This window comes from Sapajus apella, unplaced genomic scaffold (genome assembly GCF_009761245.1).
Source record: "Sapajus apella isolate SASKATOON/1434 unplaced genomic scaffold, GSC_monkey_1.0 scaffold90, whole genome shotgun sequence".
In the NCBI taxonomy this organism is placed as follows: domain Eukaryota; kingdom Metazoa; phylum Chordata; class Mammalia; order Primates; family Cebidae; genus Sapajus; species Sapajus apella.
The window spans coordinates 4,192,642-4,336,820 of NW_022437030.1; the positions used below are offsets into that span (position 1 = coordinate 4,192,642).

The 144,179-nt window shown below is 44.8% G+C and overlaps 1 long non-coding RNA gene across 1 annotated transcript; it reads left to right on the plus strand.

The window, feature by feature from the left end:
* Positions 1-7,863: 7,863 nt before the first annotated feature.
* On the plus strand, positions 7,864-73,355 carry LOC116534924. The gene is made up of 4 exons (XR_004261947.1): positions 7,864-8,090; positions 68,487-68,689; positions 70,405-70,504; positions 72,869-73,355. It is a non-coding gene; the product is annotated as an uncharacterized LOC116534924 (long non-coding RNA).
* The last annotated feature ends 70,824 nt before the right edge of the window (positions 73,356-144,179 follow it).

Genomic DNA, 144,179 nt, shown 5'->3' on the forward strand with positions numbered 1-144,179 from the left:
CTGTACATTTTATTCTGCTTCTTTGATTTCTTTGCCTGGTCTTATCAACTTCATGTTCTTAAATCCACTTTGTGGTCTGTTTTAATATTTGGTAGAATGAATATGCAAACACTTGTTTTTCTTTTTCAAATTTTTCTTGTCTATTCTCTTGCATTTTCTTTTTCAAATGAATTTTAGCATCAGCTTGCCCAGTTCCATAAAAAATCCTGTAGGGATAGTGGTTGGGATGGTACTGAATTTATAGTTTAATTTGAGGAGATTTGACATTTTTACAATATTGAGTGTTTCCATTCAGGTCTATGGTTATGCCTTTCCATTTATTCAGGTCTTCTTTTATGTACCACAATAAATTTTTATAGTTTTTTTCACATAGGTCCTGAATGTTTCTTGGTAGGTTTATTCCTAGGTTTTATATATATATATATATATATATATATATATATATATATATTTGTTTTCATTGTTAATGAGACTTGAGGGTTTCTGGGATTGCACTTACATCATGACAGGATTGTTTAGGCTTGGAGAAAAAGAAATGTTTCTTGCTGCTGAATGAAGGTGTCTGTACTTCACTGTGGCAAATGAGTGGATAAAACTGCAGACATGGGTTCCCTTTTTTTTTTTACTGTGAAATCCTTGGGTTTTGACCTGGAGCTAAATCCTGCTGTAGTAGCCTGTTTGGGTATTGGGGTGGGTGTTGGCTCCACTGGTTCCAATGAAAACCCCTTCTGAGTACAATTATTTTGCTAATTTCTCTGCCCATTGCTCCACCCTCTCCTCTTTGTATTTGTTTACTCTGAGCCCAAGTACTCTGGATCTTCTCTTACTTTCTCAGTAGCCAATCCAGCCCCATCTGCTTTCCATCTTCCAGGAATGTGGACAAGTTCTTGTTTTTCCACATGTGGTTATAGATTCATTTTGTCTTTCAAATATGGCTTTGCTTTTCAGGAATTGGGGCTGGAGGACAGGTAGCTGGCTAGGCCTGGGTTGTCCTCCTGAGTCTATCATCTTGTGTGGTCATTTTTCTTAAGTCAGGAGAGTCTTAGTCATGTTTCCATGGTGATGCAGTGGCCAGCAGGGGAGAGGAGAGGTTGAAGATGCAGAGGAAAGGTGACAATGGATGCAGCGAAGTCCCTGGGAGAGCATGAAGAGCTGGGTTCAAAGGTCGGGTTGTAGGCTAGCTTTGGACAGGGAGGACACGTCAAGAACAGGCATAGGTGTTGGTGCGTTCCCAAGTTTGGTGGCAGGAAATGAACTGTGCTTTCATTTGTTCTATCTGTGTTTCCTGTGGGGTGGGACTTAGGTTGTCATAGGCAGAGGGAGAGAGGTGAAGAGTAGATCCAAGGAGCTCTAGAGAGGGGACGATGTTTGAGATCACACCCCGTGGAGAGTGTGACAGAGAGCTGCCTGGGGACACAGAGCCTTCCTGGGTCACCCTGAGGCCACTGCTAGGATCAGATGCCCAGCCCACAGAGGCTGCCCTGTCCAGTCCGGAGCTACTCTTAGGAGAGTGCTGGTTGGGATGCTGGAAAAACTTGACAAGGTTCTGGTTAACCTTTTCTACTTGGGATTCTCTTCATAAAGCCCAAGTTGACCAGAGCTCAGCAGGCTGGGTTCAAGACCTCTGGCTGACACTTAGCAGCTGTGGGATGCTGCGAAGCCATGGCCCTCTGTGAGCCTCTCGTTCTCTCCTGTTCTCGTTCTCTCCTGTAATGGGGGCACTGACCTCATGGAATAGCTGTGAATAATTCACTGTCAACGACACTGGGACATGGCAGGGAGAGAATGTTGAAAAATTTGGAGGGGGCATCATTATGAACTGGGCTGGGATACTTATGCCCTTATTTCTTTGTACTTACAGAAAAACATTACTGGTAAAATCTAGAAAGAGAGTGACTGAGATGGGTAATACCATCACCCTCTGGTTAAGCTGTGAAGCTGCCTCTTTTTTCCACCACTCTTTGGGGGCCCTTTCCCCCAGTGCCGTGGTGTCCCCTCAAGCCGGCATGTCCAATTTCTCTTCCTTCCTCTGCTCACAGGTATGGGTCTGGTATCAGTCATCTACATCTTAGGGGCAGTTTCTTAGACACTTGGGGGTCTGAAGGGGACACAGGAGCTCTTCCTACTGATATTGCAAACCACTCTCCCATCCCCAAACATCCAGTTTTGACATGGAAACCTCCTCGGGCCAGGTTGCTTTGCAAGGTAAGCCCAGAACATTCAAGCCTAAGCAGAAGACTGTGCTCCTTTGAAACTGCATTTCTGGCTTTTCATTGTGGGATTAGGTGGGGGTGGTGTTTGAGATTGGGCAGCTTTTCCCCACAGACTGACCAGGTAACCACAGATTCCACTTGCCCCTGAATTAGGTAGGTTGCTGGGGGGTGCCTAGGCTTATCCCTGTGTGCCCACCTTGACAGGTGAGCTGGGACAGGGCCTCTCTGCTTTGGACATAACTAACCTTATCCATAGAAGTTCCCAAGCATTGCTGGCTGTGTCTCTACCTCACTCCTAGAAAGCAGGAGCTGCTCAAACAGAAGTTGGTGTAATCACAGGGAAAGCTGAGCTTGGCCGACAAGATCCAAAGTTTCTGCTGCCTGGGCCATCAGCTCAGAGCTGGTGCTGTTTGTCAGCACCAAGCTCAACCACCGAGCTTGGGACTCTCTGGAACATCCCAAGAGAAAGCTGAGACTTCAGTAGAGGACACAGAAACCTGTGCCCGGGGTGACAATCGGGAAACTTCAATGTGTGACTCGTTCTTTTCCAAAATTCCTCTTTTCCCCTTATTTAATTTTTTTCAGAAAAACGTGTGATTTTATATGCTTTTCTCTGCATGTATTAAACAAATTGCACAGCTGAATAGCTTTTCTTAAAACCTGGACATTCACCAAAAAGAAGTTTGCCAGCACAGACAATTAAGCTTTCTTCTTTGAACAATGGAGTGACTGACTGGCACATTTGAAATGCAAGCGTGTTTTTTTATTCCACTGTTCATCCTTCAAGCTGATAAACAGCAACAATGGGAAACAGCTGGGACAGGAAAACATTTGAGTTTGTATTTTCAAAGCAAGCAAGAAAGAAACCCGTCAGTGTGGGCCAGATCCCATCTTCCGCCTGAGGGCGAGCCGGCATTTGGGGAGGGAAAAAATACTATACATATTTCTAATCAAACATTACATATTTATTAATGTGCAGCTGGTGCATTGTATTCCGAGGGTTGATGGTGGGGGTGTCTCTCCCCCCACCCCCATGCCACCCGCCTTGTTCCTCTAATGTGTCTTGCCTGGCAGGCTGGTATTGTTCTGTAACTGACATTACTTTATAAGAATCAGAGCTGCGCACATGTAATAAGAGTTATGGAGACAATTGCTCTCTGAGCGGTTGGGGTCTCTGTGACGTAAGTACCATCTGAGCCTCAGTTTCTGTTCCGGGAGTGGACAGGGTGGGCAATAGAGGTATTTTTAGGCAGATGCACCCGGGATACTGTGTACAGGGAAGCCCCCAGCACCTTCACTGCCATCCCCACACCACATACTGGGTCCTGTCCATGAAGGCTATGGTTCCTGCACACGTGTCTGCATTCTCTCTAAACGTGGGAACAAATTTATTTTGATGCTTATTGAGATTAAACTTGCAGTGCATTTCATCGGGAGCAGAGGTTGGATCTGTTCATTAGGTGGGGAGGTTCACCTTGTCAATTTCCATTGAGCGCTGGCACAAGCGATCACTTTATCATCATTTGTCAGCAGCCTCGACAGGTTTTACTCAGCTCTGATTCCTCTCGGGCCCTGCTGTCATAACTTCATTGGCTTTATGGTAGCAGCTGAGTTCCCTTAGGTAATTGTCTAATAGATCTATTTTGCTTTAATATTGGTAATTCGCTAAATGTAAAAGAACACAGAACAGAGGCTGAAACATTAAACACAGGACATGCCACACACTCCTGCAGCAACTTCAGCCCCACCCTAAACTACTGTCTCCATCCGTCTTTGGAAATCCATTATATTGAGTAAGAAGGGATTGGTCTTTTTGAGCTTTGAAAAATTGGAGCTGAGACGTCAGCCTCCCTCTGGCCTTATGGCCCAAAGGAATTTAGCATGGGAGTGTGGAAAGAGTTCTGGGCCAGGGTTCAGGGGCATGTGGCTCCTGGGGCCCAGCGCTGGCAGCACCTTTTTCCCTTTTGAGCCTCGGTCTTACCATCTGTTTACCAGTAGGATGCCAAGGTTCTCACCCTCAGGTTCACACAGGGGCCAGGCAGCAATAGAGCCGGGTGAGTAAACTGGGTCAGCATGGTGGCAAGCTGGAGGACACATGCCTCTCTGCCTGCAGGGGCAGCCACTACCCACCAGCAGCTACAGGTTGCCTTGGGCTAATGCAGGCCTGGTGGACGCAGAGGCTTGAATATTTATTTTATTATTTTTTTCTTTTCCTGTTTTTTATTATTTTATTTATTTATTTATTTATTTATTTTTATGAGTCACAGTCTCACCCTGTCACCTAGGCTGGAGTGCAGTGGTCTGATCACAGCTCACTGCAGCAATTGCAGTCCTGGGCTCAAGCAATCTTAGGACCTCAGCCTCTGAGTAGCTGGGACTACAAGTGTGTGCCACTGTACCCAGCTATTTTTTTTTTTTTTGTAGAGATGGAGTCTCACTATGTTGCCCAGGCTGGTCTTGAACTCCTGGACACAAGTGAGTCTGCCTCCTTGGCCTCCCAAAGTGCTGGGATTACAGGCATGAGCCACTGCACCCCATTGAGGTTTGGATTTTTAAATAAAACTAGGAGTGTAAATTTTTATGCCTACTATTTTATTTTTTAGTACTGGCACTGAATTAAAAAAACACTCAATAAAATAAAATATCTGCTGGCAATGATAAGTTATGATGATGACAATGGCAATTAATGATAGCTAACATTATTGAGTGCTCATCATGTATCAGGGTCAGTTTTAGACTGGTTTTATACTTACAACAATGCTAAAAGACAGGTCCTGGTGTTGTCCCCGTTTCACAGGTGAGGAAATGGAAGCACAGTGAGTAACTTGCTCAAGGTCATTGTCTTTGCTGTTCAGTTGATCGGATAATTGACTTCCAGGAAATTAGAGATTTACTGACAAGGTACCCTGGGCCTGTGTGGAAAATATGACGTGAAGATAGATTTCCTGGTAAAGGCCAACTTATTACAACACTCCACTTAGAAAAAAAATCTATGCACTTAAAAAAAACCCACAGCCAGGCACAGTGCCTCATGCCTATAATCCTAGCACTTTGGGAGGCTGAGGCAGGAGGACCGCATGAGGCCAGAGTTTGAGACCAGCCTGGGCAACATAGCGAGGCCTGTGTCTACAAAATACATTTTAAAAACCAGCCATGCATGGTGGTGCACACCTGTAGTTCTAGCTACTTGGGTGGCTGAGGTGGGAGGATAATTTGAGTCCAGGAGTTTGAGGCTTCAGTGAGCTATGACTGCACCATTGCACTCCAGCCTGGGTGACAGGGTGAGACACTGTCTCAAAAAACAAAAACAAAAACAAACAAAAAAACACACTTGTTTTCTGGAAGGTTTTACTGTCCTTCAGAACCCTGAGTTTTCCTTAAGTAGGGAATAACCATGTTGATTAATTACTGAGTCATAGGCCAGAAGGAAAGAACTTGACTTGGGATTTCCTGAATTTATCACCTTCCTTCATAGGCTAAGACTGTGTCTTAGGTTTAATGAACTATGTGAAAACTCTGGCTACTCCACTCCTGATAACTCAGCCCCTTGGTGTCCTGACTGGACATTTCCCTGAAATATATTAGGTCTGGCTGGGCGTGGTGGCTCATGCCTGTAATGCCAACACTTTGGAAGGCCAAGGCCAGAGAATCACCTGAGCTCAGGAGTTTGAGAACAGCCTGTGCAACATAGTGAGACACTGTCTCTAAAAAGAAAAAATTAGGTCCTACATAAACATTTGTGGGATGAATGTTTGAATTAAAAATTTGAATATAAGGTGTTTTTAACAGAATTTCTTTCTTTTTTTCTTTGTTCAATGGCCACAGTGTTTATTTCCTGTCATTATCTCTAGATGTCATTTTTTGCACAGATTGTTATAGACCAACATAATGTATTCATACATTTATGTATGGTTCGATATACACATATGCGCCTGCAGTGCTTCTGTGTGACTCAACATACATGTACACACACACTTACATATAGTTCGATACACATGTGCACGTGCAATGCGCACACCTACGTGTCGTTCAGTATACACGTGCACACACTTACATGTGAGTCAACACACGTGCACACATGCAACTTAACACACACATGCACACTTACATGTGGTAGAACATACATGTATCTCCTTGCATATGGCTCAACACACGTGGGCAATGTGCACATTTACACAGTTCAGTCCATACATGTGCACATGTTTACATGTGATTTGACATGTATGGGTGTACATACTTCATTTGGTTCACATACCACCACAGTGTGGGGGTTTTATTGTATCCCTGAGTGATTCCTGTCCCAGGCTTAGCAGTGATGAAATGAGTTCCTCTCACCCTAGCACCAGGGAGAAGGATGGGGAGCTATTTCTTTTCCTCACTTGAGCCAGGATCTGCGGCTGTCCCAGCAAATGTTTGACTTTGGCTGATACTCAGCCTTACCAGGAGGTGGTGGACGATGTTCACTGGTCGGCATCACCATTCCATGGCGATCCCTTCGTCTGTGCACCATTCTATGCATAGAGTTCGTCAGGGAAGCCCAGTTCCAACCTTGCTGATGGGCCAGTGAAGGGAGGCAGGGTTTTCTGGGCTGCGATGTGGAGGTCAGCCACACAGTGAGCCAGTGTCCTGTGTGCACGAGCATGTGTACGTGCATACAATGCAGTGGATGTGATGAAGGTGTGCAGGCCACTATAGGATGACTCTGGGAAGGGAGGAGCATCTCTCATGCACCCGTGCAGGTGCAACCTGTCCTCTGCTGGCTTGACGTGGGCGTTCCCCAGTACCAGACAATGGCAGCAGCCTCGTGCTCCTGCAAGCCCTGATTCACGAGGAGGCTGGAGGCGTGCTCTCTCAGGCTGAGGTTGGAGTTATCTCCCTAGGGGAAGCAGGGAATGGTCAGCACCTTAGGGAATGGGGCTATTCACCTTTCAACCCGGCTTGCATTTCTTTCCAGGAGGCCCTATCCTCTTGTAAAGGAAGTGGCAGATCTTCAGGCAGGGGGCAGCAGATTCTGTTAGACTAAGATTGTGGCAGTAGGCAGGGTAGAAGCAGGAGGTCCTGTCCCTCAAACCCACTTCAGATGCAAGGGGAGAAAGACCAAAGGAGGTGCAATTGAGGAGTAGGGAATGGTCACCCCAGAAGGTAACCGAGTATAATAATAATTGTTGATAGTGTCATTCCAGCACTCACTATATGCCCAATTCTGTGCTAGGTGCTTTTCGTAGATAATTTCTAAAACTGCCAGTAACTCTGAGTTGATACCTTTAATATTTGGGTACATTTCTCCACGAATGTAACTAAGAAGTTAAATCAATCCATGCAAAGGTCCGTGACATGAATGTGCAGACCCCGTTTTGGAAATCAGGGCTATATGACTCCAAAGCCCTTTTCTGTCCCCAGAAGACCACCACGTCCAGTCATCCCCATCCTTCCAGGACCTGCCACTCTGGTGTCCTGGTTCTTAAGGCGGGTGGAAAAGTAAACTGTCTTCAGGGACCAGCCTGTCCTGCTCAGGACCTCCAAGGAGGCCAGAGCTGTTTCTGCCGTTTGGAGAGGGAGAGCCTGGCCTTTCTCAATACATTTTGATTTCCGGGAAAAGTGAAGTTAGAAGGCGGCCCCGCCTCCTGTCCCGGCGGCGCTCAAGGTTATCCAGATAGCGGTCCGCGGGCCTCATTTGCAAGGCGCTGCGCGGCGCATGCAGAAGCAGCCGCGGGCCGGCGGGGCGCGCAGATAAGGTCTGGGGGCGCGGGCTTCGGGCTGTACCTGCATTATCGCGGCTTCCTTAGCTGGGATGAATATGTAAATCTCCCGCCGCCGCCGCCTCCCGGAGCCGCAGCCGCAGCCGTGGGGGCCGCCTCCGCTGTAGCAATTCCGAGGGTAAAATTGATTAATATTTGTTTTCAAAATGACACGCGGTGATGTATGGGTCCTTTTACAACTTAAATTAATACTTTAAAGAGATGAATGGTCTCTACCGAGGGTGTTAAAGTTCAAGCCCAGGGAATTTGCATATTTATATTACAGCCAACTGATAGTAATTGTGGGAACGGCCTGTAATGCTGTTCGTTTGTCATTTTCAGCGGGGTCTGCTTCTGCCAGGGACCTCATTAACTCCGGAGGCCTCAGCCCCTCCGCCCTGCAGGACACGGGCTGGCGCCCCGGGGCCCAGGGCCTGTGGTCAGGGCACAGTCTCGCTTCGTGGGCTCCTGGAGGCTGAGTACCCTCAGGCCTGGGCACCTGGTTTGGGAGGTGAAGACAGGTGCCTTGAGCCTGCAGACTCCATATCCTGCTCGTCTGTAAATACCTTCCTAATGCAGCCAGGATCCTTTCTTACTATGCGTGATGCCGACCACCATCTGAGCCACCTTCGAGTCACTTAAGTTATGGCTATACTTCCCTCTTAGTGAAGTTTCTCCCGGAAGCACATCTTCAGACAAAAGTTTCCACCAAGTGATTTTTCCCGGAGGTGGTTCCAGGAAGCGGTGGTAGAGGACAGAAGGAACTCACACAGAATACATCACCAACCAGGTGACAGCTGTGGGCAATTGGGGTGCAGTTCTGCTAGGGAGCCTGGGGAGGCACTGTGGGGCACACTTTTGGGTAGTCCCACCTGGAGGTGAAGAAGCTGGGATCTTCAATTCCATTTGTCACTGGCTGAGGGCTGTTCCCTGGGGGTGTTAATTCCCAGCACCTCCTGCTGCCTGAGAACCTGCTGCAAAAGCCCAGGGGTGGAGAGTATGGGGTGCTGCCACCGCGCCGATGGTCTGTGCAGGGTGGCAGGTGGTGGGGAAGGCCAGCATCTCATAGCCGGCCTCTCCATGGACCCCATCCCCACTTGTCCTCCATGGACCCCATCCCCACTTGTCCTCCACTCAATAGCCAGTCTGATGCCTTAGAAACAGGAGTCAGGCCAGGTCACTCCTCTGCTCAAAACTCTTCCCTGCCTCCCTTTCTCTTTGGAGTAAAAACCAAATTCCTTGCCATGGCCCTATGTGGTCTGGCCCCACCTCCCTCACCCACCTCACCTCACCTCACCATCCGTCCCTCTCTCTCCCTCCCCTGTGTCCACAGCAGCCTCCTTGCACTTCCCTGAAAACTGCAGCCATGTTTCTGCCTCAAGGCCTTTGCTTTACTCTCCTCTTTCTCCAGAAACTGCCCCTGCCTCCCAGTCACTGGGCATGGCTCAGTCCCCACTTCCACTCAACAGTCACTTTCCCAGTGATGCTTCCCTAAGCTCCACAGTTATGATTTCACCCCTTACCACCCACTGGACCCCTGCCCCATGCTGCATGGTCTCCTCTGCCCTGCTCACTGTCGAACAGATGATACATTGATTTATCTTGTTATTGTTTGTCTCCCCCCTCTGGAATGTGAGCTCTCTGAGGGCAGGGACTTGTCTCTTCACTGCGATGTCCCCAGCACTGAGCACAGTCCCTGGGGTGTCATAGACGTTCGGTAAATCTGTGTTGAATGAATAAATGAATGAATGAAGGTGGGCCCAGTAGTGACTGGGTGGCGGCTCCCACTGCCTAGGTGCAATGGCCAGGGTCAGGCCAGGTGAGGAGACCCAGCAGACGGGACTGGCTTCATGTGAGTGTGACCCATGCAGGCAACTTGCTTAGTTTAATGCCCTTAGTTTAATGCAGCTGTTTTGAAATGTTTAGAGATTGTATTTTTAGAGCAGTTTTAGGTTTCAACAAAACAGAGCAGAAGGTACAGAGATTTCCTGTATACCCCCACCCTACACATGCACTGCCTCCCCCATCATCAGCATCCCCACCAGAGGCATCCACTCTTGTCAATGAACCTACATTGACTTATCGTTATCAACAGACTCTGTAGTTTGCATGAGGTTCACTCTGGGTGTATACATTATATGAGTTTGGACAAATATATAATGACATGTATTCATCATTATAACATAAGAAGCGTTTCATTGCCCTAAAAATCCTCTGTGTTCTGCGTATTCATCCCTCCCTACCGCAACTCCTGACAACCACTGACTTCTTTACTGTCTCCATGGTTTTGCCTTTTCCAGAATGTCGGAGAATTGAAATCATACCATATGGAGCCTTTTCAGACTGGCTTCTTTTGGTTAATCATATGCATTTAAGGTTTCTCCATGTTGTTTTATGGCTTGGGAAGTCATTTCTTTTTAGTGCTGAGTAATATTCTGTTGTCTGGATGTACTGTGGTTTATTTATCCATTCACTACTGACGGGCACCTGGATTGCTTCCAAGTTTTGGCAATTATGAATAAAGCTGGTATAAACATCTGTGTGTAGGTTTTGAGACAGACATCTTTTCAACTGCTTTTGGTAAATACCAAGGAGACAATTGATTGTTGTGTGGTAAGAGTATGCTTCGTTTTCTAAGAAACTGCTCGACTGTCTCCCACAGTGCCTGGACATTTTGTATTCCCAACAGCAATAAAGGATTGCTACATCCTCACCAGCATTTGGTGCTATCACTGTTCTGGATTTTGGCCATTCTAACAGGCACAGAGTGGTGTCTCATAGTTTTAATTTGCATTTCCCTGATGACATGACGTGGAGCATCTTTTCATAGGCTAGCTACCATCTGTATATCTTTGGTGAGGTGTCTGTTAGTCTTTGGGTAATTTTGTAACCGAATTCTTCATTTCTTGTTTTTGAGTTTTAAGAGTCCTTTCCATATTTTGGATACTAGTCTTTTATCAGGCATGTCTTTTTCAAACATTTTCTCCCAGTCAGTGGCTTGCCTTCTTATTCTCTTGACAGTTGTCTTGAAATTTTTAACAATTTTAGAATAAAGGATTTTGCATTTTCATTTTGCACCAGGCCTCACAAATTATTAGCCAGTCTGGCTTGCAGGGTTATTAGAGATTAATTCATTCTACAACTGTGCTAAGCATTGGGCCTGGGAAGAAACTTTGCAAGGAATTGCTAGCTAGTGCTGCCACTAGTGATAATAATTTCCTTCTTAGAGGTGTTGAGGGGACAGAAGCCCCCATTGCCAACAGTCTCTGAATGTGAGCAGTCTGCTCACACTTGGAGTTACCTGTTACCTGCTAACTTTACTTTTACCAGTAAAAGTAAAGTTGCTTTATTTCTCATGTACATGTACCTCCCAAAAGCCTAGGTGGGCAGACTCATGGACACACACATTTTTTTTTCTTTAGTAGATTTTTGCAAAATTTAATTGCAAACTTGGCTCTAGTTCTCCAACCTGCTCTCCCTCCAGAGCAGTGTGACTTTGTAACTCTTCTCATCAAGCAGTGGAATCTGTTTATTTTCCACCACTTGACCTGAGTTGTTTTGGCCAACAGAATACATTAGAAGTGATATGTGCCGGTCTCCAGCTCTCTCCTTCTTGAACTTTGTCTTCATCATGAGAACAAGCCTGAGCTAGCTTGCTAGAGGATGAGAGACCCTGTGGAGCAGAGAGGAGTCAGCAAAGCTGTCCTAGCCAGAGAGATCAGTAAAGCCATCAGCACTACTACAGCTGACCACAGATGCCTCCTGGAGTCCTATTGTGCCTGACTCAGATTAAAGAACTGCTCATTTGACCTGTAGTCTTGTGTACAATAATAAATAGTTGTTAGACAAGCCACTGAATTGGGGCCAGTTTGCTATAAATCATTATTGTGGCAATAGATAATTGATGCACGGCTCCTACTTGGCTAGACAATTTTTTGCACATGAGCACATAGCCACATATTTGCATACATATACTGAGCCATCTCAGAACCCCAATGGATTGTGTGGGTAGAGAAGGGGGGCAGAGGAGCGGAGGGAGACAGGGTCTCACCACCACGCTTGGTGGTAGAAAAAATCAAGTCTAAGGGGAAGAAACACGGAATACGTGTGGGTCTGTGTGCTGTTGGCCTCTGCCTTGCTTGACTTGGGGGTCCTCTAGATGTGAGGAGAACGGGAAGTTGCTTCCTTCCTGAGGGGCTGAGAATTAGCTCACCTTGAGGAGAGTGTAGTGTCACTGGGCACATGGGGCTATGCATTGTTGAGGTAGGGGCTCCAATCTCTCCCTTTAAGATTCAAGGAGGGGAAAGACAGCCCCAGGTTTGAAAAAACGGTGGGAAGTGGGGAGGAAAAGACATGGCGCTGTCCCCAGAGCAGTTTCATGGGAGCAGGAGTCTGTGACAAGTGACAAGGTCTGAGATGGTGGTTGTATCACTGAGAATCCTCTGCGGCTGACTTATACAAGATGAGCCAATTTTCAAGGGAGGCCAGAAGATAAGGACTGCCCAGCCCATGTTACCAACTGGGTGGTGGACGCAACACACACACACACACACACACACACACACACACACACCCCATAAGCAGGACAGAAGGCAGATAGCACTTTTGATTAAAAAATACCTTTTTTGGGGAAAAATGTCAAGTCTATCTGAAGTTGCAAGGATAGTACAATAAATGCCCATCTACGATCACCTAGATTCAACAATTGTTAGCATTTTGCACATCCACATTTATTTCTGTCTCCTTCTATATGTGTACATTATTGTTATAATGATTGCTGATGCCTTTGAGGGGAAGTACAAATATCATGATCCTTCACACCTACACACTTCAGAGGATATCTGAGAACAGTACTTTCTTTAGGTATCACAGTATAACGATCAAACGTAGGAAAGTTAACACTGACTTTACTGTTATTTAATGTGGTGTCCATATTCAAATTTTGTCAGTTATCTCAGTAAAAACCTTTAAGGTATTTTCCTCCCAAATATAGATATATATTTGAGACAGGGTCTCACTCTCTTGCCTAGGCTGGAGTGCAGTGGTGTGATCATAGCTCACCACGGCCTTGAACTCTTGGGCTCAAATACTCCTCGTGCCTTAGCTTCCTGAGGAGCTGGCAGGTGCCACCATGACCCACTAATCAAAAAAAAAAGATTTTTTTTTTTTTTTTTTTTTTTTTTATAGACAGGGTCTCACTATATTGCCTAGGCTGGATCCCCACCTCCCCCCTGCCCCTGATATAACATGCAGCTGAGAACCAAGAGTGGCATTGACACCCTTTTCATCTGGAACAGCGCCTAAGCTCCTATGTCCTGCCCTCCCCCTTGTCACTTACAACACTGGAATTGCTAGTGGTTTAGGGCAGATGCCTTGTAGCATGCTCCTCCATCTGGACCTGTCTGATAGTTTCCTTGTGATTATATTCAGGGAATGCACTGTTGGCAGAATGCTGGATGCATCTTGTGTGAGATCATCCTTTAAGATGGCAGAGGTGTATGTCCTGGCCATGGTGAGGCTTTGTGACCTCCAGCTCCAGTGTACTTCTCCAGATCAGCTTCCTGCCCTGAGGCCAAGAGGTCTTCTTCTGAATCCATCTGATAGAGTGACATGGGTCTGGAGCTTGGGTCCTGGGGTCAAATTCCAGCTGCAACACTTACTCTGTGATCTTGGGTACATTACATAATGTTGAGTACAATGGACCTCCCTTTGCTTAACTGTATGATGGGGATAACAGTCCCTGCCTCCTATTGTAATATTGGGGTTCAGGGTGCCCTCAGCTCCCCTGAGGGGACGTTTCTCCAGGTTCTTGGTCTCCTGCCCTCTCAAGAACGAGAGAGGGAACCACGTGCAGTGCGCAGTAAATGCCAGACTCAAAAATGTTTGTAAAAAGTGATTTATTTAGGTAGAGAGAGAAACGGGAGAAGGAGAGAGAAAGAAACAGCTAACTCTCACACTGAGTGAGAGAATCCAGAAAGATGGAATCCAGGAGAGGAGAGCAGCTTCCACACTGAGGGGAAAGGAATAGAGAGAGATGGAGTTTAGGAGGAGAAGACAGGCTTCCACGAGAGAGTGTGGTAGGGGACTCCAGAGGGGAAATCCGGGAGAGAGAAAGACGGCTTCCACAAAGGGAGTGTTCATGGAAGGGGACCCAAACATGGAGTCCGAGGGGGTGTGGAAGAAGGGGACTTTTAACCTGGGAGGAACCCCCAGCTTCTCCAAGACCCCGGGCCAAAGAAAGGAGTTCCTTAGAACTTCCACTGAGTGACTCTTAGTTTCTTCCCAAGAACGCGAAATTCAAACATAAACCGTTAAATCTCCTGGTTGGAGAGAGATGGGAGGGGGGCATGGTGCTGGGAAATTCTTGCCCTTAAAACTCCCCCTCATCGTGGACCTGGAAAGAGGACACATTCCCTCACTATGATTGTTATCTGAATGAAATAAACTATGCAATGTATTTGGATGGTGCCTGAAGTAGCAAATATATATGATAGCTAATAACACAGTTTGCTAGATATTTCTGGCTCCCTGACTTGCACAAATGTGGTAGAATTGCACTTCCGACTCCCCTTGAAGCTAGGGGAATGATACTAGCCCTGGCCAATGAATTATCGGCAGAAATTATGGACGTCGCTTCCTAGACCAGATTACCTCACTGCAGGTATAAGATAACCCTTGAGTTCTCTTTCTTTGTGGCACGGTGACCATCAGTTTTTGAAATGGTGGCTACTTCACTTGCCCTGATCTTTCAGTAACTATAATAGACAGCATTTCCTCCCATCCTTCCTTCAGTGCCAACCTGCCATGAATAGTAGCGTAAGCAAGAAATAAAACCTGGCTGTTTTAAGCCACAGAAATTGTAGGCTTGTTACTGCAGCAAAACCTGGTTTATCCTGCCTCATGCAGTGCTACAAGAATGTTGGACATTGTCGCCATCACTGTCATTCTCTACACCATCCTTCCTATTTTCTGTGTCCACCTTGCTCGAGGCTTTTCTACCATGTTGTGATGATCTGTTCAGGTTCCACCTCCTCTTCCCATTCTTTACTGTGAGTTCCTTATGCACAGGATCCATGTCTTTTTGTCTCTCTCTCTCTCTCTCTCTCTTTTTTTTTTTTTTTTTTTTTTTTAAGATGGAGTCTTGCTCTGTAGCCCAGGCTGGAGTGCAGTGGCACGATCTCGGCTCACTACAACCTCTGCCTGTCGGGTTCAAGTGATTCTCCTGCTTCAACCTCTCAAGTAGCTGGGACTACAGGTGTGCACCACCACACCCGGGTAATTTTTTTTTTTTTTTTTAGTAGAGACGGGGTTTCAGTATGTTGGCCAGGCTGGTCTCAAACTCCTGACCTTGTGATCCTTCCGCCTCAGCCTCCCAAAGTGCTGGGATTACAAGCGTGAGCCACAGCACCCGGCCTCTCTCTCCTTTTAAATTGGAGACGGGGTCTTTTTCTGTCACCCAGGCTGGAGTGTAGTGGTGTGATTGCTCCCTGCAACCTTGAATTGCTGGGCTTAAGTGATCCTTCCACCTCAGCCTCCTGAGTGGCTGGGACTATAGGTGTGCACCATTATGCCTGGATGTTTTATTATTATTATTATTTTATTTTTTAGAGACAGGATCTCACTATGCTTCCCAGGCTGGTCTTGAACTCCTGGGCTCAAGCTTTCCTTCTGCCTTGGCCTTTCGAAGGCCAAGGCAGAAGATGGGATTACAGGCGTGAGCCACCATACTCAGCTGCTTTTTGTCTTTGGAATCCTAAAACCCAGCATAGGGCCAGTCACGGACTTGATGCTCTGTGCTTAGTAAGTGATTGTTTAAATGCCACTGGAGAAATCTGATTTATAACGATCCTTAAATGGCTTGGCTTTGATTTCAGGGTTTTTAGTTGTGCAAACAATATTGTAGCAACAGCCATAAAAATAAAAGGCAAAAAAAAAAAAAAGTCATTTGCAATTCCTCTAAAATTAAGGCCTTGTCCTGTGCTTTCGTGTCTGTCTTCCTGAATGTATGGTTTTGCAGTTGCATTTTCAGCCAGACAACATTTTGCATCCTGTTTTCTTCTCCACTTCAAATACTATCAGGGCCAGGCATGAGGGCTCATGCCTATAATCCCAGCACTTTGGGAGGCTGAGGTGGGGGATCACTTGAGTCTAAGAGTTCAAGATCAGTCTGGGCAGCAGAGTAAGACCCCACCTCTAAAAATAATTCTTTCAAGAGGACACATTTCTTTCAAATACATAAGACCTTTATTTTAGAGACTGCATATATTCCATGGGGTAGATGCACCCCTCATGGTTTAGAGGGGCTCTGAGTTTTTGGACATTTGAATGTTTTCCAATTCTTTTCTGCGTCAGCCAACACTGCTGTGAATATCTGTTCATCAGGTATCTCCACTGACCCCATACCTCTTCAGGAAGGGTGGATCTCAATACACTCTCAGAACTCCCAGTTTTAATACGGTGCTCTAGTGTACAATGTCTACATCCCCCATCTCATCTCCCATGCACAAGGAGAAAAATATTAGGGAGTTGTCTAAGTGCCTGCTTGCATGACTGAAAGATTTAATCATGTTATTAAAATAAGTTCTGCCACTTTTAAACCTTGCCTAGAGTTTTCCTCCTTATTTGATGAGTCATCTGCTCATCTTTGGAGCCCTTTCTGAAACAGTCCCATGATTTGCTTTTCCTTGTTTCCATTTTGAGACATGTAGACCCAATATTGCTCAACCCCAGGTTAACATAGGCTGTATCTTTTAATTTATCCCATTGTTTGCCTTCTCTTTTTTTTGACATGTAAATTTTTTAAAAATTATACTTTAAGTTCTGGGGTACATGTGCAGATCTGGCAGGATTGTTGTGTAGGTACACACATGCCATGGTGATTTGCTGTCTCTATCCCCCCATCACCTACATCAGGCATTTCTCTCAGTGTTATCCCTCCCCAACCTTCCCGCTCGCCCGCTGTCCCTCCTTTAGCCCCCACCCCCCAACATACCCCAGCGTGTGATGTTCCCCTCCCTGTGTCCATGTATTCTCATCGTTCAACACCTGCCTATTAGTGAGAACATGCAGTGTTTGGTTTTCCCGTCTTGTATCACTTTGCTGAGAATGATGGTTTCCAGGTTCATCCATGTCCTTACAAAGGATGTGAACTCATCGTTTTTTATGGCTGCATAGTATTCCATGGTGTGTATGTGCCACATTTTCCTTGTCCAGTCTATCATTGATGGGCATTTGGCTTGGTAGGTCTTTGCTATTGTAAACAGTGCCACAATGAGCATATGTATGCATGTGTCTTTATAATAGAATGATTTATAATCCTTTGGGTATATACCCAGCCATTGTTTCCTTTTTAAACTGCTTCTCTTTGTATTCTTTTTTTTTTTTTTTTTTGTATTCTCTTTGTTCTCACCAGCAGCATTTGCAGTTGACACTTTTTCTTGGCACTTTTTGTCATGGAGAAACAAGCTTTCAACTTTTCACGAGAATAGTGCTGTATGGGTAAGTGAGTATTGAACAATCAAGACAGGTGGAGTCCTGGGGATGGTGGGAGGTCCATTCTGCTCCCTCCTGAGTGGTGCAGGAGGCTTCTTTGTACCTCAGTAAAAAGGCAAATTGGCCACTTCACTGATTGCTCCAGTAGGAGGTGGTGTGTGGTGCTTCCCTGAAAGTTCAGAGCAGAGCATGCGTCTTGGGGAAAGGTCATGGCTCCTTACAATGGACCCTGCACAGCTGTGAGTGCTGTAAACTTAGGGCTCACATCTGTCCTGCTGTGTGTTGCCAGGACCCAGCTCAGGGCCTGGCCTAGAGCAGATGCCCAGTGATTGATAGTTGAGTGAATCACTGACTGATAGGAGAAAGCTTCTAGAAAGAGCCAGCATCTGCCCTGGGTCTTGTTAGGTGTAGTCTATAGGAGTGGGGAGGGAGGATGAAGACAGAAAATGATTTCAGCAGGGCCTTGTTCAGCTCACAGCACAGATGGTGTGTGTGAGTGTGTGTGTGTGTGTGTGTGTGTGTGTGCACATGTGAGCATATGTGTGCATGCCTTGGCCTCAGCTCCACTTGGGGTTGGGTAGAGAAGTCATTCATTAATTTATTCAACAAATATATTTAACCCAACAAATGTTGGGAAAACCAACCTTATCTCCTCTCAGTTCTCACCGTGTATTATGTACTGTGCCAGGGCACAGTTCTCACAGGGCCTTCCTTGACAGTAAGAAGGGTCAGGCATTGCCAAATCCAAGGTCATGAATATTTACCCCTATGTTTTCTTCTTAGAGTTTTATAGTTTTAGCTCTTACATTGAGGTCTTTGATCTATTTTAAGTTAAAAAAAACACTTTTTTTTGAGATGAAGTCTCACTCTGTCACCCAGGCTGGAATGCAGTGGTGCTATCTCGGCTCACTGCACCCTCTGCCTCCCAGGTTCCAGCGATTCTCCTGCCTCAGCCTCCCAAGTAGCTGGGGTTACAGGTGCCTGTCACCACACCTGGCTGATTTTTTTGTATTTTTAGTAGAGATGGGGTTTCATCACATTGGGCAGGCTGGTTTTGAACTCCTGACCCCAGGTGATCTGCCTGCCTTGGCCTCCCAATGTGCTGGGATTACAGGTGTGAGCCACCATGCCCAGCCTAGATTTTTATACATAGTGTGAGGTAAGTGTTCAACTTCCCTCTTTTGTATGTGGATATCCAGTTGTTCCAGCACCATTTGTTGAAAAGACTCTTCTTTCTCCATTGGATGGTATTGGCACCCTTATTAAAAATCAGTCGACCATAGATGTATAAATTTACTTCTAGATTCTCAATTTTCTTCCATTGATCTATATGTCTGTCCTTTTACCAGGACCACACTGTCTCTATTATTGTTACTTGCAATAAAGTTTTGAAGTCAAGAAGAGTGACTCTACTTTCTTTCTTCTTTTTCAAGATTGTTTTAGCTATCTGTGGTTCTTTGAAATTCCATGTGAAGTTTAGAATCCCCTTGTCAATTTCCATAAAGAAGTTATCTGGAATTCTGAAGAAGATTGTGTTGAATCTGTAGATCAGTCTGGGGAGTATCATCATCTAAATAATGTTAAGTCTTCTGATCCATGAACATGGGATGTTTTCTCAATTATTTAGATCTTCTTTAATTTCTTTGAACAGTGTTTTGTAGTTTTCAGGTACAAATCTTCTACTTCTTTGGTTAAATTTATTCCTAAGAATTTTTTTCTTTTTGGTGCTGTTGTTAATATAATCGTTTAAAATGTCATTTATTAGATTGTTCTTTACAAGTGCAATACAAATTGATTTTTATGTATTGATCTTATGTCCTGCAACTTGCTGAATTCATTCCTTTTAATAGCTTTTAGTAGCTTTTTAGTGAATTCCTTAGGATTTTCTGTGTACAAGATCATGTCATCTGTGCATAGAGATAGCTTTACTTTTTCATTTCCATTCTGAATGTTTTCTATTTCTTTTACATCTAATTGCCCTGATTAAAAACTCCAGTACAATGTTGAAAGCAGAAATCCTTGTCTGGTTCCTGATCTTAGGGGAAAGCATACTGTCTTTCAGCATTAAGTATGATGTTAACTGTGGATTTTTGGGTAGCTGCCCTATAACAGGTTAAGGGAGTTTCCTTCCATTCCTAGTCTCTTGAGTGTTTGTATAATAAAAGAGCATTGGATTTTGTTAAATGACTTTTCTGTGTTATTTGAGAGTATCTTGTGATTTTTGTTTTTTATTATTCTATGATATACTATATTAACTGATTTTCAGATGCTGAAAATCAACTTAGCATTCCTGAATAAATCCCACTTGATCATGGTATATAATTTTTCTTATATGTTGCTGTATTTGGTTTGCTAATATTTTTGTTGGAGATTTTTACACGCATATTTGTAAGAGATATTGGTCTGTAGCTTTTTTTCTTGTGATGTTCCCTCTGCCTGTAACCTTCCTAGAATTTCCCCCAGAGTTCAGATCAACTATCTAGGTGCCCATGTGCTACAATGGCCTGGGCCAAATTACCAGCTGCCCCCATTGGGAAGGGCACCAAAGCATCTGTGCAAACATCCACCTGTGTCTGGGGAGGCAGGACTGACTGGCATCAACTGACTATTGGATCTTTTTACATGTATTCTCTCATTTGACCCTCTCAGCAATTTGTGAAGGGAGTCATGTATGTCCATTGTACAGATGGGGAAAATGTACATGGTAGATCCGTGAACTGACCCAAGAACAAATGCTTTTGATGATATCTCACTATACAACAAATGTGTCGTCAGTTTTATTTCAGTTTATTGTTATTTCAGAGAATAATGTAACAAACATCCCTACTTGCACCATTCAGCCATTAACATTTCTCATATTTGCTTTTGGTATTTTTTTCTTCAGGAAAATAAGGTATTAAGAATAAAGCTAAAGGTCATTGAACTACTCTCCTGCTCCAGTTTTCTAGAGACCATGATTCTTACCATTTTGGTGGTTATCCTTCTAGACAGATCATTTTTATACTTTTATGTATGTAAATATGTATTTAAAATAGCAGATATTATTTTTTGCATTTATGTTGTTCATAATTTTTATTTCCTGCACACAAATGTTTACATATCTTTATGAATTTGGAGTTTTTGGGCTGTTGTTTCTTTTACAAAAATGGATCATTCTGTACATACTTTTCTGCTTTTTGCTTTTCTTACTCATCAGTATATTGAGGAAATTCCCTTCTGTTTGGCATAGCTCTAATACATTCTTTTTAGTGTCTATGTGACATGAATATTATTCATCCATTTGCCCTTTGATAGGCATCTCTTAATCTGGCGAACAACTGTGTGACAAGCACTTATCTATTCCCAGGTAACACGGTTTTTATTTTTATGAGACACATTTCCAGGAGAGGGAGTTTCAAGTCAAAGGATATATGTATTTTTACATTATAATGGCTGTTGCTGGAATGCATTCCAAAATACTTCCCATTTACCCCGGATTTGAACAAGAGTATTCATTTTCCTAGGCCTCCTTGGTAGTAGATATTACTTAATATTTTTGGCAGGCTGCCGGATGAAAACTGATATTTCACTGTTATTTCAATTTGTATAGCCCTGAATTTGAATATCTTTTCATATGTTTTTGATCTTTTGCATTAGTTTTTCTGTGATTTGCTAATTCATGTCCTTATCTCAATTTAAAGTTAAAAAATAATTTCTCCTTTGGTAACAGTTTATTAATATATATATTAACCTTTTTTCTTAGTGTTGCACATTTTTTTGACTCTTTTATGGTCTAAGTTGATATACTGATGCTGTATAAAGGTTTTAATTTTTATATTATAATTTTTTTGATGATAGAAAAATTATTTTTCTTCTCATCTTTGGGGTTTTTCTAAGAAAATCACCCATACTTATTCTTGGAGTTTTTGAAAAGACTGGTGCAGTAGTATACTGCTGGGTTTGTTATATAAAACCGTAGTGATTGATTTTATTGTGTAAGGGACAAATCGATGATGATGATGATGATGATGATGATGATGTACTCAGTAAATATTCATGCTTTACTATTAATGAGTTTCCTTAGGTAAGCACAATATATGTGTTATTTCATTGGTTTCTCATAACACTCTGTGAAGTGAATGCCATTATTACTTATTTCCAATTTATAAATAGGAAAACCCAGGCACAGAGAGGTTAAGGAACTTTCTCAAGATTGCAAAGTCCTAAGTGGCAGAGCTGCCTTTTGAATCCTCACTCCTTCAATGTAGAACTCATATTCATAATCACTGGGTATTTAGTTAAATAGAAAGGTGGGGGTCTGCACAGTCTAAGAAACAGGCTTTGACAGAAGAAAAACAGGCTGTTGTTGGGGACAGAAACTCAAAGGGTGGTTGGTGTGGGCTCATCAGAAAGGGCTGAGCTTACAAGTGACGAAAGTTTTGCCTAGGATGGGGATCCTGCCAACGCCAGATTGACATCTACCCCATGTTATGTACAGCTCCTGGTTTTATGGGCCCAGAGGCCGGGCTGGTGATTAGGGGCATTCCATGTGCCATATTGCCAGCTTGATCAATATCACTGCCTTGGATGGCTGGCAACCCATATTCTACCTACTTGTGATGATTAACTCTATGTGTCAACTTGACTGGGCTACAGGGTGCCCAGATATTCGGTCAAACATTATTGTGGCTACTTCTGTGAGGCTGTTTCTTGATGACATTAACATTTAAATTGGTAGACTGAGTACAGCCAACTGCCCTCTATAAATGTAGATGGGCCTCATCCAATCAGCTGAAGATCTGAATGAAATAAAGGCTGGTGCTCTGCCAAGTAAGGAGGAATTGTCCAGCAGATTGCTTAAGGACTTCATCTGCACTGTTGGCTGCACCTGCCAGCCACACTGCAGATTTGGACTTACCGGTCTCCATAATTGTGTGAGACAATTCTTTATAATAAATTGCTTTATCTATCTACACACACACACACACACACACACACACACACTCTATTGCTTCTTTCTCTGGAGAGCCCTGACTAATACACTGCTGAACTGAAGATATTTACTATGCTCCTTGGGTGGTGTGCATGGAACAGGCTCTAGTTCTAATGGGAAAAATATCTGTAAAGTTTCCTTTGTGCTGGGCAGTGGCTACTAGTTTACAAAGGTAAAGACTTTCTTTTGGCAGCAGCATAAGAGACTTGGACTAGACTTTGTGAAGGACTTCTAGGAAGTGAAAAGTACTATGGCATATTCAAAGCGAAGAGTAAAGGAATTCTCTTTGTGGATGAGGGCATCAGGGCAAGAGAACAGAGGGATGAGTGAAATGATCTTTTCAGAGCTTTTCTGGGTTTTTAGTAATGATCCAGAAGTCAGCAATTGTTGTCCCTAATAATGTGATCACCTAGAAAGAATCATGTTTTCCTTCCTCATACTCAAGAATAAACACTCCTGTTGAATTGCAGAGATGCTGAGGGGTTCCCAGAGTCATGATCAGATGGGATTACCAGGCTTGGGCTGGGCTTCCTGGGATGCGGACAGTAAGATGGACAGCTTCAGCCTCAACCCTCTGTTGGGCTGTTCTGTACAGCGTGCACATTCTCATGACAGAAAAAAGGAAGGGAAGGGATTTTTGTATTTTCTGTATGAGAGCTCCACTCCAGGCCTGGGTCGCTGCTTTTCTTACAGTGAGAATATTAATCCTCACATTTTCTCTTTGAGGTGGGTGTTGCGGTCACCATTGAAAAATACACATTGGTTATATGATTATTGCAAATTTAATGCTTGTTCCTTGTAAGATGGTTAGAGAGCATGTAGGTATATAAAGTAAAAACTGGAATTCCTGCCTCCCGTTCCATGCCCCCACCCCTTATAGTGACTATCTTGAGTAACGTTGAAGGCATCCTTTTCGACTTTCTGCAATGCAGGTACAAACAATATGTGCATATAGTGGTCTTAAAAATAGTGTAGGAGAATAGACATAATATACAAGTTACTATTTTTACCGTTAATGCCATCCTTCTCCAGAACTTTTTCATCTTGTTCAACTCAGACTCTGTTCCCATTAAATAGTAACTCCCCACGGCCCTCTCTCCAAGACCCTGGCAACAACCATCCACTTTCCATAGCTGTCAATTTGATGACTCTCAGTATCTCTTGTAAGTGGAATCATACAATATTTGTCTTTCTGTGTCTGGCTTATTTAACTTGGCCTAATAGTTTTGATATTCATCCATGTTATTGCATGTGTCAGAATTTTATTCCTTTATTAGGCTGAATAATATTCGATTGTCTGGATATGCCACATTTAAAAAAATCCACTCACTCATCAATGGCATTTGAGTTGTTTCCACCTTTTGGCTACTGTGAACATGGGGGTACAGATATCTGTCTGAATTCCTGCTTTCAATTCTTTTGGGTATATGCCCAGAGTGGAATGAATAAATCCACATAATTCTGTGTTTAATATCTTTGGAACCTATGTACCATATTCCACAGTGGCCAAACCATTTCTCTTTGTCACTAGCAAGGTGCAAAGCTTCTAATTTCTCCAATCCTTGTTATTTTCTCCTTTTTTTTGATAATAGCTATCCTAATGGGTGTAAAGTAGTATTTCATTGTGGCAACACAGGGTTTTTATTTCACAAAATGAAATTGTGTGATGTAAGTTGGTCATCAACTCTTCTCTTAAAAAGTCCAGCCTGGGCTGGGCGCGGTGGCTCATGCTTGTAATCCCAGCACTTTAGGAGGTCAAGGTGGGCAGATCATAAGGTGAGAAGATCGAGACCATCCTGGCCAACATGGTGAGACCCCCGTCTCTACTAAAAATACAAAAAATACCTGGGTGTAGTTGTGCATGCCTGTAGACCTAGCTACTCAGGAGGCTGAGGCAGGAGAATTGCTTGAAACCGGGAGGCGGAGGTTGCAGTGAGCCAAGATCACGCCACTGCACTGCAGCCTGGTGACAGAGCAAGATTCTGTCTCAAAAAAAAAAAAAAAAAAAAATCCAGCCTGGTGCCTTTTCTTAGCAACGCATACAAGTTGCCTCTTTAATGGTTCCTATTCTTATTTTATGGATGAAGAGACTGTGGTTTGGTGATTGCAGAGGACACAGCAGTTCCTTCTGGGAAAGGGGTTGGAAGCCCTGATTCAGCTACTAAGCCTGCGTCATACCTAAACTGGTGGCAGAAAACAGCCATTTCTTCACCTTCTCTGCAGGTCAGGAGTGGGAAGAGAGCTTGTCTCTGTTCCCTGATATCAAGGGCCTCAGAAGAAAATCTTGATGGCTGCTGTATTTTCAACTGCTGCTGTGACAAATTACCACAAACGCGGAGACTTAAAACCACCCCAGTTCATTATCCTACAATTCTTATGGGTGGGATGTCCTGCAGGCTCAAGTGGGTCTCTGCTTAAAGTCTCGCAAGGCTGAACTCAGGGCATAGCAGGGGAGAGTCCATTTTCTGGCTCATTCAGGCTGTTGGGAAAATTAATTTCCTTGCAATTGCTGGGCTGTTTTCTTGCTGGCGGTACTCCAATGAAGAGGCAGCCTGCATCCCTTGGCTTGGAGCCCCATTCTTCCATTTTCAAAGCTAGCCATGGCAGGCTGAGCCTCTCTTGCTTTTAAGTCTCTTCTGCCCTTCTTTATTAAATCTCTCTGCCACTCCAATTCTGTTTGCCAGCTATCTGGAAGCTGGGGAAAGTTTTTTTTGCTTTTATAAAAGCTCATGTGCTTAGATCGGGCCCACCTGTGCAATCCAGGCTGCCCTCCCCATATCAAGGCCCACACCCTAAATTCCGTCTGCCAGTTCTGCTTGCTGTGTAGTATAGCAGATTCCCAGGTTCCAGGAAATAGGGTGTGGAGATCTTTGTGAGATGGGAGGGGGAATTATTCTGCTGGGTGCTGGACTCATTTGAAGGCTTATTGATACCCGTGGCTGTGGTTAATCTTGGTTGTTGGCTGAAGCCGTGGCTGGGGCAGCCAGCTGGAGCTCACCATGTGGTCTGTCCATGCGACTGGCCTTCCTTACAATGTGGAGTTGGGTTCCAAGGGTAAGAAGAAGGAGAGAAATCCGGGTTGAGGTGGGGGGAAGGGGAGAGGAGAGAGAGAGAGAAGCTGTATCTATGTCCTGGCCTTAGAAGTCACATAGCGTCACTTCTTTTTTAGTGAGTTTTAAGGAAATACAAATAGACTGTAACTCCTCCAATTCTTTTTCCTTTTTAAAATTATATATATATATATATATTTATGTAGTAGAGATGGGATCTCCCCATGGTGCTCAGGCTGGTCTCGAACTCCTGGGCTCAAGCAATCCCTGTGCCTAAGTGCTGGGATTACAGGCATAAGTCATACACCGGGCCTTTCCAATTCTTGATGGGATGTGATGATGTTCTTTTCACAAGCACATGGGACTGAAAATATTTTGGAAAATACAGCTTGCCATATCCTCCTAGATAGCGCTAATGACAACAATACAACATTTACTGAGTTCTTACCAAGTCTCAGGCTCTGTTCTAAGCATTTTACCTGAGTTCTCTAATTGTAACCCTCACTGCCATCTTGTGATGTAAATACTCTCCTTATTCACATATGCAGATGTGGGAACTGAAGCACAGAAGGGAGCCCTAGCGGGCTTGGCAGATGGCTGGGTGTAAAGGAGCAGACTGCTGAAGAAGCAGAGCTGGGGGAAGCCAGGCAGGGGAACCTGAGGGAGAGGAAGCATGCAGGGGTGAGTGCTGGGCAAGCCTGGGCAGCCCCACACTGGAGCCAGGCTTTGAAGGATAGATCAGACTTGGGGCATGGTGGTGGGAAGGGTGTTTCCTGTGTAGGGCATGGACCGATTTAAATGGTGGATAGGGGCGGTGTGGGCACACTGGCTGAGTGTAGAGGAAGTGGTAGAGTATTGAAGAGAAGCAGTGGAGTCCGAGAATGTCAGCTGGGATGTGCAGACTTTCTGCTGTGGCATCTTGGAGCTAGAGCAGGTGTGGGAGCAGGGCTGATGGCAAGAAGGGCTTTTGTGTTCTGGAAGGGCAGTCTCGGGGTCAGGGACAGCAGCTGAAGTTGGGGTCATATCTCGTATGAGGCCATATCTTTATCTCCAAGCAATGCCCACTCCACTTCCCTTTCTATTCTGTCCTGGAGGGAAGAAAGCTCTGTGGACCCCCTAAGGTCTCCACAAAATGTGCTGAAGGCAAGCTGGGCAGGGGTTCAGCGGGAATGCACAGTAAGCTGGACTGCCGAAGCCTCCGGCTGCCTCTCTCTCCTGCCCGGCTGGGAGACTTGCCTCATGGTGCTCTGGTAATGGTGGCAGGGCTGCCTGTATCCCCCAGGTTCTGCAGGGCTGTCTCTCCTCTTTGCATGCCTCTCTTTGCCTCTATGTCTCTGTTTTGCTGTGCAGTTCTCATTCTCTCCTGCTGTGTGCAGCAATGCGTCTCTGGCCCAAGTCGGAGCCCCTTTCAACAATGAAGAGATGGAGGCACGGAGAATCTTGGCCCTGGGCCTTTTCAGGAAAGCTGACTTCAGGGCTTTGGGGCAGTTAGTGTGCTGAATCCCCGGTATAACCTTCTGTGCCAGACGGAAGCCATTCAGCAAAGCTCACAGCACTTGCCTGGCTAGCACTTAACTCGGAGGGCTATCGGAGGCACCCCCCCAGGAGCACAGTCGGGCACTGGCAAAAGTTCAGGCTCTGCATCCACATGCCTGGGTGCCAGAGCTCTGCCACTTACTAGCTGTAAGAGCTTGAGCAAGTCACTTGATTTCACTGTGCCTCAGTTTCCTTATCTGTAAAATGGGTGTAACAAAAGTATCAACCTCATGGGAATATGTGAGGATGAAAATGCTTGATGCATGTGAAGTGCTTTGGAGAGTTCCTGCCCCCTGGTAAGAACTACAAAAATATTTATAGGCAGGTAAATATAAACATAATTTTTAAAATATGCAATAAAGCCTAGTGGTTTAGAGCATAGGGTCTTCAGTTTGATGGATTCAGCACTTCCTGTGAGATCCGTGGCAGGTTATTTAACGTCTTTTTTAACATCTCTGAGCCTCAATTTCCTTATCTGCAAAATAGGAATTAGACTGAGTTGAAATAAGGATCAAACGAGATCATGCGACTAAAGTGCCTAGTAGACACTGAGCTCTCAGTGAACAGGTTCATCAAGTCCCTCTCCACCCCAGGCCAAGGCCAGGAAGAGCTGCAGCCTGGGCCAGTGGACATGTTCATTGAAGCATCAGGGGCAAGACTGGTGGGAGCCTAACCGTGACCCTTCCTCATCTCCCTCATCAAGTTGGGCGACAGGTGCTGGGGACGGGGGACCAGGGTCCTCCATGCCGACCTAGCCAATAGAGTTCCACTGGCCTTCCTCTGGGACATCTGAGCCAGGAGCTGGGAACCTGGGAGCTGGCTGGGGCATGGCTCTGACCTCTGAACTGTGAGGTGTACTTGGGGCCTCTGCTCCCCTGGCACTGCGGCCTTTTCCTGCAGACTGGCTCCACCTCACCCTCAAACTCGAACCCGCATCCCCAGGGGCTGCCAAAGGTCTCTGCTGCTTGTCCTACTGTCAGTCCAGCATATGCAGGATTTGCCTTCCTTCCCCAGATCTCATTTCTGAATTGAAAATCTTGGCACTGGACGTGGCCTTTAGGTATTTGTCCCTTATTCCCCTCGCCTCCTTTGGGGACCCCTCTTCCCATCTCCAGGGGGGCTGCCAACCAAGGGTAATGCCTCCCTCCCCCAGGACAGATCATGTGACTCTTGTAGGCCAATCAGGAGACCTTGCCTGCCTGGAAACAGGATTGGTCCAGAACTGAACATGTGATTTGAGGAGGGCCAATTGGAGTTCCTTCTGGTGCGATTGCTAGGTATGCTGGGAGAGAGAGAATCTTCTGCAATCAAGCAGCTGAAGGACCGTCCTTCCTGTCACTGGGAGCCGGCCTGCCTGTGCCAGAGCTGATGCAGAGGAGATCTGAGATGTGGAAAGAGGGGTGGGTTCTTGAGGACACTGCTTGAACCTCTGAATCCATCCATGCCTGAAGATGGTGTTGGGCTCCCAGTTACATGAGCCAATCAATCAATTCATTCCCTCTCTCCTTCCCTCCCTCCCTCCCTCCCTCCCTCTCTCCCTCCCTCCTCTCTCCTCTCCCTCTCTCTTTCTCTCTCTCCTTTTTGCTGGAGCCAGTTTGAAATGGGTTTTGTTGCTCTCAGCCCAAATAATTCTAACTCAGAGCCACACTTGTGCCCCATCTTCTACCATCCATCTGCCCATCTGCCTTTCTAATCTTGTTCTTTTTCATCTCCTGATCTTTCACTGTGGTTTGAGCTTATAGTCTACTTCTTGCCAAAGGTCACCAAGAATCAGAGAGGAGATAAGGGAAAGGAAGACAGAGTGGGGTGATGGAGGTGATGGAATGGGAGGCAGAGGTGTGTCATGTGAGTCCAGGGAGGCTGAAAACCAAGGATGTGGCTGCAGCAACTCCACAGATGTGCACAGCTCCCATCAGCTGGCTCATTTTAGAGAGAAGAAAATAGTCACAGAGAGGTCGAGTGACTTGTTAAAGAACATACAGCTGGGAAGTGGCAGAAGCAGGATTAGAATCTGGGTCTTTTGACTTTAAACTCTGTTAACACAAAACCTCAGTCTGTCAGAGGAAAGGGCCCTCATTCGAGCTTCTCATTAGGCAGATAAGAAAATCTGAGGCCCAGATGGAATAGAGGCTGCGTCACTCTCCCCACAGTGGTGATTTATGGGACGCATGGCAGAGGTGCAAATGGGTACACATATACACATAGGCACACACACAGGCAAGCCCTCTTATCCGAGTTTTTAGGGAGTCAGTAAAACCAGCATGATGGGGATGGGTGAATTGGAGGCACAGTCAGGAGCATAAACAAAAGCCAGCCCCTTTCCCCACGCTTCCCTACCCATGCATGCTCCCCAGAGGCCTCCACATTAACTTCTAGGCTTGTCTCCACACCAGTGCCCCATATCTTTAAATAATGCGTGTCTGCCACTATTTCCTGATTCATCAGTTTCGGACATTATCTATTGACTTTCCAAGATGATGGATGAGAATTTTGCTCCCACTCATAGCCCCTCCACTTCCCCACATTCTCCCATTATTAATTTTCAGTGCTTCTAGTGGTTACTTTTCTAACTTGGAGGACTAGACCTGCCCCTTTGTTTCTTGGTCATGGAATGCTAGAAGCATCACCTGAAGCTTTCAAAGCTCTTGTGGGTAAGATAAGGGTCTCCATGTCCTTGGCCCCCGGCAGCGCTTCAAGCCCCCTCTCCTGATGGTCAATCACATGCCTGCAGGGACCAGCCAGTCACCAGCGTCATAGGACGCTGGGCCTTGTGTCTCCGACCTCCATTCCATTATTCCACTCAGTGTTTTCTCTCGTGTTCTGTCTCCCATCCCAGGCTCTGCCACAGCCACCAGCAAGGAGAGGGAGTTTTAGCCTGGTCAGAAATCCTGTGGCTTTCCTGGGGACATTCGGCTTCTTGGGGTCTTATGGCCCAAGGGTTTCTAATGTTGCCTCGCCACTCCTTCTGTATCATCACTTTGAAATAGAAATGAAGGTCTCCAGTGGGCTTGCTCTTCTTATGAAATTGTCTGGCTTCATTGTATCATTAGAAAGAGAGAGAACCAAATCACACCAAGGACTGACAGGCAGTTTGACAAGTGTCAGCAGTCAAAGCCTGAATCCATCCTCTGAGTTTGCAATCACTTAGCTCCCTCCCCTTTACCTATAAATATGAACAATGGGGTCTTTTGTGGGGTTTGTTGCTTCTGCTGAGCCCTTCTGAGTCACTGCATATTTTTATGTGTTCAGTAATATACAGTGTGAGTCATTCTCCAGCTTGGGGGTATTTTGGGACTTGTGCTGTTTTACTTACAATTCCAGAAAAAAATCAAATATTACAGAGGTGATAAAAAATACAGCAAATTCATATGATCCAGCTCATTGTGTGTACAATTCTAGGACGGGAAAGAGAGCCAGGGCATGAGGTCATTGCCAAGGGTTCTTTGGGGAGGGTGGTTAAGTTACCACCGATTTTTTGCTGAAGTCAAATAAGGGGATGATTTTAACATCCCTAAGAAAGCTTCTTAGGCTAAAGGCAGAAGGTGCCAGCCTTTTTATCCCATTCTCAAGAGTCCAGAGAGGAAAGGAAGGTTCCTCCCTCAATGAGAGCTGTTTCTTCCAGATTTTCTAGTTCTTAGACTTGGGTGCTGGCTGTGGGAAGGGGGTGGGATGAAAGTGAGGATGGAGAGGATGGTGCTGAAGCTGTTTCCCCAAATGGACCATGGCTTCGACTCACCCGGCTCTGACAGAGCCCCCATCTCAAGAAGCTGGGGGTGACAGTGGCTGAGTCAAGCTGGTAAAAAGGCTGAGGCAGGTGCGTTTGCCTTGAGAAACTTTAGGGGAAGATAAAAGAATGCTGAGTGTCCCCAAGGGGATCCCGTTATAATGGAGAAACCGAGTCACTGTTGAGCAGCTCCTGACAGGTGGTGTGTCATGGAGCCAGGCAGTAAAGCAGGGATGAACATTACTTTCCCCCCACCAGAATGTCTCCCCTTACTGCTCTGCTCCCTCTATCATACCACACACCTTGGACAAGCCACTTCCCCACTGTGGGCCTCAGTTTCCCCATCTGTAACCGTGAACTAGATGATTGGCAAGGCTGACCCAGCTGGATGCTTTGCTTTTCTGACATGATCTAGGCTGCTGAGACCAGAACCCTTGTTCCTCAGGGAGCCCAAGTGTGCCGGGCACCGGGGCAGGTCCTAGGGAGTGAGGTGTGGCCCAGGTATTGGGGTTTCAGCATTAATTGCATTCTGAGCACATGTCTACCTCTCAGAGCTGCGGGGCCTGTCTCTTTCTATTAGTTTAACAAGCCCTGGTATTAATGAGATTGCTCTATAATTGAACCTTTTCACGGGTCCCTCGGTAATGAAATTATGCTAATTTGCATTCAGCACCACCAGGCATCCATCACGCGGGACCAGCCGGGAGCGGCCGGTGAGGCGGCGTGAATGCGCCGCTAATTATCACCGAAATGAACAAACCCAGCAGTATTATTATTTCATCTTTTGCCCCTTCCCCTCCTCGCTACGCGCCTCCCCCACCCCATCTATATTTTTGTCTTTTCATGCACATGACTGCCCGGGCAGGGGTGGGAGAGGGTGGAAGAGGGTGCCGGGGAGGATGCCGCCTCTCCACTGTGTGGCAGCATGGACCAGGGAACAGCACAGGCTGGGGACCGCCTGCGGGCTCCGTGGGTGCAGACGTGGGGCATGTGTGCACGTGCGTGCGAGAACCCATGCTGTCTCTCAGCCTGTGTGCAGCGTGTGCTGGTGTCTGGGCGTGCAAACCATCTGCATTTGTTTGTGAGGCTGGGTATGTCAAGGTGTGAGCCTAACCTTGGGTGTGTGTCTGTGCTGTCTCGATGCAGGCGTGCTTCTGTCTGGGCAGGTCTGTGTGCTTGTGTGGGAGTGTGTGCATCCTTGTGAATGCGGTGTGTGTGTCACTCTCCTGGCTGGGGGTCACAGTGTGTATGTCTGATGACAGCCTGAGAATGTGTTGAGAAGGGTGTGTGCATGTTTTTGCAGTGTTTCAGTGGGAATCTCAGCAAATATCCGTGCTTGTGTCATTGTGTGTGAGTGTGTGGTGTAGACAGAAGTCCATTTGTGCATGGGGCTGGGCACTTCAGTGTGTGTTATAAGGTGTGTGTTTGGGGTGTCTGGTGTGGTGTCTGTGTGGCGTGTCAAGGTGTGGGGTGTCCGTGTTGGTGTGAGTAGATTCTCAGTGTGTGTCTCTGTGTGCCTATGCCAGTGTTTAGATGTGTGTGAACATGTGTGTGAGCATCTGACTTTGTGTCTGGAAAAATCCACTTACCTGGCCTCGGAATGGTGGCTGGGCAACCCAATGGCCTGGGAATGATGGCTCACTGAAACTGCTACACCCAGAATGGTTCTTGGTGAAGGGACAGGGCTACCATGACAAGGGGCAACTACAGGCCCCCTACCCCTTCCCATTTGCTGATCCCCAAGGAATCCTCCTGGTCTCCCAGGTGAACCAAGGATAGTTCAGACTGATTTTCTGGCCAGGTCTGCTGGATGGAGGGTTGGAAGAAAATTTTTATTTGATTTAGAGGAAGTATCTTGGTAACCCTTTTTAACCTGAGTGTGTGCAGGAAGATTCACTCTGGCTTGGTTGGGAAAATGTTTCTTGGGTGCCCCTCTGTGCCAGGCCTGCTGTGTGGTTGGGGCTAGTGCAGTGGGAGGGAAAGAGGCCACTGAAAACCTCTCTGGGTGTCTCAGGGCAGAGGCGAAGCTCCTAATAAGAACATGTCTTGGCTCTGCTAGCAACCAGGCATTGACTTTGGGCGAGACTCTCTCCCTTCTCTGAGACTCAGTTTCCCTGTCTATAAAATGGGGGTGGGAGACACATTGACTAAGATGAATTCTAAGATGCCTCCTAGCAATGGAGGGCCATGGCTCTGAGCGTTGTTGTATTGGGAGAGCTGCTTTCACTGTGTGGTGGATAAAAGTTCGGGCTTTGGAGACAGTCAGGTCTGAGCTTGAGCAAGTTCATTAATTTTTCTGATTCTCCATTTCCTTTCCACAAAACATTTATAATAATAATAATATATGTTATTATATGTCTGTGTTATGGCTAAATGAAATCAATAACATGCTTGTAAAGGTATAACAACTGGCTTGATAAAAAAGTTGTATGTATATATGTAAGTTAATTATAAAACTTACTGATATAAAGGAATGCCGCACAGAATTTACAAATAATAAAGTATACAGTACTTTTTTTTTTTTGAGACGGAGTTTCACTCTCGTTACCCAGGCTGGAGTGCAATGGCAGGATCTTGGCTCACCGCAATCTCTGCCTCCTGGGTTCAAACAATTCTTCTGCCTCAGCCTCCCGAGTAACTGGGACTAGAGGCATGCGCCACCATGCCCAGCTAATTTTTGTATTTTTAGTGGAGACAGGGTTTCACCATGTTGGCCAGGATGATCTCGATCTCTTGATCTTGTGATCCACCCGCCTTGGCCTCCCAAAGTGCTGGGATTATAGGCGTGAGCCACCGCGCCTGGCCAGTATACAGTACTTTTTATTATAAATTCCATATAGTGAATTGATTCTCCAAGAATGCTTTTGTTGATTTTTGTCAAACTGTCCTATTCATAGACAACCTATGGTTGCAATTGACAAATGAGTGTAGTTCTGACATTAATATTTGTTGATATTTTTGGCTTTTTTTTTTTTTTTTTTTTGAGACTGAGTCTCTCTATGTCGCCAGGCTGGAGTACAATGGTGTGATCTTGGCTTACTGCAACCTCTGCCTTCCGGGTTAAAGCAGTTCTCCCGCCTCAGACTCCTGAGTAGCTGGGACTACAGGTGTGCGCCACGACACACAGCTAATTTTGTATTTTTGGTAGAGATGGGGTTTCACCATGTTGGCCAGAATGGTCTCGATGTCTTGACCTTGTGATCCGTCCCCCTTGGCCTCCCAAAGTGCTGGGATTGCAGGTGTGAGCCACTGTGCCCCACGATTTTCATTTTTTTTAATAAGAAAGATATAAGTGAAACAACTAAAATATCTATCGAAAGTTTAATTTTTTGTCATTGGCATAAGAGACTTCTTGTTGAATTGAGTTTTGAATATTAGAATAATATTTTCTGAATGTTTTGCACTACTAACAATATAATGACTATAGATGCCACATCCTTTTAAGTTTAACATGTAGGATTAACATTTTATTCATCAGTTTCTTTTCCTTTTTTTTGAGACAGAGTCTCGCTCTGCTGCCCAAGCTGGGGTGCAGTGGTGTGATCATAGCTACTGCCACCTTGAACCCCTGAGATCAAGTGATCCTCCTGCCTCAGCTTCGAAGTAGCTGAACTACATACATGTGTCACCACATATAGCTAATTTTTAACATTTTTTAGAGCCAGGGTCTTTTTATGTTGTCCAGGCTGGTCTTGAGCTCGGGCCTCAAGTGATTCTCCTGCTTCAGCCTTCCAAAGTGCTGGGACCATAGGTGTGAACCTCTGCTCCCAGCTCTCATCAGTTTCTTAAAGTCCAGATCATCAACAAAACAATAAATCAAGCCCTGCTTTGTAGTGTGAGCTGATTTCCATGGTGTAAATATTTCTACTATGGCCAGTTTATAACAACATGATGTCACTAGAGCTGCACAGGAGCACACAGCACATACTATTTTCACCATGAAGATACACTAGGTATAAACAACTCCAGGAGCACAGATCATAGAAAAATAATTAGAAAGTGATGAGTTTTAAGAATTACTAACTTTTGTTTTTAATATAGTGTATTTAATTATAAATTTATGTGATTTAATTTTTAATGGTGGATGTACTTAAGAACCCACTGACTTTTTTTTTTTTTTTGAAAATTTAACTATTGACCCTTGCAAGCTGGTATGAATGAGCTCTAGCATAGACACTGAGTGGAATAAAATAATGCAAGACCTGATACATTTTAGTTTCTCGAAATAATTTAGCTATTATTTTTATTAGTAGTAGTAATAGTGATAGTATGTAAGTAGTATTTTTTAAGAAGTAATACTACTTCTTACCCGCTAAGAGATATCTGCCTTGTAACATGTTGATTTAGTCACAATTTGTGACTAATCTTCATTTATGAAATGGAGTTCACGATTCCTTTTCTATTTCCTAGAAGTCTCAGTGAAATGTATGGAAACACTTTGGGAATGCTATGCATTCTGGAAACTGGGTAGGGCCAGTAGAGCCACAGAGAGGGCAGCAAATATAGGCAGCTTACACCTCTGGTGTGTGTGCGTGTGTGTACAAATACTTTAAAGATACTGAGATAAAATGTCAAACACTGGAGTGCACACATCTGAAGTCTACAAGTTGGGCTTTGACAAGTGCATGACTGATATCATTTCCATCACAGTAGGGGGTTCCCTAATGCCCTTTTCCAGTTCAGTCTTTCTGCTCCTACCATAGGCAACGGATGTTCTCATTTTTGTCAACATAGATAGATTTTGCCTGTTTTTGAACTTCATATACAATCATCCATCACTTAATGGAGAACTGTCCTGAGAAATACGTTGGTAGGCGATTTTGTTATTGTGTGAACATCACAGAGTGTACTTACACAAACCTAGATGGTATAGCCTACTACATGCACACCTAGGCTATCTGGTATAGTCTATTGCTTCTAGGTAACAAACATGTAGTGCATGTTACTGTACTGAATGCTACAGACAACTGTAACACAATGGTACTTGTGCATCCTAACTTAGCTAAATATAGGAAGACTATAGTGAAGATGTGCAACAATCTTATGAAACCATCATTATTGACTGAGATGTCAATATACAATGCATGACTGTAAATGCAATCATACATGTGTAGTCTTTTATGTCTGACTTACTTTGTCCAACGTATGTTCTTGAAACCCATCCATATTTAGCATGTATCAGTAGTTCATTAGTTTTGCTTGCTGAGTATCCTTTGTAATTCACTTGTTTGATATATGATATACATTGGGGTGGTTTCCTGTTTGGGCCTATTATAACTAAAACTTCTATGAGCATTCTTGCACATGTATTTTTGGGGCACATATCTTTTCATCTCCCTTGGGTAAATACTACCTTGGAGTAGAATTTCTTGGTCATTGGTAAGGTATATGTTTACTTCAGACACCTACCTAGAGTGACTGTACTAATTTATACTACCACGACCAATGTGTGGGGCTTCTGGCTGCTCCAGATTTCTGCCAATATTTAGTTTGTCAGTGTTTTTAATTTTAGTTATTATGGTGGGTGTGTAGAAGTATCTCATGTGGTTATAATTTGTATTTCCTGAAGATCAGTAACACTGAGCACTTTTTTTGTATGTGTATTCTATGCCATTTACATTTATGTTCCTTCACTAAGCGTCTATTCAAATTCGTGCTTATTGTTTATATCTGCTATTATTGAGTTGTAAAAGTTCCGTATATATCATGATTATTTTCTGTTCATCAAGGATTTGTTTTGCAAATATTTTCTCCCAGACTGTGGCTTGCCTATTAATATTATTAATAAGGCCTTTTGATGGCCATTTTAAAAAGTTGATGGAGTCTGTTATTATTTCTCTTTATTGTTATTATTTTTTTATATCTTGTCCAATGAATTTTCGTATATCCTCATGTAGGAAAGATAGTTTTTTTTCTACATTTTTATAGTTTTAGCTTTTACATTTAAGTCTATGATCTATCTCAATTTGTGTATGGTGTGAGGTAGAGGTTAAAGTTCCTTTTCCACAATCTATTTATACAGTTGTTTTAGCATTCTTTGTTGAGAAAAGCTTTCTTTCTTCTTTAAGTTGCCTTGACGACTTTCTTGGGAATCAAATGGTTGTATATGTGTGATCTTCTTCTGGGCTCTCTATTCTATTCTATTGATTAATTTGTCTATACTTTTTAGTACTATACTATTTTGGTTATTATGGCTTTATAGGAAATCTTGAAATCAAATCATATTAATGCTTTAATTTTGTTCTTTTTTTTCTCTCTCAAAATTGTTTTGGCTATTCAAGCTCCTTTGAATTTTGATGTAAGTTTAGGAATCAACTTGTACATTTATACAAAAATAAACTTTCTGGGATTTTGACTGAGGTTGTCTTGAATATTTGTATTAATTTTGGGACAATGGACATTTTAACAATGTTGAATCTTCAATCTATTAACATTGAATATCTATTTATTTAGGCTTGATTTCATTCCCCACAGCAAAGTTTTCCAGTTTTTTGTGTAGAGTTTTGTTCATATTTTGTTACATTTATTACTAATTATATTATGTCTTATATATTATGGCAATGGTATGATTTTGAAAATTATTTTACAATTGTATTTTATTTACTATTATGTAAAAATATAATTGTTTTTTGTGGATTAACTTTGTTTCCTGCAACCTTACTCAATCTACCTCTTAGTTTGAATAGTATTTTTGGTAGATTGCTTATTATATTTCTATGTAAACAATCATTGTCTAAGGCAGCTCAGGCTGTTAAAACAAAATACCATAAACTGGGTGGCTCAAACAGTAGACATTGGCTGGGCACTGTGGCTCATGCCTGTAATCCCAACACTTTAGGAAGCCAAGGTAGGTGGATCACCTGAGGTCAGGAGTTCAAGAACAGCCTGGCCAACATGGTGAAACCCTGTCTCTACTAAAAATTGGCAAAAATTACCTGGGCATGGTGACACACCCCTGTAATCCCAGCTACTTTGGAAGCTGAGGTGGGAAAATTGCTTGAACCCAGGAGGCAGAGACTACAGTGAGCCAAGATTGCACCATTGCTCTTCAGCCTGGACAACAGAGTGAGACCCTATCTCAAAACAAAAACAAAAACAAAAACAAAAAACCCAACCAACCAACCAACCAAACAAACAAACAAAAAACCCAGACATTTATTTCTCACAGTTCTGGAGGCTAGGAACTGTATCACCAGATTTGGTTCTTGGTGAGGGCCCTCTTTCTTGCTTATAAATGGCCACTTTCTCTTATCTTCACAAGGTAGAGAGAAGACACTCTGATGTCTCTTCCTCTAAGAAGTTGTGGCACTACTTAGAAGGGAGCTAATCCCATCATGAGGGCTTCTTGCTCATGACCTCATCTGAATCTAATCACCTCACAAAAGTCCTACCTCCTAATACCATCACATTGGGAGTTAAAGCTTCAACATATAGCTTCCTCCTCCTGACACATACATTTAGTCCATAATAATAATGTTATCTAGAAATAAATGTAATATTTATTAATTTATTATTTATTATCAAATGTAATAATTTATGCCTTTTAATTAATTTTCTTTTTTAAAAATATATATTTTTAAAGCCTATGGCACCTGGTATTCCCATAAGCTCTCCCATCCAAGCACTAACCACGCCTGACCCTGCTTAGGTTCACAAAAGCAGTTGAGATAGGGCACATTCATGGTGATATGGCTATAGATAAAAAAAAAAATCTCTTAAGATGAAAGATGTTGCTAAATAAATTCTTTTTCTTACCCCCATTGCACTGACAAAAATCTCCAATACATATTGAATAGAAATACTGAGAAGAGACATACTTGCCTTTTTCTTGATCTCAGGGAGGAGGTATTGAACATTTTGCTGTAAGTGTGATGCTTATGGTGGGTTTGTTTGTTTTTAGTTATCTTTTACTACATAGAGGAAGGTTTTCTTCTATTTCTAGTTTCTTGCTAGCTTTTGAGTAGGTGATAAAGTTGTCAAATGATTTTTATGAATCTATTAAGATGACTAGTTTTTTCCTCTATTTGTTAATGTGGTAAATTACATTGCTTGCCTTTCAAATATTAAATCAATCTTGCATGCAGACATACATTTCATTTTTTTGACATAATGTATCATCCTTTTTATATATTGCTGTATTGTTAATATTTTGTTAATTATTTGAGCTTATGGATATGAAGATTGTATATATTGTCAATTATCTTTTATTTTTATGATAGCTTATCTTTTTATTGGGGTAAGATAAATTAACATAAAATTCACCATTTTAACTATCTTAAAGTGTACAATTCAGTGGCGTTTAGAATATGCATAATGTTTTGCAACCATCAACATTATCTAGTTCCAAAATATCTTCACCAACCCCAAAGAAAATCCTATATAACTACTCCTCGTCCTTTTCTGGCTTTTGTCCCCTAGCAACCAGTAATTTGCTTTCTATACCTATGGATCTGTCTATATATCCTGGATATTTCATAAAAATGAATTATACAGTATGTGGCTTTTGTGTCTGGCTCTCTCAGCATCATAATGTTTAAAACAGACATCAGTGTTGCAGCTTGTATTAGAACTTCATTACTTTTTATCACTGAGTAATATCTCATTATATAAATATGCCATATTTTGTTTATTTATTTATCAATTGATGAACATTTGGGTATTTTTGCCTTTTGTCTATTGTGAATAATGCTACTATGAACATTTGTGTACAAGCTTTTGTTTGAACACCTATTTCCAACTCTCTTGGGCATAAACCTAGGAGTGGAATTGCTGGGTCAGATGGTAATTCTATGTTTAACTTACTGAGGAACTGCCAAACTTCTTTTCAAAGTGGCTGCACAATTTTGCATTTATACCAGCAGTCCATGAGAGCTTCACATTCTCCACATTGTAACCAAAACTTGTTATTTTCCATTTGTTTTACTATAGTCAGCTTGGTGATAGCCCATTGTAGTTTTGATTTGCATTTTTTTTTATGATTAATGCCATTGAACACGATTTGATGTGCTTCTTGGGTTTTTCTATAACTTCCTAAGAAAATGACTATTCAAGTCCTTTTCACACATTTTGGTAGAATTATCTTTTGCTTGTTGAATTATAATATATATTGGATACCAGACTTAGGAGATATGTTACTTGCAAATATTTTCTTTCATTTTTTTTGATTGCTTTTTATCACTCTCTTGATAGCGTTCTTTGATGAAGAAAGTTTGTAATTTTGATTAACCCATTTTTTTCTTTTGTTGCTTGTGCTTTCGGTATTATATACAAAAAGCCATTTTCAAATTCAAAGTCATGAAGACTTAGCCCTATGTTTTCTTCTGAGAGTATTATTGTTTTAGCTTTTACATTTAAGTCTTTTGTCTATTTTGAGGTAATTTTTGTATGATGTGTGAGGCAAGGGTCCCACTGAATTCTTTTGCATGCAGAAATGCAGTCATTCCAGCATACTTGTTGAAAACTATTCTTTCTCTCATCGAATGATCTTGGCACCATTGTCAAAACAATTGACCATAGATGTAGTGGTTTTATTTTCATGTTTTGATAGAGCATTCTCAATTCTATTCTGTTGATCTATACATGTATCCTATGGCAGTACCACTCTATTTTGATCTATGGCTTTGAAATCAGGAAACATGAGTATTCCAAATGTATTCTTGTTTTTCAAGATGTTTTGACCATTTGGGGTTCCTTGCAATTCCCCATGAATTTTAAGTCAGCGTTTTCATTTTTTTTTTTGCATAAAAAGCCATTGGGGTTTTGATAGGGATTGCATTGAATCTGTATATTACTTTGGATTGTACTGACATTTTAACAATTTCAACTATTCCAATCTGTAAACACGAGATGTTTTTTCATTTTAACAAAAAAACAAAAAAAGGGCTTCTTTTGTTTTTCAGAAATGTTTTATAGTTTTTAGTGTTTAAGTCTTGTATCTCCTTGGTTAAATTTATTACTAGGTATTTTATTCTTTTTCATGTTACTAAAAATGAGATTGTTTCTTAACTTTACAGATTGTTCATTGCTAGTGTATAGAAATATCACTTATTTTTGTGTGTTGATCTTGTATACTACGACTTTGTTGAATTTATTAGCTTCACTTGATTCTTTTTGTAGATTCTTTGGAACTTTCTATATATAAGATCATGCCATTTGTGAACAGAGTTAGTTTTACTTCTTTTCAATTTTGATGACTTCATTTCTTTTTCTTGCCTAATTGCTCTGGCTTGAACTATTTCAATTTTGAATATAAGTGGTGAAAGCAAGACTCTTTGTCTTGTTTCTGACTTTATGGGGAAAGCTATTAATTTTTCACCTTGACTGTGATATAAGCTGTGGGTTTCTCACAGATGCCCCTTAACAGGTTAAAAAGGTTCCTTTCTTTTCTAGTTGTATTATGAAAGGATGTTGGATTATGTCAAATACTTTTTATATATCAGTTTAGATGATTGTGTGGGTTTTTTTTTTTTTTTGCCCCTTCATTCTGTTAATATGGTATATTACATTGATTTTCATATGTTAAGCCACTCTTTCATTCCAGGGATAAATATCACTTGGTCCAAATCCAAATATGCTGTTGGATTTACATATACATTCATAAGGTATTAGCTTGGAGTCTGTATTTGGTGTCAGTTCAATGATGACCTCATAGAATAAGTAAGAAATGTCCCTTCCTTTTCAGATTTCTGGAAGAATTTGAGAAGGACTGGCATTGATTCTTCCTTTAATGTTTGCTAGAATTTACCAGTGGGTATGTCTGGTTCTAGGCTTTTCTTTGTTGGGAGATTTTGATTAACTGATTTTATCTCTAGTTATAGGTCTGTTGAGATTTCTACTTCTTCTTGAGTCAGTTTAGGTAATTTGTATGTTTTTAGGTATTTGTCCGTTTAATCTGGGTTAGATGTTTGACATATAATTGTTCACTTAATCTCTTTTTAATTCCTTTTTTTCCCAGTAAGGTCAGTAACAATGCCCTTATTTTCATTTCTGTGATTTCTTTGATTCATGGGTAATTCAGAAATGTGTTGTACCATTTCCAAATGTTTTGAGATTATTAAGGCATCTTATTGTTATTGATTGCTGAATTAATTTCATTGTTGTCAGAGGTTATGCACTGTAAAATTTCAATCATTCAAAATGTATTGGATTTATTTTCTGGCCAAGCATATGGTCTATTTTGGTAACTGTGTCATGTGCACTCACAAAGGGTTTTTATTATGCAGTTGTTTGGTGGAATGCTTTCATAAATTCCTGGTAAACCAAATTGGTTGATATTATTTTTCACATATTCTTACTTATTTTTTGTGTAACTAGTATGATAGGGGTTTTATAATAAGTTACTATGATTGTGGGTTTGTTTATTTTTCCTAGTTATGTCAGCTTTTGCTTCATGTATTTTAAAGTATATTTTTAGGCTGATAGGCATTTACTATTGTTATGTCTTCCTAATGAATTCCCCTTTTATAATTATGAAATGTGCTCACTTATTTCTAGAAATACTCTGTCTTAAAGTCTACTTTTCTGATAATATAGTTATATTAGCTTTCTTATGTTTATTGTTTGCATAGTGTATCTTTTTCCCTTTTCTTTTAATTGTTGTCTTAATATTTAAACTATTTATTTTGTAGAAATAGAGTTGGTCTTGTTTGTCTGATTCAGAATGACAACAGCTGACTTTTAATTGGAAAAACCATTTATATTTAATGTAATTATTGCTGAGGCTGGGTTTAAACCTATGATCCTGCATTTGTTTCCTGTTTTACTCATCTTTTTTTCCTTCTATTTCCCTTTTGTTCTTCATTTTGGGCATACAGTGTATTTTATATTCTGTTTTTTAAAAATTTTCTTTATTCCCTTTTTAGCTCTATCTTTTTCTATTTTTAGCTATCCTGCTCATCATAGCCTACTTTGAATTAATACTCTGTAACCTCACTTAAAACTTAAGTGAAATTTTAACTTTAATATTGAAATTAAAATTGTCTATTACAAAACTGAAGAGAAGAAAAGACAATAATTTATGCTTAGCCACTTATTTACTATGTCCAGTGCTTTTCATTTTTTCCTCAAGAACTGAATTTCCATCTGATTTAATTACCCCAAGCCTAAATTACTTTTAAAAGCATTTGTCCAGCACTTTGGGAGGCTGAGGAGGGTGGATCACGAGGCCAAGAGATCGAGACCATCCTGGTCAACATGGTGAAACCCCGTCTCTACTAAAAATACAAATAATTAGCTGGGCGTGGTGGTGCGTGCCTGTAATGCCAGCTACTCAGGAGGCTGAGGCAGGAGAATTGCCTGAACCCAGGAGGCGGAGGTTGCGGTGAGCCGAGATCGTGCCATTGCACTCCAGCCTGGGTAACAAGAGCGAAACTCCGTCTCAAAAAAAAAAAAAAAAAAAAATTTGTGTGTGTGTTTGTGTGTGTATGTTGCAAGTCTATTGACAATGAATTATCTCAGCTTTTGTTTATCTGAAAACGTCTATTTCACCCTTATTTTGAACATATTTTGGCTAGTGACACAATTCTGAATATATATATGTATATGTATTGTAGTGTATATATATATATATATATATACGTACATATATATTTATATATAGTGTATATATAGTGTGTGTGTATATTGTATAGATCATATTGTATATGATCTATACAATATACAATATATATATATGTATATATATATATGCTTTTTTTCTTATTTTTCTTTCAGCATCTTAAAAGATGTCCTTTAAAAATATTTATTGTATTTACTCTTGGGGTCTGCTGAGTTATTGGATCCTCCAGTTGCTGCTTTTCATGAAATTTGGGAAATAATCCTATACACATTTTTGCTGTCCTATACTCTCCCATCACTCTGGGACTCCAGTAGCATGTGTCTAACTATTCAATAAACTACTTATTATTATCCCACAATTGATGAAGCTCTGTTAATTTTTTAAGTGTTTTCTTTCTGTTCTTCAAATTGAATACTTTTAACTGATCTAGTTTCAAGTTCATTGGCTTTTTCTACAATATCTAATCTGATTCTAAATATTCACTAATTTCAGAGACTATTTCATTATATTATATTCCTAAGTTTTAGAATTTCATTTGGTTCTTTTGTATTTTGTATTTGAGTCCTTATTTTTCATTCATCATGTCCATGTTTTCCTTTAAATTGTTAAACATATTTATAATAGCTGGTTTTTTTTGGCTTCTATATTTTATTGCACTTTAGGTTCTGGGGTACATGTGTAGAACATGCAGGATTGTTGCATAGGTGCATACATGGCAATGTGGTTTGCTGCCTCAATCCCCCCATCACCTATATCTGGCATTCCTCCCCATGTTATCCCTCCCCAACCTCCCTATCCCCTGCTGTCCCTCCCCTATTCCCCACCAACTGATCCCAGTGTGTGATGCTCCCCTCACTGTGCCCATATGATCTCATTGTTCAACACCCACCTACGAGTGAGAACATGCATGCAGTGTTTGATTTTCTGTTCTTGTGTCAGTTTGCTGAGAATGATGGTTTCCAGGTTCATCCATGTCCCTACAAAGGACACAGACTCATCGTTTTTTATGGCTGCATAGTATTCCATGGTGTATATGTGCCACATTTTCCTTGTCTAGTCTATCATCAGTGGGCATTTGGGTTGGTTCCAGGTCTTTGCTATTGTAAACAGTGCCACAATGAACATACGAGTGCATGTGTCTTTATAATAGAGCGATTTATAATCCTTTGGATATATACCCAGTAATGGGATTGCTGGGTTTAATGGAATTTCTATTTCTAGGTCCTTGAGGAATCACCACACGGTCTTCCACAATGGTTGAACTAATTTGCACTACCACCAACAGTGTAAAAGTGTTCCTATTTCTCCACATCCTCTCCAGCATCTGTTGTCTCCAGATTTTTTAATGATCGCCATTCTAACTGGCATGAGATGGTATCTCAATATGGTTTTGATTTGCATTTCTCTAATGACCAGTGATGATGAGCATTTTTTCATATGTTTGTTGGCATCATATATGTCTTCTTTTGAAAAGTGTCTGTTCATGTCTTTTGCTAACTTTTGAATGGGTTTGTTTTTTTTTCTTATAAATCTGTTTTAGTTCTTTGTAGATTATGAATATTAGCCCTTTGTCAGATGGGTAGATTGCAAAAATTTTTTCCCATTCCGTTGGTTGCCAGTTCACTCTAATGATTGCTTCTTTTGCTGTGCAGAAGCTCTGGAGTTTAATTAGATCCCATGTATCTATTTTAGCTTTTTTTTGCCAATGCTTCTGGTGTTTTAGTCATGAAGCCCTTGCTTATTCCTATGTCCTGAATAGTTTTGCCTAGGTTTTCTTCTAGAGTTTTTATGGTGTTAGGTCTTATGTTTAAGTCTTTAATCCGTCTGGAGTTAATTTTAGTGTAAGGTGTCAGGAAGGGGTCCAGTTTCTGCTTTCTGCACATGGCTAACCAGTTTCCTAACACCATTTATTAAACAGGGAATCCTTTCCCTATTGCTTATTTTTGTCATGTTTGTCAAAGATCAGATAGTTGTAGATGTGTGGTGCTGCCTCCAAGGCCTCTGTTCTGTTCTATTGGTCTGTATCTCTGTTTTGGTACCAGTACCATGCTGTTTTGATTACTGTAGCCTTGTGGTATAGTTTGAAGTTAGGTAGCGTGATGCCTCTAGCTTTGTTCCTTTTGATTAGAATTGACTTGGCTATGTGGGCTCTCTTTTGGTTCCATATGAAGTTTAAGGTGGTTTTTTTTCCAGTTCTGTGAAGAGGGTCATAGGTAGCTTGATGGGGATAGCCTAACCTTGAATCTATAAATTACTTTGGGCAGTATGGCAATTTTCAAAATATTGCTTCTTCCTAACCACGAGCATGGAATGTTTTTCCATCTATTTGTGTCCTCTTATTCCCTTGAGCAGTGGTTTGTAGTTCTCCTTGAAGAGGTCCTTCACATCCTTTGTTAGCTGTATCCCTAGGTACTTTATTCTCTTCGTAGCAATTGTGAATGGTAGTTTGTTCTGGATTTGGCTCTCTTTAAGTCTGTTATTGGTATATAGGAGTGCTTTTGATTTCCCCACATTGATTTTTGTATCCTGAGACTTTGCTGAAGTTGCTTATCAGTTTCAGGAGATTCTGGGCTGAGATGATAGGGTCCAGTAAATATACAATCATGTCGTCTGCAAATAGAGACAATTTGACTTCCTCCTTTCCTAATCAGATACCCTTTATTTCTTTCTCTTGCCTGATTACTCTGGCTAGAATTTCCAGTACTATATTGAATAGGAGTGGTGAGAGAGGGCATCCTTGTCTAGTGCCAGATTTCAAAGGGAATGCTTCCAGTTTTTGCCCATTCAGTATGATATTGGTTATGAGTTTGTTGTAAATAGCTTTTATTATTTTGAGATATGTTCTGTTGATACCTAGTTTATTGTGGTGTTTTTTTTTTTTTTAGGGTTTTTTTTTTTTTTTTTTTTTTTGCATAAAGGGCTGTTAAATTTTGTTGAAGGCCTTCTCTGCATCTATTGAGATAATCATGTGGTATTTGTCTTTGGTTCTGTTTATCTGCTTGGATTAAGTTTATCGACTTGATCATGATGGATAAGCTTTTTGATGTGCTGTTGCAATTGGTTTGCCAGTGTTTTATTAAAGATTTTTGCATCTATGTTCATCATGGATATTGGCCTGAAGTTTTCTTTTTTTGTTGAGTCTCTGCCGGGTTTTGGTATCAGGATTATGTTGGTCTCATAAAATAATTTAGGAAGAATTTCCTCTTTTTGGGTTGTTTGGAATAGTTTCAGAAGGAGTGGTACCAGCTCCTCTTTATATGTCTGGTAGATTTCGGCTGTGAACCCATCTGGACCTGGGCTTTTTTTTGATTGGTAGGCTACTAATTGCTGCCTCAACTTCAGCCCTTGTTATTGGTCTAGTCAACGTTTTAACTTCTTCCTGGTTTAGGCTTGGGAGGGTGCAAGTGTCCAGGAATTTATCCATTTCTTCCAGGTTTACTAGTTTATGTGCATAGAGTTGTTTGTAGTAACCTCTGATGGTAGTCTGTATTTCTGTGGAATTGGTAGTGATATCTCCTTTATCGTTTTTTATTGCATCTATTTGATTCTTCTCTCTTTTCTTTTTTGTTAATCTGGCTAGTGGTCTGTCCATTTTGTTGCTCTTTTCAAAAAAACACCTCCTGTATTTATTGATTTTTTGAAGGATTTTTTGCGTCTCTATCTCCCTCAGTTCTGTTCTGATCTTAGTTATTTCCTGTCTTCTGCTAGCTTTTGAGTTTTGTTGATCTTGTTCCTCTCGCTCTTTCAATTTTAACGATAGTGTGTCAATTTTAGATCTTTCCTTGCTTCTCATATGGGCATTTATTGCTATAAATTTTCTTCTAGACACTGCTTTAAATGTGTCCCAGAGATTCTGGTACATTGCGTCTTCATTCTTGTTGGTTTCAAAGAACATCTTTATTTCTGCCTTCATTTCATTGTTTGTCCAGTCAACATTCAAGAGCCAGTTGTTCAGTTTCCATGAAGTTATGCGGTTCTGAGTTAGTTTATTGGTTCTAATTTGATTGCCCTGTGGTCTGAGAAACTTTGTTATGATTTCCATTCTTTTGCATTTGCTGAGGAGTGATTTACTTCCAATTATGTGGTCGATTTTATAGTAGGTGTGATGTGGTGCTGAGAATGTATATTCTGTGGATTTGTGGTGGAGAGTTCTGTAGATGTCTATTAGATTTGCTTGGTCCAGATCTGAGTTCAAGTCCTGGATATCCTTGTTAATTTTCTGTCTCATTGCTCTATCTAATATTGACAGTCGAGTGTTAAAGTCTTCCACTATTATTGTGTGGGAGTCTAAGTCTCTTTGTATGTCATTATAAACTTGTTTTATGTATCTGGGTCCTCCTGTATTGGGTGTGTATATATTTAGGATCATTAGCTCTTCTTGTTGCATTGATTCTTTTAACATCATGTAATGCCCTTCTTTGTCTCTTTTGATCTTTGTTGGTTTAAAGTCGATTTTATCAGAGACTAGGATTGCAACTCCTGCTTTTTTTTGCTCTCCATTTGCTTGGTAAATGTTTCTCCATTCCTTTATTTTGAACCTATGTGTGTCCTTGCATGTGAGATGAGTATGCTGGATACAGCACACCGATGGGTTTTGACTTTTTATCTAATTTACTAGGCTGTGTCTTTTAATTGGGCCATTTAGCCCATTTATATTTAAGGTTAATATTGTTATGTGTGAATTTGATCCTGCCATTTTGATGCTAGCTGTTTGTTTTGCCCATTAGTTGATAAAGTTTCTTCATTGTGTCAATGCACTTTACCACTTGGTACATTTTTGGAGGGGCCAGTACTGCTTGTTCCTTTCTACGTTTAGTGCTTCTTTCAGGAGCTCTTGTAAGGCAGGTCTGGTGGTAAGGAAATCTCTCAGCAATTGCTTGTTCATAAATGATTTTATTTCTCCTTCAAGCTTAGTTTGGCTGGATATGAAATTATAGGTTGGAAGTTCTTTTCTTTAAGGATGTTGAATATTGGCTCCCACTCTCTTCTGGCTTGTAGGGTTTCTGCTGAGAGATCTGCTGTGAGTCTGATGGGCTTCCCTTTGTGGGTAACCCAACCTTTCTCTCTGGCTGCCCTTAGTATTTTTTCCTTCATTTCAATGCTGGTGAATCTGATGATTATGTGCCTTGGAGTTGCTCTTCTTGAGGAATATCTATGTGGTGTTCTCTGTATTTCCTGGACTTGAATATTAGCCTGCCTTACTAGGTTGGGGAAATTCTCCTGGATAATATCCTGAAGAGTGTTTCCATCTTGGATTCATTCTCTCTGTTACATTCAGGTATACCTATTAAACATAGATTAGGCCTTTTCACATAATCCCATATTTCTTGGAGTCTTTGTTCATTTCTTTTCACTCTTTTTTTCTCTAATCTTGCCTCCTTGTTTTCTTTCATTGAGTTGATCTTCAATCTCTGATATCCTTTCTTCTGCTTGGTCAATTTTGCTATTGAAACTTGTGCATGCTTTGTGAAATTCTCATGTTGTGTTTTTCAACTCCATCATGTCATTTATATTCTTCTCTAAGCTTTTTATTCTTGTTAGCATTTCATCAAACCTTTTTTCAAGGTTCTTAGTTTTTTTTTTTGCATTGGGTTAGAACATGTCCTTTTAGCTCAGAGAAGTTTGTTATTACCCACTTTCTGAACCCTGTTTCTGTCAATTCATCAGACTCATTCTCCATCCAGCTCTGTTTCCTTGGTGGTGAGGAGTTGTGATTCCTTGGAGGAGGAGAGGTGTTCTGGTTTTGGGTGTTTTCGTCCTTTTTGCACTGGTTTCTTCCCATCTTTGTGGAGTTATCTACTTGTGGTCTTTGCAGTTGGTGACTTTTGGATGGGATCTCTGTGTGGACATACTTTTTGTTGATGATGAAATTATTTCTTTCTGTTTTTTAGTTTACTTTCTAACAGTCAGGCCCCTCTGCTGTAGGAATGCTGGAGGTTCACTCCAGACCCTGCTTGCCTGGGGATGACCTGTCGCGGCTGCAGAATAGTAAGGGGTTCTCCAGTTCCTTCTATTATCTTTGTCCCAGAAGGATACCAGCCAGATGTCAGCCTGAGCTCTCCTTTCTGAGGTGTCTCTTTGGATATACAGTAGTCAGGGAGCTGCTTAAGGGGGCAGGTACGTTTATGTCTGCTGCAATGGAACTCATAACTGCCTTTTTTCCCAGGTGCTTGCCCTGGGAAGGTGGGGCTTTATTTATAAGTTCCTGATGTGCTGCTCCCTTTTTTCAGAGATTCCCTTCCCAGCTAGGAGGTAGCCTAGTCACAGTCTGCCAGCAGAGGCGTTGCTGAGTTGCCAAGGTCTCTGGCCAGCTGCTATGTGAACTTCCTTGTGGTTTTGTTTATAGAGGTATAGTTAGAACTGCCTCCGTAATGATGGTCTGCCTCAGTAATGACAGATTGCCTCGGTAGCGGCAGAGTGCCTTGGTAATGGCAGACTGCCTTGGTAATGGCAGGCTGCCTCAGTAATGGCAGATTGCCTCAGTAGTGGTGGACTGACTCAGTAATGGCGGATGCCCTTCCCCTCACAGAGCTGAACCGTCTCGGGTCCAGCTGCGCTTGCTTGAAACTCTCAATCCAGAGCGTTTCATATCACTGGTCTTTGTGGGGGTGGGACCTGCTGAGCCAGATCACCTGTCTCCCTGTTTCTGCCCCCTTTATTTCAGTTGAGTGGGCAGCTCTGTCTCCCAGGCGTTCCAGGCACCAGTTGAAATGGCCGCTCAGATTTGTGTGAGTTTTTGTGCAGAGACCTGCTGCACCGGCTGAATCAGCTGTGCTGGAAACTTGTGGTGCTTTTCAGCCTGGGGAATTTCCTAGTCTGTGGGCAGTAATAGCTCGTTTGGAAATGCGGCAATCACTCACCCTCTGCATTGTTCTTGCTAAGGACTGCACTCCAGAGCTGTTCCTACTCAGCCATCTTGGATCCTTGTCTCTATAATAGCTGTTTTCAAGTCCTTGGATGTTAATTCCAACTTCTGAACATCTCAAGGTTGTCTGTTTTTTTGTTGATTTGAGTCACTTTTGCCTACTGTTTTGCATGTGTAGTCATTTATTTTTTGTGTTCTGGGTATTCTAAATTTTCTTGCCATCCTTTAAATGATGGTGATTTCATTATGGCAGGCAGTCAAATTACTGGTGGAGTCTTTTAATTCATTCTAGCTGGGCCAGAACCCCCTATACTTTGTAACCTCTGGTATCACCATTTAGCTCTCAGCCTTCAGCGGCAGCTCACAACTCGGCTTGCAGAGGCTCAGTGTGTATAGCCATAACACATTTATTGGCCAAGGATCTTCAGAGAGTGAGTCCCAACAGGAACTTCAGGGTCCTGCCATTAATGCATCCCCCCATACTCTAATGCCTTGCCTTGAAAACCTGGAGTCATTCAGGCTGGTGAAATGCCAGAGGGAAGAACTTCGGAAAGGGAAAAATTTTCTACGATGTGCTTCCTACCACTTTCCAGCTACGTGAACAGAACAACCTGCCTAATTTCCCCATGACTCAGTTTAATCACTTGCAAAATGGGGATAATGGTAGTACCCAACTGATAGGGTTCTAATGAAAGTGGAATGAGATAATACATGTGTGTTGCTTACAACAGGGTCTAGCACATAGTAGGTGCTGTCTAGGGATTGTCTGCTGTTTTTCTTTCTGGCTCTGCACAGCTTGTGTGTAGCTCATGCAAATAGTGGCAGCACTTGAAAGATGAGGCTTCATGGTAAGAGAAGCTCATTCTGCACCCTTGTGCTGAGCAGCATTAGCAGCTTTCTGGGGTATTTATAGGCCAGGCAGGTGTCTTAGTTCATTTGTGCTGCTATGACAGAATACATAAGACAGTGTTTTGCCCAGTATACCCAAGAGAATGCTGGGTTTGTGCCCAACCATAACAAAAACTGCCATTTACTAGGGGTTTTCCCGTGAACCAGGAACCTTGCTTAATGACTTCGGTGCAGTATCTCCAGTCCTTAAAGCATTTCTGTAGGTAGCTTTGATGAGTCCTCTGTGTGTGTGTGTGTGTGTGTGTGTCTGTGTGTGTGTGTGTGTCTGTGTGTGTTGCTATTTAATGCTTTCATTTCCAACACACAATTCCTTGTTAATTCCATAGAACAAAAAGCATTTAGCTGACTTTTTCTGATTTTTATTCTGCAGCACTGGAGACAGGCTTGCACATATAGGAGTAGACACAAATATTATTTGGCAAAGGTGGATCTAAATAGCCTTGGTTTCCCTCACCCTTCAGCACTCTCATCATGCCAAGCTCTAGAGGAATCACAGTCTGAAGGAAACTTAGAGCTAGAAGTCCTTGGAAGCCACTGTGTATAATGCTTTCATTTTGGAAAATGGGGAAACTGAGACCCAGAGAGGGGAAACCTTGTACTAGGCTGAGCAGAATCATAAGCGCTTTGAATGTTCAGGTGTCAGGGCATATAGAGCAAGGCTTCTCAAGCTTGGCTGCCTTTTAGGATCATCTTGGAGAATTAAAAAATCCCTGATGTTCAGGTCATAGCCCAGAACAAAGAAAACAACTTCTGGAGGAAATCTGGTTACCAGCAGTTTTAAAATCTGTCCAGGTGATTCCAGTGTGGGGCCAGCTTTGAGAACCAGTGCACCAGCACAGGCACCAGCAGTTTCCAGTCTGTCTCCCAGGAAACCCAAGGGTTTGCAGAGTTATTTCAGAGGGTGCTGGCAGACAGGATAAGGACAGGGAATGTCCAGACCTTCTTGTTTTGCTTTAATCAAAGGCTCTGCTTGCATCTGTGTTGTTTATTGATCCCCTGTAAAGTATCACTTGATACTTTACAAAGTGCCCCCTGCAGCGCATCCCTAGGTCAATTCCTCTAACTTTGCAGATGGGGAGGGAGGTGACCTGTGCAGCGCCACATCAAGACCCTGATAGAACCAGGACTTAGACCCCATCTCTTGACTCTCAGCTCAAGTTCTTCAGCCACTCTTTCCTTCCAAATTCTTTTCTTTTGAAATGATGCAACGCCCTGCAAGTCCCCTTCAAGCATCCACATGTTCCCTCTTAATCCCACAGGCAGATCCATGCTCTCCTGTGGACCAAATTGTTTGTTTTGGGTTCTGCAGATTAATCAAGGATAGCTGGTGGTCATGAGGGCATTTTGGATATAGAGATTATGTAGGAGGTTGTGAGTTGGGGGGGTAGCAACTGACATCTAATTAGCCTTCATTTTAAATCTCGATGCAGCAATTATGACTTCTGAATAGCAGTGGTTGTTACTGAGGATGGTCGCCTAAGCAGTGCACATAATTATTATAATTACTGTGTACCTAATGATGCCTAATAAGGAGCAACATTGCACAGAGGCGCGGTTGCTCAGCCTGGTGGTCTGGGCTCTGGAGGGGGAGCAGCTGGGGTTCTGATGCTTGTGTGGGACTGTTTTGTAGGGACGCCAGGCTGCCTGTTGGAGACTGGAGCTGCAGAGTGCACAGGAAGGGAAAGCTCCCAGAGCACACAGGAGGGGAAAGCTGTGTTGGCATCAGCTCAGAGAAAATGAGTGTGGAAGCTGCTAAACTGGAGCTGTCCTCCTTCAATCATTGAATTCAAGGGTTTACTTAGGTCCATGCTAATTCCAGGACTTACAGGGACTCTGCTTAGGGAAGGCACAAATGGATAGCCTTCATGGATGGAGTGTGTGTGTGTGTGTGTATTAATGAAAAATAACCACAAAGTTTTATAGAGGGTGCACTACGTGCAAAACACTTTACATTCATTATCTCATTATACCGAATCTGTGAAATGGGGTTATAATTCATTTCTCCCCTGCCCACCACCATCTGGCCCAGAATTCTTATAAGAATTATAACAACCCTATTTCACAGATGGGGTAATTGGGGTCCAAGGATAAACACAGCTAGCATTTATTAAGCACTCGAATATCTGCCAGGCCCTGTACATACATGATTTCACCTGATCCCCACAACAATGCCATGAGGTAGATATTATTATCAGTGCTTTCTTATGTATTTCTTTCCTACAGAAGAGGAAGCTGAGACACTGAGAATGAAGACTTCCAAGGTCATTCAGCTGATACACGGCAGAGCCAAGATTTAAACCCAAGCAGCTGAACCTTCCTTCCCTCTCTAACCAATACTGTATTTATTAACTAGCATGTGCGAGGCACAAGCCAAAGCAGATGACATTCTAGTTTGGGGACACCAAATAAAATCAAATAAGTAAATAAATGTACATTTATAGCAGGATATATAGCAGCATAGCAGGATGAGGAGGTGGACAGGAAGAGAGATGAAAGGAGGGATCTATTGTAAGGAGGATACACAGTGAAGAACTCACGAATCACATGACATTTGAGCAAAGGCTTGAATGTAGTGAGAAGAACAGCCGTGTATTAGGTTGTTGCAAAAGTTGGAGCTGGATCCTGTAAGGCCTTCTAGACCAGTATAATCTCTTGGTACTTTTTTCTAAATGGGTTGGGAAGCCCTAGGAGGTTCTTGAGCAGGACGTTGTGTCAAAGAAGACGACATGACCATTTTCCCAATGATCTGGCAAAAAATCTCGTGTAGCCCACCCCATCAGCGCCCTGCCCCTATCCCCAGGGCACTCACCTTTAGACCTGAAGGCTGCTTACTGCAAAGTCCAGCAGCTCTGCACAGTGCGCCGGAGAAGGATCCAGCTCCTTAGCCGCTCAGGCCTGAGATGGCTGCTCCACTCTGTCTCCCCAAAGTTCTCAGCAGGAGTAAGCTGCCCCGGCGTGAAAGTCCCATGCCTTCTCCATGGACAGAGCTCTTCTGCAGCGTTTGCAGGGCTTGTCCTTCTCTCACCTCCACCTGCCCCTGGCTTTGGGCAACCATCAGGCAAGGGTGCTGCTCCCTCAACACCTTTCTGTCCCCTGCCCACTACCATCTGTCTGGCCCAGACACTGATTTCCAGGTCATTGAAGAGAGGTTCTGATTGGCTCATCTCGGCTTGGAAGACCCCTCCCCTTTTGCACAGTTCAGTCAATGGCGCTGGGGGTGAAGCCTGGTGGTAGGGGCCTCTGGAGCCCTGTGGGTGGAGCCGACGCTCAGAGGAGTCGTGGCCCGAGCTTCGTGAGGTTCTGGGGTTCTAAGACCCCCTTTTGCCCAGGTTACAAACTCCGCATCTAGTAGTTTCGCTGTGCCTGGCACAGAATGAGTGCTTAAGACAAACCATAATTCAGATAATCTGGGTTCCTGCCTCTACTTCTCCATCTACCAGCTGGGTGACCTTGGGTAAATCGCCTGGGATCTGTCAGTATCCTCTTATATTAAATGGGAACAAGGACTATACCCCGAGGTTGGCATCTCATCAGGGATGTGAATAAGCATGAGCTGTCATGTACTGGGCAACCAGGAGGAGATGCTGATATTCATGTTGTGCTAATTATAACCGTTAGTACTAGGGACTCCCGCCTCCAACCTAGGACGGCTCTGGAACTGCCCCTTTTTCTCCCCCCCCCCATCCACACCCCTCCCCAATCCATGCTCTGAGCTGCTGCTGTGCGGGACCTTGCCTCCCAGTTAATGGGGGTATTGTCCCCACCCTGCAGGAACAAGGAGAGCTCAGCTGGCCTTAGTCACAGGTCAATTGCTTCATACAAATCTGCAGGGATCCACGGATGCTGTGACAAGGGGCGGGCGCGGGAGGGCCTGCCCAGCCAGGATGTGAATTGTCCTGAGAATCAAATTACTAGGAACCCCAGAGCTCACCATCTCTGAAGGAAAGCAGGTGCCTCCTGAGAGCAGGGCTTCTCTACCTTGGGGCACTATGAACATTCTGGGGGGCGTAAGTGTTTACTGTGGGAGGCCCTGTTCATCATAGGAGGGTTAGCAGCCTCCCTGGCCTCAACTCACTATATGACAGTAGCACCCCTGCCACCTACACTGTGTGACAACCAACAATGTCTCCAGACATTGCCAAATGCCCCCTGGGTCAGGGACGAGGGGGCAAAAGCAGCCCCAGTTGGGATCCACTGCTTTAGAGAATGAAGCTGAATGGGACAAATCCCATGGAACGGCCAGGAAGTGCACCTGGGTAAGGCTGGAGGAGGGTATGAGAAAGGGGAGGGCTTAGGCCCTGAGCAGAAAGCATCCTAGTGCTGGGTAGTGATGAGGACCCCAAGTAATGCTAAGTGGCAGGCACTGTGGATGCAGAAGGTTGGAGCATGCCTGCGTGGGAGGTGGTGCTCCTGGGGGAGGTGAGAAGTAAGCTGGCCCCAGGAAGGGGGACCAGGGGTGCAGGGCACAGAATACCCCAGGTGATGGAGACAGCCTGAGTAAAGGCCCTGGGACATGAAGTGAGCATGAGACCGTATGAAGAAGGCTGGGCAAAGGCTGGGATCTCTTAGGGCAGGGAATGGAAATAATACTAATGGCAATAAACTGTGATCTTGATTTTTGAGTACTGACCATGTGCCACATTCTGTTCTGAGCAGGTTTCTTGTGTCACCTCATTTAGTCCTCAAAACCTCTACATGGTAGATTTGATTACTATTCTCATCTGGCAGGTGAGGACACCACAGCTTCAGATGTTTTGGGGTTCACCAGGGCCACATAGCCTATAAAAGCAGGTTCACACTTCAAAGCCAGGCTATTGACCCTCTGGCCTCACTCTCTGCCCTCAGAACCTCACCCTGCTGGGTGGGTTTGGGAGGGTGAACACAGCAGCCTTCCCCTAATTCCCTGAAGGTGAGACCAGGGCTAATTCACCGCGTGAATGAATGAACACATGAATAAGTGAATGCACTAATAGAGGAAGGCTCTTGTCTGCTGTGTGTCCTGCTCCTCAGGCAGAAATCACCTTCCCATCCTACTCCTGGCCCACCCAGCACCTCCAGCTCTCTCCCTGGGTACTCTCACTTTGGAAACATTCACAGGGCACTTTCTGCTTGGATCGTGCTCTGGCATGAGTGCCCTATGAAGTGTGGGTGTTCTTTGGTCCCCTGGCTAGGGCATGTAGAAAGAAGAGAGGGAGAGAAACAGCTGGACACCAGGAAGAACTTCTAAGTGATGTAAACAGCAGAGCAGCCACTGAGAGTGCTCACTGCTTGTGTTCATCTGCTAGGGCTGCCATAACAAAATGCCACAGCCTGGGTGGCTTAGGACAGAACTGCATGTTCTCAGAGTCCATGTTCTCAGAGTCTGAGACAAAGGATTCAACAGGGACGGTTTCCTCTGAGGCTTCTTTCCTAGGCTTGCAGATGGCTGTCTTCTCACTGTGACCTCACATGGTTGTCCCTCTGGCTGAGTGTCTGTGTCCTAATCTCCTTTTCTTCTATGGGCACTCATCAGATTGGATTAGGCCCACCCCAATGACCTCATTTAGCCTGAATTGCCTCTTTAAAAGCCTTATCTCCAAATACAGCCACATTCTGAGATCCTGGAGGTTATAATATATGGAGTATGGGGGTACAATTCGGTTCATAATGTCAGTCTATTTCACAGGGGCCCTGAACAAGTGCCGGATGCTTGTGAGGCTCAGAACTTGGAGTGTGCAGCCAGGGAGGGCTCTGCCAGCTTTCCCACCTCCCTCCTGACCTCCTCTGCCCCTTGCTGGACCCAGCCCGTTGGCTTCAGGATGGGCCCCATGGGACACGCTTTTGTCGGAACCTGGGGAAAGGGTGCACTGACAACGGTGCTGGGAGCATAGAGGCCTCCCAGTCCCCTTTCCGAGAAGCATGTCTATTTTCTCCTGATTTATTCAGTGCCGCCGTGCGTGTGTGGCCTCTCAGGTGCAGAGTGATTTCAGCTAACATGAGCCATGCCTGCACCTACCTCTCCTGGAGATTTCAGCCTGATGCTTCCTTTGGGTCTCCAGGGAACTTTCTGATTCAAATTTCATTTGATGTAGATTCTGAAAGTGCCTTGCGAGGGCCCCAGCCTGCCATACTCATTATACTCAGAAGCCCAGAACTAGCAGCAGTGGGGGCACCCTGGAAGCCCCAGGGGTCTCATTTGGTGACAGATGCAACCACAGGCCTCTGCCATGGAACAAGCTTCCGATTATAAGCCACTGGGAACGTTCACTCAGGGCCTTTTCAGGCAGAGCTGCACATCTGGCATTATCTTGAATCTGTACCTCTGGGGGCGCCATCTGTCCTCAGTTTCCCTAGCTGCAAAATGGAAAACAATACTTATGTCTCAGGGAAGAACAGAGAAAATTCAGTGTGTTTTCCAAATTTCAGTGTGTTTCCTGCACCCTCATGAGTTTTACTGTGACCACATGCCACCTGTACCATTATGTTTATTTTATTTTGGAGGATCTCATTCTGTTTCCCAGGCTGGAGAACCATGGTGCTATCCATAGCTCACTGCATCCTCAAACTCCTGGGCTCAAGGGATCCTCTCACCTTAGCCTCTAGTACTGCAGGTGCACCCTACCACGCCTAGCTGACTTCTTTATTTATGTAGAGATGGGTCTTGCTATGTTGCCTAGGCTGGTCTGGAACTCCTGGCCTCAAGCCATCCTCCCACTTGGTCTCCCATACTGTTGGGATTATAGACATAAGCCACCATGCTTGCCTTCATTACTTAATTAATATTTCCTTAAATGAATTCATGTTGAAAGGCTTCAACTGATCAATTTCAAAAGGAAAATTTTATATTATTGGCATCAGAGGAAAATTGATATCCCTTATCACACACATGCAAAGCGATAAGAAAAACAAAGAAAATGCTGCCATAACTGTTCATCTGTGTACCAGCTAAACTCATGATGAAGAGCCGTGTTGTACCTCCTGCGCTTTTTGAAGCACATGACTGTAAAAGACACCTAGGGTCTGGCACATAGTAAGTACTCAGTGAATGATCACTGCTATGAAGAAAATGAGGCCAACATGGTGTCTGCCCTTGGGGACGTTTCTCAGAAGTTGGTCGAGGGGAGCAATTTTGCTCCAAGAAACTGCCATATTTATTTGTCTCTGATAATTAGAGCTGCACGATTTATCATGGTGGTATGTTGCAAAAATGGCAACAACCTTCACTCTTCCCAACAAGAAGTGAAGTCCATTTCCTGCCCCTATAATCCGGATTGGCTTTGTAACTTGCTTCAGCCAATGGAATGTAGCCGGAGTGCTGGCGTGCCAGTTCTAAGCCTAGAGGAAGAGGCTTCCCAAGGGGCCTGAAGCCTTCTGCTTTCTCGGGCCCCTGCCATCACCATATGAACAAGCCTGGGCTGGCCTGCTGCTGGATGAGAGGCCATGTAGAATCCAGTCAAGATGTCCCAGTCAAGGCCATCTCAGAGCACCCAGCACCCAGCGACCTGCCATTGGACTCTAGATGCACTGCACGAGCCCAACCAAGGTCAGCCAGCCCTGGCTGAGACTAGCAGAACTGTGCAGCCCAGCCTGAGATTTGTGAGGCGTGACAAATGGTGTTTTAAGCTTCTCGGTGTTGGGAGGCTTGTTAGGCGGGAACAGCTGGCCTTCCCACTTTGCCTTGTTTGCTGGGATGGTGCTCACTCATAGCAGTTCCATTTTTTCTGTAATTCAGTTTATCTGTTTCCTCTTCTTAATTGCCTCCTGTTCCTTTTTCACTCCTTTGTGTGTGTTTTTGAAAGACACCTCAAGTATCTTTGGGAAGGAGCTGATTATATATAATGAATTGAAAATCGAGCTGAGAGTGGCCTGAGTGTTCCTGCCATTCTTGAGGCTAACCTGTGGGAACACAAGGAGGCATGGAAGATGGAGAGTGGTGCTCTTGGTGAAAAGGGGATCCTTTCTCTGCAGTGCCCACTTTGCTCACCTCTGCTCATCGCGGGAGCTAGGACTCAGATGCAGGTGTTCTGACTCCGGGTCTCAGGCTTGCTCCATAACGCCACCTGCTGGTGATGGCAGTCAGTGGGGTGGGTTGGACTGGGGGAGGCAGGGTGGGAGTTTGCTCCTGGTGTTGCCACTGGGCTCTTTCTCTTTGCTGGGCACAGGTAGGGACCCAAATCAAGACTCGAATTTCCTGATCTTTGAAGTTGTCCACTTCCTCCCCGACCTCCATGGTAACTTGGAACCACACCATGGAGTTATCCCTGGGTTCCCTCCCTTAGAAGTTCCACATCCAACCCCTCAGCAAGTCTCAGCAGCACTCTCACCACCTCATCTGCTCTGTTCCCATTTCTCTGGGATGGCTGAGTGTTTCCTAAGGAGTGTCTGCTGCTTCACGCTTGCCCCCTGGAGTGGCATCTAAAAGGTGCAGGTCAGATGAATCTTCCTTCTGCCCCAAACCCTCCCAGGGCTCCCAGCTTAGCCAAGGAAAAATGCAAGTCCCTGATCATATCCTGCAAAACCCCACATCTGGGAACTCAGGCATATCAGGCCTGGTCCCCTTTTAGTCTTCATTTTAAATTAACAAATACATTGACCTGCCCCTGATTACACTATGTTGAAATGAAATTCACAGACAATGTCACCTACCTATAGACTCAATTTAAATAAATCCATATAAGCCACATAATGCCCTAATTGTATTCTAGAGGAGAATTAAAAGAATTATAATTATATAATTATAATTATAATTAATTATAATAGAATTATAATTAATTATAATACTAATTTATAATAAAATAATAGTCATCTCAGTATGTAAATATTCCAGCCCGACTCTTCTGTAAAACACAGTGAAGGTGTCAAAGCCCCCTCTGTAGGTAGATTTTCCAAGAATGGGACTTGACAAATACAGTTTGGTGCCCACTCAGCGATTCACACTCCATGAAGGGCATGGTTTTCACTAACGGGGTCTCCAGAAAGGTGATCAACTCCTGATAAAGCCCCCAGGAAAATAGAGCATAACCTCCCCTTGATCCACACACAAGCAGCAGCCCCAGAAAGCGCACTGTTTAATGAAATGGAGCAAAATGTGAACACAAGATTCCAGGCTCCTAATTCTATCTAGGATTTTTTTAGCTGCCTTGATGTATGGTGGATAATTCTTTGTGTGAGGGGTTGTCCACACATCACAAGAGGTCTGGCATGTGGACCACTAGCCAGTAAATGCCATTAACACCCCCAATCTTTGTGACGACCAAAAACAGGCCTGCAGATTTATAACCTCCCCACCACTCACCTGTCATCTGGCTGTCCTGGGTTCCACCCTGACTTCTTTCCTGCTATATTCCTCCTCACCTACTGCATTCCAGCCGTACTGGCCTCCTGACCTATAAGTTTATCTGGGAGAAGAATGTTCTAGGCCGAAGGAATATTCAGTGTGAATGTCCTGGGATGGAAATGTTCCTGTCTTGGTTCAAGAGCAGTAATGAGGACACAGTGGCTTTAGCAGTGTGAGTGAAGGGTAGAGAAGTCAGAGATAAAATTAGAGGCAGCAGGGCCCAGAATGAGGGACCTGTGAGGTCATTAAAGAGGCTGACATTTTAAATGCAAATTGATGGCTTATTTTGTAATGTCAGGAGGTTTTTGCAAAACTGAGCCTGCATTCCTACATTGCAACCATTGGTGAGGCTTGTTCCCTGTGGGAGAGGCGTCTCCTCTTCAATTTGCCACAAGCCCCACTCGTCCCTATTGCCTCATACATCCACCTGCCTTGCTCATGTACACTACCTGTCTGCCCCATAGAGATCTGAGGTTACAAACTTTCCCCACAGAGGAGAGGGTGTAGGGAAAGATAGTGGATATGGGTGTGGAGGAAGAAGGGAATTTTCCCCCTTCCCTCCTCTGGGGAGCAGAAGCCCAGGCTTCTCTGGGAAGGGACTCTGGGAGACTGTGGGTGAGGTCTCCTTTCTGCCACTGCCTTGTATGCTCCACTCCCAGGCCACCTGCTGAGAAAGCATCTCAGCAGGGGAGGCCGAGGCAAGGGCACCCGTGGGGACGTCTCGAGGAAATAGTGAAAATATTTTCCCAGGGAAAGCCAACACTGCCATTTGTTTTAGTTGCTTAAATTATATGTGTTATTTATTTTTTAAGTGGTCTGTCATTATTGGTGAATGGGGAAGCCACCCGGCCTCACAATGCAACCAAAATTTTAGATATTGCTATGTAGTTATTAACGAATGAGCTTTTCAATTTTGGAAAATGTGCTGTGCGCGAAGCCCCAGAGGCTGGGTTTCTTGTTATTGGGTAATTACAGCCCACGAGCAAGGAGTGGCCTGGGTCTTCAGCAGCAGGCAGGGTGGGACTTTTCAGGCTCTCTGCATGGTGGCTCATCATCCATTCGTATATTTATTCAAAGATGCCTATTGGGTGCTTACTGTGTGTGAGGTGCTGCACCAGATACTGAGAGCAATGATATTAACATAAAGAATAAAGCCACCACTTTCGCAGTGCTTACTGTGTGCCAGGCACTGTTCTGTACCTACATTAACTCATTTCATTATCCCAACAGCCCAGCAGGTAACATTGTTTCCATTTTACAGATGTGGAAACTGAGGCACAGAGAGAGAGAGAGAGGAACAAGAGACACAGGCTTCCTGTGTGCATAAATTTCCATGCAATGGAGAAAAATCCAGCAGAATTATATGACAGAGAGGGCGGTCAGGGAAGGCCTCCCTGGGGAGGTGGTGGGGAGAAGGAGCCAACTATGAAGAGATGTTAGTGCTACCGGCGGCAAATCCCTGCGGGTCTGTAGAACCTCACTTCTTGCCTCCTCAGAGGAAACAATCCCACCAAGAAGATGTAAGACAGAAAAGACCAAGGGAGGTTTTTAGAGCAGGAATGAAAGTTTATTAAAAAGCTTTAGAGTAGAAACAGAAGGGAGGCAAGCAGGCACCCTTGGAAGAGGGCCAAGGGGACAGTTTGAAAGACAAGTGGCCTGTTTGACCTTTCCCTTGGGGTCTTGTCTGTTGGCATGCGTCTGGGGTTGGGCGTCGCTTCTCCCCTGATTCTTCCCTTGGGGTGGGCTGTCTGCATGCTCAGGGGCCTGCCAGTGCTTGGGAGGGGAGCATGAGCAGTGTGTTTACTGAAGTTTACCTGTGCTCACTTGAGACGTTCTTCCCTTACCAGTCAAATGTCCCTGGAAGGTCACAGACCAAACAAACAAATTGACACGTTGCTCTTAGTGCGTATGCTTGAGTCCACCCGCCTAACTCCTGAGATCTTATCAGGAAGCTGCTGATCGCCAGTTTCAGGTGTTTTCAGCTATTGGGAGACTGCCTTTCTCTGGTGTTGGCTGCCACGAATTATTACTTAACAGAAACAGGATGAAGGAAGCTGGGGCCGAGAAAATGTTGCTGTAGAAATCTGACTGCACTCAGAGCCTGGGGCTTTCTGATGGGCTTGTGATGGTCTCGGGTTGGGGGGCCTCAGCTGCCAAGCAGGAGGCCAGGGTCAGGGGATGCCTGGGGTTAGGGATCTCTCAGGGTGCAAAGAGGACACTCAGGTACTTGAGTTGACCCTCATGTGTGGGTGGCTGGACAAGGAGGTGCTGAAGCGTCAGGCAGGATTTCTCAATGCAGAGTTGAGGGGCACCTCCTCCATTGTCCACTTCCACCCTCTCCACTTAGGAATTCTGTGTGTGTGTGTGTGTGTGTGTGTGTGTGTGTGTGTGTTTTAACATATACAGATTTCTGGGCTTCACCAGATCCTTCTAATGCTAAACATTTGCACGTGGAGCCCAGAAATCTGCCCGTGTGACTGGTGACCTAGAGGATTCTGGAGCATGGAGAAATTTCAGAACTGCATAGTCAAGAATTCCCAATGAGAGGCTGGCTATCTGGAAGGGTAGAGATCATATCCCCTCCCTGTTCTGAGGCTTCTGTTTAAAGGGCAGTCCAGAGGAGAATGGCTGGGGGAGGAGGCTCTTTACTTCATGGCCCGTGAGCCACAGTTAATGGCATTTTCAGTCTGGAGATGAGAAGCTGGGTGGGGCACTGGGAGCTTAAGCCCCGGACACAACTGTCTCACTGGAGGGGGTTGACTTCTGAAGTAGAACCCTAAATGTAGAACCAGGACTGAGGGGCACAAGTTCCAGGAAGAAGATTTTAATTTAATTTACTGAAAGATTTTGTAATGGCCAGAGCTGTCCAAAAGCTGGAAATGTGGACTCTAGGGTCAGGCACACCAGATCGAGTCTTTGCTCAACCACTTCTTGGTTATCTGACCAAGGGACTTAACTTCCCGTTGCTTGAGTTTTCTCACCAATACAATGGGGATGAACACAGCAGCCACTCAAAAGGGTGAAATGAGTGAACACACGGACAGTGCCTAGAACACTATACACAGTAAGTGCTCAATGAACATCATCTGTAGTCATCAGCACATTCTTATTAGTGGCATAGAAGGACTTGCCTTTACAGGCAGAGCAACCTCTTGTGAGGATGGAAGCAGACTCTAATGTTCCCTGTTGCTGATTCTACGGGCACCTGGAAGACCCTTCGCCCTAAAATGATGTTTCCAACTGTCTGCTATTGCCGCAGGCTAAAATGGCAATGACTTTTGCCTCCTAGCACTGGGGTCTCTCTGGGGTGCTCTAGGGAACTGGGAGAATGAACAGATCCAGCCTGGCCACAAAAGGCTCTCTCACTATCAGATGCCATTAGCCAATGGCGTGTCCTTCCTCATCACCCTGACCTCACACAGTCACCAGAATTCTTATGCCTTTGAGAAAGGGTGTGCCATGCAGGTCAGTAGTGTGACTTATACTGGATCAAAGTCTCTCTCTGGGAAGCTGGGCCTGGGACTTTGCTCACTCCCAGCGAGCATTTCAGCCTTCACTCTGAGACCAGGTTCTGTCTGCTGAGAGCCTGTGGAGGCTGAGATGGCTAGGTGGGTTGTGATGATTGATGGTGATGATGATGGTAAAGATGAAAAATAAGAAAAAAGTCATAAAGCTGGCAACCATTGCTATTGTTCTTTCTCACTCCACTGAGCTCTCACAATGTGTCAGACACAGCATTCAGGGACACTTTCCCATTCATTATCCCAGCTAATCCTTGCAGCAACCTTTATGAGGTAGTGCTGTCATCGTTACTGGGTGGGGTGGTTACTTAGCAGCATATTTAAGAGAGAACTGAGGCTCATGGAGCTGAAGCTCCATGTTCAAGGCTACCAGGCAAGCAGAAGGTGGAGCCAGATTAGAGCCTAGTTCTGGGTATCCATGCTTTTAACCACTGAGCCATGCTGTCTGAATGCAGCCACCCCAGTAGCCCAATGGGCCAATAAGGCTGGCTTGTTGAGAAAGGGGCACTGGTGTGGGGCATCCCCTTGGTGTCAATGGGATGAGTTTGAGAGAGGAGACCCTTGAGGACTGAGGAGTATAAAAGACAAGACTTTTAGCAGAAGCTCCCTCTAAGTAGAGGCTTCCTTCATCACCCTGCTCAGACAGCACTCCATCCTTGGCATTTTACACTCCCTTGGTATTGCAAGACGAGGCAGTGATAACCACTTGATTTCCACTGAAATCACTTGTTTTCTCCTCCTTCCCAACTGGGCTCTCCCCTGAGACCCAGGTGTTAATGAAATCAAACAAACGAAAATGGGTAAATTATTGCAAAGCTATGAACACCTCCGCAGGGCCACGCCTCACTAGTTTCCAATACCATCTCATTCCGGAGGCTGCCGGAGGAGCCGAAGCAATTTTGTCCCATGGGCGAGGTGGTGGAAGGAAGGGACAAAAGAGACAAGATATTGCAATCAGGAGGTCGCTGACCCAGGCTTTTGTATAATTATAGAATTTCATTTCAGGCCAACTGGATGGACGGCTGAGCTTGTTGGCAAATTAGTGGTGAAAAATAAAGCAATTTTTTGCGTCCGTGAAAGAGTTACCACTCCAATGGAATGTCAGGGCCCCAGAGTCGGGGAGGAAGGGATAGACGGAGAAGAGGGTCCCAGGTTGGAAGCAGCTAATCATTTGAACTCACAAGGCAGAGATGTTTGAGTTGGGGATCTGGGTGAACGTGCCCCCTGTCGCCCTAAGAGGACAATCCCAGCTACCTTTGGGGTATGTCTTCAGTACAGAAGGTGCTGAGACAGGAATCCGGCCTGAATTGCGCTTTTCCTGGAATGATTCTCCGAGAATCAGGTGCGATTTTTCTTTTTTCTAAGTAGTGTCCAGACCAGTCTGGGCTATAACCCTGGCTTTGCCTTGACATGATCAAGGAAAACCTCTTAGTCTTTCTGAACCTCAGTTTTAATGATTTTGTTAAGATGGAGAGCTGGAACATTCACCTCATGAGATTAGCCCAGTTGATCATAGATGAGAAAGTACTTTACACCTTAAAATGAAGTACCGTTTTGCTTGATATATTCGTTCCAAGCTTTTATTATGAACATTGCTTTTCACTTTTAGCAAATAGATTTTGCCTCTTGTCCTTATCACCGATTACCTTTATTGTTATTATTGCTATATCTGCCCTTGCATCTACTCTCTATTTTGTTGACACTTTTCTTTAGGTTGTCTTACTTTTAAAGTTTTCTCTTAAATATCCCTTCTAGCTTTATGTTAAGCCAAAATGTACATAAACATACTGGTTTTTGTTTGTTTGTTTTTCTGAGACAGTTTCGCTCTTGTTGCCCAGGCTGGAGTGCAATGGCGTGGTCTCGGCTCACTTGCAGCCTCCGCCTCCGGGGTTGAAGTCATTCTCCTGCCTCAGCTTCCTGAGTAGCTGGGATTACAGATGCCCACCACCATGCCTGGCTAATTTTTTGTGTTTTTATTAGAAACACTGTTTCACCCTCTTGGCTAGGCTGATCTCAAACTCCTGACCTCAAATGATCCACCCGCCTCGGCCTCCCAAAGTGCTGGGATTACAGATGTGAGCCACCATGCCCAATCCACTGTCTGGATTATTAATGGCCCTGTTTCAGATCAAAAGTGCCCAAGGATTGGAAGGAGGACAAGACTTGCCTGAAGACATACAGTCAGGCAGTGGTAGAGCCAGGACTCGAACTCAGAATCCTGTGACCCCACCAAAGTGCTGCATCCTCTCCATGAGTGGACCAGATCACAGAGGCTGGGAAGTAGTGTCATTACTCTCCTCCTCTTCCTATAATTAACAGTTAGAAGGTGAGAGAAACCAAAGCTGAACTAGGTACCCACAAGGGTTTACATTAGCCTTAGTCCATTCAGGGATTTCCACTCATATCACACAGAGCTTTCCTGTGCTGGTGAGCCAGCCCAAGTGAACCTTGAGAAGTGATGTTGTTCTTGATGTTTCAGGGGAATTCAAGAGGGAAACTGTGATGCCTTTGAATTTTTGGACAAGGGCGGGTGGAAACTGCAGCTGGGTTTATATGTAGGCTCTCCAGTGGGGTCATGTGTGGACATCTAGGGATAAGTGGGGGTAGGAAGATCACCTGCCATTAGCCCATTGATGACTGGATCACAGATAGATACTTCTGGGAGGCTTCAAAATTATTAGAGGCATAAGAGCATTCCCAGGAAGAGACTAAAGAGCACCTCTGCTCTCTAGAAACTGGGAGCAGAGGGAAATAACAGGATGGTTAGAGAATAGTATGAGATGGCATGTGAGAAAGTAATGGATGTTACAAGGTCCTCGGTGCAACTGGCATTGTGAGGAGGGAGAGACTGGGACTTTAGGGTAACTTGGGATGGCTCCCTGCAGGAGGTGAGACTTTATCAGGGACTTGGGAAGAGAGGACATTAGCCAGAACTTTTAGCTACAAAGATCAGAAAGTGCATCTTGCTCGGTTAAAGCAAAGTTTTAAGAAAAAAAAAAAGCACAAAAAAGCCATTTGTTTTGTTTTGTTTTGTTTGTGGCTCATATAGCCAAAACACTCAGGGTAAAGCCTATGAACCCAGCTGCTACAGAAGTATGGTCCATGCTGTGGCTATGTGTTCATTTCTTAGCTCTGCTGCCTTCTGGTTGGGGGCACTTATTTAGCAGCTCTCTACATGGGGCTGTAAAGATGTGCCTGACAGCTCTCGTTCTCAAGGTCCTTGTACCCTGTGTCTCAAAGTGTACCTGCAGGATTTTAATACACGGAGGTGACTGCATGATGACACAAGAAGTCAATGGCATTGAAAGATCTTGATTACTGAACAGCTCATGAGAGAAGGGGCATGCCACACCACAAGAGGCCAGAGAGAAGCATCAGCGTTGGTCAGGAGGCAGAGAAAGTGAGGGGAAAGACTTTGCCAGAGTCTTTAGTGAGGTTTCCTTGGGCAAGGCAAGGCATTGGGTGTGGGTGTTTCGGGTAGTTAGTTTAAAATTGGCTATTCTGAATAATTCTGGCAGGCTTTGGGGCACAAGGGCAGGAGAAATACTGCCTTGAGGTGTGAGAGTTGAATAAAGGAGGTGTTTGGGGGTATGGACTCAGGGCTGGTTAGTTTGCATATGAAAGGTGTGTACACAGGTGAGTTTTTTATTATCTTTAGGAATCAGCTAGTCCTGGGAAAGGCAGTTTCTCCCCAGTTAAAGAGGTCACAAATGCCAGAGCATCAATAATACAGAAAGTAAGCAAATATTATTAATACAATTGGCCCAATGAGTGGATGCCCAATAGATGAATACAGACTGTAAGAAAACACAGGACATCCTGCGAGTATCTTTTTCTTCCTAGCTTTGATGCGGTGGAGTCCTGTGATTGGTTGGGCCTGAGCGATGCGCCTGTCCTGGGAAGGCCAGGCCCACCCCACTGGGAACACAGGAACACACTATTGCAATGGTTGGAGGGATGATGATGATGCTTAGCTGAAAACCCTATGTCTGGGGAAGAGAGAGGATTCTGCCATGGTGGGCTGAGGACAGGGGCGTTTCAGACACAGGAGGAGGAGCAGGAGAGAAATGTTAGCCATTTATGAATCAGTCTTCATACACTACTGCCTTCAAACTGGCTTGCCTGCTCCTTCCCTTAATATTTCAGATGGATGGATTAGCTTTCCTGTTAGCTTCTGTAATTGATTCATTTTCAGGTATTAAAATGTCCAGCACAGTTTCTATCAAATCCAGTCTTGCAGCCTACTCCAGTCTTCCTCCCTCCTTTTGTCTCAGCCTGACTTCAGCTGGAACCCTGGAGGAGGGGAGGCTGGGGAGCTGGGACTGTCTGGCATGCTCCTCCCTCCTTGCCCTCTTATCTGCTATTGTGGGTGTTCTGTCCCCTGTGTGTCAGCCCTGAGGTGACAGGACAGGTGTCATCCTGGATGGGCTGTTACAAGGCATCAGTTCCATCAGGGAGTGGCATCTTGTGTTGGTTTTCATGCGGCATCATGGTTTTCTCAGGAAGGATCTCTGTGTGACACTATTTCTGGGTGTGGGTTGCCTGTTCTCTGGCTGACCTTCTGGGACCTTCCTCCTTCTCCCTTTTCTTGCAGGATATGCTACAACTAGCAGACATGAAGCCATCAAGGCATCTTGAGCCTGGCTACCTCCCATGGCCTGTATTTGGTCCACAGGAAACTCACTCAGTCTTGCTACAGCAAGACTGAGGTGGTATAGGGTGCCTGTTGCTGCCTCTCTCCTCACCTTGCCACAGAAGGCTGTCCCAGTCTGACCCCCGCTTCCAGAGTTTCTCCAGGTAAGAAAAGGGTGTGAATCTCTGTACATGTAAGCTGTGGCAGGCATGCACCTCTCCTTGCTGTCATATTCCATGGGGTGAAAGTCACTGTTAGCACCTGTGACTTTCTTCCTGTGGGCTCTGCACAATGTACCAGGGGAACTGACAAGTCTAGGAATAGGAGTCTGTGGATAAATACCCCAGCTTCTTTGCCTTTACTTGGGACAAGGTGTGTGCATGATAGTCATCAATGGGTTTGAGCCCCAGTTGCCCACAGTGGTCCCTGCTTGTTAATGTGCTCTGTATTGGCTTCCTTTCCATCCCTCTCTCATTTTCCCACTTCCCTTTCCGTACTTCTCAATATTCTTGGGAGGCTGGTGCCCTTCTCACCAGTGCATCCTGATGTTATTGGTGAATAACACGCCCTTTTCTTACCTGGAGAAACTCTGGAAGCGGGGGTCAGGCTGGGGCAGCCTTCTGTGGCAAGGTGAAGAGAGAGGCAGCAGCAGGCACCCTATACCACCTCAATTTGCTGTAGCAGGACTGGGTGAGTTTCCTGTGGACCAAATACAGGCCATCAGAGGTAGCCAGGTTCAAGATGTCTTGATGGCATCATGTCTGCTAGTTGTAGCATATCCTGCATATTTCTACTTTGAGAAATATGAAATATTTCTCAAACTGCTTGTACTTGAGTCTTTAGCACAGAGTCTGATTCCAGGTAGAACCCAGCCTACGACCACGTGTCCATAAACTCCCAAGTACACACTCTCAGGATGGTTCTTATCTCATGCTATCACAGTTGAGGGTGGAATGGGGCTCACAGACTCCACAGCTCAGCAAGCCACCAGCCATGGGTGTCAGGCTGGTCTCTCGAGCAACCAACCTCGCTAGCAACCTCCCATGCTTGATGGCTGGTGTGCCTTCCATGCCTCATCCCTCTCCTTCCCTCCTCCTGAATCACAGTGCTCTCTGCCCAGGCTGACAACTCTCAAAGCTGACATCTTCTTTCCCCATATCTCTCTCAAACATTTGCTCTTCTTCTTATGTAGATTGGAGTGGGTAATGGGGATGCTCTTAGGTCTTAGTGGGTAATCCATTAGGCCACCTCTTAAAAAGTCCGATGGGTGTGTCCTGCAGCTCCTCTATAGAATACCGGGCACTTATCACTTATCTTGTGATGAACTTAGCTCAGAGACTTAGTCAGAGAGAAAAATCCCATTCATCAGCTTGCTTCAAAATATAGTTGATGCACATACACCTACCCTGAGACCTCCACAGTTCCACTGTTTCATATGTACCCAACAGAAATGTGCTCATATGTTCACCAACAACACATACAAGAATGCTTGTAACAGTGCTATTGGTGATATCACAAAACCGGGAAAAATCAATGTCCATAAACAGTAAAAGAGATTATTATATTGTGATATAATCATACAGTGGGTTACTACTCAGCAATGAGAATGTATGAAACATTTGCATATTATATTTACATGATACTTACATATCATATAAAAACATGGATAAAACTCACAAGCTTGGTTGAGGCAAAGAAGCCAGAGACCAAGGCATACATACTGCATGATTCCACCTATAAAGATCTCAAAGTCAGAAAAAATTTACCTGTGATGTAAAAGTCAGGCTTAAGCTTATCTTTAGAAGGGGGGCATTGACTGGAAAGTACCATGAGGTAGGCTTCTGGATTGGTGATCAAAATGTTCCATTTTGCCTCTAAGGACATGTTCCATTTCTTGACCTGGTGGTGGATGTCTGGGTATGTTCACTTCATGAAAATTGCATCCATCAAGACACTCAGGATTTGTGCACCTTTATTAGGTATGGAATACTTCAATTTTTATATGAATATATTAATAACAGGCCAGTATAAACCTGCTCGGTGCATGCTAAGCCTGACAAGAGGAGAAAGAGTTCTCATTCTGAGAGAGTTGCATGAATGGGCAAGTATGTACTGTCAGGAGGCAAGAGAGTACCTCTAGGGTAGGATTTTGGGAGTGTTTGATCAAAAGGTCCAGAACATATAACTGAACAAATAAGAATTCATTGAATTGACATCACTTTCTTGGAAGGTAAGATTTAGTACCCTTGCAAAAGTCTGAGGAGATGGGACAAACTCCCTGCTAAGGAAGCTTCTAGAAGCCTAGAATCCTAGGCTTTCTCTAGAAACCTAGAGAAAGCAATGGTCCATAATGAGATGAAGTAGAAATAGCTGAGTTTCCCTGGTAGAAGGAAAAAACCTGAGGGAAAGGGACATGTAGTACATGAAGCCAGAAGACCCACAGAGGATATGTTCCATTGAAGGACCCAGAGGACACACCATTCACCAATAACATCAGGAATACACTGGTGAGAAGGGCACCAGCCTCCCAAGAAACTCATTGCTCCCTCTACACTGGAGATTCATGCCGCTGATCAGAGAGGCAGATGCAGAACTGGACCATTAGGAAGATGATGACTTCCTAATGAATCAGAAGTCAGAGAATTGCAATTATCACAAAGACTGGCAAGATCAGAAGGGCTGTGATGGTGGCTTGACCTACAGGGAACTGAGAGGATGGATAACAGAGCCTGGTGTCCTTAGAGGAAAATATTCAGTTGGCCAACAAGGCTGCTGCCTAACTTTTACAAGCAGAAGGCAAATATGGAGTAACAGAGGTGGAGAACTGCTTTTAGCCAAGAGGGAGTAGCCAGTTTCAGATTTGCTCTTGTTCCTGAAATAACCAAAAATACACAAATATGTGAAACATTAGATTTCAAGACACTAAAATTTAGGCAATGAAGAAGAGTAACCCTTCAGAAATTGGAATCAAATGAGGGGAGCCCTATAAGTGCTCCATCTTATTACCCTGAGAGAATTTCCAGGTTATGGCACAGAAAGAGGAAACTCAGGCAGACTCTTGAGTTTAGAAGGCAGAGTTGAAAGTTGGGAGAGAAAAAGGCAGAGTTTGTAGGATAGTACACCAGAGAAGAGAATGCTGCACAGGAGGATAACTCTAGAGAACTACAGAAGGACTCCCTCAAGTATTCAGAAAAGAGCTGATAAGTACCTACATGTGAGGAAACTTACCAGGGCCAGAGATAGAACCATCAAAAAGAATAGCACTCCATACTCACACAGGGCTGGAAATAGTGCTTGTTTCCGTTAGCCACGAGGGAAAACCTCAAGATTCCTTAGGCATTGTGTCGCATACACAGAAGGGTCTTGACTCAGTTGTATGGAAATAATTCACTGTAGACTGGACGTTGTTCTGCTTCTGCGTAACAAATCTTAAAAGCGAGGCCTCAAAGTATCAAACTGTTTCTGAGTAACTGACCTGTATCCAAAACAAAGCTCAATAATATTTTTAGGAATTAAAAAATCCAACATACAGCAAAGTAAAACCCACAATGCTTGGCATTCAACAAAAAATTACTAGGCATAAAAAAAGTGCTAAAAAATATCTCCCATAATAAGGAGAAAAATCAGATAAATAAAATTGAACAAAACTGACACAGAAGTTAGAATCAGCAGACATTAATTAATATTTAATAGTATTGTATATATCTTAAAAGTTAAGTAGTGATATGCAATAGAAAAAATGATCCAAATTGAACTTCTAGGTCTCATAGTACAATATGTGAGATAAAAAATATATTGCATAAGATCAGTGTTATATTAGATACTGCAGAAGAAAAGATTAGTGACTTGAAGACATAGCAGTAGAATCTATCTGAGCTGAAACACACACAAAAAAGACAACAGGAACAAAAACAAACAGAGCATCAGTGAACTGTGGGACAATTTCATGTGACCAATATGTAAAGTACTCAAAGGAGAGAATAGAGAAGAGTTGATAAAAATTTTAAGAAATGTTGTCTGAAATATTTCCCAAATTTGATAAAAACTATAAACCCATGGATTCAAGAAATTCAACAAAATTGAAGCAGAAGAAATATGAGGAAATCCATAACAAAACACATTGTAATTAAACTACTCAAAACTGGTTATAAAAAGAAAGTCTAAAAAGCATCCAAAGGGGAGGAAAAAAAGTCATAGTATACACAGATAAATATAATGGTTACAAAAGATTTCTTGTTGGAAATAATGCAAGTAGGAAGATAGTGGAGCAGTATTTTTTAAAAAAACAAAAGAAAAAACATATCAACTTAGAATTCTATACCCAGAAAAATTATCTTTCAAAGGAAGGAGAAGTGGCCTGAGTTGAGAATGTATAAAGATTCCTGGACAGAAGCTAATGGCCTGGCTGACTGGTCAGAGTCCTGGGAGGAAAAAGATAAAAGGATTGGAGACAAGATGGTCTGAAGCTGAGACATGTGTATGGACATATGGACATTGGTGTAAACTCTGAAGATTTTTTATCACATATTAACTCTGACCAGAAGCTATCTACCACAGAAGAGTCACTGAATAACTAAGAAGACAAAACGACTTAGCCAGTTGATTTTAACAAACCTTCATCATTGGCCATCCCAGAACTGGCAGAATGGACAAATGAATAGCCATGATTGTAGAGACAAAGGATAGTATGGGTCCAATCATGAATTTCCACTAAGGAAAGACAATTTAGCTACTTCTGCCATTGAATACCTAACTTGCCAGCACCATGGACCAATACTGAGCCTCTAGATCTGGTGCTATTCCTCAAGGAGACCACTGAGCCACTTGGTAGCAAGTTGACTACATTGGGACCCTTCTATTCTAGAAGAACCAGTGGTTAAAACTTAGCAGGATAGATACCTATTACAGGTATAGTTCTGCCTTTCTACCTGCAGAGTCTCAGCTAGCACAACTATTCAGGGATTTATAGAATTTTTGATTCACAGACTTGGAATCCCACAGAATGTAGCATCTGTCTAGGAAACCCATTTTATAGTGAAGGAGGTGTAAAATTGAGTCAGTGACCATAGTCTACTTGTTGTATCATATACCATACCATCCAGAAAGAGTTGGCCTCAGAATGCTAGAATGGCCTCCCAAATGCACAACTAAAGTGCCAGCTTGAAGGCAAGCATCAGATGCCATCCTTCAGAATGCAATATACACGTTCTATCAGAGATCCCTGGGTCTCAGATGGGAAAAGTACATGGACTCAGGAACCAAGGAACGGAAGTGTCCCTTAACGTTATTCCCACTGACTCTGCAGGGGACTTTATGCTTTCCATCCTCCCAACTGTGGACTCTGCTGGGATTAAAGATTTTGGTTCCCAAAGAGGATATACTCTTGCCAGGGACACAGCAAGAGCCCTCACTGAATTACAAAACTACCACTGCTACCAGGGTGCTTTAAATACCTTGTAGCCAGGGGCCAGCAGGTAAGAGAGGAGTCACCACCATGGCAGGGATAATTGATCCTGTCATCAGTAAGGGATAGGGCTGCTAGTATGCAGCGGGGATGGAGAGGAATATGTGTGGAATTTGGTATTCCCTTTCCCCATTGTAACTGTGAAAAAACACATGCAGAAAACACAACATAAGAAATGCATGATAAGGCCAAATATGGCGGCTCATGCCTGTAATCCTAACACTTTGAGAGGCCAAGGTGGGGAGATCACTTGAGCCCAGGAGTTCAAGACCAGCCTGGGCAACATGGCAAAACCCCGTTTCTACAAAAAATACAAAAATTAGCCAGGCATGATGCTGCACCTGTAATCCCAGTTACTCGGGAAGCTGAGATGGGAGGATGGCTTGAGCCTGGGAGGCAGAGGTTGCAGTGAGCTGAGATCACACCATTGCACTCCAGCCTGGGTGACAGAGTAAGACTCTGTTTTAAACAAACAACAACAAAACAAAACAAAAAAAGAAATGTATGATTACCAAGAATTCAGACTCCTCAGCAATAAAGGGTTGCTTCACACCACCAAGGAGTCATCAAGACCTGGAGAAGGTGGGAGAAATTTAGGAAAGATAGTGGAAGAGGGAGATGAGTGCCATTTGTGGTCCTGAGATCAATGGGTGATGGGGGTTGTAGCTCACCCTGCCACCTCCTTTCTTCTAAGTGTCCCCTCAGGAAGAGAGGCCCATGGGAACTTCCCAAACATGCATGGGAAGTGGACCTATAAAAGCAAGAGGTGGACTGTGGAGGTCATAGAAATGCCCTGCTCGGCTTTCCCTTCAAGAGGACCTGGTGTTTGGGTTCTAGGGCTGGACCATTCCTGCTTGATGTGCATCTGCGTTGTTCAGGTACTACCCATGAACTTGGCCAAGTCTTTCTCAGAAGTCCTCATGAGCCGGACTGAGTCTTTCTTAGAGCTCTACTGTATCTGAGATTCTCCTTACTCAATTCCTCCTTCTCACCCTCCTTTCCCAGGTGTCAGATATGCATTGCAGCCTGAAGACTCTCTCCATCTTGTCTTGTTCCTTCATCCTTTATCCTTCATCCGCATTCTGCCTAATAAATCTCTTGTACATCCACTCCTGTCTTGACATCTCCTTCTCAGAAGACCCCAGTTGGTGCATCTTCTCTGTCCAGCACTCCTAATACCTTCCCTTCTGTATTTCTCTACCGTGGGCTTCTTTTTTCCCTTTCATGGATCTGATCCTAATTAGTGATTGTGTTATATTTCCGTGTGTGTGTGTGTGTGTGTGACACTGCTCCTTTGAAATATGAAGTTCATGCCGACAGGATGCTTTAAAGGATGCCTGCATTATCTACTGCTGTCCCCATGGTACCTGGCACATGACAGGCATTCATAGTTCCCACAGGCCTCTCTTTCCGAGGGGACACTTAGAAGAAAGGAGGTGGCAGGGTGAGCTACAACCCCCATCACCCATTGATCTCAGGACCACAAATGGCACTCATCTCCCTCTTCCACTATCTTTCCTAAATTTCTCCCACCTTCTCCAGGTCTTGATGACTTGGTGGTGGTGTGATACCTGTTAAATGAATGTTCAGTAAATGGTGGGAAAATTGAGGAAGCATGCATTAAACATATAACAAGGCTTTGAAAATACCCAAATGTTCTACTTCCCGGAAGTACCCACTCAGTGATCTGGTATTATTTCTAGCCTGGATCTCCAAGACTCCTTCTGTGGCTGTTTGGAGCATAGGACCAGGACCTAGCACAGGGAGGCACCAGCTGGGAGGAGGCTGAAGCCTCCTGGCTGCATTTTACCAGAAGCCAGATACACATTCATAAGGTTGAGGTGATGAGCCATCCTCTTTCTGGAGTGGGCACTTTAGGAACATTATCCCTTGAAAAGCATCTCCCTGGGAGAAATGCTGAACACGGTGTTTATCTTCAGAATGCGAAATGTATGAAGTGCTGTAATTAAATCAGCAGGGGTGGGGATGCAGCGCTAGCTCCAAACAGTTTCTTTGAAGATGAAAGTCATTAGATTTCAATGAAAATCTAGGATGTAGCGTTCCACTGACACAAGAATATTTAACCTACATCCTAGAGCGGGGCAAGCAATTGATAGTATGATTGATAATAACTTGATTGCAGCAATTGCGAAGGGGAATTTGAAAATGGTTAGATTAGCAGGAAGCAGGCGATGAGTCGATGGTATGTTTGTGGAGCCAAATTTTCCTACAATGTTGAATGTTGAAGTTTCTCCATGTTCTTTTTTTTTTTTTTTTTTTTCCGGCCAGGAGAATTCTCAAATCTCTGTAAATAAGCAATCCAGGAGCCAGAGAATCGTGGGATCTCACATAAACAAACCATCCAGAAAAAACACAGCCAGACTCCTTTTGGTAAACCTCCATGCCTGGGGATCCCCTACCACCTGGAAAGCAGTTTTGCCTGCCGTGCACAGCATCAGTAATTTTTACAGCTGCAGCAGACTTCGTCAGACCTGCCTGCTTCTTCAGCGGATTGTTCAGTGCACACCACCAGCTACCTGCTATAAGCATTCACACCTCTCTACCTGCCTGGCAGCCTTTCTCAGCTGAACACAGTCCAGACCAGAAGTGGCAGGGAGTGAATGCCCTTGGAAGCAGCTCTCTACCAATGACAAATGGAGCTGGTGGGTAAATTCTCAGCTGCCTCCCCTCTCAGGTGGAAGAGCCCTGAGATATGCTCTATGCAATCTCTCACAAGTCCCCAGCAGGCTCAAGCTCCCATTGTCCAACTCTGGTAACTTGCTCAACGACACCCCCTGTCTTACCTTCGCTTCCTGGTCTCACTTCCTCACTCTTATTGTTGCCTCCTGAGTTCACATCCAGCATAAATGACCTGTACCCAGATCTGTGTCTCAGAGTCTGCTTCTGGGGGAATTCAAAGTAAGATAACTGTCAAGTGTTTTCAAGGGTGAGATGCAATACATGGACAATTGGTTCAGCTGGGGCACTGGCCAGATAGACAGGGCTGCTGGCCACAGTGCCAGGCCTTAACTCCTGAGCTGCCGCATCATCCTGGGAGGGTGGGAATGCGTGTGGAAGTTATCCTCTGACTTGCATCACTGCAGAGGACTGGAAGTGCCGGAGACTGTGATTAGCCTCAGGGGAGGCCCTCAGTGGTAATGTACCAATAAATACAGAATTATTTCAATATTTTATCTGATGGGGCTATGCCAGTGATTGCTGTTTATCAATTCTCAATATATTTGAAATGTATAAAATTTATTCCTGTCGCTTCTGGGGTCAGGGAAGTAATGGAAATGAGTGAAGCAGGCTAAGTGCAGCTGACCCGGAGTGGTGGCTCAAGCCTACAATCCCAGCACTTTGGGAGGCCAAAGCGGGTGGATCATTTGAGGTCAGAAGTTCAAGACCAGCCTGGCCAACATGGTGAAACCCTGTCTCTACTAAAAGTACATAAATTAGCTGGGCGTGGTTGTAGTCACCTGTAATCCCAGCTACTTGGGATGCTGAGGCAGGAGAATCGCTTGAATCCAGGAGGTGGAGGTTTCAGTGAGCTGAGATCGTTCCACTGCACTCCAGCCTGGATGACAGAGCAAGACTCTGTCTCAGAAAGAAGGAAAGAAAGAAAGAAAGAGAGAAAGGTGGGGAGGGAGGGACGGGCGGAGGGAGGGTCGGACAGAGGGAGGGAGAGAGGGAGGGATGGAGAAAGGGAGGGAGAGAGGGAAGGAAGATCATGCAGCCACATGGAGCTTTATTTTTCCATTTGATTGGCAGGGGTAGAAAGGAGTCATTCTCTTCCATGAGAAGCACAGCAGCCAGTACAAGCTCGCTGACAAATGTCAGCGATGGCAGGATTTTGGGAGACAACAGGGTAGAGATAGGAGTGTCCTTGCCCTTCCTAAAGGGGCGATCACATCTCCAGTCAGTCACTACCTTGTGGGATGTGGGCCTGGTGGTGACAACTTTCTAAGAGACTTAGAAATTTTGGATTCTTATGTGATGTTCTCTAGTTTCAAATAATTTAAAACCACTGAGTGGGTCAAATAAAATATGTGTGTGTGCTGGTCCAGTGAGCAGGCTGCCAGTTGGTGACCTCTGTCTTAGAGAGCGGGTCTGAATTCAAAAGTGCCTCCCATCATCTAGTGTCACCCTCTGGGTGGTGTTGCTGACCTTGACTCTGTCTGCGACCTCCTCTCACCGAGATTCCTCCGAAGTTGCCTGCATCTGATCCCTTGCACTTTTGTATATGGACACTGAATGCAAAGGGCTGAAGCCTAGCTGGGACTGGCCTTCCTCGGTTTTCTGTTCCTAACCAGGCATACTTCAGGACCTCTCTGCACATGGAGGGAGTCACGTTCAGGAGGCTGGAATGGAGACTTCCCGAAAATGATGCTGCTGAGGGAGGAGGGGCTGAAGATAGGTCTGGATTCATGGTTGAGGGGACTATGGAGTTTAGCTGGGAGAAGGCTGTGTGTGTGTGTGTGTGTGGTGTGTGTGTGTATGCATATGTATGAGTGTATGCATGTGTGTGTGCGTATGTGTGCATGTGTGTATGCATGTGTGTGTATGCGTGTGTTTATGCATGTGTGTGCGTGTATGTGTGTGTGCATGTGTGTTTATGCATGTGTGTGTACATGTATGTGTGTGCATGTGTGTGTGTGTGTGGTGTGTGTGTATGCATATGTATGAGTGTATGCATGTGTGTGTGCATATGTGTGCATGTGTGTATGCATGTGTGTGTATGTGTGTGTTTATGCATGTGTGTGCGTGTGTGTGTGTGTGCATGTGTGTTTATGCATGTGTGTGTGCGCGTGTGTGTGTGCGTGTGTGTGTGTGTGTGTGTGTGCGTGCCTGTGTATGTAGTGGTGGAGGTGAACGAATGTCAGAGGAAAGCAGGCAGATAGCTGAGAGTTACCTTCCAATATCTAAAAGGAGAAGAAGGCACCTTTCTTCCTGCAAGTCAAAACTAAGATTCAAAGTAGAAGAGAGAAGGTCAAGCTTGCTGGTTTTAATTTTTTTCCCACTGCGCTAGTTAAAGCTCAGTTGAGAGTGACAGATTTGCAATTCAGGCCGACCTAAGCAGTAAAGGGAGATTACTGGTTTATGTTACTACAGCAAAAGATGGACTTCAGGAATGGCGGGATACAGGTGCTCAATTATATTAGCATTTTCTCTCTCTCTTCCTCAGTCCCTTTATCTCTCTGCTCTATTTTCCTCTGAACCAGCTCCATTTTCAAGCAGGTTCTCCCCTTTTGGTGATGAGACAACTGCTAGCAGCTCTGGATACATATCACCACAACTTTCACAATGGCTCAAGAAGCCCCAGAAGTATATCCACTCATAAATCAATCCCTACAGCGAGGGGGAATGGAATGTGCCAATCAAGTGGGCTTAGGGCATGCACCCATCCCTGCAGCTAGTGGAGGTGGGCTTAGCCCCACCAAACTACATGAATTGAGAATACGGAGGGATAGTTTTGAAAGGAAAACCAGGATGCCTTTGCCAGAGGAGGAAGAAGAAGCTATGGCCAATAGTATAGCAGAAATCACCAAAATCTACTAGATCCATCAGGAAAATCAAGTGACATTACAGAAACCCTGGAAAAGGAGAGACAAAAATATTCACTTCTAACCTTATCAGTGGAACTCAACTATAGGTAATATTTTAGTTTAAATTTTGCCCCCCCAACGCCCCTACACTTTTAAGGTATTTTAAATTTATGTGTAAGCACAGTAATACACATTTGCTATCTTGCTTTTTCACCCCCCAAGTTTGTTTTCCCAAGTTGCTAAGGATTCCTCATTGACATCTTTATTTATTAGAGGCAAGGTCTTACTCTGCTACCCAGGGTAATGTGCAGTGGCACAGTCATAGCTTACTGCAGCCTCAAATTCCAAGTGACCCTCCTGCCTCAGTCTCCCAAATACCTCGGACTATCGGCATGCACGACCACGCCCAGCTAATTTTTCTATTTTTTCGTAGAGGTGCGGTCTTGTTATGTTGTCCAGGCTGGTCTCAAACTCCTAGCCTCAAGTGATCCTCTCACCTTGGCCTCCCAAAGGGCTGGGATTAGAGGCATGAGCCACTATGCCCAGCTGACTTTTCTATTTTTGAATGGTTCTCATGTAAATGCCTACATGGTGTCCTTGATTTTGTCTCTTGACTTGCAAATGGAAAATATTTACTATCTGGCTCTTTACAGAAAAAGTTTGCAGATCTCTGGCTTAGAAAAAAAACACCAGATAAGAGATTGCTCTCTAGAAATGAGCAAATATGTTTATGACCACTAGGGAGAAATATGAAATAACCATCATTCTTTTTTTTTTTTTTTTTTTTTTTTTTTTGGAGATGGAGTCTAGCTCTGTTGCCCAGGCTGGAGTTCAGTGGTGCGATCTTGGCTCACTATAGCCTCTGCCTCCCGGGTTCCAGCAATTTCCTGCCTCAGCCTCCCGAGTAGCTGGGAATACAGGCGTATGCCACTATGCCTGGCTAAAGTTTTTGTATTTTAGTTGATACGGGGTTTCACCGTGTTGCCCGGGCTGTTCTCAAACTCCTGAGCTCAGGCAATCCACCCGCCTTGGCCTCCCAAAGTGCTAGGATTATAGGTGTGGGCCACTGCACCCAGCCTGAATAACCATCATTCTTAATGCATGAAGGTGGCAAACTCCCAGGCACTGAAGGGGTATGCCTGGGCCTGCACAGTCACTTGCCAGGGAGGCTATGGAGGGAGGAATCCTGTTATGAGTGGGAGGCTGGAACACAGGCCTTCTGAGGATTTGGTGATGTGACTCAAAGTCTGTGATTTCCTTTCTCTAGTCACCTTAGAGGGAGGCCTTGATTTGGTGATGCAACTGCAAGTCTGACTGAGGATTTGGTGATGTGACTCAAAGTCTGTGACTTCCTTTCTCTGGTCACCGTGAGAGAGGTCTTTGGCCAAACGGGGCAGCTTCTGGTCCAGATCTCACCCTCTCCTGGAGTTTGACTCCAAGGCCTGGTGGGGGCCAGGTGTTTGCAGGGCTCAGTGGTGCGGCAATTGCTACCAGCTGACAATGTCTCAGTTGAGAGGGCTCTCAGATCTCCTGCTCCACCACTTCACAAAACAGAAACTCCGAGCCCCGTGGGAAGAGCTTGCTCTTTGGGAAAACTGAACACCGAGCTCACCGAGGAGCCGCTATCAGGAACTTAGGAGACTTAGCCTAAACTCAGAGGCAGCTGCTTTGATATCCTGGTGATTTGAGGAATAATGTTACAAGCTTTGTGAATCAAGTGTCTCACAATACCTTGCAATTTTTATGCGGGAGGCGGATGGCTGCAATGAATCTCAAAATGTCATCCAGTCTAGGAATGATAAGTCATCTCACATGTTAATTCTGATTAGGTGCATGTGTTAAGAGGGATTCTGAGACTTCATTCTGATTCAGAGGAAATTAGATTGACTAGTAATGTCTGCCGTGGTCGTGAGATGCTGAAGTAATGGTGTGCATGTCAAGAACTTGGTATTCTTGATATAGTGTAAACTGTGTTCCTTGCCTGGAATCACTGCCCTTTCTCTATTTTATTATTTCTAGATTCTTCATCCACCCATCCCTTTAAGGATGCAGTTTTGCATACATTCATGCACTAAGTGCCAGGATACCATAAGGAATAAAACACATACCAGTTCTCAAACAACTCAAGGGTCCCAGTAAAACTTCTGAGAATCTACACATTAAAGCTTCACTCCCTGGGCTGGGCAAGGTGGCTCATGCCTGTAATCCCAACACTTTGGGAGGCTAAGATGGGAGGATCGTTTTAGCCCAGGAGTTCAAGACCATCCTGGGTAAGATAGTGAGACATCATCTCTACAAAAAATAAGACAATTAGCCAGGTGTGGTAGGACATGCCTGTAGTCCCAGCTACTCAGGAGGTTGAGGCAGCAAGGTTGCTTGAGCTCAGGAGGTCAAGGCTTCAGTGAGCCGTGATCACACATGCACTACCCTAGCCTGGGTCACAGAGCAAGATCTTATCTCATATATATATCTCACACCCAGGAAGCCAGCAGGGAGGAGGAGAACTCAGCCCTCAGGCAGTGGAGATGAGGCCTCCAAAAACTTAGCAGCCTGGAGTGATAGTTCAGTGAACTTACAAACAACCTAATTGGAAGGCATGTTGATGGCAGAGATTTGAGAGCCCCAAGAGCACAGAAGGGTCTCTGCTTCAGTTAGACTGGAACTTTCTTTCTCTGCAGAGTGACAGGTGGGGCTGCTGTAGGGTGCAGGGTCTGATTTCTTCATCCAATTTCATCCAGTCATCTCCCATTTGACAGTAGAGCTTACACTGTCTTTGGTGTAGAGTGGGTTAGGGCCTTGGCACTTATGGCAGTTTCTGCTTATGAGAACTAAAGAACTTTAAGAGGCGCAAGACGTCCACGCTGTACATGCAGAGGTCAACCAGGCTGGCCTATATCTGGACTAACTGGCTGCCTAGCCTTCCGCATGGGTCCACTCACATCAGCTTAGACATATACAGAACCGCTCTCAACCTCGATTTCCCTCTCTGTCACAGGGAAGCTGGGGAGGCCTCCCTCATAAGGCGAGTGTGAGGATGCAGGAGGGCCTAGATTTATCCAAGTGCCAGGACCCCCCGGCCCTCACCCTCCTCCCCACTTTCTGCTGCCCTTGCCTGCGGTTTCCGTTTGGGGGGATTATCAGAGGAACCCAGTCTCAAAGTTAATTCTCTTAATGAATTGTAAATAACCAGGCCAATATGGAAAATGCTAACGATCCCCTTTGAAATTCTAAGCATGTCTGGTTCCAGTTTATAGGCAATCCTCTGAAGAGGCTTGGGGTTGATGCTGTCACTGTCTTAGAAGGCGCGTGTGGAGCTCTGGCCGGCGTGGCCCAGTGGGGCCCAGCAATGCCAGACAAGGCCGGGGCTTTGAAGAACTCTGCTCAGTGCCCTGCAGGGGTGCGTGTCCGTGGCTGGAGGGCAAAGACGCTGGAACTGTCTGCAAGGCCAGCCTACCCTGACCTTCCCCCAAACCCCCACTCTTTTAAAAAATAATTTTAGCTTTTATTTTAGATTTAAGGGGTACATGTGCAGGTTTGTTACATGAGTATATCACGTGATGCTAAGGTTTGCGGTATAATTGAACCTGGGACCCAGGAAGTGAGCATAGCCCCCATGAGCTAGCTTTGCACATTTTGACCATCTCATTCTCTCCCCCATCTACTAGTCCCAAGTGTCTGTTATTGCCATCTTTATGCCCACAAGTACCCAATGTTTAGCTTTCACTTATGAGTGAGAACATGCAGTATTTGGTGTTCTGTTCCTGTATTAATTCACTTAGGATAATGGCCTCCAGTTGCATCCATGTTGCTGCAAAAAACATGATCTTGTTCTTTATTATGGCTGCATAGTATTCCATGGTGTATATGTACCACATTTTCTTTATCTGATCTACCATTGATGGATACCTGGGTTGGTTCCAGGTCTTTGCTATTGTGAATAGTGCTGCCATAAACATATGGGTGCCTGTGCTTTTTCATGGGATGATTTATTTTCCTTTGCATATGTACCCAGTAATGGGATTGCTGGGTTGAATGGTAGTTCTGCTTTAAGTTCTTTGAGAAATCTCCAAACTGCTTTCCACGGTGGCTGAATGAATTTACATCCCCACCAACAGTGTGTAAGAGTCCTCTTTCTCTGCAGCTTTCCCAGCATCTGTAGTCTTTTGACTCTTTAATGATAGGTAGGCCCCCACTCTTTTTTAGCTATGTTACCCCCCACATTTTGTCAGCTTCCCTTTCTTTCCTGTCAGCCTATGAAGCCAAAGATAGGGCTGGCTTTGGTCTTGCGTCTGCCGTTAATTGATCTGTGAATTTAGGCAGGTCATTTTCTCTCTCCGGAGCTTTAGTTTCCCCATCTGTAAAAGAAATTAGACCAAAGGTTGCAAACTTAAAAGTCCCTGAGCTGGGCAGGTAACGCAGATTGATGAGAGCATGCAGTGGGTCCTGCGGCAGGGCCAGCTACTGCTCAGTGACAGCTGATGGCTGCCATGTGAAATTGTCAACCTAACATGACCAGCTCTTCTGACTTTTTAAAAGACAAATTGTAATTTTTATGCAAAATCTCCTCATTGAAAAATACTGGAAACAAACTTTTAAACATTTAAAAACTGCACAGGTTAAGCAAAACATGGGCTTGCGCTGATTACTGTTGTGGGCCTCCAGTTTGAGAGCCTGGCCTTTTGACCCTGCCCGTCAAAGGTCTTCAGATTTATTTTCAGGGCTGAGGCCCTCACTCTGCCCTTACTCTGCCCTCACAACCCCAGGTTCCCCCAGCTGTATTCCTCCTGATTGGAGCACTGTACCAGCTGTGAGGTTGGTCTCAGATACTTCTTGATGGTTTTTTTGAGACAGGGTCTGGCTCTGTCGTCGCCCAGGCTGGAGTGCGGTGGCACAATCTCTCCACTCACTACAAACTCCACCTCCTGGGCTCAAGCAATTGTCCCACCTCAGCCTCTCTAGTAGCTGGGACTACAGGCACATGCCACCAAGTCCAGCTTTTTTATTTCTATTTTTTGTATAGACAGGTTTTACCATGTTGTCCAGGCTGATCTCGAGCTCTGGAGCTCAAAGGATCTGCCTAACTTGTCCAGCCTCTCAAAGGGCTGGGATTACAGGTGTGAGTCACTGTGCCCGGTTGGTCTTAGATATTTGTTTTCTACTCTCACATCCTCTTGAATTCAAGTGAAGTCATGTGACTTACTTTGACCATTAACGGGTACAGATGTAACATGTGCCACATAGAAATGGAAGCGTGGAAAGCTAGCAGAAGCATCCTCATGCTCTATCTCCCTCTGCCACAGGGATTAAAATTGTTCCAGGTGCCAGCAACCCATCTACCAGGCTCCCAGAGGATGACAGTGCAGAGCGGAGCCTGTGCTGCTCTGCAAGGGACATATAGGGTGAATGAGAGTTGTGTGTGTTTGTTACTGCAGCATAACTGATCCTATCCTGACTGTTACCATTTTCGTTTTACCCGTAGCCATTAGGTTCACAGTTGGCCTTCCAAAGGCCAGAGAGACAGCTGGACAGTAGCAGCAGATGGCCATGGCAGCCCTTGATTTGATTTGTTTTATTCTCTGCTGTGTCTCCAGTGTGTGTCCCAGGGCTTGGCACATAGCAGGTGCTCAATAAATATTTGTTAAATGAATGAATGTATTGGCACATAGGAGGGTTTCAGCCATCTGGCTGGGTGGCCAGGAAGGCCAAGGGAGGCTGCAATCAACTGTTATGTGTGGGTAGAGCTTGGCTGGGTCCCTGACAGTCTTTCCTTGATTATAAAAGTCTCCTAAAATTCTGGGGAAGTCAGGCCCAGACTTCAGGGTTCATACTCCTAACTTCTAGGCTATGGGCAGACTGGAACGGTCGCTGCATGTGATTCTAAGACAAGCTCTGTTCTTTGCATGCCATGAGGCCCACGGCAAATCCCTTGTCCCTTCTTTTCTCTGCTTCCTCATCCCAACCTCCACTCATTTGAGTGCTGCCTTCACAACTATATTAGAGTTACGTGCCACCTTAATGACAGTTGACTTGATGCTTTTTCTTTCTTTCCTTACATGCTTTGTTTACATCCTAAGCAACATTTCTAATATGTATTAAAATAAATCTATAGCTGTGCAAAACTTGAGCATCATTCTTGATTCTTTCGTCTCCTTTTTGGTTTTTCTTTTTTGGGAACAGAGTCTTGTCTGTTGCCCAGGTTGAAGTGTAGTGGTGTGATCACTGCTCACTGTAGCCTTGAACTCCTTGGTCCAAGCAAACATCCCATCTCAGCCTCCTGAGCAGCTGGGATTGCAGGCATGCACCACCATGCCTGGCTAGTTTTTAAATTTGTTGTAGAGACAGGGCCTTGCTATGTTGCTCAGGCTGATCTTGAACTATTGAGCTCAAGGGGTTGTTCTGTGTTATGCTGGGATTAGGGGCATGAGCCAATGTGCCTGGCCCATTGTTCTGTCTGTTATACTGCATTAGATTCCAATGGCCTGTCAACACAGCCTCAAAAACAGGTCCCTGCTCTCTGGCTGCTGTCATTCTCGACCCTGCTCCTGGTCCCACTGAAGGTACCTAACTCCAGCCACACTGGCCTGCCCTATGCCCCTGAAACTTGCCAAGCTCCTTCCCGCTGTGCCCTTTGCACAGCTCTTTTTTCTGCCTGTAATGCCCTTTCCCTGGGTCTTCTCCTAGCCGGATCCTTGGCATCAGTTAGGTCTTGGTTTAAGCGCCACCTCCTCAGAGAGGTCTTTCCTGGCCTTGAGGTCTAAAACAGCTTTAGAATCTCCATCTTATCTCCTTATTTTATTTGTTCATTGCCTTTATCACTGCCAGCTATTTCCTTGCCCATTTATAAGTAAATTGTCTCTTCCCACTAGAACAGGATTTTTCAACTTCAGCTCCATTGACATTTGGGGCCAGATCATTCTTCGTTATGTCCTGTGCATTATAGAAGTTTAGCAGCTTCCTCTAACACACAGCCTCTACCTCCAGAAGCCAGTAGTACCCCTTTCTAGTTTTGACAATCAAAAACGTCTCCTGTAGGGGCGTAGGCAAAATCACGCCTGTGTCAAGAATCACTGCTCTAGAATGAGAGTGTCACCAAGACGATGGTCTCCCTCCTTCAGCTCTGCACCCCTCATGCCCAGGACACTGCACAGTAAGTAATAGCGGAACTGAATAAATCGGTGAAAGAATCATTAAAATAGGGGGAAATAATTTGAGTAGCACCAGAAGTAATGTTGATGCCCTCAAGGGTTTGCAAGTCGCGTTAGGGGAAATGCAGAGTGTCACGTCTAAGGTCACATCCAGCTTAAAGAGGAACTATGAGATTCTCCCAGACTAAAGGTCTCCACGGAGGCTGGGGTGAGCCTGAGAGGGTTGGCTCTAAGCATCCTGATGGGCTGTCAGTTTTTAATGCAAAACTGAAAGAAAAGTTTGCAGCCACGACAGGGCACAATCTGAAGAAGATAAATCACAGTTACTTGCGGCCGGCTGACAGCAGTTTAAGCCGCTGCAATCATCAGGCTCCAAGGGAGAGGCTTCTTTTATCTTACTAAATGCAAAAAGTAGAGCTGAAATTGGCAATATCGCGGCCCTCTCAGCGGCTGGGCTTTTTACATAAATATCAGCAAGCAGTAAGTAAATTCTGTTGACGAAACGTAATAAAACAAAGACTGTTTCAAATATGACCATTCCCTGATGCATTCTGAAGCCTCGTCCCACTCACTTATTGCACGCTGCTGAGATTATAAGGTTTGCTTTTATCTGTCAGAAATCAATATTTCAAACATCGGATAAAAGAGGAAATTGAACTGGGAATAGGCTGAAGTGCTGTAAAAACTACAAAGCACAATTATCAAAAAGCACTTAAAGTGCTTAATAGGACACACATATAAAAATGCTCAAATTAATGTCAGGGAGCCATAATGAGAACTTTTCCTATGCTTTTTCATCTCCACGCGGTGTAATTTGAAGGCTGGCCAGTCCATCAATATGGTTTTCAATTTCTATGATGCCCCGAGGACCCTGAGCTCTGCATTTGTTAGAAATGAACCATTACATATGATTGGTTAATATTTCAGTTTATTGAAGATACATTATTTTGTATGGAGTGTTTAAGTTGTTGAGGTTTAACCATTACAAACAGTTATGACAAAAATAGATTCAGAGGTAAACAGCCTCTACAGTTATGCTTTTAATAAGCACAGCCATAACTAGGAAATTGGATTTCTAAGAGCTGAGAGACAGGAGGGGGGAAAGTTGCAGAGACATGGGAGCGAGTGGGAAGGACCCTCTGTTCTTCTCTGCACCCATAAACGTTTATCCGAAAATTGATGAAGATATCTGTTTTTTTTAACCAAATGTTGTTTGGTTATTTTGTTGATTTTCTCTTAAAACAGAAGAACATTTCATTCCTCCTAGTGATCATAAACGTATTTCTCCCTTTCTGGAGAGGAATCTCTTCTCTACTGTCTTTCCAGGTCAGGGATCTGCAAACTTTTTCTGTAAAGAGCCAGATAGTAAATATTTTCAGCTTTTCAGCTCAGGAGGCAAAATCAAAGATACTATGGAGGCGCTAATATGAGAACCATTAAAAAATGGAAAAGCCGGTCTTTGCTCGTGGGCTGTATCAAGACAGAGGGCAACCCCTGTTTGTTTGAGGATCCCTTTGCTAGGCAGAAACGTGTGCTTACATAACTTTCATAATAGTTTGTGTCATCGTCGGGGCAGAGGCATAGGATGAAATAAATCCACAGCCGCTTGGCCTGGCCTGCACGACCCTGTGACCTGTGACCCGCCCTGCCTGCCACCTTCCCCTCCAGCTCTGCATCCCTCGCAGCTGTGCTCCAGCCCCCGGGCCTTTGCTTTGCTGCTCAGTTTCTCTTCCCAAGACTTGCATTTTCTCTTTCTTCTGCCTGGAATATTCTCTCCCCAACATGCTCTGGGGTGGCTGGTTCCTTCCGGAGTTTCAGATCTTGGTTCAAATGACCCCTACTTAAGAGGCCTTCCTAGGCCACCTGGTTCTGCCCTCCAAAGCACTCCAACATGCATTTCTGTTTGGATTTTATTTATTTGTTTAGTTGTTTCTTAATAATCACCTCTCTGCTTCAAGGGCAGCCACCATATCTGATTGGTTTACCTGTGTATCCTCTAGTCCAAGCACAGAATGGTTCTGAATATGGTTTCTCATGTCTATTTCAAATGTTTCAAGTTCAGAGTCACTAGGCTCAATAACTATATGCTGAATAAGTGAATGAATGAGTGAATGACAATTTATTTTCCCTTTTGGGTAGCTAGTCCCAGTTTGCTGACAAGAAAGACCATAGTCAAGAGACTTTCTCTCATTCCTAGGTATGTGTCTCCCTAAGAAAGATAATTACTTGCATTTTGTTCATGGTGTTTCTTTTGCCTGCAGTCCACTTTTGCTCCCTTCCCTCCAACCCAGTTCATCCATGAATATCCAAATTTTCCTCATTCCTTACCTGGCTAAATGACCACTCCCTCCAGGAAGCCCTCCCTGATCCTCCAGTCATGATGATGCTGGCCTCCTTGGGGGTCCTCGTGTGTCCATGCTTCACACACATGCCCATCACGTGGCTGGGCTCACCTGGGAGCCTGGGGGCAGGGTCCTCTCCCTTCCTCTCCCTCACAGAACTATTCATGCAGGGGTCAGGTGAGGGTCAAGACTAGCAGCTGGACAGTCAATGGGTGATGGCACCAAACTCCAGAATCAAAACCTGCACTCAGATCTGTCTCCAAATCACGCCCCTGCAGATTCACACAGCAAAATTGATTTTGGAGCTCAAACTATGATCTATGCCATGGTGTCAATAAATGTTCTTCAGGCCTGCAGTAGGCGTAAGGTCTAGATAAGGTTCTGCCTGGAAGGGAGGTGGGAATGGCTAGAGAGAGTCCATCTGAAAGTTGTCTGGCAAAGAGGCAGAAGTTAGGGAATGTTGTCTATGTGTTTGGTACCTGGCCTCTGATCACTGAGCCTCCTCTCTGCTTACAGCTCTGCAGGCATGCAGCTCTATGTTCCTAGATTTGAAGGTACTCCTCTTAGCATGTAGATTGTGGAAGGAGGAGGCACTATTGCTGCTGGAAGAAGGTGAGGGGGGAGGGTACAGGTGAGCTCACTTTACTCAGTTGTGTACTTGAACATGGGATGCAGGGCCTCTGTCTATCTGGAGCTCACATCTTCTCCGAGGAAGTTTTCTCTGGCTTTGGGTACAGAATGCCACTCTTCAGAGAGAAATTCCCTTTGGTGTGAGCAGAGAAAAGAGAAAGATGTCAAATGTGAACAGGGGCATTCCCTCCGGAGGCTGCTGCAATGTGAGCCTTACCCTTTCTTGGCATTCCATCAGTCTGCAACAGCTGGCAAGTCCTTGCATCATCTTTGTTTGCTTTCAAATGAGAAGGTGGAGTGTGAACCTGGTGCTCATAAGCCCTGCCTCGTCTGGTGCACATTTGCTGGCATGAGGTGGAACAGGGTGGGTATTCACCCTGTTATAATATCGGAGGTCTATAGATTGCAACTGGCGAAAACCACAGTCAAACTAGCAGAAGCCCAGAGAGGCTGAATCCAAGAAGAGCTGGACAGTCAGGTGCATAAAGTGATGAAGATATACCTTGGTCTCAGGATAATGGGACCAGGGGCTCACACTCTGTCCCCCATTAATGCAGCAATGCAGCCAGCACCTGCTGGGTGCCTTCTATGTGCTGGGCACCTGCCAGGATATGAGTAGACAGGAGTGAACAAAACCAGTGTGGCCCTTTCCCTCATGGGCTGACAACAAGCTTCTCTGTGTGCATTGGCATCAATCATGCTCGTTCCTTCCTGGCCAACTTTCTGCACCCAGTGAAAACATGGCTCCAGACAATGGGGACATCTCACAGCTGTATGATGCTCTCTCATTCCAGGTCCAAATATCCGGGAGAAAAACGGAAACAGTGCCCATTGCGGGACCAATCCCTTGGGACCAGGGTCGCTGTGTGAACTTGGAGGCTTCACTAGGTACCGTGCATAGGACTCCTTTTTAGAGTTGGAGACATCAAGTCTCCAAAAAGGTGATTAGTTTGCCAAAGATGACACAGTGTTAGAGTCAGGATTCAAAGTTGAGTCACTCTCACTCCATACCCTGTGCTGTCTCTATAAAAATATAATCAAGGACATTGGATGCTGCAAGTCTGCAGACTTGGACAAGGGGCCTGGCTCCCCATTAGGAGGTGCGAGGAGGTGCAGAGGAAGGAGAGGAGAGTGTTAAGTGAGGTAGCACTCCCAGATGGGGAGGGGCAGGTTGCAAGCTTAGGGTGGGTCAGAACACAGGTGAGAATACCCCTGGGTGTCATGGGGCCAGAGCTCACCCTTTCAGATGAAGAGCTTCCTGCAGCATCACACCCACCCGGAGAAAGAGCCTTGAGACTGCAGAGCTGGGTCTCCCGCATTGTTCCAAAGTCGCTCTGCTCCGCAGCAAAGTGAGGAGAACCCATCCTGTGGGGACTATATCTATAGAATTGCACTTTTCAAAGCTGCAAAGTGCCTCTCAAAGAAGAGATAATGAGAGAAAGGAGATGTCTGCACCCACAAAGGAGGAGCATTACTCTAAGTAGAGGATTTTGTAATTATATTCATTTGAAATAATCAAGCATTTCCACCTATTAAGGGAGTCGAAAGGAGTTGCTGGAGAAAGTGATCCAGCCATTTCCCAGGGCTGCTCCTCATTGTTCACATGAAGAAAAGGAGCTGCAAATATAGATTGGTCTTGCTGTGAAAGGAGGCGGAAGTCGATGGAGCAGAGGAGGAGGGAGGGCTGGCCCTGGGTCACTGTGCCCCAGCAGCCCCGGAGCCTGCAGCAGGCCAGGCGCTTGCTTGAAAGGGACGGTTGGGCACTGTGGTGGGACCAGCAGGGTCCATGGGGGGAATTTAGAGTAGTTCTGCCTGAGGGAACTTTCTGGGATGCTGTACATAGTGTCTCACACTATGCTGTGGAGAGGGTGCCCGATAGCCACCAGTGGTTGCTGAGCACTTGAAACTTGGCTGGTGTGACTCATGAGCCAAAATTTTAATTGTATTTAAATTTAATTCATTCTGTGAATTAAATTAGTGGCTCCCATACTGGACAGTGAAGAGGCAGAGAGAGTTGCAGCTGGCAGGCTCTGGCTGGTCGTCTCCTAAGATCAGCGCCTGCAGGGCAAGGCCTCAAGCGTCCACAGGGTCTGGACAGGTGATGTCAACATAAGTGAAGTTATTAAGTAAATGAACAAAAATCTCATTTCTCCTGTAACATGCCACCCTTTTGGCCCATCTTTGGTTTTCCCATGTTTGAGAGACATCAGATAAGCAAGAGGCCTGGTTCTCTATTGAAAAGTGGCCTCAGGGCTACAGAGAGCAGGGAGAAGTAGAGGCTCATACAATGGGGACTAACAAAACTTCTCTGTGGTTGAATCCAGAGCAAAAGGCTGCCAGTTGCAACCTCTGCGGTAACACCACTTTCCATCTTAGAGAGGAGGAAGAGGAGGGTGTCACCGTGGGTCAGAGACTTGGACAAAGTTGGTGGTAGACCCACCCAGGACTAAAATTTAGACTTTTTTCATTCTCGGACAAGGTAAAATGTTAATAGTGAACAACCATCATCACAGCACTAGAGCTATTATTTTCCATTGTGGTCTCAAAAATGGGAAGATTGTTTACCATGCTCATACTACCTGCTTGACCTTGTGCTAGATGCCAGGAAATCAACCATGAATTAGAAGTGTGAGAAGCTTGACAGGCATTCAGCATCCTGGATCTTCCTCCAGCAAAAACAAGATCAGGCATGAGATGGAAACCCACCCCACCCTTCCAAGGACCCTTTTTCAAGTGTATCTTTTGGATTCATAGCACTAGAATGAAAAAAAAAAAAAAGAAAAAAAGAAAAAGAGAAGAAAAAGAAAAGCAAATCCAGACCCGACTGCTTTTAACCTGTGTGATTTTGGGCAAGTCCTTCTATCTCTCTGAACCTCAATCCCCTCGCCTGGAAATTGGTATCATAGTCCTATTTCAGGAGGGAAGGTTGAATGGAAAAACATATGTGAGAGTGTTTAGCACAACAGGTGCTCTATACATGTTAGAGGAGAGGGAAGTTAGAACATTATTTAAATGTAGTGCATCTGTAGAGGCCAAGGTAAAATATTAATAAAATATTAACAGTGAACAATCATCATCACTATTAATATTAATTTCTGGGGGATCCCCTCATCTTACCCTAGGAGATTCCATGCCATGCGAACCTTGGGGGACAGAGCCCATCACCCAACTGAGTGGCTGACATGTTCCTGCTTCCCTTGGAGGAGGCAGAGCCATATGACCTGGTCCTGACCAATGACCTGCATCTGCCACACATTTACCAGGAAGCATACCAGAAAGAAGCAGGGATGGACTGCTTCAGCAGTGGCCACAGTCCTGGGTGGCCAGAGCCTGGTTCCAGCTGTGGCAGCTGGTATTTTGTGGTGGCAGCAGGGACTGCCCCACTGGACTGGGGAGACCTTCACTCTGGCTCCCCGCACAGACTTCCTTCCCCAGCCCTCCCAAGGAGTCTGGGACGTTTTCAACATATTCTTAAAAATTCTCTTTCTGCTTAAATCAGCCAGTTCATTTCTGTTGATTGCAACTGGGGCTCTGAGTGATACGCTTTCCTTTAAGGTTTAATCTGAGCAAACTTGTCCATCAAGTGCAGGAAACAGTTCCGTGGGTATTTAATCGTTTGCCACCCTAAGCCCATCTGTCGTGAGGTTGCATAAGCAAGTGGGCATTGCTAGAAGACACGGAGCAAACAGCCCTCTCTTCTCATCTTGACTGACACCCATTTGTTGTGTTGAAGAACCCCTGGACTATCACACCAAGCCACTGGCCAATGATGGTCTGCTAGAGGAAGAAAACCGTTGTTATGAACAGCAATAAGCAAAAGAATTCAGCATTCGATGTTCAATAGTTGATCACCAAATTGTTTAAATGTCGTAAGTGAAGACTGGATTTTGGAAAGCCTATGGTGCCTTTGAATAGCTTTGCCCAAATCACCCTCTATATAACTGTGAAAATCTGTGATGAGGGAAATGATGATCTATATTGCGGTGAGATAATTTAGACTTAAAAAAGCCCCCAAATTGATAGTTGTCTTCATTCTAAGAATGAACACTACTGTATTACATTTATTGCCTATATTTTATTTCATAAACATAAAATGAAATCATTTTTCTAAGTTTTAGTTTCAGTTTTCAAGATAAGGCCCCAGTCATTTCTCTACTGACGACTAAGAAGTGCTGGCTTCCATGTTAAACAGCCTCTGACAGGAACCTGTTGCCCTGGGACAACAAAGATATTTGGGTACAGCCTCTCTGCGCCTGACCCTAGCCAGCCCACATCCCAGCTGACCACAGCACCCTCCAAACTGTGCCCTACTTGGCTTCTGATACATCTTCCCCCTGATGAGGCCCATCTCAGCCTGGCTGGTGTCCCACGCGGACCTGGGCTGTAAAGACCAGGACGCTTGGCTCTCTGGCTGAGTTTGCCCCCGGTACTTCACATTACCGCCTGACCCCTCCATCTCCAGCAGGAACTAGGTAGGGCGGCCGCAGCTGCTCAGCAGCCCTGGGCCACCCAGGAATTCTGGTCACCGCAACTGCTCTAATTACTTTTTCCTCCTGCCTCCTGCTCAGGCCGTCTGCATGCTGATGGTGCAGGGCCGGGTCTCCACTGGATTGGAGTGGTATTTTTTTAGCGTCCCAACCAGTGTGTCCGGTTGACTGAGACATTTCGGGGAAGAAGCAGGTGCATTTACTTTTCAAGTATTATTTTACTAATCAATTGAAAAATTACCTTCATGAATGACAGAAGTGCAGACCTTTGGAGTATTTCATTAAAGGGAGCAAACATTAATTACGAATCCAGCCCAACCTTGCCCAGACATAAATTATGGGCCTGATCTATTTTCTCTGCTCTTAATTGCAAGCAGTGACTAGTTCTTTAAATTATTATCTGCTAGGCCTCCAATGAAAAGAGAATTTATGGAGTGATATCCCGAGGCCTTGCTGGTGCCTATGCTGCTGCTCTGTGGGGATAGATGGAGAAGGAGAAGGCCACATCAGAGGAGCCAGGGTGGCATAGGTGCCCCAGGAAATGTGTCACATCCTTTCAAAGAATGGAGAAGGGAACATTTTCCACCACTGTATTTCTAAGTCTTTCTGATCTGGTGTCTCAGGAGTTGGCCTGGGTCCCACTGAAATGGTGAATTAGAGACAGATGCCCCTCCCTCCGTTCACTTACTGCCATCTGCCAGAAAGCAGGCATAAAAACTGTACCAATCTAGGCTAAGCAGGCAGTAAGTGGTGCCCCCTGCAGTTGTGTAATGCAACTTGCAGAGCTATACAAGGTGGCCCTTGGGGTGGCCATCAGTCCAAATTAGTCTCTCTCTGCTTTTCAGATGTTATCTTTCTTGCTCTAACCCCCATCCTTGCTTCATTGACACAACTGGTGGGTAAATATCCTTGAGTGGGCAGAAGTTTAGGGCTTATCCTGAAGCAAGTGGCCTCTACTTTAAAGGCATGACTCAAATCATAAAACCTTTGAGTTTTACGGGAGCACCCACTTGTAGGCAGAGCCTGGTCATAGTGACTCCTGTCTTGGACACTTTCTCTGAAAGTTAGTAGTTCCCAAATTATGCACCTCAGATAGCAGCATGGAGGATCAGAATATTCCCAGGGGAGAAATTTGGCCAGAGTTGGAGATGAGATGGAGAAGGACAGATGGCCGGGGCTCCTGGCTTTTGCTAGGGGAATAGATGCTAGTCTCTAGTGAGCCACTCTGTGAGCCCAAAGCAGGTATATCTGCTGTTCTAAAAATAGTCCTAGTGAATGTGTGTCCATTGCTTGGGAAGCACGCTTACAGCCCCTTCTCTCTGAATGGGATGGGAGGCATGGTGAACAGTCCCAGCTGACTCGTTTACCACCAGCCTGAGGTCCCTGGACCACCTGAACTGACCAGAGAGGGCCCCAGGCCAAAGAACTGCTGGGTGGAACCAGGGTAGCATGACACACTCCTCTCACTTGTCTGAGCCTGGGCCATTTGTCATTGGGTTGAATGAAGAATGGCCAATGGGAGAAACAGTGAGTGACCCTCTTGCATGTGGGCGTTCAGGCATCTGCAGCCCTAGGTATATTAAGAAGACCTTCCACACCTGAATCCAATCATGGCTCAGCTCCGACCCTCTCATCATCTTGGCACCTTTAGGGTTTGGCATCTCAGGCTATTTTTTAGCCCCTGGAGTGGGTGTTTCCATGACGTTTTCCCTCAGTCATTTGGTTTATGGCATTTTCCCCAACAGTGATAGATCTAAGGCCAACTGGACAGGGCCCAAAATTTGCCAGAGTACTGTAACAAGATTACCAGATGACAGGGGTCTACAAAAATCCACCAACGTTCTGGTGGAGGTGTGTCCGATTGGCTGAAAAAAACGAACAGAAAAGATGATGGAAATGATATTGCTCAAAATCATGAAGGAGATGATCTCTTAGTGGGATCCAAATTTCCTTCTATCAGTCAGAGTCTTGGCTGAAACCAATGCCATACTTGGACTGGGCAACTAAGGTAGTTTAATACGGGGGCTCTTTACAGAGGAATGGGCCCACCTGGGGTGGAGCAGCCCACAGGGCTCGGAAGAGCATTGAACGATGACCTCCCCTAGGCCTAACAAAGTGAGGGAAGAGGACAATTACCAGATGGTGGAGGCGGAGGGCTGTGTGAAGAGGGCAGCTGGCAGGAACCTTGGTGATCCTGGTGGGGGTAGGATGTGGTCATGTCCATGACAACTCTGGGGGACGAGTCTGCTAGTGCTGCCCATTGGGTGAGTCCAACCAGAAGCCAAAAAGCATAGAATTCCAGTTCTCCAGCTCATTTATCTCAAAGGGCCCAGAGCCGGGTGGGAAAGGGTGGAGAGAGGATTTGGGCAGCAAATGAAGACACCCAGCATATTCGCCCTTGACTCAGTTTGGAGGTAACACTGAAGTTCACATTGACATTGAGGTGTTGAACTCCACTGGCTCTTGACCCTACCTGCCGCTGCATGGCCTCCCAACTCCTGTAAATCACTCCCTCTCCAAGTATTTCAGAGAGTTCTCAGGGAAAGTCTCAAGCGTGCTCCGAAAGAAGTCTTTTCTGGTTAGGTGTGACCACTGCTCTGGGCACCACCAACAATGCATTGGAGGCTTGCTGTACAAAGCTTCATGGTGGTCTGCAAAGAACTGAGGGGGAAGGCCACCCCACCCTGAGCTGCCAGAGGAGTCCCAAAGCAATGACAAGTCCTCCAACATCTTGTGTACAGTATGGAGTGAAATATCCTTTGCAGTTTTCACCTTCAGCTCTCTTGCTGTCAGGACTCTGATGCTAGTGCTCAAGGCTGCCCCAGAAGACATATCTGGGACAAACTGCTCCCCTTATCATATTCAGATCTTAATTCCTTACTTAATAACGTATAACCAAGGTTTTCTTCCTTGATCACACTGGTCCTACTTGAATCTCTTTATCAGGATGGGCTCTCTCAGGAAGCCATGGAAATATTAGAGCCGAAAGAGACTCCTGACCATGGATCCACCACCCAGTTTTCAAATTCATCAGGATCCTGGTGTGGTTTCAAACTGGGAACCTCACTATATAGGAAACTATCACATGACCCTTGTCTTTTGCAGTACAAGATTTCATTATATCCCTGGTGCATGATTTGCACAAATAAATTTCTTCTTCAGGACTCAGTTTCTTCATTTGCTAAGTGAAGATAATAGTTTCTATCCCCTTTGGGGCATTGTGAGGATTACATCAGATAATATATGTCAAGTGCTTAGCACAATCTCCAGAACATGTCTATTTTCTATTTTGCATAAAATTTGAAGCATATTAACAGTACACATTGCCAGTCAGTTTCTTTCTGGGATGGAAACCCATCTCATGGTGGCTGTAGCATATGTGCATTAATCCTTTAGTCTGTCCTATGTCTGAACCCCCTTCTCATGTTTGGAGAATTCCCCCCTTTTTGAAGCAAAGCCTCTCTTCCACTGTAGTAATGGGAGAATGCCCTCTGTTCACTTTCCTAGCTTCCACTGCAGCTAGAGTATGGTTGCATGACCTAAGCCTCCATCAGTAAAGATAAACCTGCCCTAGACTTTCCAAAAGACATACAGAAGCAGGGACTTTGTGGGACCCACTCCACAAAAGATAGTGACCATGGTGGTAGCTACATCTAACCCCGAGTGACAGCATCGGGGTGCCAATGGGCAAGGTGAGATACAGGTGCTCAGTGCCATCTTCAATGCTGTACCCCATTCCAGGGCTGTGGCATAAATCTGGGATTTTTCTGACCAGCGTAGTCCCCGTCCTGGTTCTCCTGCCCCTGTGGAGTGTCTATGAGCAACTACTATCCTTTTAATGCACTGCTTCTCGGTTTAAGAAAGCTAGAGGTGATTTCTATTGTTTATGACTAAGAACCCTGATTGAAACACTAGGTGAATTAATGAAGAGAATTGTAGCTGTTATTACAAAGAGGCTTTGGAATTTTGGTAGCTTAATGTATAGGAAGTTTATTTTCATTTACCTCAGCCCAAATGGCAGTAAACAGCACCCTCCAATGTCATTTTCAGTATGTGGCTCTCAAGATCATCCTAGGTGTTCTGATATTTAATCAGTGGATGGAAGAAAAGAGTGTGAAAGATTGCATGGAAGGTTTTGGAAGTGCTATACTTCACTTCTGCTTCCAATTGTGTTGGCCAGAACTCAGTTGCCTGGTACCACCTAGTTGTAAGGATGCTGAAAAACAGTGCTGGGAAATTGCTTCCCAGCAAAAACTCCACAAATCTCTGATGGCTGTCTCTGCCATTGGGTTAAACAGCTATAGGGAATTCATTGCCTCCTATGACTGAAAAGTGCAGAGGATTTAGTCTCAGGAATGGCTGCATCTATGAGTCCAAAAAACATATTCCATCAAGATTCAGTGGCTCCTCTGTTCTTATTTCCCTTTCTATCATTGTGTGAACTAATTAATAGAGAGATTCTCTAGCTCAGTAGCAAGCTGCCTGCTAGCAGCACCAGAATAACATCTTACCAGCTTAGCAAAACCAATAGAAAACAGTATCTCTTTCCCAATAGTTTCAGCCGAAGTCCCAGGGCTGATTCTCATTGGATCATTTTGAGTCACATGTTCTTTCCTGAACCAATCACTATGACCAGGGAGATGGAACAAGCTGATTGGCCAGACATGTGCAACTTGCTTGGAAGTAAATAGATTCAACTGGTAAACCTCATGGACTCAGAGTGGGAAGGAAGAGGGTGGCTTCCCAAAGAGAAATGTGGATGCTTTTATTTATTTATTTTTATTTTACTTTTAATTTTTGGTTAATCTATCATCTGTGTCCGACCTTGGCTTTACCACTCTTCTCACATTTGACCTTGAATAACTTTTTCCCATTCTGTGAAGTTGAGGAAGATACGGCGTGATATTTGAGCTCCCTCCAACTCTGACATTCCAGGGATCTGTGGAAACCAGACTGTCTGCTGGTCTGTTGAAATCCAGCAAATCCAGCCTGTGTCTTATCTGGACAAACAGGAAAGTTAAATGAACATTGGGTTGGTGGTGGGGATTCTTGCTAATCCTTGCTTTATTTTTGTAGAATAATTCAATTCTACAAATATTTATTGATTGACTATCAAGAGTCAAGATAAGGCCAGCATTTGGATAATTATTCTTATGTTTAAAAAGTCTATTCTCTATTAATATCCAGTGTGAGTTGTGAGGGTCGGAAGGAGCCAGGGCAAGTGAGGAGACTCCATTTTACAGATAAAGATGCTGAGGCCTTCTCTGTGCAATGTTAAATCCAGCTGATACAACCTTTCATGTGCCTCTCCTGGGCATAGCTGTAATTTTACATTTATGCATGTGATACTTTGATGACTGCTGGCCTTTCCCATGAAGGCATTTGCTCTAGAAGGAGAGGGATCTAGGCTGTTTCTTTACCTAACATAGTGCCTGGCACACAGCAGACATTCAACAAATATTTGTTGAATGCATGTATGAATGAAAGAGAGAAGGAAGAGGGTATGGAGGGAGGGAAGAAGGAAAGAAGGGGAGAAAGGGAGGAAGGGAGGAAAAGAAAGACAGAAGGAGAGAAGAATGAAAAAAGAAAGTAGGAAGACAAAGAGAGGGAGAAAAAGAGGAAGGATGGAAGGAAAGGAGGGAGAAAGGAATCAAGAAGCTATTAGAAGATCTGCTTGTAACTCTCCTGGCCAAAACCTTTTCCTCTGTGACTCAATTTCCTTCTCTATCAAATGAATAGTGATTTCCCACAGGCTTTGCCTCAGGGTTGTGCCTGGTGCTGAATGGCAATACAGTTGGCCTGGCCGTGCCCCAGATTTCCTAATTCAGAACCACGAAGGGTGGGATCCAGTTGTCTGCATTTTTAGCAAGCTCTCAGGTGATTCTGAAACCGTTCCCACAGAGTTGACAAGAATTGCATGCTGGGTTCTGGACAGAAATAGTGAGAACTAAGTATTCATCGGGATGCACTTTGACCCACTTCCTTGTTGCTAAAAGTCACAAAGCACTAGATCCTGACCATTGCAACCCCATTGTTCCTGTAGATAGGGTTTGTGACACTGGAGTCCCAAGACTGTTTGAGAATTGATTTGCATCCTCATTGTTCCTACAGGCAAGATCTCTAACATTAGAATCATAAGAATTTTGCTTAAAGATTGCTTAAGATGTTTTTTAGACCTTGAATTCCAGCAACCAGTTTGGAGACCCTTCCGGAAGGACAGGGTCAGCATGAGAATATGGCCTCATCCTCTCCCAGCCCCACGACTTCACCTGCACTCTTCCACAAATTGGCTTACCCCAAAACTCTTTTTTTTTTTTTTTTTTGAGATGGAGTCTCGTTCTGTCACCAGGCTGGAGTGTACTGGCACGATCTTGTCTCACCACAACCTCTGCCTCCCAGGTTCAAGTTATTCTCCTGCCTCAGTCTCCCAAGTAGCTGGGACTACAGGCACACATCAACATGCCCAGCTAATTTTTGTATTTTAAGTAGAGATGGGGTTCCATCACATTGGCCAGAATTGTCTTGATCTCTTGACCTCATGATTTGTCCCCCTCAGCCTCTCAAAGTGCTGGGATTATAGGCATGAGCCACAGCGCCCAGCCCCACTACAAAACTCCAACTCCAAACTCCTCCAGAGGTGGATCTGAGGTTTCCTCTCAACCCCTCATTCGATGACCCTACGATTAAACCTCTTTCTCTGCGGCAACCTGGTGTTTCGGTATATTGATTTGCTGTGGACATCACGACACAAACCTGTTCCAGTTACAATTCTGCTTCAGCTTGCTAGTCCCCAGACATTTGTAACTAGTAACCAAGAAGGCTTCTCAGGACCTGTCCAATTCTGACATCCTAGGATTTCCAAGTGATGCCTATACCAAGTTCACATGAGCTCTTCTCCCTCTCCCACCTCCCCTCTACTGAGATAGTACCAACCAGACTTGCCCCGGCAGTTCCCACCACCTCATTCCCCTCCTGCAAGCACCAGGTAATTTGTGTCAGATTTTATTCTCATCTCCTTATCTTTCCATTCCATCTCTGGGTTTTTTTGGGGACAAACTCCTGAATCTCACCTTTAGATCACAGTACTCCCATGCTGTGCAAATTACACGGAGGCGTGCTCACACCATTTTGGGCCCTGTCACCTTCTCAGGGAGCCACACATTCTAATCAGGGTGCACGGTAGAACTCAGCCATTTCCATGGCTGGAGAGAGACAATGGGGCCAGTGACTGACAGGCCGCAAATGCCAGGGAAGGGAGAAGGCACTTGGGGACCACACGAGTGCAAATGGCAGTATTTGCCAAGCCCAGAGTCTTCCCCATTGGACAGAAAAGCAGCCCTAGGAGGGGCCATAGCTCAATCATGCAGTGACAGCTACCCTTTTAGAGTGCTCAGCCTCCTGCCACACTGTTTTGACGGTGGTGTGGGGAGTGGAAATACCCTGCATGCGGCAAAGTCTGTACTCGGAGCCTCAGTTTGCAATCACACCCCATTATCTGACCACATCACAGGACACATGCGAGAGCAAAGGAGAAAAAGATGGAAATGTGATTGAGCCGTCCATGTGGTGTGCATGCTAACTTATCTCACCTCCCCCAAATCAGGTTGGACCCCCACTGACCACAGCCCAGCGGTGTGAACAGATGGCTATTTGCACAGTTATTTGGGCAATTGTTATTTCTATTCCAGTGAAGTGCACCTCCTAAGGACAGGTGGTCCTCATGTTGTTCATCTGCTTTCTACCTGAATATATCAGGCAGTGCGGAAAAAAGAAACCGAGGATAAGACTAAAGTCAGTGGTCCTGCCGGCTGACTTCCTTCCAAGGTGAGTGACCATGGTTCCAAAGTCCCACATCTCACCCTCAGCACCCACGAAGTAGGCACCCTGTATTCAAGAAAAATTGACTTTGGATTGAGTTCATACAAAACCAGGGAGTGGGAAGCAATGTTTCTCAGAACTCAAGTGAAAAAAACATAATGTAGTTAATATTAAATAAGGAGATTGGGTAACCCTGTCCCCCTGTTTCTTTTTTATGGTTTGTGTTGGTATGTCCTTGATCAGGGCCTGTTTTGCTTATGATTAATGAATGACTCACCTTCAGCTGCTTTCTGTATATTCCATACTCCTTATGAACTTGAAGCAGTCATGTCAAACTTGGCTCCCAAAAGAAATGCTCAGGAGTTTGGGGAAAAAATGTTGAGAGCTCAGAAGCCTTCTGGGGGTAAATGGATGCTGGGAAAGCATCTTCCCAGCCTGCAAGTTCCCAAACTATGATCTCTAAGTTTGCAATCGTCCCAAAGTCATGAACTTATTGGGTTTGTGTCATATGCTGGGTACTGTCCTGTCCTTGCAGAAGGCTTGAATCGCCACCAACATGCACACACAAACAAGTCACATTTTAGTTTGAGTCCTTGTTCTGCCTGGCACTCTCCCTTTTATGAGTGAGCTCGGCAAGTTTCTTCCCTTCTGTGGCTTCAGTTTTTCCGCCTGTTTAATGGAGCTTTCTCTAAGGTTCTTCCAGCTCTTTAGGTCCAGATTTCCAGAGCTGAAAGAATAAACAGAATAGGGTCTAGGTGTGGGCAGGGCTGCGCTGGCTCTTCTACCACTGTCGATCCTTTACCACTAGGCCCCAAGGGGACCCCACGAGTTTCCATCAGGACAGTCAGAGAATTGGATTCAACGGATGTGAGACTGAATCTGGCCCACCAGGCACTTTGTATTTGGTTCAGCATTAAAGGTAATGATGACCAAATGTATCCAGTCTCCAAGTGGGTCCAAGGCCAACCACTACTTGGTCTAGTCACCCATACTGCTTACCTATCTGGTCCTGAGTGTGTGATCCTGGATAAGCCGTCTCTTTGAGTCCCCACTTCTCTGTCATTTTGTGGTTTTAGGAGAGGATAGTGAGAGGTGTCAGATCTGGCAGTGCCTGCCCCACCAGGATAAAGGTCCGGATTCCCAGTGAAGGGTAACCCAATCCTGCTGGGCACCTCTCCAGACAGGTCCTCCTGTCTGTGGTCTCCAACCACCAAAGCTCAGAGGCACTCAGCAGCTCCTAACCACGTTGCTCATCTCCTGCCTGCCTGCTCCAGAAGAATGCACAGCCAGGGGACATGGAAAAAACCTGAGTTCAGAATGAATGGTGTGCAGTCATCCTTGCTCTTCCAATGGACCTTCAAACTGACATCATTAGGGCAGAGGTTGGGCACAGGGATGCCTGAGGCCTGATGCAGATGTGCAGCGAGGCTGGAGCCGGTCCCCAGAAGCAGCATTGGACCATTGTTCTCCCATCCCTGCTCCAGAGCCCAGGAGCTGATTGATCTTATACAAGCCTCAGGGCTTGTATAAGAATTGGCCCAATGAATTGACCCACTCATTCATTCCTCTAACAGTTCTGGAGTCTGAATGTCAAGGTAGGAGGGAACTTGAAGGTCCTTTGGCTAAAAATACTCTCATCCTGGAGGACATAACACACCCCGCTGAGTGCCCACACAACTCCAGATTATGTATTAAGTACCTACCATGTGCCAGGCAGGTGGAAGACACTTGGACTAAGAAGTTCCTGCCTCGTAGATTTAAATTGCAAATTATTACCCAAGGCAAAAATCTATATGACGTCAGGGAGAGGCATTCTATATGGGACTGAAGTTTTGGAGAAGAGAAGAGCTCCATCTTCTTGGAAGATCAAGGCTGTGGCATTTGAGATATGGGTTTCCTGGTGTAGGTAGGGAATGACCTGAGAAAACGTGTGGAGGCGGTCCTATGCCCAGTGTTTGCCTGGAAGGGTGAAGAGTTCAGTGTGGCTGGAGCCCAGGGCATTTGGAGCGGGTGCTACATAGCAGCTGAAAGGTGATTTAGGGACATGAGGAGTTGCATAATAATCTGCTGAATGGATATAACACACTCCAGTTTCTTAAGTTCTTCACAGATACTCTCTCATTTGATTTTTGAGGCAAGCCTGTTGGGTTTGGAGCTCGGCTTGCTTTCCAATGGAAGGGATTCCCTAGAACCACAAGACTGATGGTTCCTGGAGCCAGGCTGGCCCCTGCATGTTCAGAACTACAATTCCTGGAGCCTAGGGGCTGCCATAACAAGGGATGGTACACTTCTGTTTTTTTTCTTTTTCTTTTTCTTTTTGAGATGGAGTCTCATGCTGTTACCCAGGCTGGAATGCAGTGGCGTGATCTTGGCTCACTCTAATGTCTGTCCCCCAGGTTCAAGCAATTCTCCTGCCTCAGCCTCCCTAGTAGCTGGGATTATAGGTGCTCACCACCACACCTGACTAATTCTTGTACTTTTAGTAGAGACAGTGTTTCACCATATTGGCCAGGCTGGTCTCAAACTCCTGACCTCAAATATCTGCCCACCTCAACCTCCCAAAGTGTTGGGATTACAGGTGTAAGCCACTGCTCCCGGCCATGGGATGGCACACTGCTGGAGGCTAGGTGTCTGAAATTGAGGTGACAGCAGGGCCATGTGCTCTGTCTGGAGGCTCTAAGGAACAATCCCTCCCTGCCTCCTCCTACTTCTGGTGGATGCTGTCATCTGTGCATTTCTTGGCTTGCAGCTGCATTGCTACACTCTCTGCCTCGATCATCACATGAATTTTTTTTCCTCCTCTGTGCCTGTCTCTGTATGTCCTCTTTTCTTCTTCTTCTTTTTTTTTTTTTTTTGAGACGGAGTTTTGCTCTTGTTACCCAGGCTGGAGTGCAATGGCGCGATCTCGGCTCACCGCAACCTCTGCCTCCTGGGTTCAGGCAATTCTCCTGCCTCAATTTTTTAGTAGAGACGGGGTTTCACCATGTTGACCAGGATGGTCTCGATCTCTTGACCTCACGATCCACCCGCCTCGGCCTCCCAAAGTGCTGGGATTGCAGGCGTGAGCCACCGCGCCCGGCCTCTTTTCTTCTTTTAAGGACACCTCATATTGGATTTAGGATCCACCATCATCCAAAATGACCTTGTCTTAACTACAGTGGATCCTCATTCTTCATGAATTCTGTATTTGCTATTTACCTCCTCACCAAAATTTACTCGTTAAGCTGGAAATCAACACATGTGGTCATCTGCAGATATAAGCAGAGTAGTGAAAACTGTGGGTTGCCCAATGTGCGCATTCCCAGCTGAGCTCCAGTAAGGTGGTGCTCTGCTTTCTAGGTTCCGCTCTCAAAAAAACAAGTGTCTTTCTTGCACTTTATTTAGTGCTGTGTTTTTTGCATGTTTGTACTTTTTGTTGGTGACTTTGCTTTTTGAAATGACCCCAAAGTGCAGCACTGAAGTGCTGTCTAGTGTTCCTATGTGCAAGAAGGCTGTGATGTGCCTTATAGAGAAATTATATGTTAGAGAAGCTTTGTCCAGGCACAAGTTATAGTGCAGTTGGCTTTGAGTTCAATGAATGAATGAATCAACAATATGAGGAGGACAAGATGTCCTCAAGTAGAAGCATGCAAAAAAATATGCATGGCGCTGGGCATGGTGGCTCATGGCTGTAATCCCAGCACTTTGGGAGGTCTAGGAGGGCAGATCACCTGAGGTCAGGAGTTTGAGAGCAGCCTGGCCAACATGCTGAAACCTTGACTCTACTAAAAATACAGAAATTAGCTGGGTGTGGTGGCAGGTGCCTGTAATTGCAGTTAACTCTAGAGGCTGAGGCAGGAGAATCACTTGAACCCAGGAGGCGGAGGTTGCAGTGAGCTGAGATGCCACTACACTCCAGCCTGGGCAACAGAGCGAGACTCATCTCAAAAAAAAAAAAAAAAAAAAAAAAACTGCTCATCGTTGGTTAGAGAAAACACTGTGACAAGAAGATTGCAGGAACTTAACTCTGTTTCACCTAGGGGAAGTGGTTTAGAATTCTCTAATTCAGTGTTTGTAGTGACTTTATAGAGCATAACTGCTGTGAATAGCAAAAACAGACCAAAATCACACTTCCAAAGGCCCTGAAATAGGATAAGTTCCCATTCTGAGGTTCCAGATGGTCATGAATTTTGGGGGGACATTAACCCAGACTAGACTCCAATTTTAGGCTCTGTCTCCCTCACACCGGCAATTTTCCAAACTGGCCAGTCATCCAATTCTCCCTGGAACCTGGTTGAGAATGCAGAGTTTTAGGGTTCATACCCAAGATTATAATTCAATCCATTTGGAAAACGCAATTGGAATCTACATTTTCACAAACCCTGGGCAGTGTGATGACTGCTTCTCGAGCCTGGGGACCCCTGGATGTCACTTATTTCTCTCTGGACCTTAGTATCTCTTTCTGTTTCCAATTCCTGCAAGAGAAGGACACAGGAACAACCCTCTCTCCTGGGGACTCCCGTGGCTCAGCCTCAACCCCTGAATTTATGATGATGAAGAGATTCTAACAGTCTTTTGTATTCCACTTCAGCCATAAATGGAGCCTGAACAAAATTATGAGCATGAACTTGATCTCAAGCTCCCCAAACCAGTCCTGTTATCTCGGGACAGTTGATGGCCTTGTTTTTGCCAGGGTAGGTTGTATAGAAAACGTAGCCTGTGCTGAATTCCTCCAGTGGAATGGTGGGTGCTGACCATGAGAAACGCACAGCAAGTGCTCTGGCTCTGTGACAGGGACCCTGTGTACACGTCTCAATGGAGCAAGCCCCTTGCCCCTGCTAAACTGGCATTTATTTCTGCAATATGAACATATTGATACTAGCTGCTGCAGACAGTTGTGTGAGGATTAAATTAGAAAATGCCGGAAAGTCTCCTTGGCAGCATTATGAGCTTGGGATAAAGGTAAAACACTGGCAGCAGTAACATATTCTTAAATATCTTTGTCTTCACATTGCTATAGTTTTTTCCCGATGTACTTTCATGTTTATTTTCTCATTCGGTTCTCTTGGGAACCCTACGAAACAGGAAAGAAGGCACTTGCTTATCTGAATGCCACTTCCTCCCTGCATTTTAACTTTCTAGGTTAACTTTCTGAAACCAAAAGAATTTGTAAAAAAGAAAGACCTCTGGAGGAATCAAAGGAGATTGCAAGTAATTCACAAATGCCCTTCCTTGCTTAGAAACTCTCGACTCTTACTTTACACCCAATTTTAGCAAGAACTGTTTCTTGTTAAAGGTAATTAGAAGTGATTCCTTAGAGAAGAATTGGTGGTAGGTGAAAGTTCCTTGATGACAGAAGCAAGGAAAGGCAACTAACCACAGGGGCGGGGGAGAGGCAGATTATGCTTCACAAAGAAGACGAGGAATTGACTCAAGAATTTGACTCAAGAATGACTATGGGACTCTTGTTTAAGGGTATGGAGTTTCAGGCTTGTGACTGGCTGTCAGGTCTTCATTGCACCATCACTTTTCTGAAGATGAGCACTTTAGGATATGGTGTAATTTTGGGAATGGCATAAACAATCAGTTAGACTTACCTGGGATTGAACCCCACCCCATGAGTGTCTTCAGTACCAGCCCTGTGATCTTAGGAAAGTTAATCTGCTTCACTAGAACCTTTGTTTCTCCATCAGTACAATGGGAGAATAGTACCTGTGAGGCAGAGTTGGATGATTGGAGGTAATGATGTTTGCAAAACATCTGTCACAGAGCCTGGCACTAGCATTTTACAATGATGTGTTACATTAAAACAATTTCCAAAGCATTTCCACACAGGCTCTTTCATTTTCTCCTCATAATAACCTTGTATCCATCCATCCATCCATTAGTCCATCTGTTCATCTGTCCATCCGTTGGTCCATCTGTCCATCCATCCATCCATCCATCCTTCCATCCATCCATTCACCCATCCATCTGTCCATCCTTTTATCGCTAGACAGTGATTGGCACTGTCTAGTTATGCAGTTGTGAGCAAAACACACAGGAAGTCCCCACCTTTGAGATCTTAGCAACTGGTAGGACAGACAGACCACAGACAGGTGAGGAATCAATTTAATAGTTAGATGTAAGGTGCAAATTTTGTAACAGAAGAACTAAACAGAATGCTGAGAGAGGAAAGGAGATAATAAATGGGGAAGCCCTAGTGAAGGAAAGTAGACAGAGATGGCCTTGCCAAGAGGATCATATTGAAGCCAAAATCAAAAAGGGGCAGACTTCTTGATTGCAAAATCAAGAAAAGGGCTTTTAGATAAAGGAAACATATCCAAATGACCTCCAGTGGAGACGCTTGGATTATCGTATTCATTCATAACCCAACTATTTAGAATCACTAAGGCATAGCTGCTCTGTGAGGCTTTTTTTTTTTCTTTTACATCTGGGGAACCTATGAAGTTACATGTGAGTGCAAGGTCACGGGCCAGGAAATAGACCATTCAGTACTTGAGCCCTGGCTACTGCTCCCTAGACCGGCCACTACAGGAGAGCAGCAGTGGCTTCTGAAGGCACCAAGATGCCTTTTACAATACTGTACGAGATTTCCATTGCTTTGGCTAGAAAAAGTGAATTGGGGCACCTGTTGAGGATAAAAGATATCACTGTCTGGCTTATTACCTGAACAGAATAAATGCCCCGCTCCTGATCACTGCCTGGTGTGTGATATGTTGCTTTACAATTATCCCCTTGCACATGTGAGAGAAACTGAGGCCAAGAGAGACAAAGAAACTTGGCCCCGTCACGTGGAGGGTTTCGGATGGGGTCCAACCCTGGCTTCTGGCTGCTCTTCTAGGATTGCCCCCTCCACTGATCAAGTGACAGCTTGCCTGCCCCTTCGTGGGAATCCCAGAAGGCCAGCCCCAGTTGTCTCCCATCTCCAACCAGTGTGGCTTTTATCATATGTTCCTTTGTTGGTTTTCCAACCCAGACCAACCAGGTCATTTAGGTGTTGGTATGGCAAAGCGCAACGACCCACATTCATGTCCCTTCTTTCAAAAACGATGCAACTGGGATTACTGATAAGCCAGGCTACCTGTTGACCTTTGCTGGTGCTGGCCATCCTGTGGTTTCTGACTGTTCACCAAATTTGTCCAGAACGATTTGTGCTTTGACCATTAATCTGTAACCAAGTATTTCCCTGCTGATTTGAAAAAAGCAATGAAACCTACTGTCTGTGCGAAGGGCTAACAGTAAAGCAACACATCAGTACGGCACTTACTTGGGCCAACATGCAGATGTCAGCTGCTCATGGGTGCCTTTCCTAATGTTTCCAGATACCCTGCTCCTTTCCAAGAAGGGAGCCTGCAGGAACAAAGATGTAGGAAAGGACAGTGGCAATGACCCCCATCTGTCTTAGTCCAACTCAGCCCTTGCAGTAGATGAATGCCAAGCTCCATGTGCCCCCGACATGCCCGGCTGTGTTCCAAGGCAAGAGAGCAAGGATGTCCTGACTTGTGGCCCACTGGCACATCCACAGGCTTGGCATGACTTGGTCAGGCCATTGCCCCTCTGTTGAAGTGGTTGCCCTAGGCCCATCACTGCAGACCCCAGATATCCTGCCTCCTTTCTGACCAGAAAGCAGGGGGATGTGTGACTCTGGAATCAACTGTGATTGGATATGTACCCAGCTTGGTAGTGAGTGTGGCTGTGGGTAGTCACGGTGCCCCTGGGATGAAACTCTGGGCTCCCAGCCTGGTCTGCTCACAGGGGTGTCAGAGGCTGCCCTGCAGGGATCATTTCCAGAGCTGTTCAGAGTTAAGCTTCAGACTCAGATAAACCTAGGGTGCTTTCTCTACCATGTGATGGTGAGTGAGTTACCCCATCTACTGGTGCCTCAGTTTCCTCATCTGCGAAGTAGGAAACTAGTGGCACTCATTGCTCAAGGCCTCTGTAAGGATGAAATGAAATAACATACCCATTAGCTGATATAGTAAGTTGTAAGCAAATACCAGTGAAGAGTCTGATTTGATGGTCGATTCCCCCAGCACCCAGCTCCTGGCCACTGGCTTTGAAAGGGGCGATGCATGAGGCTGGGCAGTGTTGGCTTGGCCTTGCTGCTGTCTAGCGGCCCATGACCCCTGGGGACACGGAGCCATCCAGAGGACACACAGTGGCTGAACCCACAGCAGTGGCTATTGACTCCGTGCAAGATGTCATACAATTGCCCCGAGATCATGATCACAGCAACTCTCTAGCAGATTTTGTGGATGCCTCATCCTCCATCCCTTTGGCCCATCTGAGTTGACTAAAGTTGCAGATAGCTCATGGTAGGCAGAGAGCATCCAACAAACCCTGTCTTTCTCTTTTCCTTTCTTGGGCACCAAGAGAGCTTGCTTGGGTTAAATGCCAGCGTGTAGCCAGGCTGTGTGTGTGTGTGTGTGTGTGTGTGTGTGTGTGTGTGTGTGTGCATGCACATGCCTACACATGCATGCATGTACATGCTTCAACCAATGGGGATCAGAGTCAGTGGCTAAATGGCCTAACCTCTCCATCCTCCAGGGGATGATTCTGAAGTGTCTTTCACACAGTTCCTCAGAGGGCCCCAGTAAGATCAAGCCCCAGTTGCTCATGGCAGTACCAGATCGTGGACAAACACTATACAGCTTTCATCCCTTCATTGTTCAATTTCTCCCTGCCTTGCTTGTGCTTCCTGGAATCACCTCCTATCATCTCCTAAATAAACCATCTGCATCCAACTAGGGTTGCCTTAGAGGAACTTAAGTTAAAACAGCCTTGGAAAGCCTGCCCCAAGTTTATGGGACCAGGTGTCCCCTGGAGCCTCAGCTAAGGGCTCTACTCTGGCCCTTCCGTGGGCCGGCTGTGCCAGAGACCAGCTATTGTGTCAGCCTCCCTCTGATGGGGACTCAGTGCCTCATCCCTCTACACTGTGTAGCATGGTTGGGCCTCTTGCTCCAAACCTGGCCCCTACCCACAGGCAGCAAGGCCACTCCGACCTGGCTGAACCCTCAGGGTTGGCACACAGGTCAGCAGACACCTGTGTGGAAGGTGTTACTTCTGCCCCTCTCACCAGGAGAGAGAGGGCAATGGCTGGAAATGCCTTTCTGTGTACAGGCTCGTGGATAGACGGGTGCCTTCAGAAGTCTGAATTCCTGGGTTTCTAAAGGACTGCATGGACTACGTGATGCATTTTTAAGTACAGAGAGCTGCTCACAGCCCAGCAGCCTCTTCCTTATGCCTCCATCTAGCAGGGTTCAGGTGTCACATTACTCAGAAGGGGGTGACCCAATGAAATTGTGACATGTGAAGGTGGGAAGGTATCACATTGGAGGGTCTTTGAGGTAAGAGACAGCCACCACCTGTGGCTCCGGCTGCCACTCTCCAAGTCCACTATCCTGGTCAACCAGCCCACTGATTCCCTTTTCTCCTCTCTGCGTCCCATTGTCACTTTAGGATCTCCTTGGACAGAGGATGGGAGGGAAAGGTCAGGAAGAGGTGGGCAGGGCTCTGGGGAGACAGGGATAAACAAGACAGACACATTTCTTGCTCTGGGGCAGCTTTCAGGCTAATGAGAGTAGATAACAACAAACACATACACAAGATCATTTTAGGTCGTATTGGGTCCCCTGAAGAAAATAAACCAGAGTAATGTGAGAGAAAGTGATGAGTGAGAGAAAGAGTACTTTAAGTAGGGGGCCAAGGGAGGTCAGTCTGAGGGGGTGACTTTGGGCTGTGGCCAGTATGACCTGGTGGAGTTAGCCAGGTAAAGATCTTGAACAGTGTTCCAGGTGGGAGACACAGCAAAGGTGGAGGTCTTGAGGCTGGACTGGGCTTGGTGTGTTCCAGGTCTAGAGGGTAGAGCAGGGGGACAAGGGGTGAAGGTCATAGCAAGAAATGAGGTCAGAAAGAAGAGCAGGCCAGGTGACCTGGAGCCATGAGGATGAGGTGCATAATTCCATGAAAGGACATGGAGAAGTTACTGGGAGATTTGCAGCAGGGGAATGATATGACCAGATTTGTGTTATTTACCTTTTTCAAGATTAGGAGTTGAGGTATAAAATACATTTAGGAAGTGTGTAAGTGCCCTCACCTTAGTGAGCATTCAGTGAATTTCCATCACATGTGCACCTGGGTTGCCTTAGAGAAAATCCAGGATATTTCTAGCACCCCAGAGATTAGTATTTCTAAAAGATCCCTTCGACTGCTCTGTGGAGAAAGCATTGCAGAGGGCTGAGAGTTGAAACAGGGACACCAGTTAGAGGCAATAATTGGTCATCCAGGCTTGGATTAGGGTGGATTCAGGGAAAAAAAGGAAATGGTATGTTCAAGAGGTTTTTTGCGGATAGAGCCAAGAAGAGTTGCTGATGGGCAGATTAAGATGACGAAGAGCAAGAGGATTAGAGAAGACAGCTCAGATTCTTTTGGCTTCAGGAAGGAGGTGGGCTCATGAACTGCTGTTAGGAATGTAAATTAGTACAGGCATTGGAGAAAACAGGAGGGGGGCTCCTTAGAAAACTAAAAGTAGAACTGATCCAGCAATCGACTTCCAAGGTGATGTAGTTCGGCTGTGTCCCCACCCAAACCTCATCTTCATTTGTGGCTCTCATAATTCCCACCTGTTGTGGGAGGGACCTGGTGGGAGATGATTGAATCATGGGGGTGGTTTCCCCCATACTGTCCTTATAATAGTGATAAGCCTCAAGAGATCTGATGGTTTGATAAGGAGTCTCCCCTTTCACTTGGCTCTGATTCTGTCTTGTCTGTCACCATGTAAGACATGCCTTTCACCTTCTGCCATGATGGTGAGACCCCCCCCAGCCATGTGGAACCATGAGTCCATTAAAACTCTTTTTCTTCATAAATTATCTAGTCTTGGGTATGTCTTCATCAGCAGCATGAAAACTGACTAATACATAAGTATATATCCAAAAAAAGGGAAATCCGTATGTTGAAAGGATACCTGCACTCCCATGATCACTGCTCTATCCACAGTAGCCAAGTATGAAAGCAACTTAAGTGTTCATCAATAAATGAATGGATAGAGAAAATGTGGTATATTTGCAGTTAAATACTATTCAGCCTTAAAAAAGAAGGAATCTCTGTCACTTGCAATAATGTGGATGAAGTTAGAGCACATGTTAAGTAGAATAAGCCAGGCACAGGAAGACAAATACTGCATGATCTCAGTTACATATGGTATCCAAAAAAGTTGAACTCACGGAAACAGAGTAGACTGGTGGTTTCCAGAGGCTGGAGTGTGAGGGGATTGGGAACATGTTGGACAAAGGATACAGTTTCAGTAAGTTGGGAGGAAGAAGTTCAAGAGATCCATTGTATATACATGATGTATGGCGGTGACTGCAGTTAATAATGATGTTGTATACTTGAAAATTGCTAAGAAAGTAGATTTTAAGTGTTGTCGCCACAAAAATCAAAATATGTGAGGTAATGCGCATGTTAAATAACTTGATTTAGCTATTGTGGGAAGTAAAAAAGTGCCTCTTTAAAGTTTCCTTTCTTGTTAAAGAATAAATTTGCTAATAACTGTTTGTTAAACTCTCTCCTATGTAGCCGCTAAACATGCCATGCTTACAGGCACGTAAGCTATGTAAGATGTGCCTTTCACCTTCTGCCATGATTGTGAGGCCTCCCCAGCCACATGAAACTGTGAGTCCATTAAACCTCTTTTTTAAATAAATTACCCAGTCTATTCGTTTATAATTCTTTATAAATTACCCAGTCTATTCTATGTCCTTGTGCTTTAACCAAAATATCTGTGATGGATGTCCTCACAGGCATGTTCCAGTTCACAGCCTATGCTCCTTACTTGTTTAGAAAAATTTTAAGTTATTAGCCAATTAGGTTTTAGTTTAAATTGTAAGGTCTGGCTCCAACCAATGAAAATCAAACACGGTAGTAAGACCAACCCCAAATGCCTAATGGATAAATATGTCTGCTCTTCCTTTGTTCATTGTACTCTTGTGACAAAATGCAGTGCGGGAAGTAAAAAAGTAAAAAATTTCTCGCTAAAAATTCCATTGTCTCAGTGCTAATTTTTCTTTGCAGCACTGAGCATCTTTTTCCAACACTATTCTACCATATATGCGTATATCAAAACATCATGTTGTATACCATAAATATGTATAATTTTACTTGTCTATTAAAAATAGTTATAATTAAAAATGGTACAGTAAACTATGGAAAATAGTTTGACAGTTCCTCAAAAACTTAGTAAAGAAAGGAATGGGCCGCCAGGCATGGTGACTCACACTTGTAATCTAAGCACTTTTGAAGGCTGAGGCAGAAGGATCACTTGAACCCAGGAGTTCAAGGCCATCTTGGGTTGATATAGTGAGACCCCATCTCTACAAAATATCTAAAAATTAGGGCATAGTGGCACATGCCCGTAGTCTCAGTTACTTGGCTTAAGTGGGTAGATCAATTGAACCCTGGAGTTTGAGGCTGCAGTGAGCTGTGATTATACCACTGTACTCCAGCCTGAATGACAGAGAGAGACCCTGTCTTTAGACAAAACAAAACAAAACAAAAAACAAAAAAAAAAATAATAAAATAAAAGAACAAAGTGAATTGTGGGGCCATGAGGCAGATAGGGGAACGAACATGTTGGGGTCAGATAAGATAGCCTAGGTGTTTGAGACAGGTAGTCCCTTGAACTGGCTAATACAGGGGTGCCTATAGCCACCCTCTGCCTTCCCCTGACTCCAGAGCAGAGCCCCCAGGAGATGAGCCCCAGGATGGCAGGATGGGCTTAAGGACTTAAGAACACAGCCCTTGGCTGGCCCGAAGGCATCAGCAGAGGCGGGGAGGACAGCTGTAAGTGCACGCTGCCGCCTTCTCAGCTGTGTCCCTTGGAAACCTGGGTCACTAGAAGGAGACGTGATGGGCGGGAAGGGACGTTGGGTTGTCACCCGCGAGCCATCTGCTCACTAATGCAAACAGCCTTGTTTGTCAGGTGAGGCAAGGAAAAATGACTAGGGCAGCCCCACCACATAGCCCAGGGAGAGGGGTCTCTGGACCCATGAGGTAATCCCACTGATGATGCATGGCCTGGAGAAGAGTTGGGTTAATGATCTTCCGAGGGACCCGGGAGTAAAACACAGTAATTTCATAATACAGCCCGTGATGGATTAAGGCATGTTAATACCAGGAGTATACATTAAGGGAAATGATCCCACTGGCATACTAAATGGCAAAATAAAAGCACTTTTAGAAACTTCCATGATTAATTAGTCTGCCCTTTTAGTTCCGTACCATGATAAAGTAAATCTCACTTCTCCTGGTCACCTCCCAGGCAATTCCTCTAAAGCTCCCTGGCCCTCCCAGACCCCCGTGGAGGCCAGCCTAGGGTGAGAGCTCAGACCTGCAGCCTGGGACATGGCCTCACATCCTCTGCCTTGGCTGCAAGTCATCATCATCATCATATCATCATCATCTTCATCATTTCCATTATGAGAAGTTACCAAGCTCTTAGTGTATGGATGCACATGAAATTGCCAGTGTTTGGTGATTTGAGATTGATTTGAGATTCCACAGAGATTGTAGTTTAACCTAATCACAAGGTTTGGTTTAATACTGTGGGTGAAGCTCTTTGCAAAGGAGAGGCAGACAGAGCTGAGAAATGTGGACTCCACTGTCATGCTGTCTAGTGTGGACCTCAGCTATCCTATTTACCAGCTGTGCAATCTTGGGCAAATTATAGAAAGTTTTTATGCCTCAGTTCTCTCTACAAAATAAGGAGAATAAGAAATCTACCCCATGTGACTATGGAGGTACAAGGAGGTGAATTATTTAACAGGAGATCATATGGTCTTCACTGCATAGTGGGCACTGCAAATGCATGCCCAGGGCCTTGAACAGCACCTGCCACATAGTAAGTGCCCAGTCAATGTTAGCTTCTGATGTGCTGGCTCTATCAATATTACTCAGCTGCCCAGAAAGGCAGTAACCATTGATATCCCCATTTCACAGGTAGGAAAAGTTGAGGCACAGAGTTCATGGGTTGCTGAAGCTCCTATTAAAGGGCAGAGTCAGAATTAGATCCAGACAGGCTGATCTCTGAGTCTTTTAACAGTGTGCTTCCTGAACACTCCTGTCCCCAGCTCCTTCTCCTTGGGAGGAAATGCCTGCTTTGGTTCTTCTCAGAGGTGGCAACTCTAGAATCTGAGTCAGGAAGAGTCTCTGAGCTTGGGCTGAGGAATTTTTCATCTGGATGCTGCTTTTCTTTTTGGAGGAGCCTCTTGGAAGCCAGATCCACACCATCGAAGATCCATATATTGGAGGCAACTGCCAGAGACCCAGGGTAAAGGCTCAGCCCTGCCACTTACTCACTGGAATACTCCAGGTGAGCTGTCTGCCTGAGTCTCATCCTCCAGGGTCGTGGTGAGACATTGAAAAGACAAGGCAATAGGAGGCTTTGCAACCTGCACAGTAAAGAACAGATGTGAGGTGGGATTCATGATCTCTGCCGACAGGCCAGTGGGGAGCCTTTCCTGCAGTCTTGTTGCCAGCCCTCTGCTGCAGGAGCACCAAGGGAAGTTCTTTCCTGAGCAGCGGAGGCAATGGTAAGCAGCTGGCTTCCAGCCAAGTCTACCTTCCATTTGGGCCTTCCCAAGCTCCCTGTCTACCTGGCTGGCATCCATAAGAGTCTTCGTGCAGATTGATTCACCTGCTGAGATGCCAGTACATGATGGCTCATCAGACAGCTCACCTGTGTCATCCTGGAAACTGCCTGCATCTTACAGACCTTGTTAGCTTCCTTGTAATTCACTCATCCCTTCAACAATGACTGAGTGTTCACTCCTGCTTGGGTCAGCTGGAGTGCAGCAAGAATACAGCAGAACAGTTCCCGGCATTTGTGGAGCTTATATTCAAGGGACGTAGGCAGAGACTGGCCACCCATTTCGGGGCTTATTGAGAGAAGATGGGGACAGAATTCTATCTCCAGAGAATATCTGGGCAAGCATAGTAAACCCCCACTCCTCCAAGGCTGGGCAAGGAGCATCAGTGGATGCAGCAGGTCAGATGGTATGCAAAAGGGAGTGGTGAGGACTGCGGTGCTCTAAGACCAATTTCTGTCTATAGAAGGTGGCTATTGCTTAACTCCAGCCAATGGGAATGCAGGCCCAGTGGTCCTATCTAGAGAATTTGGAAATCCTGATTTTTTTTTTCTGGAAATTTTCTGATTTTTAAATTGTAGCAATTAATTCAAAAAAGTTTTAACATGCGGGTTAAATGAAACCCGTCCACTCACCAGATCTGGACCACAGCCTGGCAGTCAGTAACATCCTGTTCAGAGCATGATTATGCACCATTGTTCGTTGACTGGATCCTGTGCTTGTGTATAGCACTCTACAGTATGTACAACACTTTCCCAGAGAAGGCATCATCTTGTGATCATAACAGCCTGGGGAGGAACACTGTCACCAGGTGTCCCCTCAATGAACGTGAACTGAGACCAACCATGCACCAGCCATTATTCTACGCAAGGGCATATTTGGCAAATGACACACCAGAGAAGTTGAGCAACTCAAATGCGCTGTGACCAGCAGGGAATTCTTTTCAGTATTGAAAAGTGTTTCTCTCTTACCTCTGCAAGACCCAAACATAAATCCCGTAGCTGCCGCTGAGATCCAGAAGCCCAGAGCTTGACTCCCTGGGTTCACTCCTAGCTCTAGCCTTCTGTCATGAGCATGCAAAGTGTCAAAGATAATAGCAACAGGACCTGCGTCATAGGGCAGTTACGAGGATACACCACAGCAACGCATTTAAATGCTTCCTTCCCAGTCAGTACTCAGGGCATATTGCCATTATTGTGGGGGATTTTACAGTTTTGGAAATGGTGTTAATTGAAAATTTTAATGATATGAGCCAATGCCTATAATGCAATGTTAAATTTTTAAAAAGCAGGCACCAGACAGGCTAACTTTATTTTTGTATTCACAGGCCAAATGCTGCAAAGAAGCAGAAAAGGAGATGCATAAAAACAGAAGAAATTTGAGGCACTAGGATTATGGGTAATTTTAATTTTCTATCTAATCATTTTCTGAATTTTCTAAAGTCAGCATGTGTTGATTTAAAACCAGTGCAAGATAATTTTTTTTAAAAAATTAGGTTCCTAGTCTTTCAGAAAAAAAAAGAAAAAAAAAAAAAAACAGCTTTATCATTTCCCTCCCTACCCTGCCATCTGCTTTCCAGAGAACCCCCTACCCTCAGAAATCCCACTCGGTCTTGAATTCCCTCTTGGGCACCATTCCTTCTGGAATCCCTGAGGAGAGGGGTCCCATGGTATTCTGATCCAGTCCCCAAACCAGAACATACGCAATCCAGGCCCAAACCCAGTCACCCTTGCTTGCCTGTAGGTCCCACCCATGCAGGAGTCTGTCAGAAGAAGTCATCCCGCCCCACCCTCCACAAGCCAGAAAACAGAGGAGCCCATCGCAGGCTTATCCTTCCCACTGCCCAGGACAGAGGCACCAGAATTGGCCTGTTCACCTTAATGTCTCAGAAAGTCTTTAGATTTATTTGTGGGGATAGACTGAGTACTATACAGTTTGATTATTTATTTCCTACTTTTACAAAGCTCCTAGGAGTGCCAAAAAAAAAAAAAAAAAAAAAAAGGAAGATAAGAAAACCAGAAGCAACCTGTCTCTCTTTCCACATTCATGCGGATCAATGAATGAATGAATGGATAAGTAAGTCATGTAGGCTGCTGTGGAATCTTGGCCTTTACTGTGAAATCATGAGCTCCTGAGTGAATTCATTTCCTCTAAATTACATACCTGTTGGGTGGGGAAAGAAAAATAAATCCATAGTCTAAATGTGCTTCTTTTAAAAATATGGACGATGTGCAGATTGTACAGACAGACAAATATAGATTTTAAGAGTATAAAGTTCTGATCTAAAATTACATTAATCATTGTTACATTTTAGACTTTGTAGGAAATAGCAGTACATAAGTGTGACTTTCAAATTAGCATTTGAAAGTGTCTGTGAGGTAGGTGAGGGTTTTCACAAACTGTGTTTTTCACTTTTTCTTTTTTCTTTTTCTGAGCCTTGAACTGCATGCCAAAAACCATGGGGCTTTGAGCCTAAAATTGTATGACATTTATCTGCAATCGGAAAATTAGGTTGATAAATTATTCTTCAAAGTCATTGGTTAGACTTTGAATACAAATTTTCCACCCACTCGCCCCCAAATTATTTTTTTAAAGGGCAGGCAAATTTTGAGCTCCCCTCCTTGTCTTGACCTATCACTGGCAATGAGGCCCAAGAAGAAATGCAAAATATAAAGGACGAGTCATTCACCTCATTATAGGACACCATCAGTGGTGCTTCCTTAGCCTCTTAATTCATTTCTTCTAGTTTTTCTTGTCACATCCACTTGCTTTATAGCTTACTAACTTGCAAGTTATAGTTGTAATTTATGGTCAAAATTGAGTGGTAGCAAATCAAAGAATATTTCCATTGATTACCCTAAATTGTCTAATCTCCTGTATGTTTTTAGAACTTGATTGGGTGGTATTTACTGATTGCCTTCATCTAATTTAAAAATCAATCAATAGCAACAATGAGTGCTGGGGGATAAATTGAGTCTAATGCAGCCTAACCGCGGCAAATATCCATCAGTCGGCTACTCACAATCACATCTGTGGGCGGTTTTAATACATAAACCAGAACCGCCTGGAGCTGGGCGTCCCGGGCAGATGCGCTGAAAATTTCTGCTGGCATCTCATGCTTCTTGCGTTGTCTATTTAGGGTGATCACCCGCTGCTAAAACGAACATATTTCACTACAATAAAGCTGTAGCAAGGGAGATAAAAACGAGATCTGATTGCATTTCAAGGCTTGCTAGTCCATCTTGTTCCCCCACACCCTCTGAGGACATTAGTGGGAATTAACATAACTCCAGCTTTTCTTGTTAACTGCACTATCCCAAAGAGAAAATTCATGTGCTCTCGTTAATCTATCCCTTCGATGTTCATGCACATCTGTTTTTATTTTCATCCAGTGCTTTCTGGGCATTTTCTATGGGACAGTCACAGTGCAGGGCATTTTGATCTGTTACAGCATTTAGTACTTACACATAACCACGGGAGGGTGTGAGCTCCATAGTATAGACAAGCAACTGAGGCTTCAGTGAATTCAGCAGTTGACCCCAGATCATGAGGCCAGGTAAGAGGGAAGGCTGGGTCTTTGGGCTGTCCACATAACCATGTCCTAAATGCAGGACATCTGGAGAATGAAAAGGGGACCAAGTCCAAGTCCTCTGAGAAACTTACATCCAGTTGGTAGTCAAGCCTGTATATAATTCACAATAGGACAAAATGGGATGAAATTGTGCTGCAATTGTCATGCAAGTCATCAGTCATGGGGCAATAAGGAGGCAGAAAGAATAATTTGTAACTTAGAGACTGAAGAGTTGGAAATATCATTTTATGGTTTTTTGGACTGTCTAGAGGTGGCTGGGCCCCAGTTAAAAAAAAAAAAATCAGGCTCTCCGGCAAGGGCAGATGGAACATAATCTTTCCATGTGTTTATTTGTGTTGATGTGCAAAGTGGCTTAGTCCCCTTTGACCCCTAGGACTGAGAATTTGTTCTGGTTTGCCCTGCCAACACTCATCCACCCCTGGGAAAACCTGGGAAGTCTGTGCGCTCAACCTGCTCTTTACAATGGTGAACACCTTTAACCTCGGCACTCTTGGGGGAAGCCCTCTGATGTTACAATAAACTTTAGAGTGGTTTTGAAGACAGGAATTTAGGAAGACACTCACCTGACTATTCCTTAATTGAGAAATTCCACTTGGCATCACTGGAAGACTTTATATGTAAGCACAGGCAAATACATCAAAATGCTCAATTTTACCCTAAGTAAAAGTTTACCCATATTTGGAGGGAATTCCAGGTCATCTCTATCTGCCTCAGAATCAGAGTCAAGCTAATTTCCCAAGAAAATGACAAGTCCTTGAGAACTAGGGCAGCACTGGGCAGAATCTGCATGGGAATAGGCCTGCTGCTTCCATGAGAGCCAATTCCCAGACCTATAAGCTCCTCAAGCCAGCTGGCGAACATCAGCTTATCAGACCCAAGAAAATGGCTTCATATGCATCAACATAAGATACCAAATGTGACAGCCCCGCAAGCCAAGAGCTGTCCTGTGTTGTAGTTCAAAGGGAATCAGTGACTTTGCAAGTGAAAAGCTGACCTAACTTAAAGAATGATTCATAGATCTTGGAATTGGTAGCAACTTCCACAGGCTTCCACCCTATTCTGTTAGACTGCTAGAGATCTCAGAACATCACACAACCTTTTCTTCTTCAAAAATATGGCTACACCCTCATCACTGGGCTGTAAACTTCAGAAAAGCCATGGTTCCCACCTTGTTCCCTTTTGTATAAATAAAAATTTCAATATGTCTTTTTGAATGAGTGAATTACCGAACGTTTTCCCACCACCAGGCTCGGTTTTATAGACCCAGTGATGATTGGCCAGGCTTTTCCTGGTACCATCAGTGGCAGGGATCGGGTACTTGAAATTCACTCTTTCCTTTCTATTTCCCTGGTACTGTCTGCTTCTTTCTCTGTTAAGTCCCCCTGGTTGAGACTACTGGTTGTCTGCAATATATAGTCTCCCTCTTCTTCTGTAATAAGAAAAACCTTATATTTTAGCTGGGCATGGAATAAAGTCGACATTTGCCAGCCTCCCTTGCAGGTAAGTGTGGCCAGGTGAGTAATTTTAGTTCACAATAGAGGGGGGTGAAATTTTGTAGCTGTCCCTGAAAACTTCTTTTAAAGAGAGTTGGCATACCACATAAAAACATGCATATGTTTATAGCAGCTTCTTTCATAATGATCAGAAACTAGAAACGACGAAGATGTTCTTATGATGTGATGAGAATGACACTTTATCTCAGTTGTCTTCTTCCCAAAATCTGTAACTCCAGTCTAAACACGAGAAAGACAGCAGAAATTTCCAGTTGAGGGACATTTTGTGAAACGCCTGATCAGTACTCCTCAAAACTGTCAAGGTCATCAAAAACATGGGAAGTCTGCAAAGTGGTCACAGCCAAGAGGAGACTAAGGAGACATGATAACTAATTGCAAAATCTTGAATGAGATTCTGGCACAGAAAAAGGACATCAGGTAAAAACTAAGGATATTTAGTGAGGTATGGAGTTTAGTTAGTAACAGAGTATCCATCCTGGTTTATTAATTTTGAGAAATGTATCACATGAACATAAGACATTACTAGTAGGGGAATTGGATTGTGGATGCTACGAGAACTCTCTGTACTATCTTCACAATGTTTTATAAATAAAAATTTCATAACTAAAAAAAGAGTTGGTCTGTACTCTGTCCAATATCTCTTGTTCACTCCTTTGTGTGACTTCCTGGAACATTGGATCTGTTGGCCGCCATCTTGGGACGTGCAGACAATGCAGCCCCCACGACCCCAAGGATGGTGGAGCAGTGAGCGGGAAGGAAACTGGGTCCCTGGGGACTTTGTGCAGCTGAGCAGCCACACCAGGCCCGGATGGCTGACTTCCCGGCTTTTATGTAAAAGAGAGATAAAGTCTGATCTTGTTGAAGTCTTGTTATTTTAGGTCTCTGTTTCTCACAGCCAAATCCAATCCTCATGGACACTGTCCTTTGCTTGTTTTTCTTTGAGACACAGGTCCCTTCGGTGGAGACACAGACTGTTCTGTGGGGATGGGTGGCTCAGGGCCTCTCCCACTTGACATTCTCCACTGGAGAGGCTATCGAGGCTCTTCTGCATGATGCACAGTGTGGAGACCACCACCCTGTGCCACTGATGTTATGACTGTTTGGTTTTATGGGAGTCGATGGGCCATAGTGTGTTAGAGAATCTGAGAGGTGATGTGTGCTACCTGGGGAAACAGAGGCCTCAAAAGAGGAATAGACCCGGCATTTTAGAGCTAGGACTAGAAGCCCATTGCCATGCCTCCTGACATCATCATCTTTTTATTGTGCCAGTAGTTTCTAGGTTGGTTCCAGAGAGCCCCAAGGGCGGCAGAGACACGAAATGGTGGAAAGGGGGTGTGACCAGGGATCTGTGGCCAGTTGAGCAAAGCCCAGGTTCTCAGCCTTCACATAAGGCAGAGCAGCTGATTTTGACTATGCCACATATTAGACTTCTGCGAGGGCTCTGATGATACAAGTAAAAATAATATGTAAATAACAATGTGTAAAAGTCACTGCCATTGTTATGTTGATGCTCAATGTTTATTGAGCATCTACTATGCCACCAGCACTTCTACCTGTAATATTTCATCAAATTCTTATCATGAATATGCAGCCTTATTTTACATATTGAGAAACTGAAGTTCTAAGAGGTGAAGTAACTCACCAGCTGCAACACCTGGATTTGCCTGATCCAAAGCCTGTCCCAACCACTAAATCACACTGTCCTCCCTGTTGTGAGAAGTTAGGAGACCTGGGACTGTACCATTAGCTGGTTTGCCATGTGGCCCCATGCAGGATCCTTCCCTTCAGTGCCCTTCAGAGTCTGTTACCACCTGTTGCCAAAGAGGGTGGCATTGATGGCGCCTCCATCAATCAGTGACCAGAGGCCCAAGAAGTCAGCTTGCAAGGAGCTTGGAGCCTTCCCTGATGTCACTACTTCTTTCTTGCCTTAGCCACATTCCCAGCCACTGGCACCCCTGGGTTGCACTCGCCCTTCTGTCTTCCTCGCAGAAGCCTGACAGAAGGGGTCACCTTCTTGTTCTGCTAAAGAGTCACCATCAAGGGTGAACACTTCCAGGTTGGGGGAGGGCTGTCCATTACCAGGACATCCATCTATCTGTCATCAAGAGGCATACCCATCACTTACATAAACTCACCTCCAAGATGTCAGGGTGGGAGCCATTTTTTAAAAATTACAATAAGGCTATTACTATCATTAGGCCTACCTGAGAGAGCCTCTCTTGATGATGGAAGAGGTTTCAGCTCTCCAGCCTCCTCCGCGGCGGGTCATTAGTTAAAAGGGCAGGGTGTGTGGGGGTGCGGGGAGGGGCGCTGGAGCTGCAGGCCAGGTCCGAACCACAGGGCTCCCTTTGGAGAAAGGAGCTGGAGACAAATGATTCGAGTCTGAATTCCATATACACCGGAGATTGCTTATCGATCCACATCAGAATATGCGGGCTGGCCCCGGGGACCGGCTGAGTATTTTCCTAGGGAGTTAATAACGTGGCCGCTGAGCTGTCTTGTCCAATTCACTGAAGCCAGGCCTCTAATCAGCACCGAGTTTCTTATTTTGAGAATTCTTGCCACTTGTGAGTGCTGCCTCCCTTCCACTCTGCTGGCCCCTGTCAGTGATTGAAATGACAGCCCGTGGATGGGGAGGCTAATCAAATTGTTTATTATCGACCTAAATCAATATGTATAGATTGTCGAAACATCACTGTCACACTGCCAAAAAGTCATACTAATAATTCCCTGCCTGCAGATGTAATCCAGCAGCGATTTCTCCGACTTGAATTACATCTGAATTTAGAGGAGTGAAAACAATTAGAATAGGATGTGGGATGAGGGGGGCGCAGACGGAACCGTGTGCTAGGCAGCATGTTTACACAACTTGGTAGAACTGCAATAGGCATTAATGATGAAATGTCACTTTGGCCTGCTTAAATATGAGTCCTCAGGTGGGGAGAAAGTCAAAGAAAACCTGCAAGAGGAAAGCAAGAGAGATCTAAGGGAAGTGCTCCCCGGGCAAGGGCCGTGCTGTGCAGGGAGAGGTGGAGGGGCTGGGCTCAGGGCAGCTGAGATGTGGGCAGCCTGGGCCCCAGCTCTGGACTATCTGTGGGGGAGAGATGTATATATTTATGGGCTATCTACTGGGGAGACACAGCCATGCAGGCAACAGTAGCTGCATGAACACACTCTCCTTTTCCCTCCAGATTCAGTAAACTGGCATGGCTTTGCTCCCTCCCAGAGGGGAGTTTGAGCAGGGAGACGGAGAATTGGAGAATTTGAGGGACTAAAAACTATGCTAATTGAGCACCTTGAATGTGTGTGCTCTTTAGAACCAGGCCACTGCTAGCCAATGTGTGTCTTGTTAAGAATTAGGCCAGCCTCTGTGGCTCCTGCCTATAATCCCAGCACTTTGGGAGGCCAAGGCAGGAGGATGGCTTGAGGTCGAAAGTTTGTGACAAGCCTGGGCAACATAGCAAGATTCTGTCTCTACAAAATTTTAAAAATTAGCCAGACATGGTGATGTGCACTTGTCGTCCCAGCTATTCAGGAGGCTGAGGTGGGAGGGTTGCTTGGGGCCAGGAGTTCCAGGCTGCAGTGAGCTATGATCATGCCATTGCACTCCAGCCTGAGCAATTGAGCAAGACTCCACCTCTAAAAAATAAAAAAAATATATAAAAATGAAAAAAAGAATGAGGAAGATGCCCCCCCAGGTGGATGCATTAGAAGGCACCCTCTTTGGGCTGGCATAAGCACACAGATGCAAGGCCTGACCCCTGAGCTTTGCAGGGAGTTGCAGCCTCCTCAGCTGGAGGAGTGCGTTACACAAATGGAGCACTGCCTCTAGGAGCCCGTCCACACTGGTCCACAGGGCTTTCCCTGGATGAGCTCCTTTAATTTTCTTCATGATCTCATGAGGGTGATGCTGTTATTATCCTTGATTTCTAGATAGGGAAACTGAGGCACCATAAAGTTAGGTAATTTTTCCACAGTCATGGCTACCAAGTGGCAGAGCTGGGATTTGAACTCTGGGAATTCGCTGCTGAATCCTAGTCTCTTAACCAAGACAGTCTGGGTCAGGGCTGGCTGTGGGGAATTCTGTGCAGCAGGCAGTGTGGAGGGAGGGTCTACACCAGTCGGTTGTTGCCCTTGACGACATGCTCTCCCCTTTCTCACCTTCCTCAGCCTGTCCCCCACCTAGGAAGGTGCTGAGACTCTCGCTAGACCTTTAGCTATGGCTTTAGGCCAACTGTTATTAAACATCCCATTTTCCTCTCTGTAAGATGGGAGTAATTGTCCCGAAGGCTGCCTCCCAGGCCTGTCAGGAGAGCTGAAGAAGATGAGATGAAACGCCATGCTTTGCAATCCCCAGAAACTGCAGGACAGAAGGAGGCTGCTGTGAGCATCGTGCGACCCTCAAGGAAAAGCAAGTTCCTTCACTTGGAAGTAGGGAGAGGGCCAGCTTCAGGGTGACGGCCTCACCCACAGCCACACACACACCCCGCAGGCTCTGCTGCTTTGCTGATCCATTAGAGGTTGAGGTGCTCCCCAGAGCTGCCAGTGCCCACACCTGTGTGAGGCGGGTTCTCATGGACTCTCCAGCCACCCTTTCAGAGTGTGCCACTTGTTTCCCACTGGAACTTATCCCCACTGGCATGTATAGCATGTCCCTTGTGCTCCAATTCCATGGCATCTACCCTAACCGGAGCTGCGAGGTGTCACAGCACAGAGAATGCCCCGGGGCCAAATACGGCTGGTCTATTCTATCCACACCACATTCCTTGAATCTGGGCCTGGTGTCCACATGCCATCTTTGCCCTGGGAGCCACCTCCAGTGCAGGTATTAGGTGGAGGCATCGGAATACATTAGGAACAGTACCCTCATTTGTAGGTGGGAGTGTAGAAGGGGACTGAGTAGGGAAAGCTCAGCCCCTGGGCTCCTTCCTTACTGTGAGTTGCAAGAATAACATCCTCCTACCTCCTGCCTTGGCTACCACTCACAACTGGAAGGCTGGAGCAGAAAGCCAGGAACCCCAGCCTGAAGCTCACTGGCACATTCTGTGCATAGGCTAGGCTGTGCCCCATAAAACTTAATGTGGGCTGTTCCCTGAATGGGCAGAGTTTGCACTCAACAGCAGCAAGAAACACAGGCAGATTTTCAGAATTCTTTTGGTACCCTGACAAACCTCAGCCGTGATACAGCCTCTTCAAGTCTTAAGAAGTTACCTGCTTCTGGTTTTCCCATGCCTGGCTTGAACAGATGCTATTTGCCCAGATGCCATTTGTGTGTGTGTGTGTGTGTGTGTGTGTGCGTGCGTGTGCTTTTTTTAACTGAAACATAGAAAACCACCTCTCGGCTGCCTCACACTCTACTCCAGGCAGTTCAAAGTAACAAAATGGCAATTTCAGACTCCAGAAAGCCCTAGTTCATTTTGCAATTTCCCAGCCTTCCAGGTTCAAGTGGGTTCTAAACTTGGCAAACGCATTTCCCCTGTCCCTAGAGGGAAAAAATAAAAACCACCAGAAAAATACATTACACTGGGCATTATATTTCTGTGACGGAAATAACTCATTTTCATGACACACTATAATAATAGCAAATTATGGTACACAATGAATCCATTCTCATTAAAGTCTGTATGCAGAAGAGCAAAGAATACAAAATGTATACAATTGTTTAAAGGAAAAATGCCATGTAATATAAAAGATACTCTAATCGCTATTTCTAATTACAAAGAAGAGAAAATCACTAAAAAATTTTTTACAGCATCTAATTACCAAAAAAAAAGCCAGAACCACAAAATAACTCTCTATAAAATTAATAATGAAGGAGGATTTCAAATGACTGTAGTTTCTCAAAATTGCTCTTCTTCCAATTGAGATATGTACAGGGAATGGTTGGCAGAACTGTATGTGACACGGGCTTTCAAACGATTCTTTGTGTGAGGTTAGTTGTGATTACCTCTGTGTGCCAGGGGCCCAGCTAGGTGTCTGCACACATAGGACCTCGTTTCATCCTCAGGTGACCCTACTAGCGAGGCTTGGCTATCCTCCTTTATCCTTGGGGAAACTGAGGCTCAGAGACATTTAGTAACTTACCCAGTGTATAGGGTATCCCCACATTATGGTCAGCCCACCAAAATGCATGATATGCCTATTGTATGATGATCATTACAAAGCCGTCTTTTTTGGTCAGGTGTGACAATACATTCTATGGTCACCCAACCATAGTTACTCAGCCAAGAAGGCTGGAAGTCAGGACTTGAATCTGGGACCTTGGCCTTAAAGGTCTAGACCTTTTGTATTAGAGATGTGGTCACCAGAGAACTCCCTGTGACCCAGGTGACAATGCAGGAAAGCACCCAATCTTCCCTGAGCAAGTCTTTCTATGTGATACCATCAGCTGGAGGAAGACACCCGAAATGTCCCCTTGTAGCTTTCATAACCAATCCCCAAACTGCAGGATGCACAGTGGATCAGAAGGGACAAGGCCAGGAGCAGGGAGCTGGTGAGGAGGCCACTATAATCAGTTGGACACAAGATGGTCATGTGGCCAAAGTGAAGGCTGCTGGGAAGAGGACAGTGGAGATGGAGTGCTGTGGATGAACTGGGGTGCATGTAACAGGCAGGAGTCCCATCACTTGGTGACACTTTGGAAGGTGGTATTGTCCCAACGATTCCTGCTTGGTCATCTGGGTGGGTGGTGGGAATATGTAACAGAGATGTGGAAACAGGAGGAGGAGCAGGCTTGAGTCCAGAAAGTGATGAGTTGAGATTTGAACATGTTGAGTTTGAGGATCCAACTCTCCCTGCAGCTGTCACTTTGATGGCAGCAGAAACCTGTGCTCAGGCAGACTCTGGAATCACTGCTGTCCACCCCACTACAAATGTGCCCCAGCCTTCTAGGTCACTATCTCAGTAAATGGCCACACAAGTCTACCCAGATACTCAAGACGAAGTAGGGTGTCATCCTGACAGTTATTTCTTATCTTCGCAAATGACCTCTGCTCCATTAGCAAATTCTCCCAGCTCCTCCTTCACAATGCATGCAGGATGCACCCACCTCCCACTTCCTCCACTGCTCCCTCCTGCTCCAAGCCATGGCCATGGGGCACCTGGTTCCTGCAACAGCTTCTAAGTGGCCCGCTGCTCCCATCTCAGCCTTCTAGAGTCTATTCTGCATGTAGCAGGTGCAATGATATTTTTACAACATAAATCAGATTATGTCATGACACTGTTCACAACGTTCCCCTGGCTTCTCATATCACCCAGTTTTATGGGTTTAAATTGTGTTCCCCCGAAAGCTATGCTGAAGTCCTAACCCCCAATACCTCAGAATATGATGTAGGGTCACTGTAGCTGTAATTAGTTAAGAGGAGGTCAGATTGGAGTAAGGTGGATACTTAATCCCATGATGGGTGTCCTTAGAAGACTCAGACACTCAGGGGGAATGCCATGTGATGACAAAGACAGAGACAGGAGTGAGGCAGCTGCAAGCCCAGGATTCACAGTCACCACCAGGAAGAGGCAAGGAGGAAGTTTACCTAGCACTCTATAGGGAGCATGACCCAATGACAGCTTGACACAGGACTTCCAGCCTCCAGAAGTGGGAGAGAACAAATTTCTGTTGTTTTAAGCCATCAGTTTGTGGTACTTGCTACAGAAACCCTAGGAAATTAATATGCCCAGAATAAAAGCCAAAGTTCTCCCCTGGCTCTTAAGACTTCTTGTGAATTCGCCTCTGCCCACCCAACTGTCGGCGGCTCCTCCCGCAACCCCCTCCCTCCCTCTTTCCAGATGTATGGCTCCTAGACAGGGCCTGATCCTGCCTGGGGCTTCTGTGCTCCTGCCTGGGTTGGTTGCCCCCAGCTCTCTTCCAGGCCCACACTCCCTTACCTCTTCCAAGTCTCTGGTCTAATGGCAGCCCCAGCCAGAGGCCTCTAGCAGCCGCCATGTCTAAAGCTGCCTAGGACAGCTCCCAATTCTAACAGCCTTTTGATGAACTTTTCTCTTTCTCATAGCAATGATTATTTTCATAGTCATTATTGCTGCCTGAAATTATATTTTTAAAATATTAATTGAAATGTGTCACCTCTACTAGAATGTAAGATCTTGAAGAGTGTGATTTTTACCTGCCAGGACCTGGCATACAGGTGTGGCAATCCACCAGATAGTCTGGGCTGTGTGTATTGTCTTATTTAATCCTCACAACATCTCTGTGATGAAAATATTAAAACTACCAGTTACGGTGGTTTTATTCCATGTCAGGTGGTGTTCTAAGTGCTTTCGTATGGCTAGTTCATTTAATCCTCACAACAACCCTATTCCCTACTAATGTCCTCATTTTATAAATGAGCTGGAGCACAGAGAAGTTAAGAAACTCACCCAAGATCACACAGCTACTAGTATGGGGTCAAGTCAGAGTTTGGGTGGAGCCAGCTGGGTTACACCATGCCCTTTACTTTGACCTGATCCTGACTCTGGGAGCATGCTGACTCGGCTCATGATGTCACAGCAGCACTAAGCTAGTAAGTCCTCAGCACTACCACCTTTCATCCCTCAAAACAAAATAAACAAAGCACACACAGGACTTTCTCTCCCTCTTTTTATTTCTATCTGCATTTGTCCTGCTGGAGATCTCCCTAGAAAGGGTTTCACAAAGAGGTGGACATTGGGCAACGGAGTCCGATAACCTCAGCCTGGGTGTGGCTTTATGGCCACATGGTGACAGAATTGTCCTGACTTGTTCTCTTCCATCCTTTATCACTTTTTCCTGCCTCTGCCTTTTCTCCACATCTCTAGACTCACTTCCTGGGCTGATGGGACTGGAGCTTGCCTCCGCTGAGACCCCTCTGTTACCAGCAGGAAAGCAGAGACCAAGGGACCATGCATCTTATAGCTAATGTGTATGTGTAATGCAGCTGAATATTGTTATTTACCTTCTTCCTGCTGAAGAACTGTTCTGAAGTTGATGGCTATCATACAGTGAAACAAGGCTATCTGGTAGCTCCACGTGGCCGGTAATACAGTTGCTTTGTTTTGCACAAGCACTTAGAACGCCACCTGACACGGAATGAAACCACCGTAACTGATAGTTTTAATTGCTTTCCTCACAGAGATGTTGTGAGGATTATATGAGACAATATGCACAGTCCACACTGTCTGGTGGATTGCCACCCCTGTTTGTTTACCATTTAGATTGCAAACACCCTGAGAGCAGCAGTGGGGTCTTTCATTTCTGAATCGTCCACCAAACCCCATGTTACAAGCAAATGCATTTCCCCTCTGATGTGGTAGCCTAGAAACCAGCTCATTGCTTACAGCCTGAAAACCAGCTCCTCTGGAAAAGCCCCACTCACTTGTCTCAAAGACTTTGGGTGTCTTTGGAGCCCACTCTCTCACCCCATCCACTGCTCCCTCCAAACCTCCCCACTCCGTGTGCTGACCTGACCTCCCCTCATCAATGTGGGTGTTTCTGCAAGATGATACCGCCCATTGCTCACTGCTTAGTGACAAAATATTGTTTTACAGTGATAAGCATCTAGTAAGACAATATTTGGAAAGTTATTATCTCAATGTCTCTGGTTGAGGACATGGAATGATATCACCCAAAACCAGATCTGCTCTGTTTGCAGCCAGCAGCTGGGGCAACTGGGGACAAGATATATGAGGTATCGGGGGGCTTGATCTTCCAGTGATTCGCCATGGATTGGTGCCCACATGCCTGATAAGGCCTATTCGGAACCTAAAGGGGAAGCTGTGACACTTCACAGGAATCCAGGGAGGAGAGAATTTGAGTGGCAAACCTTGGGTAATGCGATCCCCAGTGACAAATGAATTTCTTCAGAGAGCTGTTAATGTTTGTATGGCCTGCTGCTGGACTGGAGAAGACATTTCTTTTAACGACCAGGGCCATGTTTATTTTGCCCACATTCAACAAGTTCTCTGGACTCAGACTCCAGAGAAGATCCAGAGACCTTGGGGGCCTCAGATCTTTCCTTGTCACTTCACCTCCAAGCATAAGCAAGGTCCCATCATTCGTCACCTGCATCAGGGTGCCCACTGACAGCTGGCCTTGTCTAAATCACACATCTCACAGACTCTAGCACAGGGGTCCTCACACCCAGCACTATTGATATCTGGGATGAATAGTTCTTTATTGGGCGGGTGGGGAGGGAGCGGCTGTCCAATGCATTGCAGGAGATTTAAGCAGTATCCCTGTCCTCTACTTACTAGATGCCAGCATAGCCTTCCTGTAGTTGTGACAACCAAAACATGTTTCCAGATATTTCCAAATATCCCTTGGGGAAGGGTGGGGTGGGCAACATCATTCCCAGTTGAGAACCATTGCTGTGGAGTGGCAAAGCATCCTCACTCCCGCCATCCTGTCTGAACAGTGTGAACATTCACTCAGAGAGCTTAAATAAGAACCGTTTTCCTTTTTTAAACAGCATGTTCTGAAGTTCAGAGAGACTGGGTGAGCATCACTAGGCCAAACAGCAGTTAAGTAGAGGAGCGGAGTGCAGAAGCCCAGCCACAGGATACTTTTGGTGTGACTCTAACTCCTCTTTCAGTAATGGGCCTCTGTGGGAGTTTGAGTGTTTCCCACTAATCTCATGTTGAAATTGGTCACTGTGATGGTATTGGGAGGTGGAATCTTTAAGAGGCTTATCTCCATGCTCATGAATGGACTAACACTGCTATTGTGGGAGTGGGTTTGCTTGTCTCCCCCTCTATTTTGTCCTTGTGCCTTCGGCCATGGGATGATGCAGCAAGAAGGCTCTCACCAGATGCTGGCACCTTGATCTTAGACTTCCTAGCCTTTGGAACTGTGAGGAGTTACATTTCTGTCCTTTATGAGTTGCCCAGCCTGTGTATTTTCATTACAAAAAGCACTAAAAGGACTAGGACAGCCTCCCTCGCTGTCTCACCAATGCACCTTCAGCTTATCTCCTCTCATGCCCCATATTCTCACAGATGCTAAAACTTCCACCGAAAAGCTTCACCCTTTCAATGCAAGAGCCATCATGAAGCCCTAAGTAGGAAGTGAGGGGCAAATCTAACCCAGGGCACTTTCTGGAGGCTTCCTGCCTGCTTCAGTTAATGAGGATTCCCATGCTGATTCCTCCAGAGCCTAACCTTTACCCTCACCTTTTATCTGAATGAGGGATCTAAATCCTAGAGGAGGGAAAAGACCACAAGCTGCCTGGAATCCTAAGGGCACTGCATGATCAGTAAAGAAATGGAACAGGAAATAAAAGAGGTGTCTTCTATGCTTAGAAACATTTGTTATAACCAAAAATGTTTCTGTAACTTGTATTGTCCAGGTCCTCCCAGCTGAGGTCACCTCGTCAGCCATCACCCATGTTCTGCTTCCCCCTGATGATGCAGGACCCAGCCCCCTGCAAAGCTCCAGTCCCTCAGGTGTTTCTAGAAGGTTGACAGGGGGTGTGTCAGTCATGCTTATGAATCAATGGGTCCATGTGCCCAACTGACACCATTAACCTGTCTGCTGCTACCATTTCAGAGTCCTGGCTCATCCCAGGGACCATGGAGAAGAATATGTGTTATCTCAGAAGAATCTGTGAATTATAGATTAAACATCTGCTTTACTTGGGATATTCATGCATGTTTCAAAGAGTGGTTTTCAAACTGAATTCAGAGAAACCCTCAGAGTTCCCAGATATGCCTCAGTGGTTACCAGTTGGGCTCCAAGTGTAGAGAAGATGGGGAATGAATAAGCTCTGAGTCTCTGCTTCCTGTGCACCCAGAGCTATGCTTTTTATACACAGTACATCCTAGGGAGGTCACAGAGTGTTTCCCTTGAAGACAGGTTTCTGCTGTTTCTAGAAAGTGGGAAAGCTACTGTCCTAAATGATAATGTCTAACTAGTCAATCTGATAAGATTAACATTTAAATTAAAAGAAAAATGGTGAGATCTAAGAAATTATAAAAAGCATAAGAAAAAACTAGGAGGCCATCAGAAGTAAATAGAATCTAGTGGATGAGAAGGGGCACACATAGGCTCTTGGGATGCTATCATCTTTCATTTCTTGAGCTGAGCAGTGTCACACAAGTGTGCTCATTTTGTGGTAATTCATTAGGCTATGTCAGGGCTTAGTGTATTCCTTGCTGTGGGTTAGTATAACAACATACCACAGACTGGGTGGCTTAAACAACAAACATGGTCTTCTCAGAGTTCTAGAGGCTACAAGTTCAAGATTAAAGTATGGCAGATTTGGTGTCTGGTGAGGCCTCTTCCTGGTTTATAAACAGTCACTATTATGTCTGTAAACCCCCATAGCTCATATGTCAAAGCCTATATTGCATGTGTGCCCCATAAATTTATAGATTGAAATCAAATCCTCAACATGATAATGTTAAGAAGTGGGCCTTTCGGAGGGGATTAGGTCATGAGGGATCTACCCTCATGGATGGGATCATGAGGCCTGAGGGAACTTATTTGCCTTTTCCCATATGAGGACATGATGGGATCATAAGGCCTGAGGTAGCTTATATGCACCTTCTGCAAATAAGGACATATAGAAGGCATCATCTATGAGGATCAAGTCCTCACCAGACACCTAATATGCTTGATCTGGGACTTCCCAGACTTCAGAACTTTAAGCAATAAATTTCTGTTGCTTATCAATTACCCAATCTAAGGTAAATTGTTACAGCAGCCCAAATGGACTTCGACAGCCACCTTGGACAACCCTCAGATGGCTGAAAGGGAATGCCTGTCTCTTCCTATTGATTTGTTTATTTATTTATTTATTTATTTTGAGACAGAGTCTCACTCTATCATCCAGGCTGGAGTGCAGTGGCATGATCTCAGCTCACTACAACCTCTGCCTCCCTGGTTCAAGCGATTCTCCTGCCTCAGCCTCCCAAGTAGCTGGGATTACACCACAGCCGGCTAATTTTCATGTTTTTAGTCGTGATGGGGTTGCACCATGTAGACCTGGCTGGTCTCAAACTCCTGATCTCAGGCGATCTGCCTGCCTCGGCCTCTCAGAGTGCTGAGATTACAGGCATAAGCCACCGCACCTGGCCTCTTTCTCCTTTTATAAGGACACTAATCCTACTCTAAGTTTCTCACCCTCAAGATCAAATCTAACCTTATTTATCTCCCAAAGGAGGTCAACTGTGGCCAGCTGCCTGTCCTTGCAAATAAAGTTGTATTGAAACAGAGCCATGCTTATTCATTACATATGGCATATCGCTGCTTTCATGCTGCAAAGGCAGAGTTGAGGAGTTGCAACAGAGATTGTACAGCCTGCAATGTAGGAAATATTTTCTACCTGGCTCTTTCCAGAAAGAAAGCCAATCCCTGGGTTATATACATATGATACCTGCCCATTTCTGTATGTATAATATACTTCAATTTAAAAATAAAATTAAGGCCAGCATGGCGGCTCATGTTTGGAAGGATAAGGCAGGAGGATTGCTTGAGCTCACGAGTTTGAGATCAGCTTAAGCAACAAAGTGAAACCCTGTTTCTACAAAAAGTACAAAAAAAGTTAGTTTGCCATGGTGGTGTGCACCTATGGTCCCAGCTACTCAGGAGGGTGAGGTGGGAGAATTGGGGAGAGTTGGGGTGGTAAGGCTGCAGTAAGCCACAATTGTGCCACTGGGTGATAGAGTTAGACCTTGTCTCAAAAGATAAAATAAAACAGACAAAATATCTTCCATCAAATAAAAGTAGAAATGGAGTCTCATTTTACAGGTAAAAAACAACAACAACAACAACAAAAACATCTATAAAAGATCTAGAAAAGAGGCAAACTCATTTGCCTAAGACCATGGCAAAATTACTAAAACCATCTAGTGCTTTCTCCAAAGCTGCATACCAGCAACATCTCACAGCTATTGAGCACCTACATCTGGGAGACCCTAGGGATGCCAGCAGGGTCCCGTGGGCTGGTGAAGACCTAGGGTTGGGTCTTCCTCCTCTGCTGTAACAGTTGTAATGGGAAACTCTGGCAGAAAGGGCTCCAGCCCTTTCTGGAGGGGGGCGGGGGCACTAAAGGACACTCCTCACTATGGACAGGGGAAATAGCCTGTGAAAATTCAACCCCAGAAGTTAGGACCTCTGGGAAGCTGCCAAGGTAAAGTTGACCGGATCAGCCCTTGAGAATGGACAACATTCTGCTCACAAACAGAGGGCCACTGGGAAAGGGTCATGCCGGGCGCATCTTTGAGCTTTGTTAAGGAAAGTTTGGAGACTGATAGGTTTTTCCAGTGGCTGGTACAAGTTATCCTAGTGTGGAGTGGAGGTCTGTGGCATGTGACTTGCTCTTGGGGAAGAGGAAGCTCACGTTGTGTGCCAGGACTAGGCTGGGAGCTTCATGTGCCCTTCCTCCCTCAGCCCCTTGGCTGGAATATGGGAGCACAGACATCCTCATCTTGTCCATTTTACAGTGAGGAAATTGAGATTCAGGGAGGACAAATACTTCCCTAACAGTGCAGCTGGAATCGGAAGACTGCCATTAAGCTAGGAAAGCGAAGTGTGCTGAGATTCTGCATTCCTATGAAGAAAATAAAAATTGCATATTAGCTGTTCTCCAAGTATTTGGACCCTGCAGGGTGTGGCTTTGTTGCAAAGTCTGGAAGAAGATGGCAGCTCCTTCTGCCCCAGTTCCTAGGTCTTCAACAACTGTGCTTCCAATTTCTCAGCCAATAGAAACCAAAGAAGTTCTTCTTTAGGGTTCTCTCAACAAGCTCAAATTCTTCCAAAGAGCAGTGAGAAGACTCGATTTGGATGTGGATTCCTTTCTGGAATGTTCTAGACCAAGTGAGAGGAAATAAAATACTGAAATAGTGAATTGGGCATATGGATCCTCTGCATCCACTGCACTAGATGCAGGTGATGGAAGACAGAGAGAGCTAAATTTGCTGTCTGTAAAATATTAGGAAAGAGGAGCCCAAGAGAAAGCTGGGTCATTTTCAGAAGATACAGACTTCCTTGGGCTTAATTAAAAAAACATATTAATTTACAGAAATCTAAGGCACGCACACACACAGTCCCATCTGGCAATAATCAAATGCCTAGCATAGGCTTATATTGTTGCCATCAGGCCATGGAAGGTGATGATTCTCACTGCCTGATGCAGAGCTGCCTCTGTATCCCACTCTGAAATCCTGAGGCAGGCTGAGGAGGTAATGGTGGGCAACCTGAGAATCCCCCAGTCTCAGAAACAGGGGCAGAGGGCTTATCTGCAGAAATGGCAGGAGGCTGGGACAGAAGCAACCTATGCTTTCATGTAGTGAGGAAAGAGACTAATTTCCATTTATAGCAATGTTACAGAGTTGCTGACCCCAATAAATGAATTTAAAGTTTTATTTATTCAGAACAAGCCTCTTTAAAGAAAAATAACTCAATAGTATAGTACAGGAGGCACGTGGATATAAAGCAAATTGTGAGGATGATACACAAAGAAAAATGGTGGAAGTTTGGGATTCACATTTGTATGCTAGAGTGGACAGAACGGCCAGGAAGATGAAAGGATCTAGGAATTTGCAAAACGGTGTGTGATGCAACAGAATTTCTGACTCCCTCAAGTGGTTTCCTGGGCAATGAAGTTCAACCAGTGCCCAGCAAATTGCCTTTTTACATAAAAGACCCCAGACAACGAGTTAGGCCTCAGAAGCTTTGCAGTGAGTTAGGAACTGTAAACTTGATGGGTCTCTGGTTTCCCACCCAGCAACCCCCACACCCTTTTTCTTTTCTGAATTGTGTGGCTCCTTCCTGGCAAAAAAAAAAAAAGAAAAGAAAAAAGAAAAGAAAAGAAAAGAAAAGAAAAGAAAAGAATATTTGTGTGTAGTTGCATATTTTTCTGGAAACCTCTTCCTGAACTGTATCATAGCTTCCAGTAATAACCCGTTCCTGTGGTTCAGAGATCTTCTATCAACCTATTTTAGGCATTTGATTATCGCTTGACTAATAATAATAGGGACTCCTTTCATCAAGGAACAGACTGGAAGATCTAGTGTAAATCATAGTGTATAATTGCTCTGTGACTGCCATTGAAAATTCCTAGTTATTGGAGTAAAGGAGCATCTCTTTTAGGTGCAAGAAGCTAATTTTTCATGTAATAATAACTAGGCTGTGAAACAGCAAGCAGAGAAACCCACCCAGAGAGCAAACTTAATCAGAAAGAAAAGGGAAAAGAAAGGAAAAGAGAGGGGAAAATTGTGAAAACACCCGTTGGGCTCCTTCAGATTGCCTTGGAGAGAAGTTCAGCCAGAATCTACGAGGAGCCTTCGACTAGCTGGGTGTTCAGCCTGCCGCCAGTGGGCCTGGTGGCAGGCGACAGATAACTTCCGGGTGAGTAATCTTTTGAGACAGGCAGTGAGCAGTGGGCCTGGGGTCTGCTTTGATGAAAGTCTAGAGAATTTCAGTATTCCTCCAGCTTGCCCAAAGTGCATGTGCACACACACACATGCACCCAGACCTAGAAGGTTTTGGAATGGTCTGTCCTATGGAGCTCAAAGTCACTGGACATCTGGTAGAGGGAGCTTTCTACCTTCTGGTGACCAAGGAGCCTGTAGGAAAACTCCCTAACTGGAAACATCCATTCCTTCCCGGTCACTGTGCTGTATCCCTTCTGAAGGACTCGTCATTTCTGAATATCCAAGTGATGAAGGGGCATGGGGCAACGGTGTCAATGCGTACATGGTGTGACTTTGAGATGGTCTGGATCCTACCCAGGAGCAGAATTCTCTCTTCTCTCTAGTTCTGGAGTCTGAAATTCTGAACATTTTGGGTGAGGTGTGGATATTTCTGTGACTAGAGATTGATGTTTTTGGATGTTGCATACGAATAGATGAGAAAACATCTATTTCATGTTTATCCCTGTGTCTAGTAAAAACAAATCAAGAAAACAAGAAATAGATGCTAGCACTTAAATTGTGCCGAAAATGTGCCCACAGTGTGTTGTAAGTTCTTAACATGTATTAATTCATTTAACTCAATATCCATGAGCTAAGATCTATCATTATGCTGATCTTACAGATGGGAAAGCAGAGGTCAGGAGAGGTCAAGCAAAGTGCCTTTGCCTGATAGGCGGCTGAGAATGATTCAGGGTTGGTGGTTGGGCCTCAGCATCTGTAGGTTCACCCTGGCACAGTGCTGTTTGGCCCATCCTTGGTTTTAGAAGTAAACACCACATCCTCTCAGTTTCTCTTCCTGGACAAAATATTCTGGGACCAGTGCTAGAGGTGGGAGGGTTAGATGTGGAAGCATTGTTTTGGCATGTTGACCCTGTAGGTAGAAGGCTGCTATGCATAGTCCTCTTTTGGGCTGGCACAGCACTTTACAGTGTACATTGCCCATCCTCTCAGGTCCATGATTTTTTTTTTTTTGGTTACATTTTTGTTTTAATTTGAAGCTCAGCTGTGCCCAGCAAGCTTCCCCAAGAAATGTACTACCTATTTTCCTTAGTTTCTCTATCTTCCTTAGTTTCTCTCTTATCCAATTGTGTATGTCAAGAAACTTCTGCAAGCTCCCCCCTTCCTTTTTTTTAAGAAAGAGTTTCTCATCACCCAGGCTGGAGTGCAACGGTGCAATCTCAGCTCAGTGCAACCCCCGCCTCCCAGGTTCAAGAGATTCTCCTCTCTCAGCCTCCCGAGTAACTGGGATTACAGGCGCACACCACGATGTATGGCTAATTTTCATATTTTTAGTAGAGGCAAGATTTCACCATGTTGGCCAGGTTGGTCTTGAACTCCTGACCTCAGGCGATCCACCCCCCTCGACCTCCCAAAGTGCTGGTATTACAGGTGTGAGCCACTGTGCCCAGCCGGTCATAAGCTTTTTAAAGAGGAACCAGGCTTTATGTTTCAAAAGCAGGACAACCAATAGGCACTTCCAGCCCACTTATTAGGGGTGGGACCTTGGCTGTCCCACACCTTGCCTGGGCCTCAGTTTGTTCTGTGAAATGGAAGAACTCACATACCCAATTTGTCTTCTCCTCATCCTTCAGGACTCAGCCTGAAGGTGCTCCAGGCTGGTTTGGGCCCTCCATGGACTCCCATAACCCCCTTTGCTTCCCGGGGAGAACCTAGCTGTCCCTCATGTCATTTTCACTGTCATTTCATTTTCTGATGCCTTCCCCATTGGAGTGCCTGTTTCTGGAAGGTGTGGCTCACTTTTAAACTTGGACAAAGTTTTATTTATCTTTGAAGAAACAGCTATGAGCTGATGGTCATTTTTCCTTTGAGATTTAATTATAATCGGTTTAATTCTTCATTCCCTTATTGATGTGAAATCTAACCTAACCCCCAATATCCTGAAGGATTCTTATGTCTCAACTACTCCTTTTTTCTATCCAAATTCTTGCTTCTGAATTCTTGCTTTCTGCTCTCTGTTTTGTTCCTCACTCACTAGCTGAAGGTTAGCCAAGATTTAGCAAAAATAAATACAGGAAAAACAGTTAAATTTGAATGTCAGATAAACAATGATTTTTTTTAGCATAAGTATGTCCCATGCGATATTGGGGACATTCTTATGTTAAAAAATTATCGACTGTTTATCTGAGATTTCTATTTGCCTAAAAACCCTATATGTTACCTGGTATCCCTCTGCCAGCCCATCTCCACCTCTCTAGGAATTGTACTGAAATTCTTATTCCTCAAAGGACCATCAGCTCACAAGTGCATATCTAACATGTGGTATTGAGGTTGGGAGAAGGAGAAGGTGGGTGACATGGCAAGGAGCAGAGCAAGCAGTCTCCCATTGGGAGCTGTGCATCCCTGCTTTTAAGCATTCCTTGGTTATTCCCAAGACGGGTAAGCCTTTCCTTGGTGGTGCTTTCTGACAGGCTCCAGCGTCCAACCATGCTGCTGGGAATTCACGTCTGCGCTTTGTGTTCTGTGTTCAATGTCTGAAAACCAAAATATCTGTTGTCCTGTTACGTGGTGACCCAGTCTCTGCGGCCCATGCCCAAAGTAAACTCCAGGTCCAGTTTGTCACCATTGAGACCTCACCAACCAAAGGGCTTTGTGGAACAAAGGGCTCTTAATGCTGAGACTTCAGTCCATACAGTAGTCACGGAAAATGAGGTTTTCATGTGAGGAGTCTGGGGTCCTGGTTATGGGAGGGGCGGTCCTGCTCTATCTCACAGAGGGATGGCTTCATTCCAGAAAAATGAGGCAAAGGAAAGCAAGTGACATGTAAATGTTTCTCTTCTTCAGGAAAAAGAAGTAACTCTTACCAAGCATCTTCTATGCACCAAGCATGATATTACAAAGAGACAACCAAAGGGCTGTGATCAGGTAGCAGATGCATTCTTCCTTAGACCTGTTCAGTGCTTAAGAGTATTTAAGTTGATATTTAAATTTTACGAATTTCATGTAAAAATCTGAATTTCCAGCCTCACTGAATCAAAATCAAAGCTGTGGCCACATTGCGAGTACCATTGGTTGGGTCTGAGTAGAGCTGGTCTTTAGGTTTTGTGCTGTGTGGGCTGCGTGCTCCCCACTTTACCCCACTCCTGACCAGTCCCTATTATCCTGATGCGTCTGCTCTAAACATGGGTGCTTTACATATTAATCTAATTAAATCCCCATCATCAATTATTAGACAGCCCCATGAATTGAATCACGTCTCTCCAAAATTCATAGGTGACTGTATTTGGAGATAAACCCTCCAAGGAAGCAATGAAGGTTAAATGAGTTTATTAGGTTGGGATCCTGCTCTGATAGGTAGTAGCCTCCTTTACTGAAAAGAGAGAGATAGTATTCACAAAGAGTTCATGTGAGCACCCAATAAGATAGCAGCTCTAGCTAAGAGAAGAGGCCTCAGAATGAAACCTACCTGCAGGCACCTTGAACTTGGAGCCTTCAGAACTATTATGAGAAAATCCATTTCCGTTTAAGCCACTCAGTCTGTAGTATTTTGTTATGCAGCCTGAGCCAACTAATACAGATGAGTATATTATAGTTATTTTACAGAGGGGAAACCAGAAGTCAAGAAGTTGAATAAGATGCATATGTAGAAAGTAGCAGAGCTGGGTTAAAATCCAGGTTTTTCTTATCAAAGCAAGATCTGCTCTGAAGGTTAGCACTTATGACCCACAGGGCCTCTTCCACAGCAGATCACTGGTCTGTCCCCTACCCCTTTCCGTTCCCCATCTAGCCTCATAGGCTTATTATCCTAAAAGATCCTGCCAATTCCAGCATCCACTGGCTTCTGGGAACCTGCTCCCCTTGTGCTGCCATTGACCTTGTAACTGTCACTGAATGCCTGGCTTAGCCACCCCTCCTCCATGAGACCTGCCTTGACCCCTTTGTATAAATGCTCATTCCACAGCCTGCTCAGCACTTTGCAGCACTGCGTCTATGCTCCCACCCTGCTCTGATGGCACCTCCCGTGGGTCGCCTGATAGTAGAGATGAGTGTCAACCCTCTGTCCTCTTGAAGGCAGGGCCAGCTCTCAGCCACCCTAGTATATAGCTGAGGTCAGATGGTGAAATGCCTCCCAATGCTGGGGAGGGCCCCTCAGTGGGAGAAACTGGTCCAGGTGAGAGATGAGAGTGTCGGGGAGACTGTGGTTGGTGGGAGAGTCAAGCCCTGTCCATAGTGAGCTGCTGCTACTCGGTTCCCAATGTCTGTTGCCCAGAGGGCATGTGCCCAGCGTGGCCAAGTCTGGCTTTTTTTAACAACAGTCAGAAGTCCAGATTAACTTGTTTCTAATGCTTAAAGTTTGGCCATAATTTCTCATTTTTCTAAACTCTGCACATATCAAACACAATACATCTAGGCTCATGTTACAGATGATCATGGATTCAGACCCAGTCTGTGGCCCCTGCAGTAATGCTTGGACTGTTTGTCAGCACCCAGTAGGTCTGTGGGGTGGGAGAAGGCAACAGAAAGTTGCACCAGGCAGCCGCTGTCCAGGACCCAGCTGTTCTGGGAAAACCTGCCTGGCCTTGCTCTTCCACCCCAGCCAAGCCCAGAAAAAGAATAGAACTAGGGACTGTGCTTCCTACCCCAGCCGAATTTGTGACCCAGTAATTGACTTTTTCTCTGGATTTTCTGGTGCAGCTCCTGTTGCTTTTCCTCAGAGCCAGTGAGGCAGGGAGCCAAGGCCTCTCTGGAAGGACCTGGGATCCTGGCGGAGGTTGCCTGGGCGAAGTTTCCAGAGGGAGCACTTCCAGCCTGAAAAGCCAGCGCTCCTTCTCCCTTGCGTTACTGCTCTGAGCCTCCTGTGGCCTCCCCTCTCGGAGCTCTAGGCACTGCACATGGTAGATTTAGGCTTCTGTAGACAATTGGATTTGGTGGCCAGATCTGCACAGTGAGCCTTTCTACAGAGCGTGGCAAATCTGATGCTATAGAGAAAGGTAGCCATGCTTGCCCTGTACCCCTGGGCCACCCAGAGCAGGGACTCCTCAGGCCACAGGGCTCCCTCGGTCCTGGCCCATCCATCCTCAGAAAGGGTGGGGCTTAGCTTGGAAAAGCTCCCAGGGGATGCCAGTAGGTTCCCTATGCATGAAAATCTTTTCCTCAGGGCACTGCTGTGGCCCTCCTGGTTCTAACTCTCTAAGAGGCTGTTACCATGATGTCCCTTGAGCTGTAAGATGCTGAAATACCCTAGGATGGAGAGAAAGTTCCTGCTTCCCCACTCCAGCTGTGTCTGAGCAGGCACAGCCTCTGCCCACAACTCAAGGGAGGCACGTGAGGAGCACTGTGCCCAGGTGTGGGTGCAGAGGGTAGGTGCCAGCAAGATCGGGCTGGGCCAGCTCACTGCAGCAAAGTCACAGGGCAGCAAGCAGTGGAAATGAGAGGCTTTGGAGCCAGGCGAATCTGGACTTCAACCTCCAGCTGTTCCATTATGAGACTTTGAGACATGGGACAAGTTATCAAACTGCTCTTGCTTCAGTTTCAGTTCTGTAAGTCACCACTGACCACCAGAGCATATCTTGATGAGCAAGTCTCTGTCAACAAACAAACAAATCCATTCAGTGAGGTAGTTTTGGAAGACTGATTTGGCTGTATTTGCAAAATTACCGAAGTCATACCTTTCGACTGGGCTGGCAACTTTAACTGGAGCCAAGAATCAGTCCTAAGAAAATAACACAGGTTGAATATCCCTTACCTGAAATGCTTGGAACCAGAAATGATTTGGATTTCAGGTAATTTTTTTTGTTTTTGTTTTTGTTTTTGTTTTTCAAATACTGGCATTATACTTACCAGTTGAACATCCCAAATTTGTAACCTGAAGTGCTCCACTGAGCATTTCCTTTCTGCATCATATCAGCACTCTAAATGTTTTGAATTTTGGAGCATTTCAGATTTTGAATTTTCGTATTAGAGGTACTCAACCTGGGCCAGGTGAGGTGGCTCACGCCTGTAATCCCAGCACTTTGGGAGGGCGAGGTGGGCAAATCACCAGAGGTCAGGAGTTCAAGGCCATCCTGACCAACATGGTGAAACTCTGTCTCTACTAAAAATACAAAAATTAGTCAGGCCTGGTGGTATGTGCCTGTAATTCCAGCTACTCGGG